Source organism: Hippopotamus amphibius, chromosome 7, assembly GCF_030028045.1.
Source record: "Hippopotamus amphibius kiboko isolate mHipAmp2 chromosome 7, mHipAmp2.hap2, whole genome shotgun sequence".
Lineage (NCBI taxonomy): Eukaryota > Metazoa > Chordata > Mammalia > Artiodactyla > Hippopotamidae > Hippopotamus > Hippopotamus amphibius.
Genome location: NC_080192.1, coordinates 72,387,294 through 72,531,472, shown reverse-complemented (window position 1 = coordinate 72,531,472; position 144,179 = coordinate 72,387,294). Strand labels below are relative to the sequence as shown.

At 43.3% G+C, this 144,179-nt stretch overlaps 3 protein-coding genes and 1 pseudogene across 6 annotated transcripts; 3 read left to right on the top strand and 1 right to left on the bottom strand.

Annotated features, from left to right (window-relative positions):
- Nucleotides 1-28,961: 28,961 nt before the first annotated feature.
- TTL (tubulin tyrosine ligase) lies at nucleotides 28,962-66,467 on the top strand. Of its 2 annotated transcripts, none has more exons than XM_057742261.1 (7): nucleotides 28,962-29,296; nucleotides 32,818-32,896; nucleotides 39,177-39,409; nucleotides 47,544-47,679; nucleotides 48,930-49,199; nucleotides 56,991-57,134; nucleotides 63,071-66,467. In XM_057742261.1, exons 1-7 carry the CDS (start codon nucleotides 29,140-29,142, stop codon nucleotides 63,183-63,185), a joined length of 1,134 nt encoding a protein of 377 aa, XP_057598244.1. In that variant the 5' UTR covers nucleotides 28,962-29,139; the 3' UTR covers nucleotides 63,186-66,467. The 2 variants fall into 2 exon arrangements, 1 of the variants encoding a protein (XP_057598244.1); XR_009054748.1 differs by lacking the exon at nucleotides 63,071-66,467 and adding an exon at nucleotides 54,647-54,845 and having other exon boundaries at nucleotides 29,010-29,296; nucleotides 56,991-57,128.
- Nucleotides 66,468-73,763: 7,296 nt separating this feature from the next.
- On the top strand, nucleotides 73,764-103,943 carry POLR1B (RNA polymerase I subunit B). Its single transcript, XM_057741367.1, has 15 exons — nucleotides 73,764-74,010; nucleotides 78,226-78,393; nucleotides 78,648-78,794; nucleotides 79,976-80,108; nucleotides 80,612-80,748; nucleotides 81,516-81,739; nucleotides 82,520-82,691; nucleotides 85,954-86,125; nucleotides 89,425-89,706; nucleotides 90,817-90,950; nucleotides 96,024-96,194; nucleotides 96,512-96,668; nucleotides 99,694-99,890; nucleotides 101,651-101,904; nucleotides 102,524-103,943. The coding sequence occupies exons 1-15, from the start codon at nucleotides 73,834-73,836 to the stop codon at nucleotides 103,404-103,406; spliced, it is 3,408 nt and encodes a 1,135-aa protein (XP_057597350.1). The 5' UTR covers nucleotides 73,764-73,833; the 3' UTR covers nucleotides 103,407-103,943.
- On the bottom strand, nucleotides 88,077-89,164 carry LOC130856749 (HIG1 domain family member 1A, mitochondrial-like; annotated as a pseudogene).
- Nucleotides 103,944-118,189: 14,246 nt separating the features above from the next.
- Nucleotides 118,190-122,375, top strand: CHCHD5 (coiled-coil-helix-coiled-coil-helix domain containing 5). 3 transcript variants are annotated; one of them, XM_057743032.1, is made up of 4 exons: nucleotides 118,190-118,385; nucleotides 119,478-119,618; nucleotides 119,704-119,869; nucleotides 122,203-122,375. In XM_057743032.1, coding segments are annotated over exons 1-4 (333 nt in total). In that variant the 5' UTR covers nucleotides 118,190-118,383; the 3' UTR covers nucleotides 122,227-122,375. The 3 variants fall into 3 exon arrangements, with proteins under 3 accessions (XP_057599015.1, XP_057599016.1, XP_057599017.1); XM_057743033.1 differs by lacking the exon at nucleotides 118,190-118,385 and adding an exon at nucleotides 118,578-118,596; XM_057743034.1 differs by lacking the exon at nucleotides 118,190-118,385 and adding an exon at nucleotides 118,683-118,701.
- The last annotated feature ends 21,804 nt before the right edge of the window (nucleotides 122,376-144,179 follow it).

The window sequence follows — 144,179 nt, the reverse complement described above, 5'->3', positions numbered from 1 at the left end:
GCAACATATCTTGTATCTCTGTATTAAATATACATAACATAAAACTTACCATGTTACCCATTTTTTTAATAGAAGGAGCTTTTATTTATTTTTTAAAAATTAATTAGTTAATTTTATCAGCTGTGTTGTCTTCATTGCTGCACGTGGGCTTTCTCTAGTTACAGCAAGCGGGGGCTATTCTTTGTGGTGCACGGGCTCCTCATTGCTGTGGCTTCCCTTGTTGTGGAGCATGGGCTCTAGGCACGTGGGCTTCAGTAGTTGTGGCACGTGGGCTCAATAGTCATGACTCACAGGCTGTAAAGCTCAGGCTCAATAGTTGTGGCGCATGGGCTTCATTGCTCCGCGGCATGTGGGATCTTCCTGGAGCAGGGCTCGAACCCATGTTCCCTGCATTGGCAGGCAGATTCTTAACCACTGCGCCACCTAGGAAGCCCCCATCTTACCCATTTTTAAGTGCACAGTTATAGTGGCATTAAGTACGTTCACATTGTTGTGCATCTATCACCACCATCCATCTCCAGAACTTTTTTCAACACCTCGAATTGAAATTCTGTACCCACTAACCAATAACTTCCTATCTCCCCCCATCCTGAGCGTGCCCCTCACCACCCCGGCAACCACCATTCTACTGTCTGTCTCTATGAATTTGACTTCTATAGGAACTTCCTATAAGTGGAATCACACAGTATTTGTCTTTCAGTGTCTGGCTTATTTCACTTAACACTCAGTCCTCAAGTTTCACCCATGTTGTAGCGTGTATCAGAATTTCCTTTCTTCTTAAGGCTCATATTCCACTGTATGTGTACACCACACTTTGTTTATGTGTTCATCTGTCAGTGGACACTTGGGTTGTGGACACCTTTTGTCTGTTGAAAATAATACTGCCGTGAACAGGGGTATACAAACATCTGTTTGAGTTCCTGCTTTCAGTTCTTTTTAATATGGAATCAGGAGTATGAGGACTCATATACAGCTTTGAATCCTCTTTGCTTCTAATTCATTTAACTTTTGAGCATGAGTATTTTTTTCAACAACGTTTTTGTGACAATAATTTCAAAATTTTTTGGAAAAATAATACAACATACTCCAATATCCTTCAATGAGATTCACCAACTGTTCTCATTTTGCCATGTTTGCTCTATCATTCTTTCTCTTTATGTGTATGTGTGTGGGTATATATAGAAAGTCCCAGACGTGATGCTTCCTTACCCTAAAATGATTCAATGTGGATTCCCTAAGAACAAGATCATTCACTTTCATAACCACAAAACAATGATCAGCAATTAATCAGAAAATTAAACATTGATACAATGCCATTATCTAATCCAAAATCGATATTCTAATTTTGCTAATTGTCCCCAATCTGAAGACATGTATGAAATTTAATTGCCAAGACCTGTGGTGGGCAGTTCTAAAGATGCCCCCACCCCAAAATTCCCATCCCCTGGTAAGTCAATCAAATGTTAATCTGGTACTGCTGGGAAGGGACTTTGCAGATGCAATTAAAATGACCTTAAAATAGGGAGATTATCTTGGATTATCCAGGTGGGTCAGTGTAATTGCATGAGCCCTTAAAAGCAGAAGAGGAAGGCAAAAGGGAAAGTCAGAGAGGTGTGAGTGTGGGAAAACTTGACCTGCCATCACTGGAGGGGTCACAGGAATGCAGGCAGCCTTGAAGAGCAAAGAGGAGCCTCTGGCTGAAAGCCAGCAAGGAACCGGGTTCCTCAGTCCTATGACCACAAGGAACAGCCCAAATGAGCCTGGAAACAAATTCTTCCCAGAGCCACTACAGAAGAGCCTGGCCCACGGACACTCTGATTTAGGCCTCTGAGACCCAAAACGAAGGAACCAGCCAAGCCCACCAACTTCTAACGTTCAAAACTGTGAGGTACCAAACTTGTGTTGTTTTTTGCTCCCATGCAGCTTGCAGGATCTTAGTTCCCCAGAGATTGAACCCGGGCCACAGCAGTGAACGCGCTGAATCCTAACCACTACACCACCAGGGAACTCCCTGATATTTTATTGATAGATTCAGGTTCTACGTCTTGGAAAATGATTCCATAGAAGTGGTGCTGTGTCCTTCTCAGTAGACCACGTCCGCAGGCACTGTTTTTGTCCCAATAACAGTGATGTTAACTTTGATCACTTGGGTAGAGTGATATCTGCCAGGCTTCTCCTCTGTAAAACTACCATTTCCCCTTTGTGAATAATAAATACTCTGAAGGACTTCCCTGGCGGTCCAGTGGTTAAGACTTCACCACCCAATGCAGAGGGTGCGGGTTGGATCCCTGGTCAGGGAACTAAGACCCCACATGCCTCAGGGCCAAAAAACCAAAACATAAAACAGAAGCAACATTGTAACAAATTCAATACAGATTTAAAAAATGGTCCACATCAAAAAAAAAAATCTTAAAAAGAAAAGAATAAATACTCTGCAGGAAGATACCTAGAGACAATGTAAATATCCGGCTCCTTCTTAAACTTTTGCCCACTACTTTTAGCGTCCACTGATGACCCTTGCCTGGAACAGTTGTCATTATCATAGGAGCACTCTCTGCCCATGTTAATTCTAGCTCTATATTAGCTTAAAATTTTTGTTTGATAGCCCACTTCCCCATGTAAAGCAATACTATACATAGTTCCCCTAATTAATAAATGTTAATTGACATTCTAAGCATCTATTTTGTATTTAATGTTTCACCATAAGGTTATATCATGGTTTACTAAACTAGGTCATTTAGCTTGTTTCTACTTTTTCACAATTTTAAGTAATGACAGAACAAATATCCTTGTAAATGCATCTTAGCTCAAATTTGTATCTCCTTAGGATAAATTAGTAAGATTGGAATTAATGAGTCAACAGGTACATATTTCTAAAGTCTTGGATCTATTTTATCAAATTACCCTCTAAAACACCAATTTCCATTTCTATCCTAAGTATATAAGATGATCCATTTCTGCCAATGCTGAGTATTATCATTATTCTTTAATTTTTGCCGATATTTTGGGCCAGAAAATAGTATCTTAGCATTTTAATGTACATTTCTTTGCTAAATGTTTGGTAAAAGAACTATTGAGGATTAGTAAGATTGAATATATGTTTCAGATTTTTAAATTCATTTGTATTTCTTCTTCACTGAACTAGCTGTACTTTCCTCACTGTTCTACTTAGATATTTGGCTTTTCCTGGTTGATACAGCTATACGTTTTCTTTTCTGTTTGCTCCACTGCTCCTGAGAGCAAGGACTGAACGTCTTCTTCATGCTATATTTCAGCACTTAGAATAGTGCCTGACACTTCAGTAGGTAGTCAATAAATACATGTTGAAAGAAAGAGGGGAATATTTATGAGACGTCTTTTTTATTTTAAAGATATATATGAAGCAGTCATGCATCAGTTACCGTGTGCCAGGCACTGTGCTCAGTGACTTGTGTATACTATTTCTCATACCCTGATGACAATCCTATGAGATTTGGTTATTATCTCTACTTTCATAGAGGAGGCCTGGAGAAGTTTCAAGAACTTAGCCATAGCCAAACAATGAGTAAGTGGTGGGGATGGGATTCAAACACAGGAAATCTAGTTCTAGCATCTACATTAAGTTTTGGGCTGTAAAGATGTAAAACTTTTGTTGTATTCAATTTTCATTTATAGAGTTTGGTTCTGTTGTTATGACTAGGCCCTGTCATATTAACCTTGGAACTGGAATTTAATATGGAAATAATTTCCATGCCGATTTAGTAGTAAAAAATCAGGCCTAATGCACTGAGTGACAGGCATGAACATTATGTTTAGACAACTCTGAAGATTCTTGTCTCTATAATAAAAAATAATCTGTGAAATAAACATGAATCTAGAAATCTTTTGATGAGACATACAACTGCTTCTTAGTGGAAAACTCAAGTTGGCTAATTCTGAAATGTTTGCATCTTGATATTACACCCCAACTAATAAATAAGAACATATTAAGTAGGTTTGCTTTAGGTTTTATCAATTTATGTGTCACACCTGACTTCTTTCCAAAAGTATCTGAGGAGACTATAATAAGGCTCTATTTATACTCTTTTTCTTCTGCAAATGTGTCAAAGTAAAGGGCTTGAGTTCTTTAAAATTATTACCTTTGGGCAATTTGCACAAACTCTTCGCTAGCTTGAGCCAGTTCCTCTGCCATCTTCTCCAAAGAGGCAAATACTTCATTCTCCATGTCTTTCCTCTCCACTGAGATGATCAGATGGCAAAGCTGAAGAGTCATTGGGGAGATGATTCTCTCAATGGCCTTGTTCTGTATCATGGAGCCAATGTCATCCGAGAAGAAAGACTCCATCTGTGGACGCAAGTATGACATGGCTGAGATGAGAAGAGGAAGGCTCAGACTTGCCCTTCTAGTTAGAATATAATAGATTACAACAGGTCAAAGTCCCTGCTATAACATTAAGTCAGATAAATTATAAAAATTATATTCCAAACACATCAGAGAGCTGTGGCAGTAAGGATTATGAGACAGATTGAAATTCCAGGGATGGGAGACTCTTTCAGAGATGAGTTAGTACAGATGACTATTTTCTCAGGGGAATTTGTTAATTCTGGGCACAGGCTGAGGAACAGGGCCTGAACCATTCAGAAGTCCAGTGCTGGGGGAAACAAAGAAAAAGAAAACTTTAGTAATTAAATAAACCTCACACTTAGGCTTCCCTGGTGGCGCAGTGGTTAAGAATCCGCCTGCCAATGCAGGGGACACGGGTTCGATCCCCAGTCTGGGAAGATCCCACATGCCGCAGAGCAACTAAGCCCGTGTGCCACCACTACTGAGCATGCGATCTAGAGCCCAAGAGCCACAACTATTGAGCCACAACTATTGAGCACACAACTACTGAAGCCCACACGCCTAGAGCCCATGCTTTGCAGCAAGAGAAGCCACTGCAATAAGCCCTTGCACTGCAGCGAAGAGTAGCCCCTGCTCTCCACACCCAGAGAAAGCCCTCGCACAGCAATGAAGACCCAACGCAACCAATAAATAAATAAATAAATAAATAAATTTATTTTTAAAAAAACCTCACACTTAGAAACATTACATAGTCCAACTGCTGAAAATTAAACACAAAGAGAAAAAAAATTATGAGCATCCAGAGAAAAAGGCATGCTATCTCTAAAAGAACAATATTAAATTTGATGGGCAACTTCTCTACAGAAAAAAGGAATCCAGAAGATAATGAAATGGCACCTCTAAAGTGATAAAAGAAAATCATTGCTAACCTAGAATTGTATACCCATTGAAAATATACTTTAAAAAAAAAAAGAATGTGCTGGGGTGATAGAACAGTCCTAAATCTTGATTGTTGTAATTATGTAAACGTGTACATTTGTCAAAACTTGCAGAACTGTACAGTAAAAGAGGGTAAATTTTACTATATATAAATTGGTTTTTGTATGAAAAAAATAAGGAAATAAAGGCATCTTCAGACAAACAAGAACCAAGGGGATTTGTTGCCAGAAGGAACTACACTGAAGGAAAAAAAAGGAGTTTATCAGGCAGGAGGAAGATGATCCAAGGAGGGAAACAAATGAAGAAAAAGAACACTAGAAGAGGACTTCCTAGGTGGTGCAGTGGTTAAGAATCTGCTTGCCAATGCAGGGGACACGGGTTTGAGCCCTGGGCCGGGAAGATTCCACATGCCGAGGAGCAACTAAGCCTGTGCGCTACAACTATTGAGACTGTGAGCCACAACTATTGAGCCTGTGTGCTGCAACTACTGCAGCCTGCACACCTAGAGCCCGTGTTCCGCAACAAGAGAAACCACTGCGATGAGAAGCCGGCGCACCACAATGAAGAGTAGCCCCCACTCGCCACAACTACAGAAAGCCTGTGTGCAGCAATGAAGACCTAAAGCAGCCAATAAATAAATAAAAATAAACAAATTTATTTTTAAAAAAACGCCAGAAGGGTAACATATGATATTGCTTATACAAAACAATAATAGTATGTAATAGTATATTTTGTAGAGTTTAAAATATGCTAATATAATCTTTTAATATTTTAAAACATCTAAAATGCATGACAGGGAATTCCCTGACGGTCCAGTAGTTAGGAGTCAGTGCTTTCACTGCCAAGGGCCCGGGTTCGATCCCTGGTCGGGAAAATCAGATCCCGCAAGCTGCACGGCACAGTCAAAAAAAAAAAGAGAGAGAGAGAGAGAGAGATAAAATGCGTGACAATCATAGCACAGAGAACAGGACAGGGTAAATGTTGTAAAGTGTTCTAGGGTTACAGCAGCATCAAGAAATTAGTAAAAATAATCATCTATGTTAAACTATAATAAGGTAAGTACACATATTGCTTGTATAATCTCTAGGTTAACCACTAAAAAAGTGAAGGAATGTGTAATTAAAAAGTTATTACATGGAAATAATAGAAAATTACAATTTTGATCGATTTTTAAAGTCACGAAAAGGAGAAAAATGGGCATAAAACAGATGCCAAATAGAAAAAAAACCTCAGTAAGATAGTACACACACACACACACACACACACACAAGGGTGAGTCAAAAATTATCCGTACTCTGGTTATATTAAAACTTCTGTTGGCCATACTGTCTTATTAGTGCTTTCTGTTCAAGGCTACTGTCTCCCCAGTCATTGCTGTGCAGGTGTGAACGTGTTACATCCGTTCATTTGTAACTTCGGTGCGAGCAAAAATGGATGCCCCACTTGTGAGTTGCACTAAAGAAGAGTGGCATGCAGTGATTCGTTTTTTGTGGCCTGAGGGTGTACCTGGTGCCGTTATTTACTGAAGATTTTGTGCACAGTATGGAGAAAGTGTTCTGTCGTGAAGAAGTGTGTATGAATGGATAGAGAATTTCAAGGAAGGTTGCACAAGTGTTAGCTGTCAAGGAGATGGATTCACTTCTGATGAAGTGAAGACAGCGGTGCATTCGTGGCTCGCAGCTCAGCCTAAAACACTATTTAATGAGGGAATACGAAAGCTTGTTGACAGATAGACAAAGTATTTTGAAAAGCAAGGAGTTTATGTCAAAAAAATGTATTTGTCTTTTCTAAAAGTTAATTAAAATAAATTCGACAGCCAGAGTGCTGCTAATTTTTGACTCACTCTCGTGTGTGTGTGTGTGTGTGTGTGTGTGTGTACACACACAAATACATCTAATTATATTAAATGTAAACTTAGGACTGAATTCATCAAGTAAAAGACTAAAATTGTCGGTCCAGATAATACAAATACATTCTAATTCTATATCCTGCTTACAAGAGATATAATTAAGGTCACAGAGAGAGATTGAAAGTAAAATAAAGAAGCATACCATGGAAATGTTAACTAAAAGAAAGCTGTTTTTGCTATAATTAATGTCACACAGAGTAGACTGAAGGCAAGAAATATTACTAGAGATGAAGAGGTTGCTTCATAGACATGGCAAATCTCCCAAGCAGTAGAATTCCAAGTAATTTCTATAGCAACTCCACTCCCCAGTCCTTAAGTGTGGGCTGTGCCTAACAGCTTCCTTCCAAAGAGGACCGTAAGGAAGGGGGGTAGGGGAGAGTAACTTTAGAGCAGAGAAACCTGACAACACTATCTCAGCCAGGTGATCAAGGTCAACATCAACAGTGGGGAATCTAAATAGTACTCCTCAAAACTGTCAGGGTCATCAAAAACAGGAAAAGCTTTTGTAACCGTCATGGCCAGGAGGAATCTAAGGACACGTGACAACTAAATTTAATGTGGCCTCCTGAATGGAATCCTGCAGCAGAAAAAGGATGTCAGGTAAAAACCCAGGAAATGTGGATATAGAATTGACTTTATATAATAGGGGCGGGATAGCGGGGGTGGGAAGGAGTCGCGGGAGGGAGGGCATATGGGGATGTATGTATAAATACAGCTGATTCACTTTGTTGTACAGCAGAAACTGGCACAACAGTGTAAAGCTGATATACTCCAATAAAGAGCTTAGAAAAAAAGAATTGACTTCTGTAATAATTGTGTATCAATATTCGTTCATTGACTATAACAAATATACCGTACTAATATAAGATGTGATAATAGGGGAAATTGGGTTCAGGAGGCTCATACCACTTTCCCAATTTTTCTGTAAATCCAAAACTGTTTAAAATAATTGCCTAGTTTTTTAAAAAATTAAAAATAAATTAAATAAATTATCACAATATATTTAATCAATAAATTAAATGATAATATTAAATCAATAAATAGTAAAAAGGCTATGCCTAATCTTTAAAATGCAGAGCCAATTTCATCAAAATCAGTTTCAAACTACTTATGCCATCTATCACTATTATTCAACATTTCCCAAAGTTCTATTTAATGCAATTAAACAAACAAATAATCAATTTAAACACTGAAAAATAGGCAAAATCATCCATGACATTTTAGAAAAAAATCTTTAATAAGAAAATTTGGTTACATGGTTGCATATATTTTCTGTATCAACAAAAATTGGAAATGGAAGGACATATTATATTAACAATATCCAACATGAAGTAAATTTAACATGAAAGGCATGGTTTAACTTTTATAAAATCTTCCAGAGGACATAAAAACTGAATAAATTGAGACGTTTAACATGTCTGGATAGGAAGACTTAGTATCACAGAAATAAGAATCCCCCCAACAATTAATAGGTATGGACAGTACTGCCATTCTATCACAATGAGTTTAGAGCTAGCTGAAAATAACCATATGAAATAACAATCATGACAGAAAAGTTCATAGGGAAAAATAAATGCTTGAGAATAACCAAGAAGCTAAGGCAAAGATTAAGAGGGAATTGCCTTTAAAACCTTTGTGTGCTGGAGACAGCTCCTTAGCCCCTGTACTGGTTATGTACATCTGTATAAGCACAGCCTTCTGGTAATACCTCAAGAAAATCAAAGGATCTGAATTTCATTTGGTCATACAAAGGTCCTTTTAAAAAGGGTACTTACAGTAGTGCTTATAGAGATGGAGGGAGGAGCTATAGAATCCTGGCCCACTGTCTCGAGTATCAAAAAATTAAAAAATTAAAAAAGGTTGTTTTTATTTAGTATTTTTTTATTTTAGTGGATCTTGTATTCTCATTTTTAAATGGATACCCACACAATATTTTTAGTATGAACTCTGTTCATGGAACATTCTAACACAACAAAATGTATTATAAAATAAATTGTTCTAGATAAGAAAGAGTTTAACACATAAGAAAAAGGAAAATGTGATTATGCCTGCTTCTGAGCATGCCTAGAGATCAGCCAACACCATCTTATGCCAAGAGCACGAGTTGTAAAAACCCTCTGATCATCTTTGATTGACAATCATGAGAGTGTAGCCACCCATAGAGGACCAACAAGGGGGAAGACATGAACATTTTTGCTTACCTTGGTGTGAAGATGCTTTCCACTCTCTAAGCCAAAGAGCAGAAGATTGGATGCACTCTAAATATGAGAGACCCAGTTGTTGTTTTTTTAAACCAGCAACAGGAATCTATTTACATCCACACTACAGTTCAAGACTGTGGCACCTCCCACCAACTGTTAGCTGACTCTGCTCCTGATGTCACAGACAGTATTGCCAACAAGCAAACATCATAACTTATGCATGGAGCTATTGAAGGTCTGCTGCTTCAGCCGTATTGAAGATCCTGCTTATTCACAGGAACAGAAACCAGGTTATAGTCTGAGAAAGAATCGAAGTGTCTTAATCCATACAGTCATAAAAACAAGACTCAACTATGGCTCTTCAAAAAGTTTTGCTGTGGGCACCTGAAAAGAAATTAGGCATCTGAAAGCCAGATGATGAATCACTAAGCAGCTTAATTAAATTGGCCTCTTCCTAGTTCCCTCATGTGTAGATTTTCACAAGAATCTGGTTTGTGAGTGAATATTGAGGCTGCTGTTTCCTGCAAACAATAAAAGAAATGGGGTCTTAAACTGGAGTGAAAATAGAATTAAATACGTATTTAAGGTGTATACTGTGTCCCAGGTGTTTTCTGTACATCATCTCACCTATTTCGTAGAAAAATTTAACTAGGTAGGTATTACAAATTTCACTTTACAAGCAAGGAAACCAAAGATTGGGATATGTGAATGGTGCCAAACCTTGAGAATTATTTCCTATTCAAATTATCACTCGTTCCTTGGTTTTCAATAAGTTCCTAAAGACTATATGGTGTTTGAGTTGTGTCTGATCACGAAAACAGAAACCACTTTAGGTCCTTAAAACAGACGGAATTTGGGGCTTCCTAGGTGGCTCAGTGGTTAAGAATCCGCCTGCTAATGCAGGGGAAATGGGTTCGAGCCCTGCTCCAGGAAGATCTCACATGCTGTGGAGCAACTAAGCCTGTGCTCCACAACTATTGAGCCTGCGCTTTAGAGCCCGTGAGCCACAACTACTGAGCCCCATGTGTTGCAACTACTGAAGCCCACGCACCTAGAGCCCATGTTCCACACCAAGAGAAGCCACGGCAATGAGGAGCCCACACACCACAACGAAGAGTAGCCCCCATTCACCGGAACTAAAGAAAGCCCGCGCACAGCAAAAAAGACCCAAAACAACCAATAAAATAAATAAATAAATTTAAAAAAAAACAGAGGGAATTTGATTTGAAAAAATTAAATACAAAAGTGTTGGGAAGGATAGTGACTTCAGGCAGGATTTCTGGATATGGTTGACTGTCAAATGCCCTTCCCTAAAAGCAACTATAAAGCAACTATAAAGACGGACAAAATTGCCCCCAAACAATCACTTCAGCACTCTGGAAACAGACCAAAGGCATTCAACAATCTGAGACATTCATGCTTGAGCAAATGCTGGACTTGGTGGAAATCTATGGCGTCCTAGTCTGTGGCTGGTGCTGTCTGTCCCCTCAACGCGGAGTTCTGCCAGGGAGGGAAGACCATGCAGACCAGCAACTTTTCTTTTGCCATTAAAGGGGGCTCACTCAATTCGGAGCAGCGGAGGATGCCCACACTCAGGACCCCTGTCTGTGAAAGTGGTTTCCCAGAGGCAGGAGAGCAGAAGGGCCAAGTGTTCATTTCTACTGGCCAGAGGTTGAGGTTGTAACTGCGGTAAGCACATTCCTGGCTAATGCTTTGCACAAATGTAGCAGAGATCAAGAGTCCTCAAGCTACTTACAAACTCCTGGCTGGTGCTAAGGTCTTGTGCATAAGCACAAGACTCAAAAGGGTGCATCAGAAAGCAAACCCCTGGCAAACCTGAGAACAGGCTAAACCATGAATGTGCTCCCCTGTCTACATCAAATACATTAGCAGAGGATGAAACCTAACTGGTTTGAGGTGTTTGAGCACAATCTCTGTCCAATTATTGGATCACCACTGAGCTACGCAGACACAAGGAAACCACAAGAAACAAGGCTAAAAAATAAAAACAAAAATGTATTCTTGAGTAAAGCCATCTATGAAGATGTGGTCATCGACCACAAAGGATACAGACAGGGCTACCTAGGTGGCGCAATGGTTACGAATCTGCCTGCCAATGCAGAGGTCACGGGTTCGATCCCAGCTCCAGGAAGATCCCACATGCCACGGAGCAACTAAGCCCGTGTGCCAAAAAAAAAAAAAAAAAAAAAAAAAAAGGATACAGACAGATTTCAAAGGTATAGTCCAGGCAAGCTACTAAACATATAAACAGTTGCAAAAACAACTTTAGGAGGAGAAAAAAAAACATGAATCCAGACTCGCTAAAATGACAAATTTTTAACAAAAATTTTGAGACATGCAAGAAAAAGGAAAGTGGTACCCATGCTTAAGAAAAAAAGCAGTCACTAGAAACTGTCTTTAAGTGACTAAAAATGTTAGATTTATCAATGTTTTCAAAGCAGATATAGTATGTTCAAAAAAGAAAACTAGGTGCAAATATTTGAAGGAAATTAAGGCAACAATGAATCAACAAACAGTGATTCTCAATAAGGATATAGAAATTATTAAAAATAGAAATTTTGGTGTTAGGGAGTATAATAACTGAAATGAAGAATTCACTGGAGGGGCTCAACAGAGATTCAAGGTGGCAGAAGAAAGAATCAGGAAACTTGAAGATAGATCAAAAGAGATTATCCAGTTTAAACAACAGAAAGAATAAAGAGTGCAGGAAAATGAACAAAGCCTCAAACACCTGCTGTACATCATGTCCTGATATATACTTAATGGGCATCCCAGAAGGAGAGGAGAGAGAAAAAGGAGCAGAAAAATATTTGAAGAAAAAATGGCCGAAAACTTCCCAAATTAGAAAAATATTTATCTAGCGATCCAAGAAACTCAACAAATTCCAGGAAGCCTATTCATACCTAGACACACAATCGTCAAACTGTTGAAAGCCAAAGACCCTTTCATCATTGAAAGCAGAATATACAAGTTAGCATCAATACAATTAACAGCTAACTTCATATCAGAAAACAGTGAGAGCCAGGAAGTAGCTGTATTATATATTCAAAGTGCCGGGGTGGGGGGGTGGGGGGGGGCTGTCAATCAACCAATGAGTCTATATCCAGAAAGAATACCCTTCGAAAAGGAAGGCGACGGGGAGGGTGGGGGGGACTCAAGGGAGGGTGGGGGGGAGTCGAGGGAGGGAGGGAATACGGGGATATGTGTATAAAAACAGATGAGTGAACTTGGTGTACCCCCCCAAAAATAATAAATAAATAAATTAAATTAAATTAAAAAAAAAAAGGAGGTGAAATAAAGACATTTCCAGATAAACAAATACTGAGAGGATTCACTGTTAACAGATTTGCCTTATTTAAAGAAAGTCCTTGAGCCTGAAGGGGGAATGATACCACAGTGTAACTCAAATCAACAGAAAAAAAATGAAGAATTTCTATAAAGGTCCTTAATAAGTAATTATCAGAAACAATACACAGTTTTCCTCTTAACTGATTTAAAAGATATAAGAGTATATAAAGGAATATTTAGAAGACCATATTGTTGGATTTATAACAATAAAAGCATAAGGGAGAAAAGACAGAATGAAACTACGGGAAGGAAACTTTATTTTACCAGAATTGTTAGTATTAAACTGAAGTAGATCTTTTTAAGTTAAGATATACATTATAATTCCAAAGCAACCACTAAGAAAATAACTTTAAAAATACTGAAAGTAATGAACAATGAATTAAAATTGCATACTAAAAATATTTAACACAAAAAACAGTCAAGAAGGAGAAAATAAAAAACAAATAGCAAAATGACAAATGTATAACAGACAGTAGCAATAATTATATTAAATCTGAATTATCTAAACACCCTAATCAAAAGGCAGAAATTGAAACAGTGCATAAAAAAGCAAAGTCTAATCCAGTCTACAAGTGACAGGATTCAAAAACACAAATAGATGGAAAGCAAAATGTTGGGAAAAGATGCTCTTCGATAATAGTAACCAAAAGAGAGCTAGAGTGCTGTATGGGGTTGAATAACATCTCCCCCCTCCTCTAAATTTCATGTCTACTCAGAACCTGTGAATGTGACCTTATTTGGAAATAGAGTCTTTGAAGATGTAATCAAGATAAGACAAGGTCCTACTGGATTAGGGTGAACTCTAGGGTGACTGATGTACCGGTAAGAAAATAGAAATTTAGACACAGACACACAGAGAGAACACCATGTGATGATGGAGACAGAAGTCAGAGTGATGCATCTACAAGCCAAGGAACATCAAAGATTACTGACAACTACCAGATACCAGTAATAGGCAGGGAAAGATTCTTCCTCTGAGAATCCTAGAGCCTTGAAAGAAAGCATGACCCTGACAACATCTTGATTTCAGTGTTCTGGTCTCCAGAGCTGTGACAGAATCGATTTCTGTTGTTTTAAGCTACCCAATTTAAGTATCATTAGAGACAAAATGGGACATTTCATAATGATAAAAAGTAAATACAGCTGATTCACTTTGGTGTACCTCAAAAACTGGCACAACAGTGTAAAGCAATTATATTCCAATAAAGAGCTTTAAAAAAGGGTGGAGGGGCAATCTGTCAGAAAGAAGTAACAATTAAAATGTAAATGCACTTTCAATAGAACTCCAAAATACATGAAGCTAGAGAATTCCCTGGCAGTCCAACAGTTAGGACTGGGCACTTCTGCTGCCAGGGCCCAGGTTCAATCCCTGGTCAGTGAAAAAATACATGAAGCTAAAATTGACAGATTTAAAAGGAGAAATATACAGCTCAACATATGTAGTTGTAGATTTCAAGACCCCATTTAAAATATTTGCTAGAACAACTAGTCAGAAAATGGGCAAAACTTGAACAGTACTATCAGCCATTGCACCCTAACTAGTGTAAATAGAATACACTACCCAATGACTGGAAAATACATATTCTTCAAGCACACATGGAACATTTCCAGGAAAAACCACGTGGTATGCCATAAATATATAAAAGTCTCAATAAATAAAAAGGATTGAAATCATGCAAAGTATGTTCTCTGACCACAGTAGACTTAAATCAATGTCAGAAAGAAATTTGGGAAATTCTTGAATATATGAAAATTAAAACACATTAATAAACAGTCAATAGGTCAAAGAAGAAATCACAAAAGAACTTAGAAAAAATTTTTAGTTAAATGAACCTGAAAGCACAACAGATCAAAATGTATGGGATGCAGATAAAGCAGTACTTACTGGGAAATTTATTGCCTAAAATAGAAAAAGGGAAAAAAATCTCAAATCAATAATCTAAGCTTCCAGGGGCTTCCCTGGTGGCGCAGAGGTCAGGAATCCACCTGTCAGTGCAGGGGACACTGGTTTGAGCCCTGGTCTGGGAAGATCCCACATGCCATGGAGCAACTAAGCTGGTGCGCCACAACTACTGAGCCCACACACCACAACTACTGAAGCCTGTGTACCTAGAGCCCATGCTCCGCAACAACAGAAGCCACCGCAATGAAAAGCCCATGCATTGCAACAAAGAGTAGCCCCCACTTGCCACAACTAGAGAAAGCCTGTGCACAGCAACAAAGACCCAATGCAGCCAATAAATGAAGATAAATAAATAATTTTTTAAAAAAATCTAAGCATCCACATTTAAAAAGTTAAAAAAGAAGAGAAAACAATGCAAAGTAAGGAGAAAAAATAAAAAAGATTAGAGCAAAAATCAGTGCAATAGAAAGCAGAAAAATAATAGAGAAAAGTTAATAAAATTAAAAATTAGTTCTTTGCAAAGATCAACAAAATTAGCAAACCTTTACCTAGACTGCCCAAGAAAAAAAGAGAGAAGTCAAATTGGCACAAAATAGGATGCATCACTATTGACCCTATAGAAATTAAAAGGAATGTAAGGGAGTACTACAAACACATTTATGCCAACAAATTGCACATCTTTCTTTTTTTTAAATTAATTTTTATTGGAGTATAGTTGCTTTACAATGTCATGTTAGTTTCTGCTGTATAGCAAAGTGAATCGGCCATACGTATACATATATCCCCTTTTTTGGATTTCCTTCCCATTTAGGTCACCACAGAGCACTGAGTAGAGTTCCCTGTGCTATACAGTAGGTTCTCATTAGTTACCTATTTTATACATAGTAGTGTATATATGTGAATCCCAATCTCCCAATTCATCATACCTACCCTTTCCCCTCTTGGTGGCCATACATCTGTTCTCTACATCTCTGGACACCTTTCATAGTGGGAAAATTCCTAAAAAGACAGAAATTGCCAAACTGACTCCTCAGAGATGCCCAAAGTCAGGTGAGCTTTAGGGATAAACTGGGTAGTTGAAGTGTAGCCTTGGCCTGTCCTTTGGTCAATACCGATGGGGCTGTTTCCTTCCATACTAGATCTGTTTCAAAACTGATTTAGTCTAAGTTTTCCCTGATTATTTCCCCTTCTCTCAACTGCCTTTTATATTCCTTTCTCCTTAACACCTCTAGTTATTATAGCTTTATGAGAGGGGCAAATCTTGAATTTATTATGATTTTCATTTGTGATTTTTCTATAATGGTTCCCTTTGTGCATGATTAACTCACCAACTAAATTGTAAGTTGCTTGGGTTCTGAGATTGTGTTCTTTTTTGCTACTGTTGCCCTAACACAGGTTAAAAGTGGGAGTAGTTAAGAGCATGCACAGACTTTAGAGTCAGGAGACATGGGATCAATGCCCGAGCAAGTTACCTAATCTCTTGGGGCCTCATTTTTTCCTTTGTAACATGGGTAGGACACTCATAAACCTACCTCACAGGACTATAGTAAGGATTAATTGAAAAAATATTTATAAAATGCCTAGCAAGTACCTACCACATATTATCTACTGAATAATAACAATAATAGTGTAATTGCTAGTAGGAGTATTAAACAAAAGTGGAAAAATTTAAGACTCCACTTATTCACCACGTCCTCTTAAGATCTGGCACAGCAAGGGACTTCCCTGGTGACACAGTGGTTAGGAATCCGCCTGCCAATGCAGGGGACACAGGTTCGATCCCTAGTCTGGGAAGATCCCACATGCCACAGAGCAACTAAGCCTGTGCACCACAACTGCTGAGCTGGTGCTCTAGAGCCTGTGAGCCACAACTACTGAGCCCATGTGCCACAACTATTGAAGCCTGTGCACCTAGAACCTGTGCTCCGCAACAAGAGAAGCCACCGCACTGGGAAGCCCGCACACTGCAACGAAGAGTTAGCCCCTGGTCGCCACAACTAGAGAAAGCCTGTGCGCAACAACAAAGACCCAACGCAGCCAAAAATAAATAAATAAAATAATAAATAAATCTTAAAAAAAAAAAGCTTTGGCATAGCACAAAGTATATGAGATTTGGCATCTAAGGGCCTTGATTAAATTTCTAGATTTGTCAAGACCTAAGAAAACTCACTTTACCTTTTTGACCTTCAGTTTCTACATCTGTAAAATGGAAATGCTATCTGCTCTAGGATCTTTTTAGAGGCAATGTGAAGATCTAATGAAAAAATGTGAATTAACTATATGTATATCAGGCACACTTACTGAGGGCTCTCGCCTGGGAGGACTGGACCAGATTCGGTCAACAGAACTTTTATGAACAGTTAACTAATGCCAACTGTGACGCAGACATGAAATCAACCACTGATTCAAGGAAAAGGTAGGGGATCTACATTGTTACATGAGGGCACTGAAATAAATTGTAAAAATAGGGCATTCTCCTCTATAATTCATTAAGCAAATGAGTCAGGAAATGGAAAGATCAACACATCTACTAATTATGCAGAACAGAAGAGAGAAATGCAGCCTTATATTGGAATCCATTCTCATGGACCATCTACTGGTCGTGATCCAATGGGATCCCCAGTCGCCAAAGCTGTGATGCCAAAGACCTAGACATAGTTCTGGCTTCACTGAGATGGACAAGCCAAACAGTCTCATGTAACAGGTTCAAACGCTACAGTCTGGAAAGGTGAAATAAAACTGCTTGCTCAGAGTCACAGAGACAGTCAGGAGAGGGGCAAGATGTGCAAAGAGTCCAGGCCTCTGGCTCTAAACCATGCAGAAAGCTGGAAACAGAATTCCAGAGAGATGAATCTCCACTGGGAGCAACGGTGCACAATCCGTGCTGGGCTCCAGTGGGAAGTTTAATTCCAGAGTCGTCTGTGTTGACGCTGGGCATTGAGGTGCAATGGATCTACGCATGCCCTGGCCAACTAAGATGATGGGACAGAAGACCTTTCTAGGCAGTTATCCAAGCCCCATCCTCAATCACTATAGACCCTACTGGGCTTACTCTTGTCTTCCTGGTCAAATACTCCCAGCTTTGGCCCCAGCTTTGACTCTCTTTCCCCCTTTGGTCTGGCCCTCTTGTACATCCTCTCTGGTCATTTGTGTATTACTCTAAGGGATGGAGTGTCAAGGACCAAGGAAGCTAACCAGAAGAGTTGTCCCTTCTCTGTTGTGTCTCATGGGTGGCTGATAAATTTGAGTGTGGATACTGAAAAGTCTCCCATCTTTTCAGCTCCATCAGTCCTACCAATTAGAAGCCAGCTTTATAAGGCGTCATTTGGGAAGCTCTGTTGCTATTCGCTCTTCTTCATCCTATTATCTGAGCTAGAGTAACAGGAACTATCCTTAGCAAAAGCACAGGTAGCCTGGGGCTCTCTTATTTATTTATTTATTGGCTGAGTTGGGTCTTCGTTGCTGTGCACGGGCTTTCTCTTGTTGCGGCACGTGGGCTCAATAGTTGTGGCTCATGGGCTCTAGAGCACAAGCTCAGTAGTTGTGGGGCACGGGCTTAGTTGCTCCGCGGCATGTGGGATCTTCCCAGACCATGGATCGAACCCGTGTCCCCTGCATTGGCAGGCGGATTCTTAACCATGGGGCACCACCATGGAAGTCCCAGCCTGGGGCTCTCCTGGCACTAATCTCTGACTCAACTATCATTTTCAGTTGCATCTGTTAATTTCCCACACTTTGTGGAAAATGTCTCTGTTCTAGTTATCTAGTATTACATAATGAATTGCCCCCAAACTTAGCAGCTTAAAACAATGAATATGTGTTATATCCTGCAGTCTCTGAGAGTCAGGAATCTAGGAGCACCTTAGCTGTGTGGTCCTTGGTTCTCTAAGGTTGCAGTCAAGCCATCAGCTGGGGCTACAGTTATCTGAAGACCTGACTGGGGTTGCAGGGCCTGCTGTCGAGTTCACTCCTGTGGTTGTTGGTCAGAGGCCTCAGTTCCTTGCCATATGGACCATTCCATAGAGATGCTCAAACATTCAGCTAGCTTCCCCAGAGAGAATGATCTGAGGGAGAGAGATCAAGACAGAAGCCACAATGTCTTTTCAAACCTAATCTTGGAAGTGACCTATTATGATATCTGCCATATTCTAGCAGCCGCACAGACCAGCCCAGGTGTAATGTGGTAGGGGACTACACAAAGAACACAAAGAGTTGGGAGATTTCTGGCTCCAATTTAGAGTCTGGCTACCACAACCCCCATGAAACTGGACAGCTCTTGACTGGTGATGTGTGTGCAGTGCAAGATTGGCTTTCTCTTCTCCTGCCCTCTTACTCTGTCACCATGCCTTGTTCTGGGAGATAAATAACACTGGAAACTGACATATACATTACTTTCTCTCTTTACTGAGATGCCCTTAGTTTCTCCACAGTTTAAGGACAGTCTGACATATCCTTTCCTAAAACTCTGCCCTCTTACAGTTTAAGCCTTTCCCACTTGGAACCTGGAAAACTAATTCTTTGCTGGTGTCCTGAGTGGCTACTTCCTGGATGTTTTTGAAAAGATGCTGCCAACATCTAGTTAAGCTGGTTATTCACAGGCCTCTAACCCTGTGTGAAAACTTGGAACAGGCATCACATTGCAGCAACATGACCCAGGTAGAAGGAGAGTATGGGCTCCATCGGAGGCCCCTGGACAGGAGGCATGGGTGTCACCTCAGTCATTCGTTCCCTGTAACTCTAGGAGATTTCACAACGTCCTTTGAACGCAACTCACTGAGTTATTTTTCTAGTTTCCTGTATCTCTGCATGGGAGCCATGGCATTCATCTCAGAAAGAACAGGAAATAAGAGGAGAAATGACTCAGGTGCCACATGGACATAAGTGACGTCCTCCTACATGGTGAGATGTGAGGTTTCCAGGAGGTATTCTTGTCTCTTACAACTGTCACCCCAACCCAGAACTGCAGCTGCTGAGACTGTGGGAATATGTGCTCCTCCGTTAAAATTCCTCTCACTGTGTCCAGTAAAATTCAAGCTTCCCCAGGAACAGAAGGTCTGCGAGGGCAGCGACTTCGTCTTGTGTCCTCCGTGCCTCGAGTGATGTCCGGAACAAGGATTTGTTAAATATTGAATGAGTAGTTCATGCCTTGAGAATAAGGCCTTTCCTGGGTTCCAGAGTCTGTTTCAACCACCAGTGCTATTAGAAATACCAACACATCAGTCATAGTAATCTTAGCATTAACAAATTCATTCAAGTGGAACATACTTTTGGCCTAGTTTTGAGAAATACTTGGATGGACGTAAAGATGAGAAAGTCAAGGTGCCTTCCTCCAAGGACTCCACAACCTAGTGTATCAATTTGCTGTCCATTGGCTGCATGAATGAGCTGGGTGAGAACAGTGGAGTGCGACACTGTCCGAGCAGACTAGTTCAGTCAATGTTGAATGTATTAATCAGTAGACACCTCTTGACATAAAATGCAACGCAGAAAACCCAGTCCCCGTATTACCAACCACTGACACCTCCAATCCTTCTGTCCCATAGTCATGATTGTGGGTACATCCTGGCCTCTACTGGTCCAATTTTCACGGCTCTTTTTGATCTTCTCCATAGTTGGATGTAGGTCTTCTCTTTGTCTGTGTCCAGGGGCTGCACACCCCACTCATTCTCAGAGTCCAGCAGCACCTGATGGGGAGGGAGCTGTCCTGTCCAGAGCTCACCTCGCTGCCTTATTAAAAGGGCAGCACCAGTTCGTGCAGTGGGGCCCTGGCTGGTGTGGGATGCAGGCTGAGCACCTCACCTAGGGCAGGAAAGAGTGTTGAAAGGTGTGTGAAGTTGAATATCACCACCTTAACTCTGTGTCTGGAGACTGCTAATCTTGAAGAATTAGAAACGGAGGTTCCATGCTCACCAGCAAGGATACCCTTGCCTTACAGACTCTGTTTTCCTTCTAACGGAAATGTTATTTTTAGGCTATCACGTACATGCAGCATCCAAACTTGGTAACTTCCCATTTATGAAGAGTTGATTATATGCCAGGCAAGCCTTAGGCATTTTACATGTCACTTAATCCTTACCAATGTCACATTATTATTCCGTTTTTCAAAGATACAATTTGAGGCTCAGAGAGGTTGAGCAACTTGTCTCAAGTCACACAGAGAGTCAGTGGCCGAGCTGGGATGTTAGTCCAGGCCTGGTGGCCCCAGAGCCCGAGTTGTCATTTCTCTGTCCCACAGCCTGGGCAAAGTCACAAGCCCAGACACAGTCACCTTCTGAAGAAAGTGACTCCAAGCTCTGTCATCCTCATAAAAACCTCAGGCCTCATGATTTCTTTTTCTTTATTTTTTTTTTTTTGCATAGTTTTTTTTAATTTTATTGAGATACAATTGACATACAATAAACTACATATATTTAAAGTGTACAATTTGATATTTTTTTCTTGTTAGTAATGTATATATGGCAATCCCAATCTCCCAATTCATCCCACCCCAACACCCCAGCCCCCCACCCACCACCCCCACTTTCCCCACTTGGTGTCCATACATTTGTTCTCTACGTCTGTGTCTCTATTTCTGGCAGTCCTCATGATTTCTAAATGACACCCAGCCTAAAACCCAGGACCTGGTTTTGGAGCTCCAAGCCTCTCTCTAGAGCTGGAGCTCTAGGTGGCCTGGAACATTCTCTAAAGGAATTCCAGCCCCTCTTAGGGAATTTTAAATGGTAGAAGAATAAAGGAAGGGGCAGGCCGTGTGAGCTGAGGATACTGTCTCCAGACGGACTGAGCCCCTTCTTGGCTCATGTGAGACCTTTGGGAGAGTGGGATGTGGGGTGTTTATGGAGGGGCGAGGAACTCCCCCCTTCTTCTTGCTGGTGCCACATTCGTGTGTACCCACGTTCCACACACTGCAGATGACCTGGGCATGTCCCTGAAACTCTAAGGAAATTGACTGGATGAGAAATATTCCAGGAACTGCACATAGAACCACATTTCAAGGGCCTTTCTCTGCTGGAAGGTTCAAGCTGTTGTTACGAAGGGCCCTGAGAGATAATAGAAAATACATACAGTCGACCCTTGAACAAAGTGGGGGTTAAGGGCACTGGCCTCTGCACCCTTAAAAATCCGAGCATAACTTTACAGTCAGTCCTCCCTATTCATGGTTCCACATCCAGGGAATGGTAGAGTGCTGTATTCATTGAAGAAAATCCAGGTATAAGTGGACCTTGAAGAAAATCCAGGTATAAGTGGTCCTGGGCAGGTAAAACCCATGTTGTTCAAGGGTCAAGTATATATATTGGTCTCTGCTCCTGGTTCCTGGCACAGAGTTCCCAAAACCCTTGTAATTTCCTAAGTGATAAGAGTACCAGGAGCACCTTCTGTTCTAATGTGGTGACTCTGGGGGTCCTTGATGACTCCTGGATGGGGGCTGGTCACCAGGAGGACCAAGCCATGATTAGAAGCTTGGAAGTTTCAACGCCACCCTCCATTGTCCAGAGAGGAGAGAGGGGCTGGAAATGGAGTTAATAATTGATCATGCCCACATGAGGCAGCCTCCGTAAAATCCCAATAATACGGGGCTCAGAGGGCTTCCAGGTGGGTGAACATGTCCACATACCAGGAGGTGAAACATACCAGGAGGTGATGCATCCCAACACGACGAGGACAGAAGCTCTTGTGCTTAGGACCCTCCCAGACATCATCCTGTGTATCTCTTCATCCGGCTGCTCATCTCCATCCTTTATTATATCCTTTATTTTTTTTTTTTTGGCTGTGTTGGGTCTTTGTTGCTGCATGTGGACTTTCTCTAGTTGTGGCGAGTGGGGGCTACTCTTCATTGCAGTGCGCAGGCTTCTCAGTGCAGTGGCTTCTCTTGTTTCGGAGCATAGGCTCTAGGCTCTGGGCTTCAGTAGTTGCAGCACACAGACTCAGTAGTTGTGGCACCTGGGCTTAGTTGCTCTGTGACATGTGGGATCTTCCCAGACCAGGGGTCGAACCTGTGTCCCCTGCATTGGTAGATGGATTCTTAACCACTGCACCACCAGGGAAGTCCCTCCATCCTTTATCATAACCTTTAATAAACTGATAACCCAGAGAAACCCATAATTCAAAAAGACATATGTGGGCTTCCTAGGTGGTGCAATGGTTAAGAATCCTCCTGCCAATGCAGGGGACACGGGTTCGAGCCCTGCTCCAGGAAGATTCCACATGCCACAGAGCAACAAAGCCCGTGTGCCACAACTATTAAGCCTGTGCTCTAGAGCCTGTAAGCCACAACTATTGAGTCCGTGTGCCACAACTACTGAAGCCCACGCACCTACAGCCCCTGCTCTACAACAAGAGAAGCCATCACACTGAGAAGCCTGTGCATCGCAACGAGAAACAGCCCCCAGCTAGCCACAACTAGAGAAAGCCTACAAGCGGCAATGAAGATCCAACACAGCTAAAATAAAATTAAAAAAAAAAAAAAGACCTGTGTGATCCATGAACTTTCGTACAACACACTGTGCAGGAAGTTTGTACAGCACACTGTGCAGGAAGTTTGCTTTAATCTGTCAAAGAAAGGCAGAAGGAGCGTTTGCAATTAAGCTCTTCCTGAACACGAAAGCTTTTCATTTTCATCTTGTTTAACATCCTGATTGGAAAAGAAAAAAACATCTCCCATCAACTGTTCACAATTAGAACTTTTCTTTCTTTCTTCAAAAAGTATTAAGGGGAGTTCCGTGGCAGTCCAGTGGTTAGGACTCGGCACTTTCACTGCTGTGGCCGGTGTTCCATCCCTGGTTGGGGAACTAAGATCCTGCAAGTCATGTGGCACAGTCCAAAAAAAAAAAAAAAGGAAAAAAAAAAATGGTGTTAAGTACCTACCATGAGACCAGCCTGATGAGAGATGCTGAAATGTAGAGCTGAAGCAGCACGTTCCTTGAGTTTACAATCTTACGATTCAGTGAGTGTAACATCACATGAGTAACCTCATGAGAACAGTGACGCTGGTTCTCTGGGGGCAGAAGAGTGTGGTGAGCATTCTTTCTCAGGGAGGGGGTCACGGGCTCCGTTGAAGGGTACAGCAGTTCTACCTCCAGAGTGCTTAAGAGCAACCAAGACCTCAGGCTAAAGACATAGTAAGTCTTATTTTACTCAGCACTATTGTGAGATATAAAATGCCAGCTCATTAAAGGTTTTGATTAGTAAGGACTTTGTGATCCGTGTGGTATACGGGTCCTCCATTTGGGGAGGGTTAATATTAATACCCACTCAACATTAAAACAGACTTTCATTTGAACTTGATGATGATCAGGGCACTTCAAAGCCTCTGAAGAAGTGTGGGAGACACAGCAGGGAAGATTCAATGGGAAGATTAATGAAAGGCTATGAATTTGAAACTGAGGATACTGGCTTCAGTGACCCACTGCAGCTTTTATGGGTGGGTGGACGTATGAATGCTATGGTTTAGAAAGATTAACCTAGTGGTGATGTTCAGGGAAGAGGGGCTAAAGCTAGAAGAGCAGCCAGAACAGGTGCAGTAACTGAAGCATGGAATGACTGTGGCGATGTCAGAGACAATTTTGAGTTGTTTGGTATCCAAGTAGGAGGCGCAGAGAACAGAGAGCGGGGGAAGGGTGGTTGAGGATTTTGCAGCGCGCATCTTAGGAGCATCAACCTTAGGCCCACGTAAGAAAGGTGCTTCTTTAAAGGCTCCCAGCCTGGCCCTGTTCTAGCCATGTGTCTCCCTATGGGTGAGACATTTGTGAGGTCAAGGGGATATGGCCACCCCAAGACAATAACCTTCCCCCTCTCTGGACTATTCTGGGTACCTGAGAACCTCAGTTCTCTCTCCAAATAGCCCAGCTCATGGCCTGGTCCTACACAGGCTTCTTCTTCCCTGGGTCCATTCTCTGAAGGCTCAGTGACGTGGCTGGTGTGTGCACCTTTAGGCCTGAGTGGTGGCCAAAGGGCAGCTGTTTGTAGGAGGTGTTGGGTGAGTGGATGAAGCTTGAATTTCCTGGATACAGTGTCCCCGTGCCTGATGCATGACCCCTCACAGTGTAGGATGGAGTCAAGGGGGTGTGTCACGGGCAGGGGCTAGGGTCATCCCTTCCAGTACCACCAAGGTCTGGCATGGAACTCCTATGAGTCTGAGAATTCTAAAAACCCTGACCTTCCAGGTCATTCTCATAAATGTATATTTGTAAGGTATGAAGATAGACATATGGTTTAACAGCTTATTGGCTTAGTTTATAACTTTAAAACATTTAGCTATATGACTCCCCTTTGTACCATTGCCCTACAACTATTAGATGTGGGCCTGATTTTTAGCCAAACCTATTCCTTATTTAGTTTCTCAGTGTGACTCTTCCAAGTTTTCTCTTTGCTGAGGGCTTACCTCTTGGATTGTCTCTTAGGATATCCAGAACAATTCTTTTTTCTTTTTTTAATTTTTATTGGAGTAGAGTTGCAGAACAATTCTTTTGTTAATTGGCTAACCAGCTTTTTTGTTATTATTCATTTGTAATTCCTTGTACATCTCAGTTATGAGTCCTTTGTCAGATATATACATGTGTATCTACACACACACCAAACATATTCTACTCTGTGGCTTTCCTTTTTATTTTCTTTTTTACATTAATTAATTAATTAATTAATTTTTATTGGCTGCATTGGGTCTTTGTTGCTGCGTGAGGAGTTTCTCTAGTTGCGGAGAGTGGGGTGATACTCTTCATTGCGGTGGCTTTTCTCATTGCTGTGGCTTCTCTTGTTGCAGAGCACAAGCTCTAGGTGTGCGGGCTTCAGTAGCTGCAGCACACGGGCTTAGTTACTATGCCACATATGGGATCTTCCCGGACCAGGGATCGAACCTGTGTCTCCTGAATTGGCAGGCAGATTCTTCACCACTGTGCCACCAGGGAGGTTCCTTTTTATTCTCTTGATGGTGTCTTCTTTTTTAATTAATACATTTATTTTTTGCTGTATTGGGTCTTCGTCGCTGCACATGAGCTTTCGCTAGTTGCAGCGAGTGGTGGCTACTGCTTGTTGCAATGCATGGGCTTCTCATTGTGGTGGCTTCTCTTGCAGAGTACGGGCTGTACGTGCGGGCCTCAATAGTTGTGGCACATGGGCTCAGCAGTTGTGGCTCACGGGCTCTAGAGTAAAGGCTTAGTTGCTCCACAGCATGTGGGATCTTTGAGGCCCAGGGATTGAACCTATGTCCCCTGCATTGGCAGGCAGATTCTTAACCACTGAGCCACCAGAGAAGTGCCTTGATGGTGTCTTTTAATGAATAAAAGTTCTTAATTTTAAGGTTGCCAGTTTATCAGTTTCTTCCTTTATTCATAGTGATTTTTGTGTCCACTTTGAGAAATCTTTACCTAGTGGAAGATCATAAAGATTTTTCATCTTTCTGCTTTCCTCCAACAGCTTTATTGCTTCACCTTTCACATTTAGATGCATTATATCACAGTGAATCTGTAACTAATTTTTGTGTGTGGTAGAGGTCAAGATGAATTTTGCTTATCAAGTGTGTATCTATTGACCCAGCTGCATTTATTGAAAAGTCCACCCTTTCTCCTCTTGATGTGCAATGTTGCCTTTGTTATGAACAAAGTGACTATATATGCATGGGCTCTTTCCATTGGTCTATTTGTTTCTCCTTGTACCAAAATCATACTTTCTTAATTACTATAGCTTTGTACTTAAATATTATGATTTTATAGTTCTTGATATCTGGTGGCGTTAATTCCTGCAGCTTTCTTGGTCAAGATTCTCTTTGCTATTCTTGGTCCTTTGCATTACTGTGTAAATTTTACAATTGCCTTGTCAGTTCTCAAAAATAGTTCTATTTTCTATCTCCTTGGCTTCTTCCCTTATTCTTTCTTTCCTTCCACTTATTTTAGGTTTGATTTGATATTCTTTTCTAGTTTCAGAGATGAAAGAGATGATAATAGAGATGAAAGCTTAGATAATTGATTTTTAGTCTTTCTTCTTTCTCTAACATGGGTACTATAGATTGTAAATTTCCATTTAAACGCAGCTTTAGCTGTGTTCTACCAGTTTTGATACACTGTATCTTTATTACCATTCCGTAAAAAAAAATTTTTTTCATACTGTAGCGATTTCTTCATTGACTCTCATGGACTATTTAGAAGGGTTTCACTTGATTTCCAAGCAGTTTGATTCTACTGCAGTCAGAGAAACTACTCAGAATTATTTCAGTCTTTTGAAATTTGTTGAGGCTTATCTTATGATCCAGCATATAATGAGTTTCTGTAAATTTCTTACAACATTTTGTTCCACTATTATTATTGACTGTGTATCCTGCCTCTAGGAGAAGGTAACTGCAAATTCTAAGGTCCAGACTACCAAGAAATGCACAGTACTTCATTTACATATGGTAAATGAAGATATTCATATATCCACATGGCCGGGCCTAATGCAAAGCAGGATGGAAACTGAATTTTCAGACATGGTGTTCCCTCTGTAAGACTGCAAGCTGTTGCATGCAATCTTCCAGCTAAGCAACTCCAGTTGAGGAAAAAGAGAGAAAGTCTTTCTCCATAGCTCAGCTAGAAAAATGCCAGAGAGAATCAGATTCATCACATTTGGATCTCTCTCCTATGTTTTACCAATCACAATGGCAAAAGGGATGGAGTAGTCCTGTTGGGCCAAGCCTAGGTATTCAATTTCCTGTGCCCAGAATGGACAGTGTCAATCCCACCAAAATCACATAAAATGGGTTCCAAGGGGAAATATGGGTTGGTTCTATTATTAAGAAAAGGGGTGCTGTACAAAAACTAAAACAAAAATGATGTTCACTACAAAAAGGCAGGTGAGAAAAAGGAGACAAGTACTGCTGGATTTGGGAATTCAGAGGTCACTGATGTTCCTAAGGAAATCCAAGTGGCAGAGAGAGAGGCCAACTTGCAGGGGTGAGTGGGTTGTGCAGGAGGAATGAGTGGGTAAAGCAGAAGGGGCCACGATGAATGTGGGTGTCACTTTCAAGATGTCTGGCTGTGAAGAGATGCAGCTCCAATGTCTGGGCCTGAGTCCTCCAAAAAGGTGGCCCTGGTACAGGGATTTAAGAGCAAGCAGTTTATTTGGGAAGTGATCCCAAGAGAGGTGGCATAGTAAATCAGGAAAACGAAGAAATCCAACAAGAGAAGGTGTATAAATAAGCAGGTTACAGCTGTGGACAACTGGAACGCCTCTGCAGACGACCTTGAAACAGATCCCAGCACTCCCGGGCCTGCCGCATTTCTCCTGTGAGCGAGCTTCCCACAGCCAGTGAATGCCTCCAGGTGGTGGCCAGGCTTGTGCGCAAAATAGGCAAGTACTCGCCCCTGGGAATTTGGGCAAAATGGGAGAGAGAAGAGCGCTTTTACAATATGCTAAGTATCAACAGATACCTTGAGCACAGGGAGAGCAGTACGGGGTGAGGTCCCAGGATATTCTTTCTCTAAAGAAGAGTAAGAGATGTGAGGCGCATGGCTGATGTGGGTAATTTATGGGGAAGCGTAGGAAGTTTGCGGGAAATCTGACAGAGTCCTCTAGCTGTCCTTCAAATGCACCAAAAATTGTTTCCTAAAAGGAAGGTAGAGTGAGATCAGGTTCGAAGAGACTTAAAGAACCACCCTCCCCCCACTCAGAAGAGGAAATCCGTCCGGAGAAGAGAAAGCGACTGACTCAACGCCGATAATCGGCAGGGCTGAGCGCAGGGCTCCCCAGGGCCTGTGTGCGAGTGGCTGGCGGAATCTAAAGTCACCCCCTGGCTGTGAGCCACCCAGGAGGTCTCAGCAGGTGAAAGGAGCATTAGACTCAAAGGAAACCAACAGCCACCGGAACGCTTCTGCTTCTCTGCGGTCCTTAAGCAGGAAAGTAAAAGAAGTGCATCTTGGACACAGGATGGGGTCTTAAACCTTTTTGTTTTTATCCATAAAACGTCCCTTTGGAATAGGTGGAAAGCTGCAGGAGCAAGCCCCCTAAAAAGGGATCTGCCGCTGGCACCGCCTCCCCACACCCGGCAGTGACCCAGGGCTCAGGGGGACCGCCCCAGTTTCCGGTCCCTCTGCAGGACCGGCGCCCGTGCTGCGCTCACGCCGCACCCCCGCTCGGGCAGCCCCCGCACCCTCCGCCGCCGGCAGCCGGCTCAGGGAAGGTGCCGGGCGCGCCCCCGGCGCACAGGCCCCCTCCCGCCCGCCGCGGGGCTGGCCGCGCGGAATCACGGGGCGGAGGCGGGGCTGCGCCGGCGGTGGGCGCGGCGTCCGGGCTGCGCTCGCTGCTCAGGCCGACTCGCCGGCGCCCGGCCGCGGGCCGCGGGCCGCGGGGGGAAGCCCAGAGGCGCGGGGGGCGGGCGCGGGGGCGCGGCCGGAGCGTGCGGGGCGGGGCCCGCGGGGCCGGGGGGGCCCGAGCGCGCCTGGCGCCCGGGCGGCTCCCACGCTGAGCCGCCGCCTGGCCGGCTGGTGCCTGCGGCGGCTGCCGGGGCGGCCCGGGCGCGCGGCGCTTCGCCATGTACACCTTCGTGGTGCGCGATGAGAACAGTAGCGTCTACGCCGAGGTCTCCCGGCTGCTGCTCGCCACCGGCCACTGGAAGAGGCTGCGGCGGGACAACCCCAGGTTCAACCTGATGCTGGGAGAAAGGAACCGGCTGCCCTTCGGGAGACTGGGTGAGCTCCCCGGTTTCGCGCCCTCCCGCTCCTCCCGGTAGAACGGGCGCTTTTGTCTTAAGGTCAGAAACCTTCCCCTCCGTCGTTCCTCGGGCGGATAAAAAACATGCATCCCTAAAGGGCCAAGCCGGTCGTCTTTCATGCGTTCTCGTGTCCTAAATCGAATTCAGGGCGGGAGTGGCGGTGCGGGCCCCTGGGACGGCGGCTGCCTTCTGACAATGACCCGGCCCTGCAGCCCTGGGGGCGTCGGTCTCGGGGGCGGGGAGCCGAGGCCGCGCCTTCTCCAGATTCCCGGGGCCCGACGCCCCCAAATCGGGCAGGTCAGCTGGGCCGATCGCCAGGAGGGGCGAGGCTCCGCGGAGCCGGCGGCTGACATCAGGCTGGAGTCATCTTGCAAATTTTCTCCACCGGGGATTCCGCCCTGCCTGTGTTGGCGCGGGAGAGGTGCCTGTGTGTGTTGAAAACCCTGAGGATTCAGCTTCCCGAAGGCTCAGATAAACCGTCAGGGGATTTGGATAAGACCTCTGGATTCTGAAAGCAGGGGCTTCAGCCGTGAGCCAGGCCCGGGGAACGGCGGAAGGGTGTCTGATTTTAGACCTTCCCTTAGTTTCACCAAAGAACACGTTTTCACAATTGCGCATTGAATGCAGATTTTACGTGACCCTAGATCCTCTACCCTACTCTCTCCGAGGGAGTTCCCTTCATTCGCACGGTTGAAGCTGGCATCACCACATCTACATCTTCGCCTGTAGGAAGGGGCTGGGGAAGGACAGGACCAGCGGCTCCTTTTTAGATGACGTAATCCAGAAGTTGTGCAGATCACTTCCATTTACATCCCATTGACCTGAACATAGTCTCATGGCCTCTCCTCACTGCACAGTCATCCGGGAATAGCAGCCTCGCGCGGGGTCGCCGTGTGCCCTGCCAAAATTCCCCCAGGGTGCGGACCCCATCCTATTGCCAAAGATAGAAGTGGAGAATCGATAATTAGAGAAGTCATCTCTGCCTTGGAGAGCATCCCAGAGAGAGCAGTGTTCTATGTCCAGGAGAGGAGACAGTTTTTAGAAATAGGTGTGGTCAGAGGGTTGGAGAGGTTGAATAAGCAAAGACTGAAAATAGCCATTTGGAACTGACTAGCCCTTGGTGAGCTTATAGAGAGACCACAGTCGGGTGCGTGCCTGTAGAATTGTAATGATTTGAGGAATGAAGGGGGTTTCAGCAGCCCTCAGCAAGAAGGATGCCTTCATTGGAAGAAAAAAACCTGCTTATAGTTGAGAATATTTACTTCCTCCTTGCTCCATCTGCTTCCTTGCCTGACATACTTTCCTCTTTGAACTGGGCAGTGCCTGGCTGAAAGAGCTTAGGTGGAATCCTAAAATTAAAAACTGACAAAAATGGCTCTGTGAGGGTGGAAGCAGGGGTGGTCCATACTGCTGTGGGACTCAGGCTAGGGTGTAGGAGCAGAATCCTAGAAGGTCCAAATCCAAAACAGGTACCATGAAGTCAGCAGATGCTCAGTAAACATTTGGTTTTTATGGGAAAGAAAACAGCATCCCGATTGGAGTTTGGGATTAGCAGATGGAAACCACATATACATATGTATATAACTGGATCACTTTGCTGTACACCAGAAACTAACACAACATCGTAACTCAACTATAGTCCAATATAAAATTTTAAAAAAGAGAAATTCTAAAAAGAATATCAGCCCAAACAAAAGAAAACAAAACCCTATACTTCAATAAAACAAAGTTTTTAAAAGGTTAGCATCTTAAAAAAAAAAAAAAAGAAAGAAAAAGAAAAACAAAACAGAAGAAAAAACCCAGCATCCCAATAGCATCCCACAACCAGATGGTTATATGCCTTCACTGTTAAGGATATTTACCTTTTGCACAATTCAAAACCCAAGGAGATGACCCAGCCAGATAAAGGCCAAGGAATGCCGGTGCCATGAGGATGTGAAGGTGGGCATTTCAGGTGTGAACCAGTCCATCTGTCCCAGGGAGATGGTGAGAGGTAGTTAGTGCCTGAAACCTTTATTTGATTGTATGCTGTTCTCAGATTTATTATTTTTACCTCTGGCATCTTCAATTCAGACTCCCATCATTTGGTTCTACTTTTGTATTGCTGAAAACTCAGTGCATTTTGTTAAGATGTTAAACATAAATCGAGGCTTTTGTAGAGATTATCATACTCAGTGAAGTCAGTCAGATAGAGCAAGACAACTATTATATATCACTTATATGTGGAATCTAAAAAATAGTACAAATTAATTTATTTACAAAACAGAAACAGACTCACACATAGAAAACAAACTTATGGTTACCAAAGGGGAAGGAGGGAGGGATAAATTAGGAATATGAGACTAACAGATGCACACTACCATATATAAAATAGATAAAAAGGATTTACTGTGTAGCACAGGGAACTATATTCAATATCTTATAATAACCTATGATGGAAAAGAATCTGAAATATATATATGTATAAATGAATCACTTTGCTTACATCTAAAACAAACACAATATTATAAATCAACTATATTATAATAAAGTTTTAAATTGAGGCTTTTGTTTTTACTTGTATCCTTTTTGCCCTTATTTATTTATTTATTTATTGGCTGCACTGGCTTTTTGTTGCTGTATGGGGCTTTCTCTAGTTGCGGTGAACAGGGGCTTCTCTTCATTGTGGTGCATGGGCTCCTCATTGGGGTGGCTTCTCTTGTTGCAGAGCACAGGCTCTAGGTGCGCGGGCTTCAGTAGTTGTGGCGCATGGGCTTAGTTGCTCCGTGGCTTGTGGGATCTTCCCGGAGCAGGGATCAAACCTGTGTCCCCTGCATTGGCAGGTGGATTCTTAACCACTGCACCATCTAGGAAGTCCCCTTTTTGCCCTAATTTTATAGAGGAGGGGGCATGCAGTACAATATTTCGGAAATGAGTTTCCCTGTGAAGATGCACAGAACATCCTCAGGGCTTCTGAATTTACAGACACAGCCTCTTCACTACCTCCCTTCAGCTTCTAGTAGCTCTCCTGAAAGAAGCTTGCAGAGGGAGACATGCTTGAGAGCAGCAGGATCGTAGTTCTACTGCCTTCCTTGTTGGCTATAGAAAGCGAGGGTAGTAACATCAAAAGCCTGACTGTTTAAGTCCTCACTGTACAGAGATGGCTAAATCCACAGGTGTTAAGTCAAGAGCGGGGTGTGGTGGGGATCTGGGAGAGATGAAAAAGAAAATACTCTTCCACCCTAAGAAGAAGGAACAGTGGCAGCAGTGGTCTTTGGCAGACCTACGATGTTGGTATCATAATGTCCACTCTGGGGAGGGAGAGAATTGCCAGTGAGGTGCTGAGCAAAGGGGCGTAGAAGGCCAGGGCCACAGAACCCCTCCCTTTCCAACCCCCAGTCCTGAGGTGGGAGCTGAGCGTGCGTGACACGCTGCCCTCTTGCCTGCGTGCCAGCGCTGACACTGTTGTTTCCCACCTGAGAAATTGTTACCCTTCTGAGCCTCCTCTTTCCTTCACAGGTCATGAGCCTGGGCTGATGCAGTTGGTGAATTACTACAGGGGGGCTGACAAACTGTGTCGCAAAGCTTCTTTAGTGAAGTAAGTGTTCTTTAAGACCCGTGTTTTCCATTTTGGAGCTTTCATTCTGAAGCACTTAAGCAAAAATGTGGGGTTGTCTTTAAAGGTCTGAAATACTTTTCTTTAAAAAGCTAGCAAGTATCTGTTCTTTGATTGCAATCCAGACGTTGCTGTACGTGCCTGGTAAAGCCTGTCTGTATCTTAGGCGAGGCTCCCTAGAAGCAGAGCCTGAGACAGGGCTTCTCGTGTAAGTGATTTATAAGGGGAGGGTTTGCAGGAGAAACTTGTTTAGAAGCAAGGGCAGGGCAGCTGGGGAAGAAGCCAAGCAAAGAGTTGGTTTCAACTGAAGTCTCTCCTCAGCCTGACTCCATGGAGCTTGGGAGCGAACGGCCCCTTAATATTCTCTACCCTGACATCACTTAGCCCCACTGGCTGAGGGGCGGCATTTCTAGGCAGGGGCTCGTCTCTGGAGGAGGGAGGTGCATAAGCCCTTGGCAGCCAATGCACAGGAGCCAGGGGTCCCTCAGAAGGGACATCTGGGCAGAATATACCAGTATCTACTGCATCGCCCATCTCTGAGCAGTGGGCTTGCGGCAAGGTGCCAAGAGAATAGTATCATAAGGTGGAAGGAAGCAGCCTTATACAGTGATTAAGATCTAGGATCAGAAGCTTGGGTTTTGATTTCAGCTTTTCTTATCAGCTTGGACAAATTTTCTGACCCCTCTAAGCCTCGGTGCATCCGTCATAAAGAGGTCGTGATGCATGTAAGGCGTGTCACACAGTGGCACAGAGTGAGCCTTGATGCCATGCCTTAGTTTCCTTTTCTGTAACATAAGGATAATAATAGCAAGTACTTCAGGATTGTGAGGATTAATTGAGTTAATTTACGTAAAGGCTCGGAATAATGCACGTGTCAAGAGTTCACTCTGTATAAATGGAAGGTGGGCGTGGCCCCTAAGATCAGGTCTCCAGCATTCCCTCCATGATGACTAGTGAACGTGTGTGTTGCCAAACGAATCACTTCAGTAAGAAGACACTAGAAGGCTCGACTCAAAGCAAATGCTCTTTTCCCCAATCACACTGCTTCCCAGGCTCTAGATAGTTACTAAGTTGAGTGTTGATAGGAATATTTCCACCGTTTTGTTCAGACTCACTGCCCCCAGGAACTTATGTATCCGCTTCTCTCTGTGATGAGTTTTCCCGATTCACCAGCTACTCCTAACGTAGAATGAAGCCTTCTAACGTCTTCTTCTTACCTATTCAGAATTCGGAGGATTGTTTCACCAGAACTAGGGGTAGAAGTGGGATTGTTTATCCAGATTATCCATTTAGATTTTTTTTTTTTTTTTTTGGCGGCGTGACCTGTGGGATCTTAATTCCTCAACCAGGGATCGAACCCATGCCCGCTGCAGTGGAAGCATGGAGTTTTAACCACTGGACCACCAGGGAAATCCCTCCATTTAGAAATTTTGGTAAAATGCTTATTCATTCTTTATTATAGGATGGGTTTTTTTTCCTAAAGATAAAGGTAGAGTTTTGTTTTTTAAGTAAAAGCAGAAGATGCTATGAAAAGTAATGTTCTCTATACTTGCATACTTGGCAGCTATAATAAGGTGGAGAGACCACAGAGCTGGAGTCATGAGCAGGTCTGAGTAGGTGTCTGGACCTTTGTGAGACCTTGGACAGCACCACTCAGAACCCCAGTGTCCCATCAGTGGGGATGGAGGTGATCATACCCGCTCTTTGCCGCTCCGAGGCGCGTGCTGTGGTCTGTCGTGGCACCTTGTAAGTGGCGACAGGACTTCTGCAGGCTGGGGATTGTCATCATTCTCTAAGCATCCTTCATCCTCTCAGGTGTCCTGCAAGGGACTGTAGTAACTCCTGGAGGGGACAATCCCCTTTGTCGTTTTGTCCCTCCCATAGCTTGTGTGTCACAGAAGAGCTCCAGAAAGCTAAAAATGTCATCTCAAGTGGCAGCTCAGAGAAGACAGCTGGGTTGCCCATGGCCATAGCGGTTAGTGTTGAGCCAGGACGGGTCTCAGCTGTACAAATGGGCCCCGTGGACAGTGTGCCAGGGCGTCCCAGGGCCTCGATGGAATTCCACGCCGGACCCTGTACAGTAAGCACCTGTCACTTCAGGGAGCTTTGCAAATTTATCAGGACCCCATGGCCGTAGGCTCAGAGTGTTCAGAGGCTGTCCTCCTGGCCCTGATTGGAGCTTTCTTTTCCCCTTCTGATCGTTTCTCGCATCTCTTGTGAGATGTGACGAAACCTCCCTTTGCAGCTGCTTCCCAAATGGGCCTTTTTTGGAAATGGAGAAAATGCTAGGGACTTGCTGTAGAAACTGGACTGAGTTCTGTACAGGAAATGAGGGCTGCAAATGAAGGGCATCCTGCAGACCAGCGCTGGCCAACAGAAATAGAATGCTGGCCACACATGTCATTTTAAATTGCCTAGCGGCCCCATTAAAATGAGTTCAAAGAAACTGGTGCAGTTTATTTTAATAATATATTTTATTTAACCAAATAATTACCAAATGTCATTTTGACATGTAATTAACATAAAAAACAACTAATGAGATATGCTCTTTTTTTTTTCATTCTAAGTCTTCAAAATCTGGTGTGTATTTTATATTTTAGCACATCTAAACTCAGACATTAAATTTTCATTAGGAGACTTCCCTGGTGGTCTGGTGGTTAAGACTCCATGCTTCCAATGAAGGGAACATGGGTTCAGTCCCTGGTCGGGGAACCAAGATCCCACATGCCTAGTGTCCACCCCACCAAAAAAAAATTTTTTTTTCATTGGAAGTCCTGTATTTAGATTTCATAAAAATGTATGGTTGAAACAAATAGATGTACATACCCAAGTATTCTGACATATGTAAAAGTTTTTCAGTAACTGTATTAAATACCAAAAATCTAATTTTCCTTTAATATTCACATGCACATTGATAAAGCAAGTTCACATCATTAGAAGAACAGATTCGACTTTGAATCAAAAGCACATCATTTTTAAAACTATGTCCAAGTTAAGTAAATTCAACAATTCATGTGTCACCTCGGTATTATTAGTACTGACTTCAGAGGCGATATTGAATTCAGAGATGGTGTTGAATAAATTGAAAAGAAACTCTAAATTTATCATTATGAACAAAGTGTTCTTTAAATGTCTCTTTAGTTTTTGCAGCCAATTGGAGTAATGCTGTCTATTACAAGGAAAATCTTCTGCATATTGTCATGTTATAAAAATATGTGAAATCATTACTGTCGTATTATGAAGTTGGAATATAAATTCTTACACCTGTCCGGCTCTGTCGTAAATAAGATCTTTTCCAACTTCCTTGGAGCTTTAAATTCAGATTCTTCATAGGCAGCGTGGTTACAGGTGAAAAAATGTAAATCACACTGCCATTTTTTATCTTTGATTGTCGAATGAAATAATAATTGAATGAAAAGAATGATTTGACAGGCATTCCTCTTATTTCAAAAAAAAATGCGAAGTAGAGTTAACAGTACAGGAAACCTTGTAAAACTCTTCCGTCTCTCAGTCAGTGAGCACTGGCAAAGAACACAAGATCATGAAATTCATCCTCCTGTGTTTCTTTCATCAGTTCTATAGGGAGGAATCATTATAGCATTTGCAAATACGTACTGAACACTTTAACAACTGTATCCATACTGAATTCAAGTGTTTTCAATATGTATCAGTGCAAAGCAGCAAATGTTTCCGATAGTATCAAACAATAGAATAAAGCAATAAAGCAAATATCATTCTGTTAAAATCCCAGGAAACCTAGACTTTAACCCAACCTAGCTGAAGTAATGTCTGTCATGATAGAAACTGATTTTCCACATGTAGGTGAAATTGTTCTTTGACAAATGTAAAAGATTAGAAAACATCTTCACAAGTTTGTATTTTAGGCGGCAATTTGACAATATTTTTTCATATGTTTGGAAATATTTTGAGGCAAAATATACAAAGTATTAATTGAGCAGCGTCTCTTATGTCACCAACTCATCTAAAGCTAAGGAAAAATACTTCAAATTTTTCAAATTTTGAATCAATTTTTAATATTGTTAGAAATGCTTTGTACTCTATAGGCAATTATTGATGACTTTAAAGCTTGTTCACTTTTTATAAAATATCTGTTCAGTCTTTTCCTCAAAATAATTTCTATTACCACATTTCCATCTAAAATGATGTTCTTTGTGTGTGTGTGTAAGAATCCAACCCAGTTTATAGCTGATCAAAGTTACAAGCTCATATCCTATTAAAAATGTGTTTAAAGTTTTCTGGTTGAGTTTTTAATTTTGATTTCAGCCACTAATTTCATTGCTTCTCTTTTGATTATTGAGAGGAAGACACTTATCAAATTCATTATGTATCTGCTGCAAATGTCTCCTTTATACAGCAAACTTCATTTTTCCTGCCACAGCAAATTGTAATTGCTGTTCATTGTGAAATCTGTGACACATCTTCCTCTAGTGCTTAATTTTTCTTTTTTTTTTTTTCCGGTCATAGTTGTAGCTTTTGCATCCCCACTCAATTCCATATCAGTAGTATGCCTTTGTTTTATCAGTAAATTAAAAAATGTGTCCATAGTTACTTTTTTAACTAGAAAAAAATACTTTATTTACCAATTATGGTTTACCTCGTTATCACCGTAACTTGGCTGTCTGCATAATAAACACGTTATAATGTTTCATCAGTGCCTGGAAAAAAATTCACATGAACTGAATCCATCTATTGTCCCCAAGTAGAACAGTGATGCATTTATGTTTAATACTAGAAGCAGCACATGTGCCAGACAGGCACACCACCCTCCAACAGCAGTATCTTAGGTCATGCGGTGGTTAAAGTGAAACGTCATCCTACTGAAACAGTAATATTGTGCTTAGTGGAAACATTTTACAATGCTTCAGCTTTTAAATTGAAACTTAAACGAAATTGAAAATTCAGTTCCTGAGTCACATTGGCCACTTTTCAAGCGCCCGGAAAATCCATGTGGCTAGTGGCCACCATACTGGACAGTGCAGATAGAGCTGAATGGTCAGTGAGTTAGAAATGTATTGATTTTTTTCTTCCTTTTGAGTTCTTTAAGTTAAATTCCATTGCCTCTAACTTAAAAATAGCTTTATTTATAAGTGTCTTTTCATTATTTGTGCCATTGGCTCATAGGCTGGGCTTTGCTGGTGAGTCATAACCCAGGCTTTAACAGTTCTGTTCTAGACAGAAGAGGGAGCACAGCTCAGGGGAGGCATGTGAGTGACTTTGGGCAGGTTTCCCCCCTCCTCTGGTTCCTGGGAAGCAAGGGTAGGTGTTTTTTCCTTTTTTTTTTCCTTTATTTTAGCTGTGCCTTGTGGCTTGCAGGATCTTAGTTCCCCAACCAGGGATTGAACCCGGGCCTTCAGCAGTGAGTGCATGGAGTCCTAACCACTGGATCACCAGGGAATTCCCAAAGATAGGTTTAGCGTTAGGACTTGGGAGTGATTCAGGGCTTGCATCCCACCTGTTTCTTACCACCTTTGTGATATTGGGAAATTCGCTTCTCTGTGACTCAGTGCCTTATCTGTGAAATGTGATGTTAGCACCTCCCCCCAGGGGGCTGACTGGAGAGGAGATGCTGTGGGAAGCCCTTGTGTTTATTAAGTGCCTGCCCAGGGCCTTTCTTTATATTCCATTATATTATGGCTTTTTTTAAGTGGGGGTGGGCAGGAGGTATGTTTAGTTATGACCACTGGAGTCCCATGTTCCATTAGAAAGATTCTTCTTTTATTCTGTCACTGAAGCCAGGCCGAGCTAAAAGCAAGAAACAAAGAACTAAAATGTATTTAGATAATTCAGATTCCTAAGTATTAGCCTTTTCTCTCCAGAGTTGGGCCAAGGTAGTATTTTTGCCAGTAATCCAAATCGTTTCCTCAGTTGTCCACTTTGTTTTTTTAGGGTGGGTCTAGCTCAGCTACAGCATGTTTGGTGAAAAGATGTTGATTCAGGTTACTTCAAGTTAAGTTTCCTTTAGGGATGCATTTTAAAAGGAGCTAAAGTTCTGGACATTAAGCCCCTTTTGAATTCACTGGAGCGTGCTTGTAAGGTCGCATGTAATAGCTGTGTGCTGCCCTATGGTGCACTGGAGGTCTGCCCAGCAAGGCTAAGAGGGAGGAGTGGGATAAGGAGGAGACCAGCTCCAGGCCCTGGTCATGCCCTGCCTCCTTCAAGAGCTCTGGGGCAAAGCACTGGCTTTTCTGAATAGAGGGACAGAGTGTACTAGAAGAGAGGCTGACCCTCTGTCATCTGCCAGGCTCATCAAGACCAGCCCAGAACTGGCTGAGTCCTGCACATGGTTCCCTGAGTCCTATGTGATTTATCCAACGAACCTCAAGACCCCAGTTGCTCCAGCTCAGAATGGAATCCACCCGCCGATGCATAGCTCAAGGACAGATGAGAGAGAATTTTTCCTGGCTTCTTATAACAGCAAGAAAGAAGATGGAGAGGGCAACGTTTGGATTGCAAAGTCATCAGCCGGAGCCAAAGGTGAGTCGGCATTGCTGCCCCTTCTCCCTTCCCTGTAGGTTCCTGTTGTGTTTTGTTAGATTTGAGTGATGTCTTTAGATGAGTGACTATTCTAATCTGAATCCTCAAGGGTAGAGACCTCGTCTAGTTACATAGTTTAAAATATCTATGTGCTGGTAACTTAAAAATGTATATCTCCAAATCAACTGTAATAAAATAAAATAGAATAAAATAGTAAAATAAAGGTAAATAAAAGTAAAATTAAAAAAAAAAAAGTATCTCCAGCTGAGGTCTTTCCCTTTAAGCTTCAGATCCAACAGCAGGCATTTTCAACCTAACGTGCCTGATATAGAACTCTTCATTTACTTCCCAACTTTACCCACCCTAGCCTGCCTCTTTCCATCTTTCCATGGAGTATATGATCCCACTCTTCACCCAGCTTCTGAAGCCCCAAACCTAGCAGTCCTCCTTGGCTGCTCTTTGCTTTACCGTCTACATCTAGTACTTCAGTAGGTCTTGTTAACTGTACCGCCCAAATATAGTCTGTGATAGACTCTTTCTTGCCATTTCCACTGCTCTCACTTGAAATCAAAGCTCCTGTTCTCTCTAATCTGTGTAATTGCAGCACCTGCTCACAGCAGCCCTCTTGCGCTTGGGCAGAGTGATGTTTTAAAAACAGAATCGTGATCGTGTTACGCCCGGCTCAAGACTCACCAGCTGGCTTCCCAAGGCAACTAGAATAAACTCAAGTCCCAGTGGAAGTCTCCATCACTTGATGTTTTCCCGTATCTCGGATCTCATCTCTTGTTTTTGGCCTTGCTCCCTGTACTGTAGCCATAATGCCTGCCTAGCATCCTTCAAGTACTCTAAATTCATCTGTGTACCTGGATGCACTTACATGGACTGTTTTCTGTTTCTCAGCTCAGATGTTGCCTTGTCAGAGAGGCTTTTCTATTTTTATCTAAAATAACCTCTGTGCCCCTTGCTTTGTATCCTTTCCCCTACTTTATTTTCCCTCCTCGCACTAACCTCTTCCCAGCACTCTATTACATATTAGTTTATCTCTTCATCTCCCACAAAGTCTGCAAGCTCCATATAAACACAGACTTTCTGTCTTGTTCATCTCTGTACCCTCCCCATAGGCACTAAATAAATGTGTGTTGAATGAATGCAGGGAAGGCATAAGGTATGCCATATTAACTCAGGCTTAAAATATAGGCAGTTCCCAATATAATGAATACATAGGCATGGTCCCTCTCTAAAACTGCTATCATATGCTCTCTTAAAAACCATTCCATCTTTGAACTTACTTCTTTTATTGTCTTGGAAGACCATCTGGCCATTGGTACTCATTTCTGTCGCCGGTCCAGTGGACCTCACCTTCTTTTCCACCAACCATGAGTCAGAAGGGTATCACCTGGAATCTCCAGGTACCTCACCTACTTCTCCCCCCCCTCCTGGGACCTATTCTCCAGGACTGTCCCCTAGCTTTGTTCTGCTAGTAAGTGGGGGAATTGGAAAAGGTAATAGTCATCCACAGTATTCCCGATTCCTCCTGTGAATCAGGCTGGAGTCAGGATGGCCATTGTGAGGACCTCATGTGTCCTTGTGTCATGGACTTGACTGGCATGAGAACCAGGAGTGAGGCAGGGCCCTGGGCAGAGCAACCTGTCAAGTCATGGCACTGATCACACCTGGGTGGTCCCTGGACCCTCACCAACGCAATAGTGATGCTTAGCAGCAGAGGGAGGTAAAGGGAATAAAATGCCGAACGAAGAAGACATTTTGCTTTAGGAGTTGAGGGGATAAGGGCTGTGAATTTGTTTTGTGTTGGAATTACAAAATGAAACCAATAGGCTGAATGAATGACTTTTATTCTTGTTAAACAAATATTTAGTACCTACTGTGTGCTGGGTATAGTTGGCTTAACATCACACTATACCCAGATCAAGCAACTGTTCATCCCCTCTGCCCATCTTGGATCCAAGTCACCTTCACCTGTCACCTGGAGCATTGCTCCCTGTCCTCCTGTTCTTGGCCATTCTCCAGAGTCTACACACAATATGGCAGCAGAGATCCTGTTAGGGCACAGTCAGACCATGTCACATTTGTACTCAGCACTGTCTCTGGGGCTAGAACAGCACCTGGCATGCAGTAAAGGTTCAATATATGTATTGAGTGAATGAATGAATGGACGGATGGATGGATGAATGAGAGAAGTAGTGAACGTTTGGAGATGCAGAGATAACTGTGACAGATGTGGTTCTCTTGCCCTCACAGACCTACAGTCTAGTTAGAAAGAAGGCTAACGATGCATTTCCAGATTAACTGAAAGTTGAGATGGGAACCAAGAACCAAAAAAACCACTGCAGCTGTGACCTGGAAGCTCCTTGAAGAACCCCAGCTCCTTCATAATTTAGTGAGAAAGTAAACAAATATCCTCCAGGCTTAGTTAGTGAGGATAAAAACAAATGATATAAGAAACAGTTAACAAACAGGTGGAAACCTGCTACATTAGTATCCAAAACCTACAGAATAACTGGGGATTTTTTATGTATCATTTTACATCTACAAAGTAAGAAAACAAAACCCTTCCCTGGTTGTGTTGCTGAGTTTGTTGGGAACTGCTCCCTTCTAGGGTGATACACAGGCCCTTGAAGAAGCCATAGGATCACACAGAGCAAGAGTCAGAAAGTTCATATGCTTTCGGCTCACTCTTCTCATTCCTGAAAACTCACTCCAGGGAGATAGTTAAAAAAAAACACAGGTGATCTACAGGAGAGACATTTACCACTATGTTACCTGTTATAGCGAAATTGTATTTAGGAACAACCCCATGGTCCAGCAATCAGTAGACACATGTCATTTTTTACATCCACTCAATGGGATGTTTCTTCGGCCACTAACATCATTGCGAAGTTAATGTGGATACAGTGAATATATTGATCATATGACGTAAAAAAAGAATATGAGGTGAGTTCGCCATGATTGAACCTCTTTGCCATATTACATAAAGGAAGGTAATATGAAAAAAAAAAAGAAAATAATTCTGTTAGGAAATAAAACGATGGGTAGTTTCAGGGCATTAGTAGGAAAATAGTGTTTTAGGATGATTATTCTAAGAAGAGTAGGCAAGGTGCTGTGGAGGAGGAAGTGAGACTAGAGAGGAACCAGGGAATCTGAGTGTGGTTCCTGAGGGAAATGAAACCGAATGAGTAGTGTTCATCCAAAAAGAGAGGAAGAGAAGTTTTCCAAGTTGATTTGCTGTTTCTTGTTTAAGAGGCTAACCAGATGGTGGAAGGAGTGACAGAAATGGGGTAGTTGAAAAAGGGGTTGGCTTTTAGGAAAGATGAATCATTAAATTAATCTGTACTGAAAGCATGAGACCCAAGTTGAGATGTGCTGTAAATCTAAAGTGTAGGTGGGAGGTCCTAGAACTGAAAAGTGAGAGTCCAGCAAGGTTGCAGGATATGAGATTGACACACAAAAATCAATTGCATCTCTACCTCTGTCACCTATTGATGCCTTGCTCTCCACAGTCTGGCCACATCCCCTCCTGTATGCTCCAACCTTATTTTCTTTATGCACTTTCCTTATGGAAACTATTTCTTACTGAAAATTAATACCTCGAATGCTAGTAGATGGGGAAATAATGGGAAGAAGGTAAGGAGACAGATATATTCTTATAACTTTAAAAAAGTGTTATCATAGGGACTTCCCTGGTGGTGCCGTGGTTAAGAATCCACCTGCCAATACAGGGGACACAGGTTCGATCCCTGGTCCAGGAAGATCCCACATGCTGCAGAGCAGCTAAACCCTTACGCCACAGCTACTGAGCCTGTGCTCTAGAGCCCTCGAGCCACAACTACTGAGCCCAAGCACCACAACTAGTGAAGCCTGCGTGCCTAGATCCCAGGCTCCGTAACAAGAGAAGCCACCATAATGAGAAGCCCTCGCACCACAACAAAGAGTAGCCCCCACTTTGTTGCAGTGTGCAAATGCTGGGAAGGGTTAGGAGAAACTAGATCACCCTTCCAGTGCTGGTGGGAATTTAAATTGGTACAACCACTCTGAAAAACAGTTTGGCAAGTTCTTATAAAACTAAATCTGAAAGTACACACTCGTGGGCATTTGTCCCAGAGAAACGAAAACTTATGTTCACACAAAAACTTGTACATGATTGTTCATAACAGCTTTATTTGTAATAGCCCCAACTGGGAACAACTCAACTGTCCTTCAACAGGTGAATGATTAAACAAACTGGGATGAATTGACCCCATAGAATACTACCCAGCAATAAAAAGAGAGTGAACCATTAATAAATGCAGCAACTTAGTTGAGTTTCCAGGGAATTATCAGTGAAGAAAGCAACTTCCAAGGATCACATACTGTATAATCCTGTTTATATAACATTTTTGAAACGACAAAATTATAGAAATGGAAAACGGAGTAGCAGCCACCAGGGGCTGGGGAATGGTGGGGGAAGGGAGGTACTTATGGCTTTGAAAGGGCAACGTGAGGGTTACGTGCAAAAATGGAACTGTTCAGAATTGGAGAAGGTATTTGCAAATCATATGTCGATAAGGTATCTGTATCCAAAATGTATAAAGATCTCTTGTAACTCAATCATAAAGACAACCCGTGTAGAAATGAGCAAAGAATCTAAACAGACATTTCTCAAAACAAACAAATAACGAAAACAACCAATAAGCACATGAAAACATGCTCAACATTACTAGTCATTAGAGAAATAGAAAATCAAAATCAAAACCCTGATAATATACCTCCTCACAACCACTAGGTTGGCTGTAGTCAAGAAGACAGAGTATAACGTGTTGGCAAGGATTGAAGACATTGGACCTCCTGCACATTGCTTATGGGAATGTAAAACGTTGCAGCCTTTTGGAAAACAGTTTGGTAGTTCCTTAAAAAGTTAAATAGTTACCATATGACCCAATGATTCTACTAGGTATATTTCCAAAAGGGTTAAAAACAGGAAAACTACAATGCAAATCTTCATAACAGCATTATTCATAAGGGCCAAACAAAGATATATGTATATGTATAGCTGAATCACTTTGCTGTACACCTGAAGCCAACACAACATTGTAAATCAACTCTAATATAAAATTAAAAAAAAAAAAAAGAGCCAAACAACACTGGCGACAACCCAAATGTCTATCAATTGACTGATTGAACAAAATGTGGTATGTCCACACAATGGAATATTATTTAGTCATAGAAAGGTGGAATGGTGTATTGACACATGCTAAAACATGGATGAAGTTTAAAAACACTATGTTAATGAAAGAAGCCAGACAAAAAAAGACCCCATACTGTGTATTTCCATTAATAAGAAGCATCTAGAATAGGCAAGCCCATAGATACAGAAAGTAGGTTAGTGGTTGTCAGGGGCTCAGGTGAGGAAGGAATGGGGAGTAACTGCTTAGTGGGTATGGGGTTTGGAGGGAGGTGATGAAAATATTCAAAAATTAGATTGTGATGATGGTTGCAGACCTCTTGAATATACGAAAACCATTGAATTTTACACTTTAAAAGGGTGAATTTTATAGGATGTAAAATATATCTCAAAGCTGTTGAAAAAGATATTGCATCATTTATCTAATGTTGATGGACACTTTTTTTAAGTAATTTATTTATTTGGCTGTGTTGGGTCTTAGTTGCAGCATGTGGGCTCTTCATTGTGGCACGCAGGCTTCTCTCCAAATGTGGCATGTGGGCTCTAGTGCGCACAGGCTTAGTTGCCCCGAGGCATGTGAGATCTTAGTTCCCCGGCCAGGGATCGAACCCACATCTCCTGCATTAGAAGGCAGATTCTTAACTATTGGACCACCAGGGAAGTCCCGATGGACATTTTTTTTTTAATTGGAGTATAGTTGATTTACAATGTTGTGTTAGTTTCTGCTGTACAGCAGAGTGAATCAGTTATACATATACATATGTCCACTCTTTTTTAGATTCTTTTCCCATATAGATCATTACAGAGTATTGAGTAGGGTTCCCTGTGCTATACAGGAGGTCCTTATTACTTATCTACGAGGATGAGTCAAAAATAATCTACACTCTGGAAGTGAGTCAGAAAGAGAAAAACAAATATCGTATATTAACACATATATGCAGAATATAGAAAAATGGTACAAATCAACCAGTTTGCAAGGCAGAAGTAGAGACACAGATGTAGAGAACAAACATATGGACACCAAGTGGGGAAAGCAGAGGGGGTTGGGGGAAATGAATTGGGAGATTGGGATTGCCATGTATACATTACTAATAAGAAAAAAATTGTCAAATTATACACTTTAAATATATGCAGTTTATTGTATGTCAGTTGTATCTCAATAAAAGTTCTTAAAAAATTATCTACACTCTGGCTGTAGGATTTATTTTAATTAACTTTTAGAAAAGATAAATACATCATTTTCCAACATAATCTCCTTGCTTTTTAACACACTTTGTCCACCTGTCAACAAGCTTTCATATTCCCTCATTTAAAAATGTTTTAGGCTGAGCTGCAAGCCACGAATGCACTGCTGTCTTCGCTTCTTCATCAGAAGTGAATCTTTGTCCTTGTAGGGCTGCTTTCGGGGGACCAAACGGGTGAAAGTCCGACGGAGCAAGATCAGGTCTATAGGGAGGATGTTCTAACACCTCAGAACGAAGTTTTTGCAGAGTGTCGACGGTGTGGGCAGAAGTGTGCAGACGTACATTGTCATGCTAGATCACAACGCCCTTGGATAGCAGTCCTCTGCATTTAGTCCAAAGTTTAGGCTTCAGCTCTTCAATAAGCATCTTACTGTAATGAGCACTGTTGATTGGGCCAATACTGGCCCATGAGAATCCCAGAAAACTGTAAGCATCAATTTTCCAGCTGAGGGTTGACTTCTGAACTTCTTCTTGGTCTGCGATTGAGGATGTTTCCATTCCATACTCTGCCGTTTACTCTCAGACTCATAGTGATGAATCCATGTCTCGCCACCAGTAATGATTCTCTTTAAGAAACTTTCACCTTCTTTAGAGTATTGGTCCAAATTTTGTTTGCAGATATCCAAACACTTCTGTTTATGCTCTTCCGTGAGTTGTTTTGGTACTCATCTCGCACAAACTTTTTGAAACCTAAGTCTGTCGTGGATTACTTTGTTTTGAGGTGTTAAAGCATCCTCCCTATAGTCCTGATCTTGCTCCATCAGACTTTCATTTGTTTGGTCCCCTGAAAGCAGCCCTACAAGGACAAAGATTCACTTCTGATGAAGTGAAGACAGCAGTGCATTCCTAGCTCGCAACTCAGCCTAAAACATTTTTTAATAAGGGAATATGAAAGCTTGTTGACAGATGGACAAAGTGTGTTGAAAAGCAAGGAAATTATGTTGAAAAATGATGTATTTGTCTTTTCTGAAAGTTAATTAAATTCTACAGCCAGAGTGCAGATAATTTTTGACTCACCCTCATACTTCATATTTAGTAGTGTGTATCTGTCAATCCCAATCTCCCAGTTTATCTCTCCCCCACGCTTTCCCTCTTGGTAAGTATAAGATTGTTTTCTACATGTGTGATTCTATTTCTGTTTTGTAAATAAGTTCATTCATATGATTTTTTAGATTCCACATATAAGCGATATCATATGATATTTGTCTTTGACTTACTTCACTCAGTACGACAGTATCTAGGTTGAGGGACACTTTGAATGTATTCAGTTTTTTCTATTACAGTGCTGCAGAAATTTTCTTGTACATTTGCCTTTATGCCCTAGCCTTCCTGATGTTTTGATACGACACAGTGTTTCCAGCAGGTTTATTGCTCATAAGCAGCATACAGCCTTTACTGTGGTAGCCAGTGACCAATAGTAGAGCAGCCTTTATTTGGAGTTCTCAGTCACTTTGAATATCCGTAAAATGAGATTTCATGGGTGGAGCCTGCCTTGATAGTTTACAGTCCTACATGGAGAGAGGGTTGGATAACCCTGGGGCTCTTGTTGGGAGAGGGGAGAGTGTAAGAGATGGGAGAAGGGAAGGGATGGAGAAAGCAAGTCGAGTAGACTGCTAACAGCCTCCTTGTCAAATTTTCCTTTCTGGCTTTGCAGAGAGCTTTTCCTGTTGCGATGAACTGGACTGATTCTGGTTTGCTTTTGCCCTGTTAGGTGAAGGCATCCTCATCTCCTCGGACGCTGCGGAGCTGCTGGATTTCATAGACAACCAGGGCCAGGTGCACGTGATCCAGAAATACCTTGAGCGCCCGCTGCTTCTGGAGCCAGGTCATCGCAAGTTTGACATCCGGTAACGCATCCGAGTCTGGAGCTTTTGTTTTACGAATCTGGGAAAATTGCAGTGGTGTGTGATGAGGAGGGTGATGTGGACCGTGAGGAAGTACTGGACCGCGTTTAATGTCACCCGAGTTGAGTGTGGTTGAATAGGACTGTGCTTCTGTACCTCATTTTCTTTTTCTCTTGTCTTTCTAGAAAATGTTACTAAGATGATGAATTTTCGTGTTTTTTTTTAATATTCTCCCTAATGAAGATGACTTGTGAATCAAAAGAGAAGGGTATCAGTGTGGGGGGCTTGCTTTATGAAGAAAGCAATGAGATGTACATAGGATGCACAATCCAGACACAGCAGATCATGTGATCCCGCCAAAGAACGTGTCCTCCCTTTATTATCAGTCGCACTTTTTAAGGGTTTCAGGAACACACCTCAGGACTTTACCTTTCTGAGCAAAGGACCTGGCAAGGAGAAGGGGGCTGTGTGGTGCTTTCAGAAGCTGAACAGCCCCGGCCCCCGCTCACCCTGAGCCTTGCTGTCATCTCCCCATCCTGGACTCTCGGTCACTTTGGTGCCTTCCCATTGACTTGCTGCTTCTCGAACACCAGTCCTGTTAGATCAGCTTCAGCAGAAACAGTCTTCTTTGTTGTTGTTTTTTTTTTCCTTGGGGGGCTGCGCTGGGTCTTCACTGTGACACGCAGGCTTCTCTAGTTGTGGCATGCAGGCTTCTCAGCACATGGGCTCCGTAGCTGTGACTTGAGGGCTTAGTTGCCCCGAGGCATGTGGGATCTTAGTTCCTTGACCAGGGATCAAACCTGCATCTCCTGCATTGGAAGGTGAAGTCTTAACCACTGGACCACCAGGGAAGTCCCAGAAACAGTCTTCTTAAGGTTACTAAAAGAGCAAGCATGGCAACTGGGGGTTTCATAGGTTAACCGTAAAAACCAGCCCACTCAGACTTCTTCAAAATGCTGTATCTTTTGAATAGATCAAAGTTTCCTCGTCAGTCATGGTGAAATGTTTTCTTTCCCTCATTACAGTGAGAATCCGCTATCTCGGCTAATTGTCATGGCTTGCTTCACATATTTTTTTAATTAAATTTTTTTGGAGTATTGTTGCTTTGCAATGTTGTCGTGGCTTGCCTTGTATAATTTTAGAACATACCTCCTTCCTCTGTTTTCTCCTAGAAAAATCAAGGTGTGGGGATGGTGTACATATGTAGAAACTTGGGATAACTTGAATAAAATAGTGTTTTTCTTGACTTGCAGAAGCTGGGTCTTGGTGGATCATCAGTATAATATCTACCTCTATAGAGAGGGTGTGCTTCGGACTGCTTCGGAACCGTATCATGTTGATAATTTCCAAGATAAAACCTGCCATTTGACCAATCACTGCATTCAAAAGGAGTACTCAAAGAACTACGGGAAGTATGAAGAAGGAAACGAAATGTTCTTTGAGGAGTTCAATCGGTACCTAACAAGTGCTTTGAACATCACCCTGGAAAGTAGTATCTTACTACAAATCAAACATATCATAAGGTAACTTAATCATATCTCTTTTGGTTAAATGTGTCTTGAAGGAGCTGTGGGAGTTCATGCCTTTCAAGGGATTGTTCCATTTAAGTTGTGTAATTTAAGAAATTATTTGTTATATCCCTTTATTATCCTTTTAATACCTGTAGAATCTGTAATGGGGTCACTTTTTAAAATCCTTATGTTGGTAATCCTTCAATTACCTTGTGTTGGTAGTTTATAACTGCTCTCTTTCACTTGGACAGATTGGTTAGAGGTTTATCAATTTTGTGAATCTTTTGTAAAAGGCAGCTTTTGGCTTTATAGATTTTCCCTGTTTTGTTTTCATTTCTTTGATTTATGTTCTTTATTATTTTCATCCTTCTGCTTTTGGGCGGCGGGGGGGGGGGGGGTTGATTTGCTTTTCTTTTTCTAGTATCCTTAAAGTGCAAAATTAGATCATTGATTTGCGAGATTTCATTTTTAAAAAAATATAAGCATTTAATGCCATCATTTTCCCATAGCATCCCACAGATGTTGCTATGTCATGTTTTTGTTTTCATTTTATTAAAATATTTTCTAGTTTCCCTTGTGACTTCATCTTTGACTCGTGTTATTTAGAAATTTTTGCTTACTCTCCAAATATTTGGGGATTTTCCAGGAATTTTAATTTCATGATGGGCAGAGAAACTACTTTGTATGGTTTTATGTCTTTAAAGTTTGTTAAAATTTGTTTCATGGCCCCGAATATGGTCCATCTTAATGAGTGTTCCACGTGCACTAAAAATAATGTTTATTCTGCTGTGGTCGGGCAGAGTGTCCTATAAATGCGCATTAGGCGGGGGTGGCTGGTGGTATCGTTCAAGTCTTTTATATCCTTGCTAATTTTCTGTTCTACTTGTTCTGTCCATGACTGAAAGGTAAGATATTGAAGTCACCAAGTGTAATTATGGATTTATCTATGTCTCCTTTTAGTTTTATTAGTTTTTTGCTTTGTATATTTTGAAGATCTGTTGTCAGGTGCATATACATTTGGAATTATCTCTTCGAGAGGAATTGACCTTTATCATTATGTAGTTCCTGTCTTTATCTCTGATAATAATTCTTATTTTGAAGTCTATTTTGCCTGATGTTAATATGGCCACTCCAGCTTTCTTTTGATTAATGGTGTGTCTCTTTCCATCCCTTTACCCTTCTCTATTCTATTCTGTGATTAAAGTGGGCTCCTGGTAGACAGCATATCGTTGAATTTTGTTTTGCTTTGCTTTGGATCCAATATATCATCTCTGTTTTTTCATTGTTGTGTTTATACCATTTAAATTTAAAGTCATTACTAACTTGATGGGATTTCCATCTACCATTTTGTTTTTCGTTGTCCATTTGTCCCCTCTTTTTTATTTCTTTTTTTTTTTTTCATTTCCCTGTTTCCTTCCTTCTTTTGAATTGTTTGAACTTTTTTTAGAGTTCCATTTTAATTTTTCCATTGAGTATTTGGCTATATCTCTTTGTATTTTTGTTTGTTTTAGCGGTTATTCCAGGGTTTATGATATACATACCTAATATATGTTAGATTGTTAGGTTGGATTTAAAAGAAAAAAGACCAAACTGTATGCTCTCTACAAGAAACCCATTCTAACTATAAAGGGAGAAAAATATCCTTTTACATTTACCCAGATATTTGCTGTTTCCTTTGCTCTTCCTTCAGTCCTAAAGTTCCAAATTTCTTTTCCCTTTAGACTTGAGCATTTCTTCTAGAGAAGTTCTACTGGTGATAAATCCTCTTAATTTTCCATCATCTGAGAATGTCTTTATTTCACCTTATTCCTGAAGGATTTTTTTTCAATGGAGTTACACAAAGATGATGTCAAGGAAAAAATTACAAATTGATCCCGTTCATACACATTGAAAAGCAAGCAAAACTAAGTGATACATTATTTGGTAGAATGTACATATGTGGTTAAAAATCTAGAGAGAATAGAGAGAAACAAAGTAATGATAAACACGAAATTCAAATGAGTGGTTAACTCTGGAGGGGAAGCAGGAGGGACCCAAGGAGGGGCTTTAAAGGTATTGAATTGTAAGTGTATGGGGAGTCATTAGTGCTACATAGATTTTTAAATCACAAGACATTATTGTTATTATTATGTTTAGTTACTCTCCCATTAGATTTCCCCACACACTTCAACCCTTCATGTTGCTTCTCCTCTTTTCCTGCATTTGCTCACTTTTGTCTAGAATCATTTTCTTTATTCTTACAAAGCTAATTTTTAGTGCTTTTAAAGTAAGGTCTGCTGGTGATGAATTATGCCACTTTTCTTTTAATCTGATGATATATTTATTTCGTCTTCTTTTTTTTTTTAATATATTTATTTATTTAATTTATTTATTGGCTGTGTTGGGTCTTCATTGCTGCACACAGGCTTTCTCTAGTTGCTAAGTGCGGAGGCTACTCTTCATTGTGGTGCGCAGGCTCCTCATTGTAGTGGCCTCTCTTGTGGAGCACGGGCCCCAGGCACGTGGGCTTCAATAGTTGCAGCACATGGGTTCAGTAGTTGTGGCTCACGGGCTCTAGAGCACAGGCTCAATAGCTGTGGCACATGGGCTTAGTTGCTTCACGGCATGTGGAATCTTTCCAGGGCAGGGCTCGAACCCGTGTCCCCTGCATTGACAGGCGGATTCTTTACCACTGCGCCACCTAGGAAGTCCTCGTCTTCATTTTTTAAGGACATATGCTCTGACAACAAAAATCAGCAATTAAATTATTTAGCACTTTGAAGGTGGCATACCGTTATCTCGTGGCTTCCATCTTTCCTGTTAGGGCAGCCGAAATCTTAGTATTGCTCTTCATGTATCTTTTCTTTGTTTTTAAGACTCTTTTTTGTTGATTTTATATATTTTACTATAAGATGGGTATAGTTTTTTGGTACTTATTCCTGCATAGTTTTCATAGTGCTTCTTGAATGTGTGGCTTGATATCTTTGATCAGTTTGGGAATATTCCTGCCATTATCTTTTCAATTTTGGCTTTTGTTTGGTTCTTCTTTTCTTATGAGTCTCTCATTACATGGATGTTAATCCTTTTCTCTGTCTCACATTTCTCCTATGGATTTTGTGTGCCATTTTTATCTCTTTCTTCAGCTACTGAACCGCCAGGGAAGCCCCTCCCACTTATGCTTTATATTTTCTTGAACATATTAATGGCAATTCTTTAATGTCCTTGTCTGATAACTCCAAATCCTGGATTACCTATAGCAGAGGTCAGCAAACAATGCCCTTTGGGCCAAATCTGGCCCACAGCCTGTTTTTATTTAGCTCGTGAACTAAAAATGGTTTTTACATTTTTTAACAGTTGTGAAAAAAATAGAGGAATTTGCAACAGAGACTGTATATAGCCTGCAAAACCTAAAATAATTCTATCTGACTTAGAAAAATTTTGCCAACCCCTGGCTTATAAGTCTGTTTCTATTGTCTGTTTTTCCCTCTTGGTCCTGTTTCTTAATATGCCTAGAAATAATTTTGTAATGTTATTATTCATTTATTACAGCTTATTAAATCTAGTAAATATCTTTAAATTAAATTTTATTTCATTTTTTTAAGTAAATATAATTGATTTACAATGTCGTGTTAGTTTCAGGTATACGGCAATAGTAAAGATTTTTTTTTATTGAGATATCACATGCAAGTAGTAAAGTCACAAATCTTAAGTGCATAGCATGGTGAATTTCTAACTATGCGTGCATTCACCTAATCATAACGCGAATCAGGATATAAAACATTCACAGCACCCCAAAAGACGCCCTTGAACTCCCTCAAAATATACACTCCCTAACAAAGAGAGCCACTCTTCTGACTTTTAATGCCACAGATTCCTTTTGCTTCTTTTTAAATGTCATGTAAATGGAATTATACTATATTTCTTGTTTTGTGTTCAGCTTTTTTCAATATTGCTTGTGTGTCGTATACATTGTGTGAATGTTCCACGGTTTATCCCTTCCGGAGTTGATGGACCTCTGGGTTTTCTCTCATATTTTAGACCTGTAATCCATTTAAATTGTTATATGTCAAGTGTCATGTTTTTCCACAAGTATATCCTCTTGACCCAATGTCACTCGTACATATGACTGTCCTTTCCCCACTGCGTTTTGGTGTGTCTTTGTTATAACTCAGCTGGCTGTTTATGTGAGAGTCTGTTCCTGGGATCTCTGTTCTGTTCGGTGGTCTGTTTATCTGCCCTGTCGTTATCACCCTGTCATGATGACTGAGCCTTTTTCCTTAATGTATTCTTCCATAGAGTCTAGCAGAACAATTACAGGGCTCAGAGTTCCATTTCTTCAGGAGTTATATGTGGCTAGAATTCTGACACCAGAGAAGTCAAGTATGCTAAAGAAAGAATTCCTATTTTAGGCAAAATATTTATTTAATATTTGCTACACCCCCCCCCATTGTTCTGTGCAGTTCAGAGTGTTGCTACTTTGGCACTGTAAATGCTCCCCATGGCTCTCATGTTTTTTTTCCCCAGCCAGCTTCCCCCAAACTTCCCACTCCAGCTAAAAAAAAAAAAAAAAGATGGACTGTGTAAACACTCTGATGATGAAAAAATTCTTTAAATTGAATTATTAACTTGAGATCCCAGCAGATAAAAAATATTTCATTTTGATTTGGTTCTGGCTTTCAGTTTTTCCCGTAGGTGTTGGAGTGTAATGTTTCTTACACTTTTTAATCCTTCAGTATTGTTGGTTTTTTTTTTCTTTTTTTATCATGAACGCCTATAAAGTTTTTAAATTTTTCTTAATTATAGTATTTTTTAAAACTTTTAAAAATATTTATTTATCTTTATTTATTGGCTGTGTTGGGTCTTTGTTGCTGCGCACAGGCTTTCTCTAGTTGCGGAGAGCGGGGGCTACTCTTCGTTGTAGCTCGAAGGCTTCTTTTTTTTTTTTTTTTTTAATTTTTTTGGGGGTACACCAGGTTCAATCATCTGTTTTTATACACATATCCCCGTATTCCCTCCCTTCCTTGACTCCCCCCCCTCGAGTCCCCCCCACCCTCCCTGCCCCAGTCCTCTAAGGCATCTTCCATCCTGGAGTTGGACTCCCTTTGTTATACAACAACTTCCCACTGACTATTTTACAGTTGGTAGTATATATATGTCTGTGCTACTCTCTCGCTTTGTCTCAGTTTCCCCTTCACCCCCCGCCCCCTCCCATACCTCAAGTTCTCCAGTCCATTCTCTGTATCTGCATCCTTGTTCTTGTCACTGAGTTCATCAGTACCATGTTTAGATTCCGTATATGTGAGTTAGCATACAATATTTGTCCTTCTCTTTCTGACTTACTTCACTCTGTATGACAGATTGTAGTTCTATCCACCTCATTACATATAGCTCCATCTCATCCCTTTTTATAGCTGAGTAATATTCCATTGTATATATATGCCACATCTTCTTTATCCATTCATTTGTTGATGGGCATTTAGGTTGCTTCCATGTTACAGATGGCCAACAAACACATGAAAAGATGCTCAACATCACTAATCATCAGAGAAATGCAAGTCAAAGCCACAATGGGGTATCACCTCACACCAATCAGAATGGCCATCATCACAAAGCCTGGAAACCACAAATGTTGGAGAGGGTGTGGAGAAAAGGGAACTCTCCTGCACTGTTGGTGGGACTGTAAGTTGGTACAGCCACTATGGAAAACAATTTGGAGGTTCCTTAAAAAACTACAAATAGAACTACCATATGATCCAGTAATCCCACTCCTGGGCATATACCCAAAGAAAACCATAATCCCAAAAGAAACTTGTACCATAATGTTTATTGCAGCACTATTTACAATAGCCAGGACATCGAAGGCTTCTTATTGCAGTGGCTTCTCTTGTTGTGGAGCACAGGCTCTAGGCGCATGGGCTTCAGTAGTTGTGGCTTAAGGGCTCTAGAGCACAGGCTCAGTAGTTGTGGCACACGGGCTTAGTTGCTCCAAGGCATGTGGGATCTTCCTGGACCAGGGCTCGGATCCGTGTGCCCTGCATTGGCAGGCAGATTCTTAACCGCTGCACCACCAGGGAAGCCCTTAATTATAATATTTTAAAGGGCATTTTAATTAAAGCAAAAGTTAAGGGTATTCTCTCATAGAGATGAAATATTTAAAAAACGTGATATGTGGCTTGCAGGTTAGAATGAATGGGAGAAGAAACTTTTATACCAATTGGTTCTTAAATGGCTAACTGTCCAAAATTATTTTTAAAGGTTTAAACACATCTACAAATTTTCTCTTCTAGAAAAAAAGAAGGAAACTGATGCTTGGAGTGGGGGACTGGTGAGGGAGGTTGGGGGAGCAACACCCTGGCTCCAAGTTCACAGAAGCCCCAGTTCTTCTTTTAAAGTCATAAGCCAAAACCTGCTTATAAGACATCTTTTTGCTTCTAAATATACAGCTGTGTAGAAGGACATCTATCTCCAGTAATCTCAGGGTCATCATAACATACTGCGTTTACTAAGATAAATATTTTGCCCCAACATCCAATTGAAGGAAAAAATCAGGGAAGAGCTTCATAAAACAGAAATGGCATAGGTTTTTTCTGGCATGGTGGTACTAGATAACAGTTCTTTATGATTCATAAATAATAGGTTTATGGTTATCATTATTAAGGATAAATTCATAAAATATGCTTGTTCATAATAGTAACATTTATTAGATGCTTCCTAGCTTCCAGGAGTTATGCCAAGTTCCTTATGTAATTATGTCATTGAACCATCTCAGCACTGGGAGTAATTATTATTTTTACCCCGACTTTACAGACAATGAAATCAATATTTGGCTTAAAGAGATTAAAAATTTTGTCTAGGAGATTCTGGCTTTGGCAGCCTTACCTCAGGCATCATGTACTTTTTCATTATGCCTCTGAGATTCACTTTCAACTTTTCTGTGTCACTAAAATCCTCCAATTTTTGCAAACAGTAGTTGATCCTAATTATAATCCTATTCTATATTTCAGTATCTTGTTTCGATATATAAAGCTATTAATTAAAAGCAATGATTTGGCACTTGAGCTGGAGCTAGTGAAAGAAGTGAGTGAGGTCAGCATTCGTCTTGCAAATTCTGCTTGTCACTAAAGCGTGGTCCATTTTTTTTAATACGGCAAAAATACATAGAAATGTTTTGTTTATTGTAAACAAATGTGATAGCAACCCACCTGTTGGAGGAATCCACATTTATAGGGACCACAATGACTCAGCACTTGCTGGGAAAGTAGCCACTACTTTCCACCTTGTAAGAACAAGGGTGATGGCAGAGTTTTCTAACAAATGAGTCACATTGTCTTGAATAATCTATTGATAAGATTGATTTATTTATCTTTTAATTTTTTTTTTGGGCTGCATTGGGTCTTTGTTGCTGCGCACAGGCTTTCTCTAGTTGTGGCAAGCAGGGGCTACTCTTCATTGTGGTGCACGGGCTTCTTGTTGCAGTGGCTTCTCTTGTTGCAGTGACTTCTCTTGTTGCAGAGCACGGGCTCTAGGCACACGGGCTTCAGTAGTTGCAGCATGCGGGCTCAATAGTTGTAGCGCACAGGCTTAGTTGCTCTGTGGCATGTGGGATCTTCCCAGCCTGAGGATCCAACCCATGTCCCCTGCATTGGCAGGCGGATTCTTAACCACTGCACCACCAGGGAAGTCCTGGTAATACCTTTAAAAGAGAGAATTAAGCCAAAGCCAATTTTTATTGGCACATTTGATGTGAAATCATCCAGGTGCCTCTCCCGTGGTCCTTCTGCCTGGACCACCCCATCCTCAGCGAGCTCCCCCTCTGCCCTGCAGGAGCTGCCTCATGAGCGTGGAGCCCGCCATCAGCACCAGGCACCTCCCTTACCAGAGCTTCCAGCTCTTTGGCTTCGACTTCATGGTGGACGAGGAGCTGAAGGTCTGGCTCATCGAAGTCAACGGCGCCCCTGCCTGTGCTCAGTAAGCCTGAACACCACTGGGTTTTAACGAGCGGGAAGTTGGTTCTGCAGGTGGAGTAGTCTGTCTTGGCAAGATGGGGAGCTCCCATTACTGGGTATCCAAGTGTAGACCCTTTGAGTGCTGTCAAGTAGGATGTACCAGCGATGGGAGGGCTTTGGGAGGACCCTGGCCAGCAGGGGGCTTTGCTGAGTCATTTCTTATCCCTTTTCTTCCCTATATGTGCTGAGCACTTAGCACCTGTGCTCAGGTGGGTGGTGGATGCCATGAGAGTTCTAAACAAAGCTGGTAAAACCAGGGACACCCTCTGATGAGTCAGCAGGGGCCTGTGAGTAGGGGAGACAGTGATGACTGAGCAGCTGAGGGGCTCCCTGGGCAGGAGGTGGTCTGAGAAGGTGCCATGGACATGGTGGAGCTGAAGCTGGGGTGTCAGAGGAGAGTGTCATGTGTGCCAGGGTTGGGGGGACCCAGCATCCAGCAGGACCTTGCTCTGGGCCAGGCTGTAGGGAAGATGCACAGACGAGCAGAATCTACCTTTGGGGAGCTTCTGTTCCTCCTGGGAGCAGCCCGGCTGCAGCGTGGCGCGAGTGTCGGGGGGGTCAGGAGCGGTGAGGGTGAGAAGGTCAGTTGGGGCCCCACTGTGGGAGGCCTTACGTGTAAGGGAGTCATTTGAACTTCCTCCTCAGAGGCTGTTGGTCCTTCTGAAGATCCACGTTCATCAGTGTCAAGACCCTTTCACGGTTCCCCAGGTCCACGTCTTGGAGAAACTGAGGCAGTTTCCCGACAGTATAAGAGAAAGGCCTGCACCTCCAAGGGGCAGTGTTAACACGCTAGCACTTGTCACTGGGAGCCAGGCCTTTGCCGCCTGCTTTGTGGCTGTGGCCCGGCAGCTGAGATTCTGTCTCATTCATCTGTGCCTGCAGCTAACGTGTACTTGTTAGGTACCTGTAACCCGCCAGGCCCCGGGCTACCTTACTAGAGGTAGACTGGGTGAGACAAAGGACAAGACAAATATAGATTGCAAATCGGGACACGCGCTTTCATAGAGTAAAAGATGTTAGAAGGCAATATAATTGAGCAAAAAGTCCCCTTGGGAGGTGGTGTTTGGAACCAAGATCTGAAGGGGAAAGGAAAGTTGAGGAGACCAGGGGTGGAAGAGCACGGAATGTTTCACATCCTCCCTTCACCAAACCCACAGGGTACGCATCTTCTTCTGTCCTTCCTGTCAAAGGTTCGTCCGCTCCTGTGCTCTGGACCTGATCCCCTCCCTCGAGGCAAGAGGACAGGATGCGGATGCCTTTCTCATCTGCTTTCTCCCTCTTGGCTGCGTAGCTGCCAGCAGCACGTGGTACCCAGTAGACTTCCCCAGCGATTAAGAAAAGCCCTTCTCTGATGCCCCATCCTGCTCCCGTGAGCACCCCCTCCCTGCTCCCCTCACAGCCACATCTCTGGAGAAGCCACATGTGCACGTGCTGTCTCCTCGTCTTCAGTCTCCATCCACGCTCCGGTCCATACCGGGCTGGCTTCCCTCCCAGCCACCCCACCAGAACTGTTCTTTCCAGGTTTCCCAGCCAAGTCCCTGTTGTACTCCAGGATTTTAAAACCAGCAAGTGATGTTGCAGCTCAGAGTTCCAGGCCAGTATCTGCACCTGTCTTCCCAGCGTCCTACAAGGGTGTGTGTGGATGCCCGATAGGCACCCCACCCACAGAGTTGCCCATCTCGCTGAATGTCTAGTCCCCCCTTTGCCAGGTCCTGAGCCCAAAACCCTGCGGAGATCCTGCCCTCTCTTTCCATTATGCTTAGGTTCTGTCCATCAGGCCTGGTCGGTTCTGCCTTCAGCCTTGCCAGCCCTCTGCTCCCCTTCCCACTGCCCTCACTCTCCCAGCGTCATCCTTCACCTGTGTTTGCAAAGAGCCTCCTAACTGGGATCTCCACTCCTGCCCTTGCCCCAGTGGAGCCCATTCTCCCCAGAGCAGCCAGAGTGATCGACGGGAGCCAGGCCCTGCTGTGCCCTGGTCTTCCCACTGCACCTGGGACAGAAGCCAGACTCCCCTCCACCTGCATGGCTGCTGCCTCGCCTCCCTCTCCAGCCTCATCCAGGCACCATTCCCCTGATGGCTCTTACCTGCTGTGGGGCCTCTGTGCTCGCTCGTCCCCTCCCCCACAGCCCAGTCTTATCAAGGCTGCGCCTCCTCTGTGAAAATGGCATCTCCAGGAAGCCTTCCCTGAACATGTCCATCTTTTTTTTAAATTTATTTAAATTTATTTATTTTAAATTTATTTTATTTTTATTTATAGTTGATTTACAATGTTGTGTTAATTTCTACTGTACAGCAAAGTGACTCAGTTATATATATATATATATATATATATATATATATATATGTTCTTTTTCATATTCTTTTCCGTTATGGCTTATCACAGAATATTGATTTTAGTTCCCTGTGCAGTAGGGACAGTAGGACCTTGTTGTTTATCCATTCTATATGTAGTAGTCTGCATCTGCTAAATAACCCCAGCCTTCCAGTCCATCCCACCCACCCCCTACCCTCTTGGGAACCACAAGTCTTGAACAATCCCATCTTTGATTTTCTCCAGCCAGAGCGTTGGTAGTTTACTTCATTACATTTAATTGCCATCAAATCAACCGTTTTTGTTTTCTTTCCAGAATTTGTGGACCGTGAGGGTAGTAGCCTTGTTTTTCTTGTCCTCCTTGGAATCCCAGCGCCTAGTACCATGCCTGGCACATCCTACTCTACTCTGTAAATATTAGTTGGATGGACAAAGTGTGTGTCCCTGGTTAACACTTTTACGCACCTGGCTCAGTAATTGCTTGAGTTTTATTTAAGTAGAGACATCTTTCTGTCTTCCTAATACTCCTTGATGACATGGGTGCTTCAGTGCATAGGATTTATTTATCATTAGGCCCAAACTTACAGATCAGCCAGGATGGGGGTTTCAGGGAGCAGGGAGGTTCTGTCTGCTTACTGTGAAGAGCTTTGAGAATGTTTAAAATGGCAGCTTCAAGCATTTAAAGACAGGGATGCCATCACATCTCAATGGTGGATGAAGGACCAGAATCTAAAATGCAGTCAGGCATTCAAGCATACAATGTAAGAAAGGAATAAAATAATCCCACTGTCTTGTGGGGAGAAAGTGATTCTTTTCAGTTTATTCCTGAAGCTTATAAGATGTTCACTAAGCATTTTTTCTCCAGGGTAGCTCTTTGATTCCAGGCATAAATTATCCTAGGTCAAGATACAGATAATCTGGTGCAGTTCCTCATAACTGAACACTTTCCATAGAGGTTGGACCCTTTATTTACCATTGGTCTTGAGAGCTTTGGCTCAAGGGTGGACCTCCAGTCTCTGGATTGGAAAAGGTGAATCTGCCTCTTTTATTTGTGTAAGGATTGAAGGCCAGGGAAGGCAGAGAAACAGCAACTTAGTTCATTTGGAGTATTGAGTAATGGTTTTGACCTCTTTCCCCATGAGTAGCCCACACACACCTGGCAGAAACTCACCTGCTCACTGAGGAGCTTTGTGGGATCAGGTGATGCTGGAGCCTGACGGAGGCCTCTAGTGATAACCCCCTGGGCATGGCATCCGTGTTCATCACCTTCTCTGGGCTCCATCTCGCCAGCTCTCACACAGCCACTCACCATCTGTTGGATTCCCTTTTCTCAGAGTCCTGATGGGAGCAGTGGGGTTTTCAGAAACATGTAAAAATGAGTGTCCTCGAGGCATCCACTGGAGGAGGGAGACAGACACTGCCCAGTTAACTATTGTATGAATCATATTGGGTTACAGTTGCTGTAATAGAAAAGAAACAAATTCTTTTTTTTTTTTTTTTGGGCCGTGCTGTATGGCTTGCGAGATCTTAGTTCCCCAACCAGGGATTGAACTGAGGCCCAACCACTGGACCACTGGGGAGTCCCTCAGATTCTATCTTTTAGGCGCATGCTTTTGTGGGGAGGCTCTTGGGATGGGGGGCTTACAGTGAGGTGGCTTGGAAAGCCCTGGGGACCTAGGCCAACACCAAGAGGCAGAGGGGCCCTGTTCGTATGCTGAAGGCAGTAAACTTTCAAATGCCTGTAACTTTGCTTCCTAAAGGAGGACTGGGGAAGAGGGTTGATGGAGATGGTGATATGATGGCATAGTCAAAGGAAAGTCTTTATTCAGGAGTCACAGTTTCCTTTGTTGTGCACATGTTAAAATAGGACTTACTCATCTTGCTGTACGAAAGTGAGGAGGATGTTCAAAGGCCCACTTTTGCCTGTATGTCGGGTACCTCCTACACCAGAAATACAGAAGATATGACTTGACGAGGTTGAAGCTGCATTCTCCCCTCCCCCCAGCATCCCTTTTGGAAAATGCCTTCCGAGATGGCTCATGACAGGCATTGTGAAACACCAAACACCGTGTATTTCAATGTGACTTACTGAGTCCCAAGTTTAGCAGCCACCATCACTCCCTTGCAGGCCTCCTGGTCACCGTCCCTTCATGAATGGGAGGTTGAGTGGTGTGGCCACACCAGACAATTGAAAATGGGACTTGATCCATGTAGACAGAAGGGGCAGAGGCTGGGGGACTGGGGAGAGGGGAGAGGGAAGAGAGGAGAGTGTAGGCGTCTAGCAGGGGAGATAAAGGTCAGCTGGCAGTTAGGACATCGCAAGACAGACAGAAGCCTGGCTTTGCATGAGCTTTCTTCCCAAAGGGCCTTACAAGAGGTTAGGACGTAAAAGCTCCCGCCTCAAAGGCAGTAGAAGGGGACGGGGGTGGTGGTGGGAGAAAGTTTCTGTGATGGGGAGGGTGAGAGCAGAGATTTGCCATTGCATCAGGAGGGATGGGAATTCAGTAGTGAAATTCAGTTTCCTACCTGGTGGAGATGGGGACATAGCATCTTCTGGAAATGAAGGCAGTAAAGACCTTTGTTCCTCTAGGTTGGACTGCCTGGGCTCCTACCCTTGGCTCCAGCTACCTGGATTCCAAATGTGACTTAAGTGAGTCTGGCAGGCATATCTGGCCCAGAGCATCATCTCAGATGCGGGTTTTCTCTTTGGATCATATGTCTCTGGTTTTTTCCCTGTGTTAGAGCCAGTCCAGAGAGAGCTGGCTCTGGGGCCTCACGTGCCACCGTGTGAAATGGGCAAAAATCCTATAGGGAATAAGCAGGAGGGGAGATAGAGGGCATCTTTGTTACGCTGAAGAGACTGGATGGGAGGTTTCCCTCAGCTTTTGTGCTTTGGTGGTTCCACTGCCTCTGGCTGAAGTCCAGGCCCCTGCACGTGGCATCAGGGCCTGGCCCCTGCCTTGTCTCCAGCCTCACACTCCGATGGTCCGGTTCCCCAGATGCTCTGAGTTCTCCCTCCTTGGTGGGTACCACTCCTTTCATTTGCGGTGCCCCTCCTCTCTCTTGCCCAAGTCTCTCTTTCTCCCTCCCCTCCTTTCTCTCCCTCATTCTTTGTGTCTGACTTCCCCTCCTTCATCCTGTTTTCTATCCTGTCATCCATTCTCTGCCCGACATCATTCCTTCTCCAGGTCTCAGCTGAGCTGTCACTCTGGGGAATCTTTCTTAAAGGCCCCTCAACCACACAGTGTGGGCGTGTTCCCTGGGGAGAGCCTGCTCTTCCATATGTAGCCCCCACAGACAGGCAAGACGGCCCCTGTTCTCTACTGCAGTTGCCTGTGGTCCCTGTAGTTCAAGTCAGAGCGGGAGTTGTCCTGAATGTTCACCTGCAAGACCTTCCAGAAATATCTGTTGAGTGGGATGCTTTATCTTCATGCAGCGCCACCTGCAGTATGTGTACGGACAGTGGACACTAGCCTTATAAACGTGAGGTGGAATTTCTAGGGCAGATCCTGGTGGAAAAAAGCTTTGATGTTTCGCTTGCACGTCGATGAGCATCCTCAGTAATAGACCTCTGAACCCGTTTCAGGAAGCTGTATGCAGAGCTGTGCCAGGGCATCGTGGACGTAGCCATCGCCAGTGTCTTCCCGCCCCCCGGCTCAGAGCAGCAGCCGCCCCTGCCGGCCGCCTTCATCAAGCTGTGACCAGGCGAGGTGCTCAGAACTGCCTTGGAAGGAGCATGAGGGGGCCCTGGCCCAGGGGAAGGGGAAGTGTCCGAATTGCTTGTCATCAAGCCAGACAGGAGGGGGAGAGGCAACTTGAAGAGACTTGATGGGAGAAGAAAAGGCAGTTTCCCCAAGGAGTGGTTGGTTGCCCAGGGGTTTCCAGGTGGCGCTCTCGGCACTGCTACTGAGATTCGAAAACTGCAGCAGATTCCTCCGACGGGAGAGCAAAATATTCTTCTAAGGGGCAAAAACAGGGATGTGCTTATTTTATGTTCTCATCCTTTGAAAAACCTGATTTCTATCCCAAGGCAGCGCTGTGAGCAGTGCCTCTCCCGCCGGGGGTGGTAGCCATCAGATCTGGTTGGTGTCTGTCCACCTGCTGCATTAGTGCCTTAGCTCTGTGCCCAGCTGCAGCCTCCTGTCCAGGGCGGGGACGGGATGTGAGAGCACGTGGGAGGTTGCGGATGTGTCCCCCAGTCATCCCTGTCCACGGCCCTCCGCCCCACAGGCGTCTGGACAAGTGCACCCCGACTGTCCCCGGTGCCCAGCTGTGGGGGTGCCGCCTTGCCGCCAGGGGGCTCCATCACCCAGTCCTGATGGCATCTGGTCGGTCACTGGCCAGGGTCGGCGTGCGCTGGGCACCAAACAGCAAACGCCGCTCTCAGTCTGCTCTCTGCATGTTTTAGAAACCAAGCAGCAAGTTTGCCACAAATCCGTAAGCATCCAATAAGCATGAGAGAGGAAAAAACACGATGTCTTGCTTTACCTAATAGATGGGTGTGGGGGGGTCTTTGAAATATGACTCTCAGTTCTCTTTGTCTTAACCAGAATTCTACATGCCCTTTGACCAAGTTCCCTTTTGTTCAGTTTTTTGGGGGATTTAACTTTTGTAAAAACCCCTCTGGGGGTCAGGAGAGGGTAGAATTCCACTCCCCTCCACCCCAGGGGCCTCCTCCCCATTTGGTTTTTCTTGCTCTATCAAGCACGTTCCGTGGGAGCTGGACGGGCAGGTTTTGTTCCAGGGAAGATTCTCGGTCTGCTTGTGCCTCTCAGTGTCAGGGAGAGGCTCTGAGTCAGTGTGTGTCTCGCCAGAATGGGAAAGATGTGGTTTCAGAGCCACACGTGGCACCTCCTAAGTCAGCAGATGTTAACGGTATCCTGTTAGATACAGTTTCTTCTCACAGGATCAACGAATATTCTGCAGACTTTCCAGGAGGCCATGTCACTGGTGAGAGGAAGTCCCATATGGCACCTGTGTCCAGGGTGAGCTGAGGGAACCGTGCACTGGGGATCACAGCAGACCCACTGAACAGGCACCCTCCTCCCCAGGATGTGGCGGGGTCTTCCCTCTGGCATGCGTGTGCTCTGTTATTCATCTCTACTTGGCACAAGAACAGTTCTGCAGCCAGGGGAGACTTCTGCACAAAGAGGAGGAAAAGGAACACCTCAAACATGATGAGATGTGGGAGCTTACAGTGAAAAAAGGCATCACGGTGAAATGATGTAACGGATGCCCCAGTGGGTATGGGATGTGAAAGTGTGGTGTTGTGGTGAAATGGAGGAAGGCCCAACTGGCTCGGCTCACCCTGGCATTTGGAATTACAGAATAAACATGTGGGTGGTTACCCAGAAGATATAGATAATGAAGTTCGCAGCCAGAGCAAAATAAAAGTCAGTGTTACAGGAACCCTGGAGGCCCGGCAGAGCTGACGGATTTGAGTTTGGGGGGCTTCTGAGCAGATCACGGTGAGGTGCGCACCCTGTATAAAGTGTAGGGTCCTGGGGCCAGTGATGGGGAAAGCATGGAGGTTTTTGTAGTGCTATCACACGCGAACGCAGATTTGTAATGATCTTTTGCACCTAAGTTACAGGGACATTTGAGAGTTTTCTAGCTCTTACAGTGACAGAGCTAAGAATCCAGGTGTTAGGAAGTCTGTGGCTCTTGATGGATTTTCTAAGAAACCTGAATCAATAGCAATATATGTGAGGGAAGGAAGGCTTTAAAGAGAAAATTGTGCTTCATTCCTTGCATGGTTTCAAATAAGTATCTATTTTATGCATTTATTTCTGATTAGGTGGGACGGTTGGCTCAGAACTGTTCTGTACCCTTCCATGATATCCTGACCTAGGTGGTCATGCCTGGCCCCCAGTTGATCTTCATTCATGTCTCCAGTTGCTGGGGGGTGGGGGAGGTGTGTTGTTTTTTTGGAGATGTTGATTCCGATCTTGACTTTGGCTGCACAGCATCAGAGGAGCCCGTGAACCTCTCTGTGCCTTAGTTTCTTATCTCATGGAGGAGCTTGTTGCCTGACCCAGAGACTACCTCAAGGGCATTTAATGAGGACACAAGAGATTAGGAAGGCTGGAGAACCTCTAGTATCCAGGTTCTCAATGCTGACTATTTGCTGGAATCACTCGGGAAGCTTTTAAAGAATGTTGGTGTCCACACCTTCCCCCTCCCCCACACCTGACCCATTAGGTCAGAACCTCAGGCATCAGCATGCTTTGAGATGCCTTGAACCACTGCTTGAGAAGGAAGGACAAACACATCATTACCTTGGATGAATCGGATAAGGTTTAGGGCTTTTAAAAAAATTCCTTTTGGAAGGCCAGGCATTTCTTTATGAATGACCAGATGCCGACGTGATACAGTGAGTGCCGTCCAAGCAGGTTTTATTTTTGCTCCCCGTCACAGCCTTTGGAAACTCAGCTGTGCTTTCATCTACTTAAACAGTTTGTGAAGCTTTGTCAGCAAATGTAAACAGACATGAATTTCTAAATCTGCTAAATATGTGTTAAGGTTATAAATGAATTATTGAGAGAAAAACCCCTTCCCTCCCTCTGGACTCCCGTGGTAACTATAAACTCTGCTTCCCCAGAACGTGGAAGTGCCTCAGTGTCTGTCCGATGTAGTGGAGCAGGTGCTGGTGGACTTACCAGCTGAGCCTCGGGGTGATCACCCCAGACTTGGAAACGGACGGGATCCGTAGAACCCACAAGCAGCAGTGATGCTACAAAGGGTGTTTCCATTAAGAGTTGAGGTTGTGTCAAGCAGGCGTGCATCCAGCCCTGCTGTGGGTGGTGGGGACTCTGCTAGAGAAGACTAGGCACCCGAGGGGTCCCCGCAGCACATGGATGCTGCAGAGAAAACGGTCTCTGATCCTGGACACAGAATCTATACCTAAGAGGAAATGACTTCTGAAACAAGGCGATTTTGTGAATGTTTTAAATGCCTGGAGCATTAAAGGAATCATATTTCAACTGTTTCTGTGCCTTTTGTTTCTTTCATCTTATTATGGGTGTTGACCATTCTAGGATATCACTGAGTATTTGAATCCATGATTCTGTTACCTGGAGGTAGACAGACTCTCTATAAAGGGCCAGGTAGTAAATATTCTATGCTTTGCAAGCCAAGCTGGTTCCCCTTTGCATATTCTTCTCTTTTTCCCCCAACTCTTAAAAAATATTAAAACAAAAACAAAAAAACTTAGCTCACAGGCCATATAAAAACAAGCACATATATGGCCGTTGTTTGCTGACCCCTGAATGCTACTCAGTACGTAAACCAACAGATTGTCCTTTGAAACTGTGGTGCACTGTTCCAGGGTGAAGCATTGAAACATCGGCTGCCAAAATCCAGTCCATCATGTCTCACATGTCATGGGTATTGTCTGAATCATGCTGCAAGTGATGAGGTGAGATCCCTGGTTGTGAAGGAGTTATGTGTGCTTTAAACATGGAATGGAGGTAGAAGGGCTTCTGAAGTTAGGTTCCTTCCCAAATTAGCCAGAAGTTCAAGAAGTCCTTACTAAGACTTCACTAAGGACCTCCATGTAAGTCCCCATCTTAGGATTTATTTTATTTGACCTGTCTCAGAGTGTGCCCAGTGTGAGCAGCCTTTTCCCTAGGGGCATTCGTTAAAAATAATCAGCAGCAGGGCGTCTCTGGTGGTGCAGTGGTTAAGAATCCGCCTGCCAATGCAGGGGACATAGGTTCAAGCCCTGGTCCAGGAAAAGCCTATATGCCACGGGGCAACTAAGCCCGTGTACCACAACTACTGAGCCTGCGCTCTAGACCCCGCAAGCCACAACTACTGACCCCACATGCCACAACTACGGAAGCCCATGCCTAGAGTCCATGCTCTGCAACAAGAGAAGCCACTGCAATGAGAAGCTGGTGCACCACAATGAAGGGTAGCCCCCACACTCCGCAACTACAGAAAGCCTGCGCACAGCAATGAAGACCCAATGCAGCCAATAAATAAAAATAGATTTAAAAAAAAAAAAAAATAATCAGCAGCAATTGTTTAACATCTCAACTTACTGAAATGGCTTTAGTAGCTAGAACAAAGAAGCTGACCAAAAAGCTTAGAAAGGAGAGATGGGGAATGAGTTGTCCATAAAAAGTTTTGAAAAGCTTCAACATATTCCTAAAAATATAGAAGGCCACACACAGGTGTAGGGCTGTATACATGCCCAGGAGAGACCTGAATTCCCTCAGCTTTCACCTCTGACTAGGAGGATCTGCACAAGCAAGAAGTGAAGACTAAGGCCGAGCTGTAAACTGGCTGCCTGAGCATGAAGGTATGCCCCACCCCCCCGCCACAGTATCCTGTGACAAAGACTGAGAGACATACTGGTTCCAAGCATTTAAGGAAATCTCTGTTCAATCAATAATTGACCACTGAGTTAACTGAGCAGAGACTTCAGTGACCACACATTAAAGAATATAAGCTTTATAGAATTAGTTCATGAAAGTCACTAAATAAAGAACAACAACAATAAGCCATGGAGAGGGAAGAGGGTCTGGTTTCCAAAGTTGCCCCATTGTGTTATTAAAAATTTCCAATTTTCAACACAAATTATGGGACATGCAAAGAAAAAAGAAGCATGGCTCATAGAAGGAACAGTCAATAGGAACCATCCTTGAAGAAGCCCAGGCATAATGACTTTAATTCAGCTCTTTAAAATATGTTTAAAGAACTAAAAGAGACAGTGAGAATGATGTGTCACCAGAGAGACAATATCATTAAAGAGAGAAATTGTTTTTTAAATAGAACAAAGAAATTTGGGGCATTGAGAAGTATGATAATACAAATGAAAAATTCAGTAGAGGTGTTCAAAAGCAGGTTTGAGCTGGCAAAAGAAGGAATCAGTGAATCTGAATTCAACTGAGATCATCCAGTCTGAGGAACAGAAAGAAAAAAGAATGAAGGAAAAATAGACACAGCTCCAGAAACATGTATGTACACCAACATGTACGTAATAGGAATCCTAAAAGAAAGGAGGGGCAGCAAACAAACTGGAAGAAGTAGTGGGCAAAAACTTTCCCACTTTGATAAAAACCATTAAAATGCATCCAAGAGATTCAATAAACTCTAAGTAAGATACATTCAAAGATATCCACACCAAGACACATTAACCACTAAGAAAATAACTTTAAATGTGTATTAAAAAAAGACAAGGAAACCAAAATGTTACACTAGAAAATATATATGTAACAAAAGAAAAGGCAGTAAGGAAGGGATGGCGTAATAAGGCATTTAGAAAGCAAATAGGAAAATGCAGACATAAATCCTACCTTATCAGTGATTTCATTAAATGTAAATGGATTAAACACTCTAATCAAGGCAGAGACTGGCAAAATGGATAAAAAAGCAAAACAACCATGACTGAACTCTATGCTGTCTACAAGAGACCCATTTTTTGTTTTGGCTGTGTCACACAGCTTGTAGGGTCTTAGTTCCCCAACCAGGGATTGAACATGGGTGCATGGCAGTGAAAGCACCAAGTCCTAACCGCTGGACTGCCAGGGAATTCCCCAAAAGAGACCCACTTTATATTCAAAGACACTAAGAGGTGAAAGTAAAAGGATGGGAAAAAAAATATACCATGCAAACAGTATCTCAAAGAGACCGTAAGTGGCCATAATATTAGACAAAATAGGCTTTAAGAAAAAAAAATTGTTACTACAGGCAAAGAAGGACATTTTATAATGATAAAAACATCAATCCACCAGGAGATATAACAATTATTGTATATAACAATATAACAGTGTAAACAAATGCACCTGGCAACAGAGTCCCAAGATACATGAAGCAGAAACTGGCAGAACTGAAGAGAGAAATAGACAATTCAACAATAATAGTTGGAGCTTTCAATTTCCCATTTTCAATAATGGATAGATGCTCAACAAGAACATAGAAAACAATGTAAACTAACTAGAGCTAACAAATATCTATAGCACAATCCACCCAACAATAGCAAAATATACATTTTTCTCAAGTGCACATGGAACTTTCTCAGGAATAAACCATATGCTACACAATAAAGCCTCAGTGAATTAAAAATGGTTGGAATCAAACTACATATGTTCTCTGACCACAATGAAATAAAACTAGAAATCATTAACAAATCTGAGAAAATCACAAATACGTGGAAATTAAAAATGCAATCACAAGGAAATTAGAAAGTCCTTTGAGATAAATGAAAATGAAAACACAACATACCAAAACTTTTGCAATGCAGTTAAAGCCATACCTAAAGGAAAATTTATGTCTTTAAATGACGATATTGTAAAAAGATCTCAAATCAATAGCCTAACCTTCGACCTTAAGAAACTAGAAAAAGAACAAGCTAAATCCAAAGTAAGTAGAAAGAAATAATAAAGATTAGAGTGGAACTACATGAAATAGAGAATACAAAAACGATAGGACTTCCTAGGTGGCGCAGTGGTAAAGAATCCGACTGCCAATGCAGGGAACATGGGTTCGAGCCCTGCCCTGGGAAGATTCTACATGCCACAGAGCAACTAAGCCCGTGTGCCACAACTACTGAGCCTGTGCTCTAGAGCCCATGAGCCACAACTACTGAGCCCATGTGCCACAACTACTGAAGCCCACGTGCCTAGGGCCCATGCTCCACAACAAGAGAAGCCGCTACAATGAGAAGCCCATGCACCACAATGAAGAGTAGCCCCCGCTCTCAGCAACTAGAGAAAGCCTGTGTGCAGCAATGAAGACCCAATGCAGCCAATAAATAAATAAATAAATAAAATAAATTTATTTTAAAAAAAATAAAAAATAAAAAAAAAAAGAAAAACAGTAGATAAAATCGAGACCAAAAGTTGGCGCTTTGAAAAGATCAACAAAATCCACAAACCTTTAGCGAGTCTGACCAAGAAAAAAATAAGGAATGAAAGAGGGACATTACTAGAGCACAAATAAAAATAATTATAGGGGAATTCTATGCCAACAAATTAGATAACTTATATGAAATGGGCACATTCCTAGAAAGGCACAAAATGTTGAAACTGACTCAAGAAGATAAATTCTGAATAGACCTAACGAGATTGAATTAATAGTAAAAAATATTCCCACAGGGAAAAGCCCAGGACTAAATAGCTTCACTGGTAAATTCTACCAAATGTTTAAAGAGGAATTAACACTAACTGTTCACAAACTCTTCCAAAAAATAGAAGAGGAGGGGACACTTTCCAACTCATCCTATGAGGTCACTATTAATACTCCAATACCAAAACCAGACAAAGACATCACAAGAAAAGCAAACAAGGGACCAATACCTCCAAGGAATATAAATGAAAAAAATCTTCAACAAAATACTAACAAACTAAATCCAGCAATGTATAAGAAGGATTATACATCTTCTTGATTTATCATGGGGTTATGTCCCAGTAAGCCCACTGTATCTTGAAAATACCTTGTCAAAAATGCATTTAATACACCTTACCTACCAAACATCATCGCTTAGCCTAGTCTACCTTAAATGTGCTCAAAACACTTACAGTAGCCTACAGTTGGGCAAAATCATCTAACACAAAGCCTATTTTATAATAAGTGTTGACTATCTCATGTAATTTATTCAATACTGTAGTGAGAGCGAAAAACAGAATGGTTGTCTGGGTATAGAATCGTTATAAGAGTATTGGGTATTTACCCTTGTGATTGGTTGGCTGACTGAGAGCTTCAGCTCACTGCTGCTCCCTGGTATCATGAGAGAGGATCATACTTCATATCCCTATCTTGAGAAAAGATCAAAATTCAAAATTAGAAGTAAGATTTCTAATGAATGTATATCACTTTTGCACCACTGTAAAGTTGAAAAATCATAAGTCGAACCATTAAAGTTGGGGACTGTCTGTATACACTATTGTATGCACCATGATCAAGTAGGAGCTATGCTAAAAAGGACTAAGTTTGGGACTTCCCTGGTGGTGCAGTGGTTAAGAATCAACCTGCCAACGCAGGGGACACAGGTTCGATCCCTGGGCTGGGAAGATCCCACATGCCTTGGAGCAACTAAGCCTGTGCGCCACAACTACTGAACCCACTTGCTGCAACTATTGAAGCCCATGTGCCTAGAGCCTGTGCTCCATAACAAGAGAAGCCACTGCACTGAGAAGCCTGCACACAGCAACGAAGAGTAGCCCCTACTCACCACAACTAGAGAAAGCCCACGTGCAGCAACAAAGACCCAAACAGACAAAAAAAATAAAAAATAATATTTTTTTAAAATAATAAAAAAAAAAGTAAAACTTTTGTGTTTCAAAGGACACAACCAGGGAAGTTAAAGACAGGCCACAAAATGGAAAAAAAAATTTGCAAATCATATATCTGATTAGTATAGAAATAATATAAAGAATTATGATGATTCAACAATAAAAAACACAACCCATTAAAATGGACCAAGTATCTAAACAGAACTTTCTTCAGTGAAATTATACAAATGGTCAAAAAACACATGAAAATATGCTCAATATTACTAGTCATTAAAGAAATACAGAAATCACAATTAGATACTACTTCACATCCATTAGGGTGGATATAATTTTTAAAAAACAGAGAACATGAGAACATGGAGAAACTGGAATCCTCACACATCGCTAGCGGGGAATGTAAACTTGTACAGCTGCTTTTGGAAAAACTTGGCAATATCTCAAAAAGTTAAACGTGGAGTTACCATATGTCCCAGAAATTCCACTCCTAGCTATAATACCTAAGAGAATCGAAAACATATGTCTACACAAAAACTTGTGCATGGATATTTCTAGCAGCATTACTCATAATAGGTAGAAATAACCCAAATGTCCATGAACCGGTGAATAGATAAACAAAATGTGTACCCATACAGTGGATTCTTATTCCACCGAGAAAGGAATGAAGTACCAATACATGCTGAAACATGGACGAAACTTAAAGGCAGTGGAGAGACAGTAAGGTGTTCTGAAGGGGAGCATTTGGGTGGTAGCTGAAGAGGGACAAGAGATCAGTGAGTTGTTTTTTTGTTTTAACAGCTTTTCCAGCAAGTTTGTATGCTGATAGTAATGATTGCTCCTGCCATAATCCCCGCATTCTCCTGCCTTCCAGGAGACCCTGACCAAGGGAGAGGGAATAAAGAAAGAGTTTTCCTTAAAAGAAGCAGACGTTGTAAAGGGAGAGCAGGAAGAATTTAGGTCACAGCTGCACATGTGTTGGGATATTTGATGATGTCAACATAAGACAGAAACAGAAGATAACTTTTTTAAAGTGGTATGAGAGGAATTCCCTGGCGATCCAGTGGTTAGGACTTAGGGCTTTCACTGCTGGGGCCGGTTCAATTCCTGGTCCAGGAACTAAGATCCCGCAAGCCCCAGGGCATGGACTAAAAATAAAAACAAAAATAAAAAGGTATAAGAATGAAAATTAACAGCTGACCTAGGTAAAGGTGACATTAGGGAAGAAGGACACTTTTGGGAGTGGTGAATTAATTCATTACTTGTGATGATGGCTTCATGGGTGTATATATAGGTCAAAACTTATCAGCGTGTACACTTTACATGTGTGTAGTTCATTGCCTGTCAATTACACCGCAGTACAAAATAGAGCTGTTAAATCCACACATACACGCAAAAGGTGAACCTGAAAGACAGCTGCAGGCAGTCCCTGACAAAATCCGTATTCTGGGGAGATAAGTGCTTCACGAGACTCACAGATCCTCAAAGGATCTTAAGGCTGGAAGATCCCTGGGACACCCACCTTTCCACTGTCAGGCCCGCCCCGCTACAGACTGGGGTCCAGACGACGCAGGGAGGGGGTGGTGAGGGCGGACCACCGCTTGACCGTCCCAGAGATGAGCCTTCAGCTTAAGAGCTGGGTAGGCAGCTGCCAGTGTGGTGCCCAACTGCTTTTTCTTTGAAGCCAGGACTCCGGCTGGGTGTCACCCCAAGGATCTGCATCAGCACTGGATCTCAAAGCGGTCAAGGGAAGAGAGGAAAATCTTTGAACACCGCTCTCGGCCGGTCCTGATAGCATGTATGAGAGCCAGAGGACACACGCGGAACTGGCGGCGGAGCGGATCCCGCCATCCCAGTCTCACGGAATGGGGCTCTGCTGACCACGCGCGGCGGAGGAGGACACCCAGCGAGTCCGCCACGCTCCGCCTCTGCACGGTTTTAAACCGGCCCATTCGCTCCACGGTGTTGGTTTGAAGTCGACCCTGTAAAACCGGAGGACCCAGGGCCGGAGGAACAAGGGGAACTACATTTCCCAGCAGGCCGTGGGCGCCTGGCGCCGGCCATTCTTTCCGGCGCGCGTGGAGCCGTCGCTGGCGTCCGGTGTGCTGGCGGACTCATGGATCCCGGCGGCCGGTGGCGGAACCTGCCCAGCGGGCCCAGCCTGAAGCACTTGACCGACCCCTCTTACGGGATCCCGCGGGAGCAGCAAAAGCCAGCGTTGCAGGAGCTGACGCGGGCGCATGTCGAGTCCTTCAACTACGCTGTGCGCGAGGGGCTCAGCCACGCGGTGCAGGTGAGCGCGGCGTCCTCAGGCGAACCCAGGCTCCCCTCAGCCCTGGATTCTCCTGCGCCCCTAGCTCCTGCTCCAGGCGGGGCGGAGGAGAGGGGCCCGGCGAGGGTAGGGGTTGGGGGGCGTGTGGGGCGCTGGAGGAGGAGGGGGCAGAGGTGAGTGAGGCTCGGGGCCTGGGAGGGGGAGATCCAGGAGGCGGGGGGAGTGGGGCACAGGCCGCTGGCAGGGTCCCAGGGAGGTGGCCGGGAGCTCGCAGTATAATCTCAAATAGTGCTGCTCTTTGAGCATGCTGGCTCAGCGCGGGGCTGTGTTGAGGAAGAGATCAGTGAGGCATAAAAACGAGGTTCGATAGGAAACATTTGGTCCACAGTAAGTGATTGGTACCATCATTAGATAATATTTGCTCCATATTAAAGGTCTAGAGGATGAAGGTAGCAGAGTTAAAGTGAAGATTGGCGGGGGGTGGGGGGGGTGGGGTCTCGTTTCGTAAGCATCCCTGTGTCTCCAGGCCCTGGGCTCTAAGGGTGAGAGGCCTGTAAGAGACAGTTCTTGCTTGGGATTATGTTTTGGGTGGAGGAGGTGGAGCTGTGAAGGCAGTCAGTGCCAGCACTGTTTTGAGCACTGCTCTGCCAAGGGGCTGCCGTGCTCCCGGAGCACAGAGGAGGTGCAGCTAGTCCAGGTGTGTGAGAAAGGGCAGAATTACATTAAGAGGAGAGTGCTTTCCCTCCAGGGGAAGTGAAGGAACAGAGCTTAGGAGACTCTACCCTGTGCTTTTGCTGGGTAGGGCTTGTGTTGTGGGAGGGGTGAGGATAATGTGGAGAGCTGTGCCAGTCTCTGATGCTTGAACTCTATTCCACAAGTAATATGGGAGTCATTGAGGCTTCTTTGAAGATTAATGTTCCTTCACCTGTTTGCAAAAGACAAGATATTGTTGTCTGATGGGAAATAATTTCTATCATGCCTGGACTCATTGTATCATGTCTATGAGAAAAATTGTACATCTACTTAAAAGTTAATTGGCCCTGGGGTTTATTAAAACAATGAAAAAGAGCCCAGCATTGAGATGATCAAGGAAGGTTTGCTCTAAAATAACGGAGCACAGGTACGTAAGTAAAAGGTTTTATGGATAATATGTAAACCATCAGTTCTCAAACTTTTTGGTCTCAGGCCCCGTTTCCACTCTTAAAATTCTTGAGTGATTCCCAAAGAGCTTGTGTTTACTCTACTAGAAACTGAAATTGAAGAATTTAAAAAAATACTAGTTCGGTGAAAAAAAAACCCCAATTTTATTTATTTATTTATAGGCTGCTTTGGATCTTTGTTGCTGTGTGCGATCTTTCTCTAGTTGCATTGAGTGGGGGCTACTGTTGGTTGCAGTGCACGGGCTTCTCATTGAGGTGGCTTCTCTTGTTGCAGAGCATGGGCTCTAAGCGCGAGGGCTTCAGTAGTTGTGGCACTCACGGTCACTAGTTGTGGCGTACGGCCTCAGTTGCTCCACAGCATGTGGGATCTTACTGGCCCAGGGATCGAACCCATGTACCCTGCATTGGCAGGCGGATGCTTAACCTCTGCGCCACCAGGGAAGTTCCCCCAAATAGACCAATTTTATAATAACTTTTTTTATAAAAAATATTTTCTAAAGCAAAAATGAAATTAGTAGATGAATGATATTTTTGTATATCTTTGTAATGTTTGGCTTAGAAGACAGCTGGATTCTCGTATCTGCTTATATATTCAGTCTCTTATGATATGTTGTTTTGGTTGAAGTACATGAAGAAAATCTGACCCAGATATGACTCTGCAGTTTAGCTGGTACCGTAAAACTTTTTGAAAATGTTCCATAAAGCACACAGTAATGACTAACGTTTACAAAACAAAGGGGAAAATAGCCTTCATCAGATTTTGTTTTGCCCAGTTTCTTTGGAGTATATTCCTCCATCTGTGAGTCCAAGTTGATGTGTCTGTCACAGTCATCTTTTCAAAATACAGTTGATTCTCATCATTTGGGAATTCCATATTTGTGAATTGCCTACTTGCTAAAGTTTGTTTGTGACCCCCAAATCAGTACTCACCAACATATACAGGGACAAAAAATTTGAGTGGCCTGTTGTACAACCGTCCCAACTTAGGTCCAATAAGGCAACACTCTTGCTTCCTTGTTTCAAGTTCTTATACTGTAAATAATGGGATAGTAACAGAGATAAGCTCTTTTTTTTTAAGGCAAATTCAAAGTGCCCTTTTCGAAGTTTATTCACTTTTTCACATTCTTATGCTTTTTTTGTTGGCGATTTTGCTGTTTAAAACAGCCATCATGCATCGTGCTGAAGTGCTGTGTAATGTTCCTAAGTGTGGGAAGGCTGTGATGTGCCTTGCAGAGAAAACGTGTATTAGATAACCTTTGTTCAGTCATGAGTTAGTGCTGTTGGCTTAGAGTTCAGTGTCAGTGAACCACGGGATGTGTTAAATAAGATGTTGTTAAATAGAAACACACATAAAGGGACTTCCCTGGTGGTCTAGTGGGTAAGACTGTGCTCCCAATGCAGGGGGCCCGAGTTCGATCCCTGGTCGGGAAGCTAGATCCCATATGCATGCCACAACTAAAGATCCTGCATGCTGCAACTAAGACCCGGCACAGCCGAAATAAATATTTTAAAAAGAAAAAAAGAAACCCACATAAAGCAAGGTTATGTATTGATCAGTTGAAGAAATGCTGTGGCCAGAGACTGGCGGGAACCTAACTTTGTATTTTCCCTGAGAACAGAGGTTCAGAATTCACTGATTCAGTGCTTGTGGTGACGTTATGGACCGTTACTATCTTGAATAACAAGAATTGGCTGTGTTGAGATATAGATACTGCAGCTGTCACTGGAGAAAGTGAATCCTCTAATCTTTTTTTAAATTAATGCTCTATCCTGAAATACAAAATATGTTAAAAATTTTTGTTTTAGAATAAAATATTAAATTCTAAAATACCAGCTTTAGATACAGTTTTAAAGTTTAGAAAAGGTCAGTTGAACTCACGTGAGATGGAAGAACCTCCCTCGTATTCTTAGCTCCATTTTTGGCATTCTTGCTATTTTAGCACCAAGGTCAAGAGGTTGTTCAGACTTAATACATAGGAGAGCTGAGTGATGCCCCTTCCTTAGTTCAGTAATGCTCCCTGCAGCGAGTAGTGCAGAGAAGCAATTGCTGTGGAAGAAAAAGAACCACATGGCCACCACCTTCCCCGTTGCATGGCTCTGGCTTCAGTATGAGGCCACTGTTGAATGAAGTATACAAAGATCAGCCTAAGGAATGGCATTATTAGGGCTTCCCTGGTGGCACAGTGGTTAAGAATCCTCCTGCCAATGCAGGGGACATTGGTTCAATCCCTGGTCTGGGAAGATCCCACATATTGCAAAGCAACTAAGCCTGTGCGCCACAACTACTGAGTCTGTGCTCTAGAGCCCTCGAGCCACAACTATTGACGCTATGTGCCACAACTACTGGAGCCTGTGCTCCACAACAAGAGAAGCCACTGCAATGAGAAGCCCACACACCACAACGAAGAGTAGCCCCCACTCGACGCAACTAGAGAAAGTCCGTGTGCAGCAACGAAGACCCAACACAGCCAATAAATAAATAATTTAGAAAAAAAAGAAAAAAGAATGGCATTATTAGAGTGTCTGGTCCTGAATCAGGAGGATGTGTCCCTATCCTTCCTCTGTTAGCAGGAGTCTCATTTACCTTGCTGTGCATATCGACAGTATAAGGTAAGAATGGGGGGGCTATAAATTAGGAGTTTGAGATTAACATATACACACTACTATAAATAAAGCAGGTAAATAACAAGGACCTACTGTATAGCACAGGGAACTAACTACTCAATATCTTATAATAACCTATAATGGAAAGGAATCTGAAAAAGAATAGGGGTGTGTGTGTATTATATATAAGAATAGAGAAGTCAGGCACTTGCTTCAGAAAACAGCTTTGTCCTGTACACAGCTATATCCCTAGAACCTACTATAGAATCAGACATGTAGTAGACACTCAGAAAAATCTTGTTAATGCATTACAGTTTTAGGTACTTAGTGAGGATATGAGTAGACCAGATATAGTGTTAGCTGTTTTTTTCAGATGTGTCTCAGTGCTTGTGGAACACATGGGATTCGAAAGAGTCTTAGAGAAAAAGTACCTTGGAAACACAAGTGGTTAACCGTGTGAATTGCGTTTCAGGCGATCCCTCCCTTTGAATTTGCTTTCAAAGATGAACGGATCTCTCTTACTATTGTGGATGCTGTCATCAGTCCACCCACAGTTCCAAAAGGCAGCATCTGCAAAGAGCTCAACATTTATCCAGCAGAGTGCCGGGGCCGGAGGAGCACCTACCGGGGAAAGCTGACAGTAAGTACAAGTGACAACGTGTGACTTGCACACTGTACATTTTTGAGAATAAGCCTGGTGCCTAATACAGTTTATCCCAGTACTCTGCTTCCTTAGTGCTGTCGTCCAAGAGATCCCATCTTTTAAATCCAAAGCATAAAATCATTTAGTTTATGGTCTTCTGCCTTAATCTTTTCAAATACTCATTTATTCTTGTAGATCTAGATATTTCCTTTTTTACTAAGTTTTTTTTTTTTCCTTTTATTTCCATTTAGGCCGATATCAGCTGGGCAGTGAATGGAATCTCAAAAGGAATCATTAAACAGTTTCTTGGCTATGTTCCCATCATGGTGAAATCCAAGCTTTGCAACTTATACAGCCTTCCTCCAAAAGCCCTCATCGAGCATCACGAGGAAGCAGAGGTACCTGCACGGGTCCCATGCACTGCAAGGCCAGCGGACGATAGAAAGCGCCTGAACCAGGCGGGGGGGGTGGGGGGTGTCCGGATTTCTTTCTCTCCTTGAGTCTCTGGATGCATAACATGGGGCATTGATGTTTTGTCTGCACACTGCATAGACCTTCTAATGAGTCTCAAATGAGATAATATATGAAAAAAACCACTCCAGTTAGAGAATATTATTATTATGGGGGAAGAAAAAGAAAGGTTTTCTTTTTCTGCTAATTGATGCATATTTAGAGATGTGTTTGGTTTTTTAAAAGCTATCTTAACTGACAAAACTTGTCCAAATTGTCTGCTTTACCCACAGTCAGATTCTTTGGATGTATTAAATGGTTCCTGTACCTTCCTTTCAGTCTTGTTAGGGGCTTTACAGGATTGAGCTGAAGTAGTCAAGACAGGCAGACTCTGCCTACAGCAGGGAGGCTGTGTTATGTGGTGGAAGGAGGGTTTTGGTGGCAGATCTGGGTTTGACACCCAGCTGTTCTGCTTACCAGTTGCACACCTTTGGGGAGTTTAACCTCCCTGAGCCTCAGTTTTCTCTTCTGAAAATGGACACATAGCTCTCCCACTCATTATTATGGGATTAAGTGTTATGCTGACACAGAGCACCCAGCGTGATATGCCTGTTTCATAGTATCTCCTTATTCATTACAGAAATGTGATATTAACTAGGACTTAATAAAAACATTTTCCTATTTAGCTAATCCGAATTTCTGGTTTCCAGAGCTTTCATTACAGACAAAAGTTTTTTAACTTATTTGAGAAACCGTACTTGTCTGGAAGCAAAATGGTTACTGTTTTCATCTTTAGACTTCGCTTTGGTGTAAGTTGTTTTTTAACGTCTTTGGAAGACTGCAGTCATTTTAGGGACAGAAAGGCAGGTTAGGTCCAGCCTGTGTGGTAGAGGAAAGTACCATGGTTTTCTTTCATACTTTTCTCTCAAGCCTCTACAGCCTTTTTAACGGGCTTGAGAAGACTTAGTTAAGTCTGCAGTTTCCAAGGGGTCCGCAGTTCCTCTTGCCTGAGTACACCTCTTCTGCACGTCTGTTCAGGAATGAGGGTGATGTTTGCAGTTGGTCAGTTTCATGTTTACAGGTAGTTATATATCTTTGTTTAACAAATTTTAATTCATCTCTTTGGCAGGAAATGGGAGGCTATTTTATAATCAATGGCATTGAAAAAGTTATCCGAATGTTGATTATGCCTCGCAGAAATTTCCCAATTGCAATGGTAAGACCAAAATGGAAAAGCAGAGGGCCTGGCTATACTCAGTATGGTAAGTGGTAGTGATTTTTGGAATGTTCTTTTAGAAAAATTAAGCTGCTTTATTAAAAAGTAGATGCATACAGAGTCTGATATTTTTCTCCCATATATATAATTTTTGTTTTTCTGTTAAGCATTTCTGTGCTGTGATAGTGGGAAACCTTTCTACTATATTCATTTTTTTTTTCAAACTGAATGGATACATGTGTTTATGTTGTTTCTTATGATGCTGAAGGCTGGCTGACTTGGCCAGAGGTGGGTATGGGCCTCGGAATTCTTCCGGTTCAGGGTACATGGCACTTCCCTCCGTCCCTGGCTGACAGCGACCTGGCCTCTGTTTGATCACGCTCCGTGACAGGGCCTGGCTTCACAAAGTAGCATTTTGCATTCATGAGCCCTGTAGTTAAATAATTTATTCTAATAATTGAGCTAAAAATCAGTCTCTGGTTATAGCCATACACACTATACTTAATGGTAGTGTTGCTGAGTTTTTGACTCTTTGCTCTGTTTCAATAGGAGTTTCAATGCACTGTGTGAGGGAAGAACATTCTGCCGTCAATATGAACCTTCACTACTTGGAAAATGGCACGGTTATGTTGAACTTTATTTACCGGAAAGAACTGTTTTTTCTTCCTTTGGGATTTGCACTTAAGGTGTGACTTACTGAACATACTTCTTTTGTTAGGAAGCGAGTCGTTGGAAGTGGTGTCCTGTGCGGTGTGGACAGGTCGTTCTCATCAGAGTTCATGCTGTGCTAGGATCTTCTGCTCCATAGCAAGTTACCCCAAAGTGCAGTGGCAGACACATTGCCAAACATTTCTCTCTCTCAGTTTCTGGGGTCAGGAATTTGGAAGTGGCTCTGGACTTGGGCAGTTCTAGCCCGGGTCTCAGGAGGTTGCCATGAGAAGTCACTGGGGGGCGGCGGGGCGGGGTGGGGGGGACCCGGGGCTGCTGTTGTTTAGAAGACTTGCTTGGGGCTGGAGGATCCCCTTCCCCTTCTGAGGCAGTTCACTCATGGCTGGCAAGTCAGTGCAGGCTGTTGGCAGGAGGTCTCAGTTCCTCTCCACGTGGACCTCTCCACGGACTGCTCGAGAGAGTTAGCCAAGAGCAGAGAATGAGGCGGGAGCTGCAGTGCCCTTTGCAACCCAGTCTTGAGAGTCATGCATGCACTTTTCCAGCATATTCCCGTGATCGCACAGGCCAGCCCTGTTTCAAGGTAGAGGAGACCAGGGTTGTGGATACCAAGAGGCAGGGATCATTGGGACCATCTTTGTGTCTATCATATAAGCATTGCCCTGATTTTGAAGAGCACTTAGATTCAGCAATATTGGAGTGCTAATTTTTCTTGAGTATTAAAAACAAAATAGAGAATGATTAATATGGCTTCGTTATTAACAAGAACCTTTCTTTTCTTTTCTAGGCACTTGTCAGCTTTTCCGATTATCAGATTTTTCAGGAGCTCATCAAAGGAAAGGAGGATGACTCTTTCTTTAGAAACTCTGTTTCTCAGATGTTAAGGATTGTAATGGAAGAGGGATGTTCCACACAAAAACAGGTCCTCAACTATCTGGGTGAACGCTTCAGAGTAAAACTCAGTCTTCCCGACTGGTACCCTAATGAACAGGCTGCAGAGTTTCTGTTCAAGTATGTGTGCTTTTACTTAACTGTTTCTTGGGGGTGGGGGGTGTCCATGGTTCCTTGTATTGCTGTAGTTGAGACTGGCGAGTCATCTGGAAATCAAAATGGCCCTGGGCATAGGATTCTGGTTTAGCAAAGTAGGGGCTAGCTTTGTTTCTGCAGCCATACTCTCACCTGTCTTTTTCTGGTAGCTTCATACTTTTTATTGTACTTTAAAACTTTTGAAATAACTTCAAACTTCCAGAATTGCTGCAAAAATAGTACATTGGACAATCTCGTTCACAAGTTAATATTTTTACTACTTTGCTTTATTACTTTCTCTGCATACATCAATGTTTTTCTTTCTGCATCATCTGAAAGTTGCAGGCATCTTGTCCCTTTACTTCCCCAAGGCTAGGACTTAGTCTCCTGTAACTGCTGTGTAATTATTAAAGGAGCCCTGCTGTAGACCAGCGCTGTCCTGTCCGATCTGTACCCACAAGCCACATGCTGAGCGCTTGAATGGCCAGTGCAACTGAAAAACTGAATTCTTAATTTTATTTAATTTTAATAAATTTATTTTGAATAGCCACATGTGGCTTGTCCCTACCATGTTGGCCACCACAGCTATAGATTTTGTGACTATTCTGTTCTTTTGCTCATGTTGCCAGTGAAGGTGAAAAGCACCTTTTTTTTGAAAATGAGTGAAGACTTCACATAAACGTGAATTAGGGAACCTTGATTAGTAGGACATTGAGTAGTATCAGCAGCTGAATCGTTTTAAGCTTTTTCTTTCTCTTTTGGCAGCCAGTGCATCTGTATCCACTTGAAATCCAACACTGAGAAGTTTTATGTGCTTTGTCTCATGACGCGGAAGCTCTTTGCTTTAGCCAAAGGAGAGTGCATGGAGGAGAATCCTGATAGTTTAGTGAATCAAGAGGTCCTGACCCCCGGGCAGCTCTTCCTCATGTTTCTGAAGGTAAATGCAGGCCGCTTCACCCCAGAGCAGTCGTACCTCTTGTGGGATGGCATGGCCATATCCAGCAGTATTGTTTCCTGTGTGTTTAAAATTTCTAGTTTGGTCATTTAATGTACTCTCTTTTTTTTCCTCTATTTTTTGTTCATTTGATTGTTTAGCAGTAAGGGACTTATAGATCTTAGCTTGTACCAGGTTCAGAAATTTCTTTAATGTTTTTATAGAAGCTAAATAAAGACTATTAAACCTTGGTCATAACATTAATAGTAAAGTGTAAATGGCCTATACACACACATACAGTCAGTTCCCATTATTCACAGATTCTGTACTTGTGAATTCACCTACTCGCTAAAATTTATTTGTAACCCCAACAGTATCAGCGCTCCCGTGGTCATTTGCAGGCATGCACAGGGTGCTAAAGAATTTGGAGTCTCCTGACGCGCATGGTCCCAGCTGAGGTCTAATGAGCTGTAAACAAGGATCTCCTTACTGCTGTGTTTTTCACAGTTGTGTGCTTTCTGTTGGTGATTTTGCTGTTTAAAATGGTCCCCAGGCTCAGTGCTGAAGTACCCTCTAGTATTCCTGAGCGCAAGAAGGCTGTGATGTGCCTTAGGAAGAAAACACTTGTATTAGACAGGCTTATTTAGTTCAGGCATGAGTTATGGTGCTGTTTGCTCTGAGCTCAGTGGTAACGAATCAGCAGTATAAACTAAGGTGTTTATAGACATATAAAACTCAAGGTCATGTATTGATCAGTTGATGAAAATGTTGTCAGTGATCAGAGACTCCCTAAAATCTAACCCTGTGTTTCCCCTAGGAGCAGTGGTTCAGTGTTCACAGAGACAGTATAGGACATGATTACTGTATAGGACATGTATAGGACGTGAGAACTCTGTGTGTCTAGGGAGAGAGTGTTGGCATGACACAAAAATAGTTTTATGAGAAAGCTGATTTGGTGGCATTTTATAGTTTGAATATTATCCCTAAAAAAGATTTAATCTAAGAGATAATGTAATGGCAGGGAAGATGGAGAGGACTGAAGTAAAAATCTCAAGATTCCTTATCTAGTCAATAGTTAAATCCTTACTTGAAGGTAATAACTTTTGTATCTGTCTGCTCTGTCTATAAAATTAGATTGAAAAATTTTGGCAGCCTAGAATTTCCCTGATAAAAATTCAAATCAGGCAGACGTTTCAGTCACCTTTCAAGTGAAGCCTAATTTACGTTTCCCTCCTCCTAAAACTAAAGCATGGTGGCTTCGTTGGAAGTATCTTCATTTACACAACATTACCAAGCAACAGAGGAAACAAATGTTGGGACTTTTTCAAACAATTCATTGGTTAAAAGTGTCTGATTTCCTTACCTTTGCCTCCATTATACTTAAACGTTTATTTTAACGTTTTGGTTTTTATTTATTTATTTGTAAATATTTATTTGGCTGTGCTGGGTCTTAGTTGTGGCATATGGGATCTTTAGTTTTGGCATGTGGATTCTAATTCTTTGATCAGGGATTGAACCTGGGCCCCCTGCGCTGGGAGCATAGAGTCTCAGCCGCTGGACCACTGTACTTAAGTTTTTAAACCTCAGAATTCAGGACACGAAAGCAGTCTTCAGAAGGTACACAACAGTGACCCAATATGAATTACAGGCCTGTATAACCATCTCACTGAGAGTTGCCGCAGAGACTGAGGTGTCCTGGGTGGTCCCTCACTGGTTGGCTCCAAGGCTGCTTAACGGGTGGAGAGTGAGGGATGCTGAAGCGCTGCCCCCTCTGAATTGTGAGAGCAGATGAGAAGATGCTGTTCTTTGTTATCAGCGCTGTTCCCCCCCACCCCCGCCCCCTTTCATAGGCATCGTCTGCCCATCTTTTCAGATTAGGCCTTTTACCAGAAAGGGTGGTGAGCCTTGTAGGAAGGCTTCCCAGAGGGCTCTCGCTTTACTGACCGTGCAGGTCGCCCAGACAGGTCTGCAGTCGCTCACCTGCAGTTCCAGATCCAGAAAGTATGAGAACCAGTCTTCAGTCATGGGTGTGAGGTAATAAAAGGTCTCTGTGCCTGTTACCTTTCTGAAGCCTAAAAAATTCTTAATACTGAAATGCCTTCGGCGCACGGGTTTTCAGAGGTCCTGTACTGCACTGCTTCCTGAGGAAAAGTTTGTTGTGAGGCTTAGGTAAACATGCAGAGTGCCAGCTGGTTGTATGTGCCCAGTAAATGCTGGTTAACCTCGAAGAGAGGCGGGCAGGCCTCTGACACGGGAGGAAAGTTTAGCTCCTCCTTTCTGCCTCCCCATCTCCAGTTCCAGAGCTTTTCACCCACATCTCCGTTCCTTATCTCTGACTTCTTCCCTCTTTTCTCTTTTGCTTTCTCTTCCTTTTCTATTATGTTTCAACTTTTATATGAGGAGAAAGCATTGGTCTTTCCTACTGGCTTGCCATCTGTCTTGTGTGTTGGATGTCATTTGGGGACTTTGAGCTCTTCTTGGTTGTTTGGTTCTTGGGACAACGGGCTGCTGCTTTGTCTCAAGTCTGTTGCCTGTTTCTGGGGTTGAAGCTCTTTTGATTGTGATTCAAATACAAATGATATCAGCATTTGAATTGAAAACTTTTCTAAGACCCAAGCAAACCATTTTGGTTCTTTCCATTAGTGTCAGTAATCTCGACTGGGAGCGATTTTGCTCCACCCCAAGGGACCTTTGGCAATGTCTGGAGACTTTTTAAAAATTAATTAATTTACTTATTATTTTTGACTGCGTCAGGTCTTAGTTGTGGCGCATGGGCTTCTTTCTAGTTGTGGTGCGTGGGCTCCAGAGCGCAGTGGGCTCAGTAGTTGCAGCATGTGGGATTTTAGTTCCCTAACCAGAGATTGAACCCATGTCCCCTGCATTGGAAGGCGGACTCTTAACCACTAGACCACATTTTTGGTTGTCACAACTTGGGGGATGCTACTGGCATCCGGTGGGTAAGGGCAAGGGATGCTGCTAAACATCCCACAGCGCACAGAACAGCCCCTCATCACAAGGAACTATCCAGCCGGGTGTCCATAGTGCCGAGGTGAAACTCAGCACTGCAGACGTTTGTATCTTCTGTCTAAGAAATGCTTGACCTGTAATAGTACATTGAAAAGCTGTTTTTCAGGTTTATAGTTTAGAGATTTTCTGTGTCAAATGTATGAAGTAGTGGGCTTTTGTTACAGATGTGCAGATTATATGAGTAAATATAAAACTTGTAATTAAAACACCTAAAAATTAAATTTTTTTCTTATTTCAGGAAAAAATGGAAGCTTGGTTAGCATCTATTAAAATAGCTATAGACAAGAAGGCTCAGAAGACCAATGTGTCCTTAAACACTGAAAATTTGATGAAGATTTTTAATCTGGGAACAGACCTTACAAAACCGTTTGAATATCTTCTTGCTACTGGGAATCTACGTTCTAAAACAGGTGAAATTAAATAGAGGCTTTATTTAGTTATGATTTTCAAATTATTTGCTTAATGTAGATTTATATATTGCTGAGAGAGGTTCTTTTTAAAAGTGAACTTCTCACTTTCATTAAAGACAGATTTCAGGTTGTAAATTTTGACAGGTGTATATTGGGCTGAAGGGCTTTAAACAGATTGTCTGTATAGCTTAAATCTAATTTTAATGATCAAATGCATTTCCTGTGCTTCCTTCTAGAAAACTAAAGACAGCTTAGATCTCTCAGGAAAGGTTACCTAGATGGATGGTCTGGGAGCCGTTGTTAGACATGCCCAGCCCTGAATCAGTTGTATTAGAATGACTGGAAAATTTTATGATTTTTTTTTTAAATTAATTTATTTTGTGTGTGTGTGTTCACTTACTTTAATAACACTGCATTTACTATGTTATCACCATGGAATGTAAGTTCAGGTTAGACAAGAGAATTTCACAAGTACAACAAAGCATTCTGTAGTATATCAAAGTTTATATAATGTCTGACCAAACCAGCTTGCTCATAAATCACTTCCATTATAGGCAGTTTATTTAGTTTAACATTTATGATTCTTATAGAGAAAATAAACATACTGCACACATTTAAAAAGTGTTCTTCATTTACATTTGCATTAGCACTTAAATATAAATTTCTATTTCAAAATGACATTTAAAAATTATTCTGATATAACAGCAGCAAAATATAATCCTGCAGTTACAAAAGAGCTACACAGAGATCTACAATTAAGTTATTCTGGTGTTTACAACTATGATTCTGAAATAAATACTACTTCAGAGCAACTCTGTTACCAGCTTTTTAGGTTTGTTTTAAAAACACACACAATTCAAAATAAGTTGTGAGAGGAAAAACATGAGATTTCAGATAATTAATGAGTTAGCAATTCTCATTTTTGGGCCAGCCTTAGAATCACTGAGAACATCAATCCCCATGATATGCATGAATTCCGTCTCAGACTTCCTTGACAAATGAGTCACTAGATCTCTGTTTAAACACTGCTTGAAAGGTTATTGAGTCAAATATTACTTTTCTTGGATTGGACTTGACACAAAGTCAACCTCAAAGATGAAAAAATTCTAAAGGAAATCTATCTGATAAAATTATTTCTGCTTGTGCTACAAATAATGTAACCATGGTCAACAAAACAATCATTCAATCTAAGAAAGAGATGGAAAATTTTATTCAATCCAAATTTGAGGATCATAACATGGGAAGAGCATCCAGAAAGCTCTGAGAACTGTTGCCCCAGTTAGAAGTCAAGGCACAGTTACGTAAGTTTTTTGAGACAGAAGGCTCTACATTAAATGATGTAATATTGACAGTTTCCACAATCCAGATCTAAGCATCCCCTTACAAGATCGAGAAGGAATGGGTTTTTTTGGTTTTTTTTTAATCATTTAATCTCTGTTTAATGTCTCATAAAGCATTTTTTGACATATAATAAACTGCATATATTTAAAGTGTAAAAAAAACAAAACAAAACAAAAAAAAACCACACACACATATTGCTGGGAGGTTTATGTTGCTGTATATTGCATGCACTGTTCTGAAAGGGTTCCTTGAGAGTCAGCCAGCCCTTAAAACAGTACTCAGTCCATAAGTCAGAAAGAGTTAAATTAACTGGATTAAATAGAATTCCTACACTACATAAAAAGCATATGATATTCTGCAGCAACTGGGAGCATTTTCAGGATTGGTCTGTTGTCCTATTTAGAACTCATTTTGGAAGAAGGTGGACACTGTACCACTATCAAGTGCATTTAAAAGTGACATGTTTCGGGGCTTCCTTGGTGGCGCAGTGGTTAAGAATCTGCCTGCCAGTGCAGAGGACACGGGTTCGATCCCTGCTCCAGGAAGATCCCACATGCTGCGGAGCAACTAAGCTCGTGCGCCTCCCCTCCCCAAAAAAAAAAAAAAAAAAAAAAGTGGCATGTTTCTTTTGCACTAATCCAACTCCCCTGAATGACCTAGGTAGTGAACTTAGTCACCAGTAACTTGATCACCAGGCAAATCAAGCCTTCAAGAAAGGAAGCTTTCTTGTAATATTCAAATTACTATGTAATTGTCTGACCCAAACAATTTATTTTCAACATAAACATATAATCTCAATATGAGACGTCTAACTAAAGCAAGCACCACCACTAAGACCAAGACAGCATCTCCTCTTCTAAGGTTTAGGTTTTGCCCAGAATTCTCGATACATGGAATAGCCCATACCAAGAGTCATTGCTCCCACAACAAAGCCTTGGATTGCTGCGCGCATGTGGATCAGGTGAACAGACATTTTAGTATTGCCCCTGCTCTTTAATTTATATAATCCATATTCAACGATTGCTGCAAAACCTGCCATTCCAATGGGAACAAATGGTGCCTCTCTAGCATTTCGGATAAGTTTAGATCCCTAATCTTCATCATATGAAGAAAGACAAACATCTGTGTCGCTTGGTATAGTGATTGAAGAATCTTCACATAACCACTAGACGTCTCAAGGCTGCAACTGGCTTCTCTGGGAAACTTTAAAAAGTGATTATTGAGGGCCCAGAAATCTTTTTTTTTTTTTAATTTATTTTTGGCTGCGTTGGGTCTTTGTTGCTATGCTCGGGCTTCCTCTAGATGCCACCAGCAGGGGCTATTCTTCATTGTGGTGCTTGGACTTCTCATTGAGGCGGCCTCTCCTGGTGTGTAGCACAGGCTCTAGGCGCATGGGCTTCAGTAGTTGCAGCATGTGGGCTCAGTAGTTGTGGCTCGTGGGCTCTAGAGTGCAGGCTCAGTAGTTGTGGCACACAGGCTTGGTTGCGCCATGACGTGGGATCTTCCCAGCCCGGGAATCAAACCCGTGTTCCCTGCATTGGCAAGTGTATTCTTAACCACTGCGCCACCAGGGAAGTTCTTTTTTTTTTTTTTAACAGATGATACTAATGCAGATTCCTTAAGTGCTAACAGATGCTTGTGTGTTATCCAGCCCTATTGGATGAATCCCATTTAATTACTTGTTATTTTATTACTCATTTAATGTTTTCCGACAAAGGAGACAGTGTAGAGGAGATGGGGGAAAGGTTGAGTCTAATACAGGTTGTGAAATCTGGGGAATTTTACTATTTTTTGTACACTCTTCCCCTCACCAGAGCTGAGTAAACTTTGTGATAACCCACTTTGTGATCTCTCGTATGCTCTGAGGTTTTATATCTTATCAGAGCCTCCAGTAAAAAAAAAAATAGGCTTTTTTTCCTTAAATTTACCTCATTTCCAATGATGTTTGTTTTATTAAGGTCTTGGCTTCCTGCAAGATTCCGGACTTTGTGTTGTGGCTGACAAGCTGAACTTCATACGCTATCTCTCCCATTTCCGCTGCGTGCACAGAGGGGCTGATTTTGCCAAGATGCGGACCACCACCGTCCGCAGGCTGCTGCCGGAGTCCTGGGGTTTCCTTTGCCCTGTGCACACCCCTGACGGGGAGCCCTGTGGTCTGATGAACCACTTAACCGCCATATGTGAGGTGGTCACACAGTTTGTGTACACAGCATCTATTCCGGCTTTGCTCTGCAACTTGGGTAGGTGGTGTACAGCAGTCAGTGGTCTTGTTTGCTTGTGTGAGTTTTAACAGGGGCAAAGCTTTTAGGTTGTGCTTCTTTGGGGGTTGAACAGAGAATTCTTACAAGGGTGAAACACTGGATAACCTGTGACATTTTGCAAATCACGTGCTGTCTTCAGAAGGTATTGATGGCTCAGGGAAGAGTGTTCGTTATTTACTTAGAGTCAATTCTTGGTATTTGCAGCACTTCTGTAAAGTCACCACTGGCACTGAATTAGCAGATACTGAGCCATTACTCCTGGGGAAACAAAGGTTAGGTTCCTGCAAGCCTCTCACAACATTTTCATTAACTGATTGGTACATAGCCTTGCTGTATGTGTGTTTCTGTTCAGAGACGCCTAATTTAATGTATACTGTTGATTCAATAATATTGAGCTCTCAGCCAATAGCACATAACTGTAAGCTTATCTGACATATAGTTTTCCATAAGGCTTGGTCCAGTCTAGTGCTGAGGAACCAGCACTTTCTCGCTGTGCTTGACGGCCATCATAAACAGCAGACTAACCAACAGAAGCACAAAGATGCAGAAAATAAGGCACTGAACAGAGTGAGGAAAGGATACTTATTTACAGTATGAATAGCTGGAACAGACAGCATGTCACCTTGTTTGACCTCAGCCGGGAGCATGTGTATCTGGTGACTCAAAATTTTCACTGAATGTCCTCAAATGATTGAAAAAGCACCACTAGTATTGATAGTGGAGTTGCACATAAATTTTAGCAAGTAGGAAAATTTGTATTATGTGAATAACGAGGATCAAATGTAATTAGATTTTTGGAAAAAAGTTAATATGTTTTACATGGCTCAGAAGTCAAAATATGTACAGGGAAGAGCCTCCCTTCTACCCCTGTCCCCCTGCTACTCTCCCACAGGCAATTAGAGACACTAGATTTGGGGGGGTCCTTGCTGAAATGATTTAGATATGTACTCAAGCAATACAAAAACATTCTGGTTTAGAGACAAGATGACTAGATATCTAAAATGATGAAGCAGTTGTTAAATCTGGAGGGAAATTTAAATGTTGGGAAACACATCCTAATGTGATCATTCCATTCGTTCACTTCACCAGGCGTCGCTCCAGTTGATGGAGCTCCGTATCGGCCGTACAGCGAGTGCTACCCTGTCCTGCTGGATGGTGTCATGCTTGGCTGGGTGGATAAGGAGCTGGCTCCTGGCATCGCCGATTCTCTACGACATTTTAAGGTGATCTTGAGTCTCTGTGAATTGTTCTGTCCCTCCATCTTAGGTTTTCGGTCCTTTTCTAGTTGTTGCGGTAGCCTCAGGGCGTTCTTGAGTGTCGCAGGGTCTGGAGATCAGAAGCTAATTCCGAAAGTGCCCATACATTCCCTCTGGTGGCAGTGTCTGCCCTTGTACTGACCTCATCAGTTAGGGTCAGTGACAGATATTTGACCTGTATGGTTTGGGGTTTTTGTTTTGTTTTGTGGTGGTTTCGTTGAGGCCCTAGTCTACTAATGTAACACATTTTTAACTTTTTTTTTTTTTCATTGTAAATAGTAGTGGCATATAGGGGACCTTGAAATATGGACTTTATGTTTCAAGTAATATTGAAGCTATACAAGATATGTCATAACTTGTTGCCTTGTGGGTCTTGAAATACATTTTTTTTAATAGGCCGCTCCATGCAGCATGCGGGATCTTAGTTCCCCAACCAGGGATTGAACCCATGCCCCCTGCATTGAGAGCTCGGAGTCTTAACCACTGGACCACCAGGGAAGTCCCTTGAAATACATTTTGTAAAAGTCAAGTAGACTTTGACTACTTAAAACATTCTTTGAATAAACTAATCTTTAGAATTTCCTCCTAATAAGAGTCTTTGTTGCTTAGATAATGGCCATTAGTTTGGCAGTAGGATGAATCTGTAGTCTATGCTCTGTCCTGTTTAGTTGGTTTTTTGTTTATGTTTCTTGGTTGTTTTGCCTTGGTATAATTTTACGTGTAAGGGATGTTTGAGCAATGTAGAGAGTCCCCATTACCCAGAGCCCTCAGTTGTGTTTTAGCCCCATGTGCTTTATCATTTGTATGCTCTTTATAAATAGTGTGTACATTTTACTTCTGAACCGTTTGAGAGCAGTATACAGACATGTCCCCTTTTCCATGCAGATTTCTGTGTATATCTTCTAAGAAGAAGGATTTTCTCTTCATTAACCGCAGTGCACTTACCAAAATCAGGGAAGGTCAGGTTGGTGGAATCCACAGCTGTATTCAGAGTATACCATTATGTCTTGAGTAATGTCCTTTATAGCTTTTTTTTCCTTCCTTGTCTGGGACCCAGTCCAGGATCATGTGTTACATGTAGCTGGTGTGTGTCTTCAGTCTCCTTTAATCTGGAACAGTTCCTCAGCCTTTAATGTCTTGCCTTTTTTTTAAAAAGAGTACAGGCCAGTGGTGTAGACACTCTTGATTTATGTAGCTTTCTTATGGTGAGGTTCAGGATAGCAGTTCAGGAGGCACTTGATGTTGGCTGGTCTTCTGGCTGGTAACTTTTAACTTTGACCACTTTAAGATTCTATTCTTTAGATTAAGTCTGCTGTACTATTACTGATTTTCTCTGTAATAAGTAATTTGTGGAGAGAGATTTGGAATCTCTTTGAAAGCCCTTTTTCTCATCAAATTTTCACCTACTAGTTGATGAATTCTTTGCAGATTTATTGCAACCATTCCATTGATGATTCTTTGCTGAGTTAATTATTACTGTAATGGTTGCCAAATGGTTGTTTTGTAATGCCATCATTTATTCTATTTATTGGTTGCTATTGTGTAAGGTAGAGTTTTCCTTTCTCCATTTAATGTGTTTATTTGTTTGTATCAGCATGGATTTATAGACGCTTATTTTATTTCATGAGTATCCTCTTACTGTCATTTATTTTGATGCTCAAATTGTATCAGATTTGGCCAGTGGGAACTACCCTGGACTGGTCCCTGGGTTGTTTTGTAAATATACCGAACAAAATATGTCTTTTTTTTTTTTTTAAGACACATTTACTCAGCATCATGATCAGACTATTACATTGAGCAATCAACAGCATGGGTGCAAAAAAAAAAAATCTACATTAAAACCCTTTGTTGGAATGCTTTACATTTTCCACAGGACAGAAACTAAAATAACCTGTTATACAGTTAGTCACAAATACAGTCCTGGAGTTTTTTTGCCCATACACATGAGTATTGTCTAAAACATGTCTTCTTTGTAGCAGCTAGGCCCTGCCACCACTGTGCTTGGCTGAGTTCACAAATCTGTTGTAACCTGTAGCTTCCCTGTCACTTCTCTGGCTCGCCTCTCCTGCTAAGCTTTGTTTCCTGGCAGTAATCACAACCTTCTGCCACTGCCGTAGCTGCTGCTGCTGCTGGAACTGCCATAGCCACCTTGGTTTTGTGGTTTGGCAAAGTATTGTCCTCCACCGCCATAGGGGCCAGAACTTCAGCCTCCAAAGTTTCCTCCTTTCATGGGTCCAAAATTTGAAGATTGATTGTTGTAATTGCCAAAATCATTGTAGCTTCCACCACCTCCATAATTGCTTCCACTACCACCGCCAAAGCCGCCTCTGCCTCCTCCGTAGTTATAGCTGTCATAGCTGCCACTCCTGCCATAGCCACTGCCCTGGTTTCCATAACCCTGTTCTCCACTTCCATAGCCTCTGCTTCCTCCAGAGTAACCAGGGCCGCCTCCATAACCACCATCATTACCAAGTCCATTATAGCCATCCCCACTGCCACCATATCCACCACCGCCACAGCTGTCACCAAAGCCACCTCGACCACTGAAGTTTCTCCATGACCAAAGTTGGCATTTCCACCAAAACCACCTCCACAACCACCACCAAAATTTCCAGAACCACTTCGGCCTCTTTGACTCGATGAAGCACTAGCCAGCTCTTGCTTAGATAGGGCTTTCCTACTTCACAGTTGTGGCCATTCACAGTGGTATTTCTGAATGACAGTCTTGTCTACGGAGTCATGACCATCAAAGGTTACAAAAGCAAAGCCTTTCTTTTTGCCACTGCCTCGGTCAGTCATGACTTCAATCACTTCAGTTTTCCCATACTGTTCAAAATAGCCTCCTAGGTGATGTTCCTCAGTGTCTTCTTTAATGCCACCAACAAATGTCTTTTTCACAGGTAAGTGGGCACCAGGTCTTTGAGAATCTTCTCTTGAGATGGCCCTCTTTGGCTCCACAACTCTTCCTTCCCCCTTGTGTGGCCTTGCACTCATGGCCGCATCCGCCTCCTCCGCAGTGGCACGTGTGACACACGCGAAGCCTCTGGAGCACGTGGTGTGTGGATCCCTCATTACCACACAGTCTGTGAGTGTTCCCCATTGCTCGAATGGCTCCTCAGACTCTCATCGGTTGTTTCAAAGCTCAAACCTCTGACGAAGAGCTTCCGCAGCTGTTCAGGCTCTTTGGGAGACTCTGACTTAGACATGATGGCAGTGGAGGGGGGAGACGTCAACGATGCATACTCGGCGGCGTCCATGGGCAGAAAGAAAAGCCAAAATGTATCATTATAACAGTTTTCAAGTGTGCAGTTCAGTGACATTAGGTACATTTGTCTTGCTGTGCAACCATCACCAGCATCCATCTTCTAAGCTTTTTCATCATCCTGAGCTGAACCTCTGTACCCGTGCAACAGTAACGCCCCATCCCCTCTTTTCCCCACTTTCTGCTAACCACTATTCTACTTTCTTCATGAATTTGACTTTGCTAGGCACCTCATATAAGTGGTACATAATAAATCATACAATATTTATCCTTCTGCATTTGGTTTATTTCACTTAGCATAATGTTTTCAGAGTTCATCTGTTTTGAAACATGTATTGGAATTTCATTCCTTTTTATGGCTGAATAATATTCCTGTGTGTGTGTACACACACAGTTCTTTTGGGTGTATACTTAAAAGTGGGATTGCTGAATCATATGGTAATTCTATGTTTAAGTTTTTGGTATCCATGGAGGAAAAATTGTGAGATTTTCCTCTGAGACACATTAAGTGATTATATTAATTCATTCCCTAACAGTGATCATTCTCTAATAATAGTGATGAATAATGAGTCTTAAATTCCTGAAACGAATCCTACTTGGTCATTATTTTAATACTTAGTAAATACTAATACTTTCTTAAAGACTAATATTTTATTTGATTTTTTAAAATCAACATTCACAAATTTCTGCTTTGTGAAAAGAATCAGAAAGTCTTCCTTGGTTTTCATTGTTCCGGAACAGTTTGTGCAGCATTGGGTCATCTGGCCTTAGGTCTCCTAGAATTCACCCGTGAAACCGTCGGGCTCATGCTTTCTTTCAGGATGGCTCCTTAATACCTTTATTTCTAATACAGAAGTTGGTCTTTAAGCTTTTTACCTCTACTGAGGTCTCTTCCGATAACCTGAATTTTATTCGTTTCATTTTGGTTTCAGAGAGATATGCAAAGCAGACCCATGGTTTTAAAATTTTGTTTCAGTGGGTATTTTCCCCTTTTGCCATTTTTACTCAGTATATTCATAGCCCGGCCTGCCGCCCTTGATTAGGTTAAGTAGTGAATACTGTTAATTTTTTAAGAACTGAGAATTTTTTGATGTGTTAATTTGAACTTTTGTCTGTACTCATTAATTTCAGGTTTTACCTTTAGTTTGATTTCTTTACTTGTACTTTGTTTTGTTCTGTTGTTTTAGCTTTTGAGCTAAAAATTCATTTATATTTATTCTTTCATTTTTATTGATAATGTATTTAACTGTGAACTGCCGTAAGTTCTGCTATACAGGTTTCATTATTTTTTCATATTTCTGTAATTTTAGTTTGTATTTCTCTTTTCACCCAGGAGTTCGTAGAAGGTTTCTTTGCTTGTTTTTTGTGTTTTTAATTCCCAGGTGGAAGGGCCTTTTCATTGAATACATTTTAAAATAACACCAGTAATCTATATTGTAGATACCAGAGGATAGAATTTCATTTTGTGTGTCTACACACACATTCTTGGTTTACCTTTTCCCCAGTCCCAGTTGTACCCAGTTTGCCTGATAGTGGGACTGAGCCCCAAGAAAGTAGGGCTTTTGCCAGCTCTGGATATGAGGTGAATGGCCGTCTGTGTGGGGTTGAGACTGGCAGGGCACTAGGTTTGTTACCTGCACAACTGACTTCATCCTTAAGATGTTGCTTTCCCTGTTTGATCCCCTTCTCCACTGTACCCACCTCCTGGGTGGCAGCGGGGATAGATGTAAAGCACGTCACTTATTCTTAATTGAACTCTTTTCGTTTTTTGAAAACAGGTGTTGAGAGAAAAAAGAATTCCTCCCTGGATGGAGGTGGTCCTGATCCCCATGACAGGAAAACCAAGCCTGTACCCAGGATTGTATCTTTTTACCACTCCCTGTAGACTGGTGCGACCTGTGCAGAACTTGGAATTAGGCAAAGAAGAACTAATTGGAACCATGGAACAGGTACATAGACTATGTGATTGTATAGTATGCAACTTTCAGAGACTTAGTATCTGTTTCTTCTTTAAACTGTTACTGTTATAATTATAGTTGGGCATTTGAAAAGACAGTCAAAGCTTATTTTCTGCCTGCTCTGTGACTGGCAGTTTTCATGCTCATCAAACCTCTAACTGTGGATCCCTTCAGTGTTCATGATACCAGGTGGGAAGGTTTTCTTTCAAGTCTGTGAGAACTAAACTCTGAGAGATAGTAAGAGCTAATACGTGTTAGCAGTCGCAGTTACTTTGTGCCTTGAACTTCCTCGTCCTTCCTCTTTCCAGATCTTCATGAATGTTGCTATCTTTGAGGATGAGGTTTTGGCTGGAGTTACCACCCACCAGGAGCTCTTCGCTCACAGCCTGCTGAGTGTGATCGCCAGCTTCATCCCTTTCTCTGACCACAACCAGAGTCCGAGAAACATGTATCAGTGCCAGATGGGTAAGATGGAGGGGAGGGTGGTGGTCGTCCCACAAGAAGAGGGCTTGTAACTTTTAACTTTTCGAAATAACTTCAAACTCAGAGAAAAGCTAAAAGTTACAAGAATAGTACAGAACTCCCATAAACACTTTACCTAGATTTTGCCTCATTTGCACTGTTTTCCATTTGAAAGTGAGCTGCAGACACAATTGCTCCTTTACCCTCTCAATATCTCGATGTGTATTTCCTAGCAACAGGGAGGGTCCAGTTACATAACCAAGGACAGTTATTAAAATTCTTTTATAGCCCTCGTTCAAATTTTGGCCAATTGTCCCAAAAATGGTTTATGGAAATTTTTTCCTATCTAGCACCTAGTCGAGGATCACACATTGTATTTTGCTGTGTTGTCTCTAGTTTTTTAAGTTAGAACAGATCTTTTAGCCTTTGTCTTACTTGGCATTTTTAAGAAAAAGATAATTTATTTTGTAGAATGTCCATCAGTTTGGGTTTGCCTGAAATCTTGTGATTAGGTTTTTGAAGGGTTACAAGCCTGTGTAGTCACCCATCACTTCTAGTGCTCTTCCTTCGTGCCTGGTAATTCAGGTTTCCATGGAGTGTAATTTCAGCCTGAAAAACTTCTTTTAACCTTTTTTGTGGTTGCAGGTTTCTGGCTACAAATTCTCTTAGTTTTCGTTTCTCTGAAAATATTTTTATTTCATCTTCAGTTGAAGAAACTGGATATATAATTCTGAATGGACAGGGTTTGGGGTTTCTTCCTCCCTTCTCTCCCCCTCACCCACAGCACTTAAAATATGTTACACTCTCTCCTCTTGGTCTTTGTCATTTCTAATTAGAAGTCAGTGGTTATGTGTATTATTGTTTGCCTGTATATAACGTGTTATTTTTCTTCTGTCCTTAAGATTTTGTCTTTATTTTTGGTGTGTAGCAGATTGACCATGATATGCCTAAATATGTTGTTCTTTGTATTTGTCTTGCTTGGGGTTTGCTGGTCTTAAATCTATTTTTAAAAAAATTAAATCTGTAAGGTTTTCTGCCATTATTTCTAAAAATATTGCTTCTGCTTCATTCTCTTGTCTCTTGAGACTTCAGTTATGCATCATGTATGTTATGCCTTTAATAGTGTCCCATAAGCCATTGGATTTCTGTTCTCTTTGTTCCATCTTTTTTTCTTCTTGAGATTGGATCATTTTTCTTGATCTATCATATTCACTGACTTTTCATTCTGAATTTTCATTCTAAAAATCCTAGTGAATTTTTATTTCAGGTACTTAACTTTTTAAGTACCTGAAATAAAAGCTTAGAGCCTCCATTTGTTTCTTTTTTGTAGTTTCTGTTTTATCTGAGAGTCTTATCTTCATTCATTGTGAACATAGTTTCCATTATGTTTTTGAGCATAGTTATGACAGGTATTTTTAAATCATTGTCTGCCAGTTCCAACATTTGGGTCATCTCAGGATCAGTCTCCATTGATTGCTTTTTTCTTGAGTCTTGGGTGTGTTTTCCTGTTTCTTTGTATATCTAGTAATATTGGATTATACTGTGGATAGAACCTATGTTGTAAAGGCTAGATTCTATTCTGTTCCTCTGAAGAGGGCTGGTTTTTAGATTACTGGAAGCTAGCTGAACAGCAGTTGAAGTGCAGTCCAGCTTAGGTGGCTGCTCGTGTCTGTCCCACCATGCATAGTTCTGGAGTCCATCAAAGATTTGGGCTCAGTTTATATGCAAAATATAGGGCTCTCCCTTTATGGTTCTCTCCTTTCTGAAATTTCTTCCCTACATTTCCAGTTGCTGCTGTGCTCTGAACTCTGTTCCTTGGTTCTTAAAGCCAATAAGACTGTGGGCCATCTACATTGACTGGGCCATCAGGCAAAAAATAAAAAACAAAAACAAAACATTAAAAACTGAAAAAACTGGAAATTCACGCTGAAATTCCTTTCATCCAAGTGTTAATCCCCCTCCAGTTTCTGGCTGTTTTTGGTTACGTCTTAGTGCTTTCAGGTAGTGTGTGTATGTATGTAGTTGGTTTTTCTTTTGTTTTTCTGGATCTTATACTTACATGTTGAGGGTGATATTGTAGGAGTAGCTCTTATAGTGGAAGCTGGGAGTCTCTTTCTTTTTTAAAAAATTCCCCTATGTAGGATATGTGTATAAAAACATGATTGAACTTGGTGTACCCCCAAAAAAATAATTTAAAAAAAAATAATTTAAAAAAAAAAGAAAGAATCCTGGTGTCCTCACCCTCAGGTGCGACAGCCATGAGGCTGTTCTACACAGTGGCCAGAAGGTCCCCCATGGGATGGAGACCCACTTCTCCACAGTGGCAGCTGCTTGTTAACATACCCAATGGTGGCTCCCTTCCCCTCCCCACCTCACTTCCCTACACCCTTGCTGGCGTTTCCAGGGATCACATTCCAAATAAAGTATGTGCATACAAAAAAAAAAAAAAATTCCCCTATGTATATATTTATCTATTTTAGTTTTTAAAATCATTTTGTTTTGAATTCTCTATACTGTAAGGTAGTACAAAGAAGAGTCTTGCCTACCCCCTGTACCTACCTCACTATGCATAATTAACAAATACAACATTTTGCTCTGTGTGTGTGTGTCTCTGTGTAAGAAAGTAATCTAATTAGGTAATAGTTACTGTCATTCCTTCTCTCCCCCAGTAGTGATACCCTGTAGTTTGTATATATCTTTACATTCCCTTTTTAATGCTTTTCTTACATGTGTGTGTCCATGAACTAGGTCTAGAATTGTTTGGGATGTGTGGCAAATGTATCTGAATGTATCATATTAAATGTCATTCTATACTTTTTCTCAGTCAGCATTGTTTTCATGGTCGGGTCATGTTGATACACATTGGTCTGCTTCATTTTCACACCAGGTATTAGTCTGTAGTAAACATAACCAGCATGATTAATTTATGTATTCATTCCCCTGTGATGAATATTTAGTTTCCAATTTTATATGTCACCTTTATAATCAAAGGGGAAAAACCAAAATGCTAATTTTTTTCCCTTTGTAGGTAAGCAGACTATGGGCTTTCCGCTCCTCACTTTTCAAGACCGATCAGATAATAAACTGTATCGTCTTCAGACTCCACAGAGCCCTTTAGTGAGACCATACATGTATGACTATTATGACATGGACAACTATCCAATTGGGACAAATGCCATCGTTGCTGTTATTTCTTACACTGGCTATGATATGGAAGATGCCATGGTAAGTTTTACCAAGGGATGTCGTTCCATCCTTTTTCATTTTTAAGTTTTTTGTTTACCACCAGATCACTGAAGGAGTGTTTCTTGTGTTGCCCGAGTGCCTGGTATTTGATGCTTGACTATTCTGTTAAATAGTTAATTCCTGGTCTAAGTTAAAAGTGACAAGCCTTTCAAAGCCACAATGAGGGATCACCTCACACTGGTCAGAATGGCCATCATCAAAAAATCTAGAAACAATAAATGTTGGAGAGGGTGTGGAGAAAAGGGAACTCTCCTGCACTGTTGGTGGGAATGTAACTTGGTACAGCCACTATGGCTGTACTATGGAGGTTCCTTAAAAAACTAAAAATAGAACTACCACATGATCCAGTAATCCCACTACTGGGCATATACCCAGAGAAAACCATAATCCAAAAAGAAACATGTACCCTAATGTTCATTGCAGCACTATTTACAATAACCAAGACGTGGAAGCAACCTAAATGCCCATCAACAGATGAATGGAGAAAAAAGATGTGGCACATATATACAATGGAATATTGCTCAGCCATAAAAAGGAATGAAATGGAGCTATATGTAATGAGATGGATAGACCTAGAGACTGTCATACAGAGTGAAGTAAGCCAGAAAGAGAAAAACAAATACTGTATGCTAACTCATATCTACGGAATCCAAAAAAAAAAAAATGGTACCGATGAACCCAATGACAGGGCAAGAATAAGGATGCAGATGCAGAGAATGGACTGGAGGACATGGGGTTGGGGGGGCGGGGGGTGGAGGGGAAGCTGGAATGAAGTGAGAGAGTAGCATAGGCATATATACACTACCAACTGTAAAATAGATAGCTAGTGGGGGTTTCCTAAGTGGCGCAGTGGTTGAGAATCCGCCTGCCAATGCGGGGGACACGGGTTCAAGCCCTGCTCCAGGAAGATCCCACATGCCGTGGAGCAACTAAGCCCATGCGCCACAACTACTGAGCTTGCCCTCTAGAGCCCACGAGCCAGAACTGCTGAGCCCACATGATGCAAGTACTGAAGCCCATGCACCTAGAGCCCGTGCTCTGCAATGAGAGACCACGGCAATGAGGAGCCTGCGCACCGCAACGAAGAGTAGCCCCCGCTCACTGCAACTGAAAGGAAAGCCCATGCACAGCAAAAAAAAAAGACCCAACATAGCCAATTAAATTAATTAATTTTTTAAAAATGTATATTCTTTTTAAAAAAAAAATAGTGGAGAAGTTGCTGTATAACAAAGGGAGATCGACTTGGTGATGGGTGATGCCGTAGAGGGCCAGGACAGGGAGAGTGGGAGGGAGGGGATATGGGGATATATGTATAAATACAGCTGATTCACTTTGGTGTACCTCAAAAGCTGATACAAGAATGTAAAGCAATTATATTCCAATAAAGAGCTTAAAAAGAAAAAGAAAAAATGAAGTGTCACTAGGTATACGATATAAACATAGATGTCATTAAAGAAAAAAAGTGACAAGCCTTGAGGGATATCACTACATACTCATGCATATAGCCTGCATAGTTGAATGCATAGCGTGAGTAGATGTCGAGTGAATGTAAAGTAGTCTTGGAAGTATCCACCTTTATATGTGTCTGGATTTTAATAGTTAGCATAGGTGATTTGGGAAATGTGGATAGAGTTTTAAAATTGAATGCCAGTTGTCCTAAACCAGTTGTAATTCTAACCGGCTTTATTTTGAAAACTTTTATTTGGCCTCAGTCTCTTAATGATTCTTTGACTTTGCAGATTGTGAATAAGGCCTCTTGGGAACGAGGCTTTGCCCATGGAAGTGTCTACAAGTCTGAGTTTGTAGATCTGTCTGAAAAAATTAAACAAGGAGATGATAGTCTGGTGTTTGGAGTCAAACCTGGCGACCCACGGGTTCTGCAGAAGTTGGATGACGATGGGTTGCCGTTTATTGGAGCACAGTTGCAGTATGGAGATCCGTATTACAGCTACCTCAACCTCAACACCGGGGAAAGCTTCGTGATGTACTATAAGTAAGTCTTCATACCCAGGGCTGCTTTTAAAAGACTGCTTCTCAGTGAAATTGCTGGAGGTCAATGACAGTTATTTTTCAACAGGAGAGTTTTTGGAGAAAATCGAAGTGGTAGCTCAGTTATTAACTGAATGGACATTTCTTAAATGAGACAAAGGTCTGTGGTCTGTTATACTACCTTTGTTTTTCTACTTTTCTTGTCAGTCTACTACAGCTGATGAGGTATCTGTGATTTATTTTAAACTATATTATTCAGACTGGAGCATCTCTCTCAGACATGTTATCAGTAATGTTTCCTAGCTAAAATGTTGAGTTCATTACACCTCTTATTAAAAATAAAACTTTTAAGCTTATTTTACAGCTATAAAATTGGTTTCAGTGGTAGGTCATCAGCTGCCTTTCCTGTTAGTATTCTTTCAGACGAACACAGTTCTGTAGCGAACGTAATCAGTAGCCCTGTTCATGAGCACTTTTAGGGATATCAGCTCTATTTGTATTGGAGAAGTAAGAATAAGTTTTGCAGATATCCTTGATGAAGCATTAAATATGTCAATAAAACTTAGTATCTCTGTAGATTTAAACAAATATTTTGCCACTTTGTCTGGTTTATTTTTTCCTAGGAGTAAAGAAAATTGTATTGTGGATAACATCAAAGTGTGCAGTAATGACAGTGGAAGTGGCAAGTTCAAGTGTGTTTGCATCACGATGAGAGTCCCTCGGAATCCAACTATCGGGGATAAATTTGCCAGTCGTCATGGACAGAAGGGCATCTTGAGCAGACTGTGGCCAGCTGAGGACATGCCATTCACTGAGAGCGGGATGGTGCCGGACATTCTGTTCAACCCTCACGGTTTCCCATCCCGTATGACCATCGGTATGTTGATTGAGAGTATGGCGGGGAAGTCTGCTGCTCTGCACGGTCTCTGCCACGACGCCACACCCTTCATCTTCTCTGAGGAGAACTCGGCGCTGGAATACTTTGGTGAGATGTTGAAGGCTGCTGGCTACAACTTCTATGGTACTGAGCGGTTGTATAGCGGCATCAGTGGGCTGGAGCTGGAAGCAGACATCTTCATAGGCGTGGTTTACTACCAGCGCTTACGCCACATGGTCTCAGACAAATTCCAAGTGAGGACAACAGGAGCCAGAGACAAAGTCACTAACCAGCCCATCGGGGGAAGAAATGTCCAGGGTGGAATCCGTTTTGGGGAGATGGAGCGGGATGCTCTTTTAGCTCATGGTACATCTTTTCTCCTTCACGACCGCCTCTTCAACTGCTCGGATCGGTCCATAGCCCACGTGTGTGTGAAGTGTGGTAGTTTGCTCTCCCCGCTGTTGGAGAAGCCGCCCCCGTCGTGGTCTGCCATGCGCAACAGGAAGTACAACTGTACGCTGTGTAATCGCAGTGACACCATCGACACTGTTTCCGTGCCTTACGTCTTTCGGTATTTTGTAGCTGAACTGGCAGCTATGAACATTAAAGTGAAACTGGATGTCATTTAACTTGACGTTGGCCTTTTGGGTCAAGATTGCTATCAGATTAAAACAAAATGTCACTTTAGTTCAGTGAGGCTGCTTATAGTTACTCTAGAGGTTTTCAAGGTTGTTAGGGTTCTCAACCAAGACCTGGCAGCTAAGAATGCAGGGTTTCTGAGTTGCTCCAGAATAGTAACTACTGAAGATGATCTTCGTATATTTGTTCTTTAAAAATGATACATTGATAAATAGAAGGCCATTCAGGGAAAAGTCTTTCCAACCCCACGTTCTTTGTATCCTGCTTTCATTCAGCAGGTAGTGACTGTCCAACATTTATTTGTCCACGTAGAGCAGAGGAGTCCAATATAAATACAGTGTAGGCCATACACGTTTTGCATGTTCTTACTTTAAAAACAAAGGTACACATTTTTTTAACAAAGCTTTATTGACGTGTAATGGTTATACCAAAAAAGTGCACATGTTTAATGTATATGATTTGGTGGTTTGAACATACTGCAGACAGCTGAGAAAGAGCACAGCCATGGTAGTGAACGTCACAGCCAAAAGTTGCCTTGTGCCCCTTTGTTTTTGTTTTTTGGTGTTTTTATGGTGAGAACACTGAACTTGACGTATACCCTGTGGACTATGGGTAGAACACAAATGAATGTATCGCCCCATAAAAACAGTTGTTCAAAAGATTGATATGTGTCTCTAGAAATTGGTTCTTGGTATAACAAAAAATAATTATTTATTGAAGGAAAGTGATAAAATTGAATGGTATATGTAACATGTCTATGAGTGAAGGGTTGCTAAAACACAAAGACACAACTCAGAATTTGAATTCTATATTATTTATGTGACTAGAACAAAAATATATCTAAAAAGAGCTATACTCAACATGGATTGATATGAAAGGCATCTACGAATGGATAGTTTGTATATATACTCAAAGGAAATATCTGAACACAGGAATGATTGGTATCTTTTAAAATAAACTATTGTAGAATGGGAAAAACTAGACATACACAATTCAGTTATATGCTGTGTATCTATGAGTATGATAGAAAAGTAGAATATAGGAAAATAATATACCAACATAAGAGAAATTTCTATACACGTAATTGAATTATATCTTTTATATCTCCAGGAATGAAGAGTTTGTGAATCTATCTAGAGTTTGTGAATGTAACTTCTAAAAAGAAAGATTTACACACAAAAGTGAATGATACAAAATATATCCATAAATGGAATGTTGGTAGAAAACAAAAAAGGTATCTACTGAAAGAAGATGCCTCTACATAAGGCATTGCATATTATGAATTGCATATTATGAATCTCTGGAATAAAATGTGGCTAGAATGGAAACTAATCTATCTACTCAAAGAAAAGCAGTACACACAACATTGAGTTACCTATCTCTGAATTGAATGTTGAATGTTGGTATGTAACGAGTGTATCTAATGAGAATGGGTGATGTATTTTTACCTCTGTGAAGTGTTTGTGAACACAAATGATGTATCTGGAGTATTCGAATAAAAGCAGTTGTACCTATTAAAAGGAAGGGTTTATTAAAAAAAAAAAAAAAAGAAGGGTTTAGAAACGAGACTGAAAGGTTTCTTCCCTACGAATGGGTTGCTGGCAGAACAAATTTGGGTGTCTGCTGAAACAGATTGCCATACACAGCACTGAATGATGTTTTGTATCTATGAATGGCGTGTTGGTGAAGCCAAATGAATATTTACTCAAATAAGAACGGTATACACAGGATCCTTGTGTATGTGTGAAACTCTTAGGTGTAAATATATATAGGTATATAATCTCAATAAATGAAGAGTAGGAGAACAAGCAAACAGTCTACTTGAAGGAAAAATATATTCAAAAGATTGAATTATATATGTTATGCAACTCTATGAAAACTAGAAAAAGATCTTCAGTGAGAGGATAGGGGTAAACATAAAACTGAATACGTTACTTATAACCATGAACGGACTGTGGCATGATGAAAGAATTTATGAGTATCTTAAATGAAAGAAGTAACTACCCAACTGAATGACGGATTTCGGTTCCTGGCAGTACCCATCCGTGGGTCCTGCTAGAAGCCAGACCTCCAGGCCCAGCCCACTTGGAGACAAAGACAAATCTGTGGGGTAGATTCACAGCACTCAATCCCTCTGGCAGTCAAAATACGTGCTTTCTCTACGTTGCTAATGAGAAACCATTTGTGACTTTCCCATTTGTCTTGTGGTAAAAGAGGCCACATCATAGGGCAAAACCTTGGCCCCACCTCTTCCTGGCAGGTGGAGGACATCTGGCCTTACACCTCTCCTCAGCCAGGGTTGTGAGAGGTCCCTCACCACTCTTGACACATCTTCAGGTTATAGTGCTGCTGTAACAATCCTGCCAACTCTGCCCACCTGACTGTGACCTTGGAACTGAACCATTTTATTTAATGGACATTACACAGCCAGTGGTTGTAACTGGTATGTAAGATGTATTATAAAAATAGATGTTCTGGGACTTCCCTAGTGGTCCAGTGGTTGAGTCTGCTTTCCAATGCGGGGGATTCGGGTTCCATCCCTGGTTGGGAAACTAAGATCCCACATGCCACAGGGCAACTAAGCCCATGCGCCACAACTAGAGAGAAGCCAGCTCGCCGCAGCGTAAGATCCCACACGCTGCAACAAAGATCCTGCATGGTGCAACTAAGACCCAGTGCAGCCAAATACATAATTTTAAAAATGAAAAGTAGTAAAAAAAAAAATAAAAATAGATGTTTCAAATAACTGAAGTGTTTCTCTTGATGGTAAGGGATGTTCCCACTGGGACCTGGCACCGCCAGGCCAGCCATGTGGTGTGGGTGACGTAGTACAGGATGCGTGGGGGGAGGTACCACTGCACTAACAAATTAGGTGGTGGAGGCAGGTGTTCCTAAGAACACCAGCTAACAGGCTCTGCAGGCTGCCCCTCCACTCACACCAGTTAGTCCTGGAGAGCCTGTTGCATTTCAAGTGTTAATTACTGAGAATTGTACAGAGTGCAGCCTGTGGCAAAAGGATGTGGGCAAGGATGCCCCCTTAGGCTTGGGACTTGGTATCCTTATAAGAAGAGGAGAGGACATGGACACACAGGAGGTGATATGAGTGGAAGCTGAGACTGATGTGTCTACTAGCTGAGGAAGGCCAAGGACTGCCAGCAACCACCATAAGCTGGAAACAGGTCTGGAACAGATTCTCTCAGTCTCCTGAAGGAATCAACCTGCCAGCACCTTGATTGTGAACTTCTGGCCTCCTGAACTAGGATAGAATACATTTCTGTCTACCCTGTTTGTGGTAGACTATTCAACAACCTCGGGAAACTACTGCAGCCGAAGCTCAGTGCCAGGGGAGCACGCTGTTGAATAGTTTGGGCTCTACATGTGAAATTTAGATACCTCCATTGGGATCAGTGTGGGGGAGGTGAAGGGGCCCAGACTGGCTGTAGGAGAACCAAGCCACCTAATTAACCCTTCCCATGCTTCCTTTTTCCTTCCCAAGAGGTGCCACGTTCTGTTTGAAACATCAAATGCAGTTTAAGACAAAGCAGATGGAATTTCCTGGCAGTTCAGAGGTTAGGACTCCGTGCTTTCACTGCCGAGGGCCCGGGTTCAATCGCTGGTCAGGGAACTAAGATCCTGCAAGCCTTGAAGCACATCCACACACAAAAAAGGGCAAAGCCGAGAAGCGAGGGCAGTGCCCTGCATCTGTGGCCCACGGCTCCGGAGGACCCGGAGGAAGGGGACGGGCACGGAGACCCATTCACCTGCGGCAGCTTGTGAAACTGCGTCTCTTCCTAAGCCTCGTACCCCATGGACCTGCAGCGGGTAAGGAAGGCACAGGCAGTGCTGAGGAGGAGGCCAGGCCCACGGGAACCCCAGCAGCTCCCAGCCCGATGCACGAGGAAACATGTTGCCCTGGGTGGGCAGCCAAGGTCTTGTCTAAGACCGGTAACCAGGAGGAACCTGCTCTCCCTGCTTCCAGGAGCAGAAGAGTGAGTCCACCCTCACGCAGGTGCCACGTCCTCCTTTCAGCTGCAGCACGCCCACCATCACTCAGGAAGGCTGTTTCTGTAGCTTCTCTAGGACAGTCACAGCGTCCACCTCTTCCCCAAACCCTCCCCTGCCCAGCACCTTAATACAGGCCTATGGGAGAGCACGGCAGACACCTATAGATGCCCCTCTTCCAGGCCTCCCAGCCCTGTCTAGACCGGCAAATGGCTGGACTCCAGAAGCCAGAGCCAAGGATGGAACTTAGCGCAGTTTCCAGGAACCCTCAGCTCCGGAAGGGTAGCTGTGGGTGGCACGGGATGCGGAGGTACTAGTTAGAGAAGGAAGCGAAGCGTCAAGGAAAGGGTTCATTTTACTCTTTTTTTTTTCTTTCCCCAACTAAAGGGGATGATATGGAGAAAGGGGGACAAGAGACCCCCTGAGTATGTGGTTTCCTCTAACAGTTTTCTGTGCAATTACTTCCAGGGGAGGGGAGGCCCTGAAGCTCTACGTCACTGAGAAAAGGTGGAAGGTGGCCGGCAGAGCGCATTGGCTCACTGCTGTCCTCACGCTGGGAGCTTTACATGTGCTGGGCTCCTCAGGATGTGCCTCCCCTCCAACATGACCCACAACCTAAGATCTGGAGCAGGGAACTTCCAAAAAGGCAGAGGAAGCCCAAGAGTTGAGGGTGGCAGGTGAAGCCACCCGAGAAGAGAGGAGGAGCCCGTGGGACCAGGAGACCCTCTCCTGCTCTACAGCGCCTTCTCGTAGCACCTATACACCCAGGCACCATCACGTGCGGCCCCTAGCTCTTCAAGGGATCGAAGGTCAGGACTCACTTTGCTGCCAGGTCAGACATCATCTGGTCAAAGTCCTCTCCGTGCTGCCATCCGTGGTGGCCCTCAGTCTGCCCGGGGATCAAAGCACTGAACTAAAACACCCTCTGGGTCAGTCAACTTTCTACACGTGCATCCTTCCATCCACCAACCTGTACCCACCCCATCCACCCCCCTGCCCCGCATCAACATGACGTGCCCTACCTGGAGGACTCTATGCTCAGTGAAATAAGCTAGACACCGAAAGACAAACACTGCATGATCTCCATATGATATGTGGAATCTAAAAAAGTCAAACTCACAGGAGCAGAGTAGAGTGGTGGTTGCCAGGCCCAGGGAGTAGGGGAAATGGGGAGATGTTGATCAAAGGGCACACACTCAGTTACAGGATGAATACGTTCTAGAGACTAATGTACAGCGTGGTGACCACAGTTAGCAACAATGTAAGATGTACTCGAAATGTGCTGAGAGTGGATCTCAAATGCTCTCATCACACACACAATGGTAACTATGTGAGATTGACAGGGATAGAGTAGGATAATTAAATAGTTTAGAAATCCCACTAGGAGAGTAAAGATAAAAAGGGAATTTTAGGAGAGTTTGGGGGACTGTTGTAAGCTAATGACCACTCAAGAAAAGAAAGCAGTAATCTAGCAACAATCTACTCTACCTTGAAGGAAGACCAGGTGCATTCAAGTGTCAGGCAGGCTCATACTTTAGTATATATCACCACCTTTTACTAATACACGATTTAAATAGCACCATGACAGTCCTGGTTAGACCATATAGGGTTAAAGGAGGAAACTCATGATGTAAGCCCTGGCAACTACCCAAGAATGAGGAAGAAGGTGGTCTTTTCCCCTCCCCACTTTGCCTTTGATGATGAAAACAACCCTCTTTGTTCTCAGGGCTGCGCTCCCTTGCCGGCCCACTATTATCTGTCGACTGTCCTATGCTAATAAACTCACTCTCTGCCTGCCACTTTGCCCAACTCGCTGAATTCTTTCTGCATCGAAACAAAAGAACCTGAGCGTCAGTAAGTCCTAACGTGGTTTCAGTGAAGATACAGTGGGTTCAGGTCCCCTCCTAAGACCCTGGGCTAAAGTCTCCATCTGAGGTGCGGCTCCGTTCAAGTTCCATCCCAGAAGGAGTGCGGGTTCAAGGTGATGGATGGACATGTTGATCAGCTGTGGTAATCATTTCACAGTATTTAGCAGTATCAATGCATCGTGTCATACACCTAAAATATAATTTTCATCTGTCATACCTACCTCAATAAAGCTGGGGAGGCGGGGGACAAAAAAACAAAATCCTGATGTGCCCTGACCCCTCCCCTCTTTCCCTGGCCAGTCCCCTTCCAGACAACCTGCTCCCCTATGCTGTTCCTTTCACCATAGCCTCCTCCCTTCGGGCTGAAACGTGCAAATCTCACCTAAAATCAAACAGCTGGTTCTCTCTTCCCCCTCCACCTCCCCCAATTCTCAGTGTTGTTCTCAGCTAACTAGGCAGCAGGAAGAAAGCAATCATTAACCCTGCCCAGAGGGGCTCGCATTTTTAAATAGGTACTTTTTAACCTAAATGAATCTTTAATTCAAGGGGGAGTTGTGTTTTTGTATATGTTTGTTTTTGAGTGTTTCTGCTTCTGGGACACTCCTCACAGAGGGCAGTATTACTAGGATGAACTGGCCTGAAGCCGCGGCTTCTTTTCTGCCTCTCTGGCGTCTCATTAAATCCTAAAACACTTAACATGGGTAGATTTACCTCGGGAAGCTCACTAAAAACACAGAATCTAGCACCCCACTCACCATCTTGTAACAGGGAAGAGCTAAATCAGACCCCATGTTGGATCTGTTTCTTTTCGCTGCTTTTGTTACTATAATCATACATGATGGCCTGCCTCAGGGAACACTGCCCCTCTGCCTGAATGTTAAAGTGCCTCTGTTCAGCTCCACAGGCAGACAATCTGCCCTGCCCACCTCTGTGAATGGTGGCAGAAAAGAAGAAATTAACATCTCCCCTCACCGAGGCTGGTCATTCCCAGAGATGTTTTGCAAGACTGATGGCCCTTTCACTTTACTTCCTCACAGCCTCTCCCTCTCTGATTCTGTAAAACAAATTGGCATACAGACCCTGATAAGATGGTTTTTTGGAGACACTAGTCTGCCATCGTCTCAGTCTGCCGGCTTCCCGAATAAAGTTACATTCCTTGCCTCAACACCTCGTCTCCGATTCATTGGCCTGTCGTGCGGCGAGCAGAGTGGGTTTGGACTCAGTAAACAATCTCATGCAGTGTAAAAGCCAGAGTCCTTATAACTGCATCCAGCCTCCTGGCACTGCCCTCCCTCCCTCATCACTCGCCACGCGGCTCCCCCTATGCCAGCTAAGTGACCTGTCCTCATATTCCTCAAATGATCCTGCATGCTCCTGCCTCAGGTAAGGGCCTTTGCATTTCCTATTCTCTCTGCCTGGGACACTTGTCCCCGCAGCTCCCTCCCTCACCCTCTTAGGTCTTTGTTCAATGGTGCCCTCTCAGGGAGGTCTTCTAAAGTTCTTTCTGCATCCAATTCCAATGGGTGGAGTCCCCCACCGCCAAGACATTCTCCAGATACCAGCTGGGTGTCCTACAATTTGACTGAATTCTGACCCTATTGTTACCGAGCAGGGTTCTTTTCCCAACACACAGCAAGCCAAGCAAGGAGAGGGCAGAACAAGTCTCAGATCTGCCTCCCCAAAGGCAAGGGGCTTGGGATGTTTCTGGGATAAAGAGGCAGGGTGGCCTTAGGCACAGGGAAGGGGGGCTGGAGCTGGGGAAAGGTGAGCTGTTCTGCATAGGCGTATTTGACTTACATGCGTCTTCATGAGATGCACATTCCCAAGTCAGTTCAGGTCATCAGCATGATCTGAGGGTGGTGTTTCCAGCCCTCTGACATCAGAAAGTCATCCACCTGATACTTGTGCAGGCCCAGTTTTAGGGGCAGTGGTCTCAACCAGTCTTAATGAAACTGCTCAGAGCCCTGCAGGGCTGTCCCAAGTGCAGGCTCCTCCATGTTTTCCTACCTCCCGCCTCGGATTCTCTGGCTTCTCAAGTTTCAGAAAAGAGACTCAAGCAATTAATCACTTAAGAAGGGGCAAAAGCAGGGGAATTCCCCAGTGGTCCAGTGGTTAGGAGTTGGCGCTTTCACTGCCATGGGCCTGGTTTGATCCCTGGTCAGGGAACTAAGATCCCACAAGCTGCACAGTGCAGCAAACAAACAAAAAAGAAGGGGCAAAAGCAGGAACTAAGAAAAGTTCAATTAGAAGAAAGTCACACACCCTGCAGCCCTCATCCCAAATTCTGAATATAAAAACTTTTCCCCAAAAACCATTGGGGAGTTAGGGGTTTTTGAGCACAAGCCTCCGTTCTCCCTGCCATAAACCTTTCTTCCCTCCAAAGTTCGATGTTTCTGAAACCGTGCACCTCAGATTGGGACTTGAACCCATGTGCTGGGACTTGAACCCAGCCTAAACCCAGACTGGGACTTGAACCCACGTGGCCAGGACTCAAACCCGAACCTGGCCAAAACCCAAGATCTCCCAACTGAGATCACACACTTGGTTTCAGGACTTGATGAAGCTCAGGTTCTTCATGTCTCATCACAGAAAGAATTCAGTGAGAGACAAAGTGATAGGTAAGAAGTTTATTTAGAGATTTATTTAGAGAGAAACACACTCCACAGACAGAGCGTGAGCTACCTCAGAAGGTGAGAAAGGCACCAGGGTACAGGGGTTGTCAGTTTTTGTAAGGGTGGGTAATTTCACAGGCTAATGAGAGGGTGGAGTATTCCAGAATTGGGCCATCGCCCACTTTTTGATCCATAGGGTCGTCCTTGGAACTGTCACGGTCCTGTGGGTGTGTCATTTAGCTTGCTGATGTGTTACGGTGAGGCTTAAGGTCTAGTGGAAGTTGACTTCTCCTCCATCTTGGAGCCATTTGGGTCTAATCAGTTTATGTTATGTCCTCGGGCTATGTCATTCTTTCAAAGGTTGTGCTCTGCTCCCTTCCCTCCTGTTTCATTTCGGTTTATTTGGCCTCACTGTGCGTTGGGCACACAAACTTTTTTTTAACAAGCTGTTCCCTTACCTGCTGTTCTGTAAGACAAGCTCAAGAACTTCTATTAGTCATCAGTTTCTGTTAACCCAGTGGGCCAGGGTTTCCCCATCTACTGAGAGAGAGCATCAGATTGCCCAGATTAAGGGCTCAGTCCTACAAGACTGCCTTTCCTACCCCCATATGCACATACACTTCCGAGGGCAATCCTGAGTCCAGGTTGTCACCTGTGCTTCTGACCAACTGGCTATAGACTGGAGGTTTCAACAGCCCCCTCCTTGTGATCAACTAATTGCTAGAGTGAGTGGCTCACAGAAGTCAGAAAAACATTTTACTTGCTACACGACCAAGGACGTACCTGAGGATATAACCTGAAACAGCCAGATGGACGAGGTGCATAGGGCAAGGTATGGGGAAGGGCTTAGAGCCTCCAAGCTCTCCAACAGGCCACCCTCTCGAATCTGCACATGTTCACCAAACCTTTCTTTTGCGTTTTTATGGAGGCTTCGGTACACAGGCATGAGTAATTAAATCACTGGCCATATGTAATTGTTTAAACCTCTGGCCCCTTCCCTCTCCCCAGAAGTCAGGAGGGTGAGACTGAAAGCTCCAACCATCGAATCACAGGGCTGTTTTTCCTAGCAACCAGCCCCCATCCTTAGGTGTGGTCCCAAAGTCACCTCATTAACATAACAAAAGACACCCTTGTTGCTCTCATCACTGAGGAAATTTCAAGGATTTCAGGAGCTTTACACTGAACAGCGGATGAAGACCAAATATGTTTATTATAATCATAGCATCACACCTTCTCTGAACATTGTCACTCTCTCAACACCTCCCACCCCCTTCCCAGTTTGAGCATCCTCTTTAGCATTCATCACTCAGTATATGTTGTTCTTATTTACTTTGATGACTGTCTGTTTCTCCCACTAGAGTGTTAAGCTCCACTCTGGTACTGTTGAAATAAAACTTGATAGGCTCAAGATAGAGCCAATCCAGCCGTGGACGCCATGTCCACAAACCAAAACTTAGATAATTTTCATATCCCTGTAATGCTCCACTTGACCCAGAGGCACAGTATGTCCAGTTAGCCAATCCCCAAATGCCAAGCCAGCTGTGAGCTTATTTCCTCCTTCCTTCTCACCTCAAACAAGGTTGAATGTGTGGCTTGGGCCTATCGGATGTCTTCTGTGTCTCCTCCTTGTCCTCTGCTCTTCATGCTGTAAAAGCTCCCTGCCTTCTGCCCCATTTTGTGGTTCTGTGAATGGAGACCGTCTGCTTCGCCAAGTGTTTAAGTTTGTGTCACTTGAATTGTCTTCTGTAACCTTTTTTTTTTTTTTTTTTAAATTTTATTGGCTGTGTTGGGTCTTTGTTGCTGTGCGCGGGCTTTCTTTATTTGTGGTGAGCGGGAGCTACTCTTTGTTGTGGTGTGCAGGCTCCTCATTGCTGTGGCTTCTCTTGTTGTGGAGCACAGGCTCTAGGTGCGTGGGCTTCAGTAGTTGCAGCACATGGGCTCAATAGTTGTGGCTCACAGGCTCAATAGTTGTGGCTCACGGGCTTAGTTGCTCCGTGGCACGTGGGATCTTCCTGGAGCAGGGCTCGAACTCATGTCTCCTGCATTGGCCGGTGGATTCTTAACCACTGTGCCACCTAGGAACCCTAACCATTTTTTAACAGTATAAGTTTTTGTCTGTTTTTTCACTGCTGTCTCCCCAGCAGGTAGAACAGTTCTTGGCACATATATATGGCACTAAGTAAGTACCGTATTAGTGTGTGAAATAAAATTCATATTTATGGCAAGACATGTAAAACTGAAACATAAAAGTTCTTCTCTGCCCTTTGGCCTCCCCTCTCCCCACCACTGTGCACTGTGTATCTGCATTATGCATTGACCAAACCACCCCCATCAGCAGGAATACCTGCTCAGCCATAAACAGCAACATTCTCCTAGAATCAACAACACAACTCCTTAAAAAATCACATTCCTTCTTGAGCTAGTAAAGGGTCACATGACCCACCACAATGGTGTTCAACTCTGGATTATGTAAACTGTCAATAATACGTCATTTAATGTACAGCCCTGTCTCAAAAAACTTATATAAACTATGTCTTCACTTTTAACAGGTGGAACAGTTCTCTGAGATGCTTCTTCCCAGGTTATAATCCTCAAATTTGGCTCAAATAAAATTTTCCAACTCTTCCTCAGATCGACAGATTAGTTTTTCGTCGACACAATAGCTCGATCTCATCTTATTGCCAACAAAAAATTAATCAATATGGAAAATTTTACTTGCGCCAACCTGAGGGTTATAACACAGGAGACAGTCTTTCAGAAAGTTTTGAGGGCTGGTCTGCTTGTCAGACGTCAAGGCACAGTTATATAAATTTTTGAGACAAAGGCTTATACACCAAAGTAACATACTGACAGTTTACACAGTCCAACAAAGAGAGTAGTGGGTTGTTGTGATCCCTGACAGGATTGAGAAGAGAACGTTATCTCCTAGGAGCTACTTTGCTGACACCAGGAGAAAACTGCCTTTTTTTTTTTTGTCAAGTAGGCATTTCTGCATCTTCTTAGGGGATCTAGTTGATGTATAATGCAGATGCTCAATGCACAATAAAGGGGAAGGGGCAGTGGCTCAAACGGTCAGGGATAAAATTTAATGTTTTCCTCTTTTTTTTTTGAGAATTTTATGTTTAAATATTTTCTTGTCCTGCCTTAAAACTAATTCTATTTCATCATTAACCTCATGCAGTCCTATGAGCCCACTGTTTCATTCATCCCACTACTACTGTGCCAGGCCCCGGGCTGTGTGTGGCTTACCCAGCAGTGACCATGATGTAGATACAAGGCCCCTTCCCTCATGGGGTTCACAGGGCTATGAAGTAGGCAGAAAATAAGCCAGTAGATATATACAGTAATAACTGTAAAAATTAATAAACAGAAACCAAAATTAAGAGTCAGGAGATCAGAAGGGGGAGCACTCACCCCACCACACAGCTGAACCCCACAGGAAGAGACTCCTCCTCTGCGCTAGCAAGAGCTCAGCCGACTAGACTGTCAGGACTTAGCCAACAAAACGCCACTGTACTTCAAACTCCCAATCCCTCCAATGGACTCTTTTTTTATTACAGTCCTCCCAGTCTCCTCTTCCCCCCTTTCAAAGAGCTCTCCTCTCCCTGCGATGCTGGGACTTGCACCCGGCTTGCTAGGATTGCAGACCTGTTCATTGTATTTCTTTATTGATCCCGAATAAACCCACTGTTGCTGGAGAAACAACTGACAGCCTATTTGTTTTAGATCAGCATAAACTCTGATAAGGCTAGAAAGAGAATACGAAGTGCTCCACACCAGGTGCTTCGCCTATGTTATCTCAGTTTCTTCTCACAAGGACCTTCTGAAACATCTGTTAGGAGGAAACTGAAACCCAGAGAGAAGCACTCTGTCCCAGATCTCAGGTTCAAAACCAGATCTGTTTCACTTCAAACCCTAGGGTCACCTGGGTCTCTCTTACATTTGATCCCTAGAGAGGAAGTGAGTGACACTCTTGAGCCACAGGCCAAAAGGCAACTAGAAGTTTGTAGGCATGAGTGTCACACTCCAAGGTGGGGTGTCTCCTGCTGGGGTCTTCATTGTACCTGCTTACAAGCCCAGACGTTTGAGCCCTTCCCTGCAGGATGCATACTACCGGGACTTTGGGATAAGACTCAGGGGGAGGGCATGGGACAGGTTAAGACTGCACTCTCCCGGGAGGGGAAGACTGAGAATTTAGTCTACATTTGAAGCCAAAGATAAGAGATGCTGATGCTGTTCCCCTCCTCTCTTCCAGGCTCCATGTTAAACTGCTCACAGGAACTATGTCTTCTGTGAAGAATGTCACTGTTATCGTCCCCATTTTACAGACGAGCATACTTGCAACCAAGCAGGACCCTTGCGGGCCTTCTCAGAACAGATCATCCCCTTTCATGTCCTCTGCCTGCCTCCTGTCTGTAGAAAAACTTTAGCCTCCTAGAGCTTCCCCAAGTGCCAAAGAGTAAATTTAACCTGAGAAATGAGAAAATGCAGATAGGAAAACAGTTAAACAAGACAATATAATAATAGTTTAGCCATCAAACAAAGTCAAGGACCTTTAGTTCCTCAAGAGCTATAGATAATATGCTGAGCCACGTCCTCTGAGCTGTTTTGCAGATACTGAAACCCCCACTAGGTGGAGGCACACAGGCCCCAGACTGGTTGGAACCAGAAGGTTGAGGATGCTGACATCAGTTACCTCACTGCCAACCAATTAGAAGAATGTCAGCAGCCGATCACACATGCCACAACCCCTTCCCTCACCCTGTCTTTAAAAACTTTCTCCTGGGAAGTCCCTGGCAGTTCAGTGGTTAGGACTTGGTGCTTTCACTGCTGTGGGATGGGGTTCGATCCCTGGTCAAGGAAGTTCCCACAAGCTGTGCAATGTGGCCAAAAAAAAAATTAAATAAAGGATGACACAGCCATTGTGGGTATGACAAAAACTGGTTAGAACCAATTAGGCCCAAGATAGAGGGAGATTCAACTACCAGTAGTCCTTGGGCCCTATTATATGCTCACTATATTAGCATATGCTAAATGTCACACACACCCTACAGGCGCCATGACAGTTCTGAGGCTGACCACAGAAGGCCAAAAAGTGGGCGGTGGCCCAATGCCTGGAAATCCCCACCTCTTCCCCAAAATGGTTGGAATAACCCTCCCACTCATTAGCCTAAGAAATTACCCAGCCCACAACAACCAACCATCCCATATTTTGGGGGGCTCTCCCTTTTGAGCCGGATTGCATCCTGCTCATGGAGTGTGTATCTCTCTAAATAAATCCACTTCTTACATACCACTTTGTCTCTCACTGAATTCTTTCTGCAATGAGACACAAAGAACCTGAGCTTCATTAAGTTCTGAGACCAGGCGTCCAACCTCAAGTAAAAGACAGTGGGTTCCAGTCCCAGCCCATGGGTTCAAGACCCAATCTGGGTTTTGGCTAGGTTCTAATCCCATCTGAACTGTGCTTTTCAGTTGCGTAACATACTCAGACTCCAAGCAATTGTCACTTGCTCACAAACGGCTCTTGTTCCTCTAAGACTCTACGACTGACTACATTTTATGTTCATCTTGGCTGGAATCTGGGAACACCTCTGCACAGAGAAAGAAGGACTGGTGCTCAGTTCTCTGACCAAGGGATTACTCACAAGCAGCCTCACACCTGAAGACAGACGAGGAGGCTGGAACGTTGTCACACCACGAAGAATTACAGAGAAGTAACTTCCCCCTGGCGGCACGGAGCCAAGGTTAAAGCTCACGTCCGTCCTGGCTTCAGAGTTTATGCCCAGGGGTAGGGGAAACGGTCTGGGTACCCCATGCTGAGTAGACTAGACGCCCAGGCCTCCTGGTCCGGCCCTTGGGGTGACGCCCCCTTCCCGCCCGCCCCGCCCCGCGAACGACCGGCACCCCCGAGAAGAGTGGGCGCATGCGCAGAGCAGGAGGTGCAGAGCGGCATTAGGGATCAGATTCCGTGTCTGCGCGCCCAGCAGCCGGCAGCCACAGCGCCCAACCAAGCCGCAAACGGCAGCATGTTGAGGGGTCCCAGCAGCGGCAGCCGCTCGCCACCAACTCCAATGGGGCGGATAGGGGCCTCGTGCGGCTGCGGCCAACTCCAGGTACCGCGCAAGTCTGCGTAGCGCTCGCCTTAGGTTCCGCCCTTCTTTCGGGTACCGCGATACTTCCCAGTACTTCCGGCGAATTCCCCACGCCGCCAGGCAAGCCGGAAATAAAAGCTCATAAAGTACCAGAGCCGGCCGGAGCCGGAAGTGGCTACGCAGGGCGCCGCCATTACAGGTCGGGGCCAGAAGGAGAGGCTGGGCGCCGCCATGACGGGTTGGGCCTAAAGGGAACGGGGCTGCCTGTCTGCTCTGCGAGCGAAAAGTACGAGGCAAGGAGGGCTGGGCTGGGCGCCGCCATGACAACCTGATACCGGAAAAGGCGGGGCTATCCTGCCTCATTGATCCTCCTCCGGCGTCGGCCACGGGATGTGAGTAGCAGGAGCGCCTACCTCTTACCTGCCCCCGTACTCCTTCTCTTCCCCAGTGATCTGGACTTAGGCCAGGACTGCGGGAAGAAGGATTGGCCTCTCTGTTCTCTGGAGATTCGAGCCTTAGGATTCAGCGCTGTCCTTCACTAGCCCCAGTTCTCCGCGTGTTCAGGCTCCGCCCCTCTTTCGGAAGATAACTAAGGACTTTCAGGTCCAGTCTGTCAGCACCAATCGTGGCCCCCAAAACCCCGAGTCTGGTCCCTCACCCTGCAACCTTACGAATCCAGACTTGTTTCAAGACCTCTAGGACTCCTAGGTCCGTCCTTAGAGCTCCAGGTTCCTCCCCCTGGATCATCTGACTTTACCTTTTGAACCTTCCCGATCTGTCCGGTACCTCAGACCTCACCTATAGGGCCCACAGACTTGTTTTTAGGCACTTCTGATCTCACTCTGGGGTTCCAGACCTTGTTCCCAAGAACTTGAAGAGCTTATTTGTAGGACCCTCCAGATTTACGCCAGAGCCCCAACCTCACCCGGGGCTTCCAGATCATGGCCCTGAGACTCTAAGACCCACCCCAGGACCCCCAAACCTGCCCCAGGGCCTCAAGTCTCACTTTCAGTACCCCTGTCTTCAGGCCTCATCTCTAAGACCCTCTGGTTAAGAGACCTGTCCCCAGGACCTAAGACCTCAACCCTTGGACCTCTAAACCTCACTTTTAGGGCCTTCAAACTCATTTAGGGCTCCCAGTTTCTCTCAGAAAACTCTAGGTGTTACTTCTAAGGCCCGAAGCCTTCTCTGCATGATTTCCAAGCCTAAACTAGGAGATGCCCGGACTCCAAGACCCTTCTTCCAGAACCCCCAAAGCCTGCCTTAGAATAATCAGACCTTTTTTTCAGGACCTCCGCTATCTCCTGAGAAGCTTCCAGCCTGCTCCACAACCCTCAAGGCTCATGTCTTATCTCTCTAACTCCCTTGCCCTATCCTTCAGACTCTCAGATTTGCCCAAGACCCCAGTCCCACCCCAGACTCAGATCAGAGCTCCCTTTCTTGCCTACTGCCTGGAATTATTCTCAGCCTATCATGTCCCACAGGCAGGCGGCTCTGGAGATCACTGCTCGCTACTGTGGCCAGGAGCTGGAGCAGTATGGCCAGTGTGTGGCAGCCAAGCCTGAGTCATGGCAACGAGACTGTCACCACCTCAAGATGAGCATTGCTCAGTGCACATCTGCCCAGTGAGTGTGGGCGAGTACGGGACAGTGTAGGGGGTGGGCAGTGGAGTGGAAGTCTCCCCGGGCCTGAAATGCCCTACCCCCACAGCCCAATCATCCGTCGGATCCGCCAGGCCTGTGCGGAGCCTTTTGAGGCTTTTGAGGAATGTCTTCGACAGAACGAGGCAGCCGTGAGCAACTGTGCAGAACATGTGCGCCGCTTCCTGCAGTGCGCTGAGCAGGTGCAGCCGACACACACACCATCGACTGTGGAGGTAAGACAGGACTCAGCCCTTCATCCTTCTAGTTGCTCAGAGTAAAGACCTTGGAGTCATCCTCAGCCCCACACAGACCTTCACCATGCATCCTGATTCCAGAACATCAGAACATCATCCCCTTTTACCCGTTCCATAGTCCCTGCTTTAGTTCAGCCATCTCCCCACCCCTTCACAGCCAAGATACCTGCCCCAGCCTTCTCCCTGAATCCCCTCCTCTTACCTTGCCTCCATGCAATGGCCAGAGAGAACATTTAGGAACTGAAAACTAGTCACACTACACCTTTGCTTAAAGCTCTTCAGTGGCTTCTCATTCGCATTGAAAACAAAATCCCAGGTTCCTGCTGGTTCTCTGTGTTCTTTCCCAGGCTGAACTGATCCACCTCCTCCCTTACCCACTCTTCTCTCTTCCTCACTGCCCCTCAGCTATACAGGCAGCAGGGGTAAGGATGGGACAAAAAAGTCTTAACTGTTTTTAATGTATGCAGTACCTAAACAGATATACAGTATTTCTGTGGTATTAAAATGTCATGGATGGGTGCAATTAAAAAAAAAAAGTCTAAAAAGACTCCTTGGGGGACAGTAATTTAAAAAAAAAAAAAGGTTGAGAAACGCTGGTTTAGATGTTTACTGTCTCCCCCACTGGCCTGCAAGCTCTAAGTCAAAAGTCACATCTTTCACCAGCTCCCTCTCAACCCCCTCTCATTTGCCCTCCTCTCATTTCCTGAGGCCTCATCTTCTCTTCTTGCACCCAGAAGAGAAGCCTTCTCTTGGGCCTCCATACTCTCTGTCTTACCTTTTTCAGTTCATTCTCTGTGAAGGTCCCAGAGTGATCCCAGAGGAAATCCGACCGTGTACTGCTTTACTTAGAAACCTTTCCACAGTTCTCACATTGACCAGGCCAAGTGTACACTCCGGCACAGCCTCTAGGGCCCTGCAGGATGTGGCCTCTGGCCCTGCCTTTCCCCACATCCACCTCAAGCTCTGTGTTGCTGCCGCAGTGAACATGCTACTCAAATGCCAGTCTCTCCTGCTGCCAGGCTTTTATCTCACTGCTTCCCTCTGCCTGGACTGCCTTTCCTACTCCATCTGGCTAATTCTTCTTCCAGCTTCAATGTCACCTCCCTCAGGAAATTCCCTCATGGCCCATCTCTGTCCTCCCAAGGTCCCTGAGCTCCCTCCACTATGGCTTATATTTTACTGCCTTGTAACTGCTTCCCTCCCATCATCTGTTTCAGAGTTCTTGGCTAAGGACTGGGGAGATGGCCTTCTACCAGGCCCTACAGTCATTGGTTTTTTGGTGGGGTTTTTTTTGTGTGGTTTTTTTTTTTTTTTTTTTTTTTTTTTTTTTGATAAGGCAGAAATAAGTGAGATGTTCAGGTCCCAAGAGCAGACACCAGTGAGATGGACCTTTAATTCTTTCCAGAAAATATTCAGTAATGATTGCATACTGTTCACACTAGTTTATTAATCATATATTGGTGACATTTCTTTCAAGTTTTTTGAGCATCTGAACAAATACCCCACCTTCCTATCTTAGGGCCAGCTGCTCCTTCCTTCCCTGAATGAGCAACCAAGCCTGTCCCTGGTCTTCCTGTGGTCACCCCTGCCCTGCCCCCCCACGTCTATTCTCCCCGGTAGCCAAAGGAGCTTTTAAAAACAGAAATTGGGTCACATCTGTCCCCTTTAAAGCCTTGTAGTTCTCCATTGCACTCAGAGTAATTAACCCCACACCCAGCTCCTCCTCTCTATCCTCTCCTTCCCAGTAATGGCATCCCAGTTGCAGCTTTCCCTCGCTGACTGGGGGCAGTGAGATTCAGGCCTCCTCTATTCTCCAGTCTCCAAAATAGCAAACACACAGGCTCATCTCATGAAACGTGGTATAAAGGCATCTCATGTGAACGCAGCTGACAGCACAAAGTGCTCCTTGGACCTCCCCCTTCACACACCTCCGTTCTTTACCCTGATGTAGTTTTTTTCATAGGATTTATTGGCTGACATGTTTTTGTTCATTTGCTGTCTATCCCTCCCTAGAGTCAGAGATGTGTGCCTGCTGCGTCCACCGCTGGGTCCCTAGTACCTGTCCCAGTGCCAGGTACACAGCAGGTGCTGTAAACCCAGCAGAGTGCTGCCTTCCCTGCTCCCAGTGACAGCTCACTACACCCGAGGGGTTCACATGGCACATGGCCAAGGTCCTCACCTGACACCCTCTCCTTCCAGACTGTAAGCTCTGCAAGGGCAGCCTCTGCTGTGTCTGCATATCTCCCCAGCAGGGGTCCCAGGACCAGGCACACAAGAGGTGCTAGTAGATGTTGGTGTGTTTTTTTACACAGGCACAGCCACTTCCTGCCTCCTGAGGACCCTTTGGACTGTAGGAAGACTGGACATGAGTGACCGGCCACTTGATGACCCCGCCTCTGAAGAATGGCCAGGTGGAGTCCTGAGAGCTGTGGACATGGGCCTGGCTTCCCTGGACATCAAAGCTCACGATAAATAAAGATTGTATGCCAGGCTTTGGTTCCTGCCTTCAGCACCTGTGGAGCCCTGTTCCCCAGCTTCACCTGGAGTGCCAAGGAGGGGACTGGGGCACGGGGCAAGCTCCTCCATCTGTTCACCAGGATTAAGATGACCCTTCTTCCCTTGTCAGCTCTGCCAGCAGTCATTTCCTGTCTCCTGATGCACAGAGCTGGAGAAGGGCCCTTTCTCCCTTTAACTCTAGCATTTACCAAGTCTTCACTGAGTTTCCTTGAGGCTTAGGGGGCAATAAGTAACACACCTTTTTCCATCCAGAGTCCAGAACCAGTTAAGCAAAAGACATGGGGGTGAGGCAGTGCAGGTGAAGATGCTGAGTTTCGTATTGAAAACAGCTGCATTGATGGATGTGGCTTGAGTTTGCTGCACTGGACTTCTCTTCTGTCTTGGTTTGTATCCTTCCAGAGTCCAGCCCGGAGAAGTTGAGTGCAGGTAGTATTTGGGGGCATGATTCCAGAAACACTCATAGCGAAGTGGAGAGATGGGACCAAGAGATGAGAGGTACGTTATCAAGCCACTTACTACTGTGGGCAACTGAGGCTTAGTCCCACCTGGGACTTCTGGGAGATGACATAGAACATACCTCAGTTCCCCCATCCCAGGGTGTTGGGGTGTATGTACACCCCATCTGACAGTGATGGATGTTTTCATGGGCATTGACTGCCCTGTGCGTGTTCAAGTGCCCTCCTGCCATCAGGAGAGAGCCCTGAGCAGAGAGCAGTGGGGAGTCAAGTGAGCAGCCTTCAGCACACAGGACAGAGTGCTGAGTGGATCGAGTAGGTACCAGCAGTGGCTGCTGTAGCTTCTTAATGTTTCTCTTCAGGATTACAGGCTCCGTGGGCACAGCTGGTTAATCTGTCTTCCTGCAGGGGCAAGTCCTAAAGGGCAGAGGGTAGACCAGCAAGTATGCAGAGAGAGCGAGCCCAGAGCCTGCCCTCAGGTTCGCCATTCAGACAGGTAACTACTCTGGAGGGGACTGCACACTTACAGAACCTGGAAGTGACTGGTCAGCGCTAAACAGACTGGCCGTTTGAAACTTAAGGCTTATGCTCTGGCTTGGAAAAATGAGCCAGGAGTCTCTCCTGGGGATTTGATACCTAAAACAGGCCACTGTTGGTTGGGAGTCCTGTGCTCTCAGGGTTGCAGGGGCCCTTGGATGCTACGTGGCCCAAACGAGAAAACCCAGGTTGTGGAGAGGGGATTGTGGTCAGTTCCTGTGGTCCCTGAAAGGGCTGCTTGGGTCCTGGTGGCTTTCTGTTTCCAGCTGCAGTTTCTTTGGGCTGTGGATTGAGTCCTCAGATTTCTGTGTGTGTTTTCAGCCAGCCTCTCCTGCTTGAGTGAGCTGGCGTGGGGTTCTCTCCATGTGACTATAAGAAGTGATGAGAACAGACAAAATGGAGGTGGAGACTATGCTCTAGAATATCTCAAAGGGGCTTCACTTCCACTAGGCTAGACCAGATTCCTTATATGGCCCATCCAAGAGAGCAAAAATGGAAACAAAGTCACCGCCTTTACCACAGATTAAAGGCACCGGGAGACTCTGCCTCTTTAGGGGGTGGGGGGGAGGACGGACACTCCACCTCTTGATGGCATTTGCCGACAGAGAATTTTTGCCCATGTTCACCCATAAAAACTTCATAGTTTCTATTCCTGTGTCTGTTAGGATAAAATGTATTTTTCTAAGAATTTTTCACATGATCTGAATTTTTAAATTGCCATTAATTTGTTCTTAATATCCTCGTATCTTTTTAAGGTCTATCACATCTGTAACAAAGGCTCCTTTTTCATTTCTTTTTTTTTTTGTCTGTGCTGTGTGGCTTGTGGGATCTTAGTTCCCACCTGGGCCCTCAGCAGTGAGGGCGTGGAGTCCTAACCACTGGACCACCAGGAAAGTCCCCCCTTTTTAATTTCTGACATTGGTTACTTGTGCCCGCTTCCTTTTTTTCTTGATCAGTCTTCACAGGAGTTTATCAATATTATTAATCTTTTCACAGAACCTACTTTTGGCTTTGTTGGTGCTATTTTGTATATTTGTTTTTAATTTAAATTTCTTCTTTATTATTACCTTCTTTACTTGGATTTAATTTTCTGTTTTCTCCCTTTTTTGAATGTTTAGCTCACTGACTTTTAGCCTTTTCCCTTTTCTAATATATGCACTTACGTTTTCCCAGAGCATGGCGATTTTGCTTTTTCCATTGATCCCAGATTATTTAGATGTTTAAAATTACATTTTTAAATTTCTAAACATATGGGGATTTTTCTAGTTATCTTGCATAATTGCAGTTGGGTTGGGAACATATTTTATATGATTTCTGGCTTGGCAGATGGTCAGTGTTTGTTAATGTGCGGTTCTGTGCTTGAATCATAATCCTTGGTTCATGATGCATTAGCTTAGCTTGGATTTCCCCAGAAACAGACTTTGAGACAAGGATTTGGGAGATGATCCCAGAAAGCACTGGCAGAATTGTGGGAAGTGAGGCAGGGAAGGGAGAGCAGCACATCAGAGGTGCGTTCTCAAGCAAGGTGTCACTAGGCAACAGCTTCAGTGGGGAACTCTGGGAAGCAGTGGAAGGAGGCTTCCCCTCTAGTGGTGAGAGCATTTATACACTAACCTCCACCATTCATTTGGTTGAGGGCTACTTAAGGGGATGGGTTTTTTTAGGTTTTTTTGTTTGGGGTTTTTTTTTGTTTTTTGTTTTGTTTTAAGTTTGGCCTCTGGGATCTTAGTTCCCCAACCAGGGATCAAACCCATGCCCCCTGCAGTGGAAGTGTTGAGTCTTAACCACTGGACCTCCAGGGCGGTCCCAAGGGGATGGATTTTTAATTCCCTGCCACTTCCCGCTTGCCACACACCCAGGCAGAGTGGGCTCTGGTAGAGAGAAAGCTCTCCAGCAAAGAGTAGCTGCCTTGCCCGCCTCACTCACTGGGTTCGCTTCAGTGGCCGCCACCTGTGGCTGCAGCTGCCATTGCTGCTGTCTGGTGTGGCTGCCTCAGCAGCAGCCCCCATCATCCTGACCGCCTTTGCTGCCTGTCACTACTGACACCATCACCACATCCCACCACTGCCACCGTTGGCGGCGGTATCGAGATAACAAGAATGCCTTCAGAATGCTTGACTCATAAGAATGGCTATGTTCAACCCAGGAGGCCAATGAGAAGTGGTGGGCATGAGGCGGGGGAAGCATCGAGAAGAGCATGGGGAGGGACGGGTGGCGATGTTGGGGGACGTGCGGATGCTGAAGTAGTTGAGTGAGCTGATAATGCTCAGCATTCTGAGGAGGCTGAAGTTCAGTCAAAGGTGTGTGGAGGTGAGGAGGTGGGGTATGTGAACCAGAAAGCAGAGTCTTCGAGGGTCATCATGTTCACCTTTGATGGTTGAGCTGAGGATTTTGTGCCTGTCACTGAACATGCTGACTTTGTTGATAAAGATCATCGCTCTATTAATGGTGATAAATATTTCAGTCCTCACTTACCTTCAAAGGGTAAGCACCTCATTTATACCATCAAAAACGTTCAGGCAGGACTTCCCTGGTAGCGCAGTGGTTAAGAATCCGCCTGCCAACGCAGGAAACACAGGTTCGATCCCTGCTCCAGCAAGATTCCACGTGCCGGGGAGCAACTAAGCCCCTGAGCCCGTGTGCTGCAACTACTGAAGTTCCGCAACAAGGGAAACCACCACAATAGGAAGCCTGCTCACTGCACTGAAGGATGGCCCCCGCTCTTTGCAACTACAGAAAGCCCGCGTGTAGAAACAAAGACCCAGTGCAGCCAAAAATTAAAAAATAAAATAAATATATTTTTTAAAAAACAAACTTTCTGACAGAATGTGTGCAAATAGAAGCCAGATCTCTAAACAAATTAATGATCTTGAAAGGAAATTAGCTTTTATCATAAAGTGTGCTGCTTTTCAAAAGTTCTGCTGCCACACCCTAGACCAATTAAATCAGTCTCCTGGGGTAAGACCCAGACATCGGTATTTTTTTTTAATACCGATTTAAAATTTTATTTCAATATTCAACCAAGAAACACTGCCCTGGTGGAATTCCTCCTTTTTGGTTGAGTGCTTTTTGTAATACTGACTTGCTTGGAAGTAAGGTTCTGAAAGTCGTTGACTCTGTTCTAAAGCCCCTGATGATTTAGAATTTGCAGAGTCTGGGAGCCTATGAGTGTCACAATAGTATTTCTTTTTTTGATTAAAAAAATTTTTTTTAATTAATTCATTTTGGCTGCTGCATGTGGGCTTTCTCTAGTTGTGGCAAGTGGGGGCTACTCTTTGCTGTGGTATGCCAGCTTCTCTTGTTGCGGAGCACGGGCTCTAGCCATGTGGGCTTCAGTAGTTGCAGCACATGGGCTCAGTAGTTGTAGCACGGGGGCTCTAGAGCGCAGGCTCAGTAATTGTGGCGCACGGGCTTAGTTGCTCTGTGGCATGTGGGATCTTCCCAGACCAGGGATCGAACCCATGTCTCCTGCGTTGGCAGGTGGATTCTTAACCACTGTGCCACCAGGGAAATCCCAATAGTATTTCTTTTTAACTCAATGAATATTTACCAGTGACGTGGTGACATACAAAACAAGGTCGGATCCAAATAATATACGTCCTTTCCTCTTTCTCTGATGGGCCAGAGATTATGGGACAAGGTGTGTCAGTTCAACTGTACCGAAGGAAAGGGTGTCGCTCTAAAAAGCATTAAGTGGCAAAAATGTCAAGGACTTGGACAAGTTTGTGCAGTGAGGGGAACTGCCCTCCTGAGTGTTCCAAGAGCAGAGGCCTGGACACTGCTGCTGGGGCTACTTAGTGTGTCCCAAGGCAAATCTCGTACTTCCCAGGAGAAGATATTGAAGATAACACAGTGACCTCGAGGCAGCAGTGTGAGGTGCTGGCGAGAAAAAGAGGGGAAATGCAGATGGAAAAAATGGAGAAAGAGAACGACTGCAAAGAATCTGTACCCAGCAGAGCACAAGCGCCAGGGAACCACGTCCAGGGAACATGTATGTTCTTAAGACACGTAAATATGAGACTTTAAAAAAGAAGACAGCAAATAAAATAGTACTAATTTAAAAGGATATAATGTATACAGAATAAAAATGACAATGACATGTTTCTTCCTGTCTGATGATACAGTAAAATAGTTTTGCTTTTTCTGTTTCCTTTTCTGGTAATAATTCTCTAAACTGCCTGCAGTCTTTAGGAGGTATGTCTTGTTTTCTTTCATTTAGTAGGAAAACAGAATCCTTATGATTCCACGTTCAATGATTCTGTTGAGAGAAGGTTTAGCTTGATGTCATCACGTTGGCCTGACACCAGGAATCGGCGTGATATGGGCCTGCTGAGAGTAGAACTTTGAGACAAAGCGAATTTTATATAATAGAGTAAAAGTGATAAAGTAAAAAAAAAAAACAAAAAACCCCAAAACCAAAACACAAAACTCCAAGAAAACCCCTCATTTAATTCTTCTTTACATTTTGAGAAAAGGAAAAGTGACCAAAATCTACGTTATGAAAGCCTCGCTATCACAGGTAAGTAAATCACATCTCTTTTTAGCCAAATGTGTCCAGGACACTTAACAAGTAAGGTCTTTTTGTTTTCTTTGTTAAGGAGCTTATATACTGAGTGGGATTTGCCAAAATTTACATTTGCACTCTTTGCCAGATAGGCAGGTGAATAAGCAAGGTCTAGTTTGTATAAGAGATCAGCAATCATTTTTTCTTTATAATTTTTTATTATCTATTTTATACATATTAGCATATATATGTCAACCCCAATCTCCCAGTTCATCCCACCACCACCCGCCTGCTTTTCCCCACTTGGTGTCCATATGTTTGTCTCTATATCTGTGTCTCTATTTCTGCCTTGCAGATCGGTTCTTCTGTACCTTTTTTCTAGATTCCACATACATGCGTTAATATATGATATTTGTTTTTCTCTTTCTGACTTACTTCACTCTGTATGACGGTCTCTAGATCCATCCACATAGGGATCAGCAGTCTTTTGTTTTACGTTTTCTGCAATTTCAAGGCAACCTTCATAGAAATTAAGAAGTGACTTGAAACTCCAGTTTTCAAATCAAAGCATCTAAGAGCTGGGAGGGAACATTTGCTGCAGCTGCCATGCCTCAGTTGAGTCACTGTAGAAAGTATGATCATTGGGGAGACCTGATGGAATCAGTTTTGCACTGTGAGGGGCGAACACATCTGTTATGCTGTAGAGTTTCCCCTTTTGTTGGCCCACAAGACATTTTAGTTGCAATATCTGAATGAGGAAATGTAATTCTACTGTTTCATAGAGCAGTCAGGGGAACAATACGCTAATCGGGCTTGTTTGTGTCAGTTCAGTGGCTGCTGTTTTCAGCTGAGCTTTGGTGTCTTCTGGGGAGACAAACACACTGGCCTTTGATAGGTTTAGAAGTACTTCCCTGTCTCATCCTGAACTTGTGAGATTCAATCTCCACATGTGCTTTCATATATTCTTTTCCACCATGTGCAGTCCCCAGTTCTTTTCTGCATAGTGTGTGGCATGATCTATTTTGGTTACTTACTTTCCTAGGCCAGCCATATATGTCCTTCCATTTGTCATTAAAATAACATAAACATTTAGCCTGTGTTTTATCTGGGTCACGCTGGCAGGGGTACTATAATTATTCTCATTTTCGTTAACTGAACTCCTAGAAGACAAAGCCAGGGTAGTTACGATGTTAAAAATTAAACTATCACTGTCCCAGTCCAAAGTACAACAGTTAATCCACAAAGACAGACTGTTAACATACAACCGCAACGTGCTTGTTACACATTTAAGTTGCATCATTCAGAATGATGCAGCCAGGGAGGATTCATGACTCTGAGTCACAAATTACAGACTGAGGGGGAAATAGCAACAGCAACAAAGGTGGAGAATTCCGTGGCGGTCCAGTGGTTAGGACTCTGTACTTCTGCAGGGGCCTGGTCAGGGAACTAAGAATCTGCAACCCTCGCAGAGCAGCCAGGAAGAAAAAAGAAAAAGGCAGGTGGTCAACTTCTGAAATTTAATCTCCATTCAGACTTCTCTCCCAAACTCCAGACTTGCATATCATTTGCCTATGCAACGTGTCTATTTTGATGTCTTGAAACATCTCAATATTACCATGTTCAGAGCTGAGCTTCTGATTCTCCTCCTAAAACTCTTCTACCCCTGCCTCCCCCTAACTCAGGCAGATCCATTCTGCCAGCCGCTTAGGCCAAAGACCTTGGGAGCCTCCTTGACTGAGCTTTACTTTCACACCCAATATCCAGTGCATTTGGAAATTCCGTTGGCTCCTTCTTCAAAATATATCCACAATCACTCTACCTGTCAGCACCTCCTGTTACCAAATCCAGCAGGAGCCGCCATCCCTGCTCTCCCAGTTTCTCCTTCCTCCCACCCTGAGTGTGTTCTCAATACAGTAGCCAGAGGGATCCTCTTAAATATGTAAGTCAGAATATCTGTCACTTCCCCATCTAAAACTGCAAAAGTATATCATCTCAGAGTAGAAGCCAAAGTCCATAGAGTAGCCCTCGAAGCCCTGCTGGGCACCCTTCTCCTCATTCCTTCTGTCCTCCTTTCCTTCCAAGGTCCCAGCCACGTGGTCTCATTCCTGCTCTTGGAACACTCCGGGAGTGGCCCCTGCCTCAGGGCCTTTGCTTAATTCGGCTGGGAACCTTCTTCTCCCAGAGAAATATGACTGTCACCTCTAAGTCTTTTCTCAAATGGCACCTTCTTACCACCTTAGCACAGACACCTATCTCTTGGCCTGCACTTGGGATAACCTGCTCTCTTCCCTTTATCACCTCTTCACCTACATATTTATTAGTGTTATTGTTTATGGTCTATCTCTCCCACTGGAATAGGCAGGAATCTTTGTCTCATCTGTTCACTGGTATATTCAAAGCCTTGAGAATAGTGTCTGGTAGGTGTTCAATAAATATTTTATTTTTTAATTTTATTTCATTTTTGTCTGCGCTGCATGCGGGATCCTAATTGCCCCACCAGAGATCGAACCTGTGGCCCCTGCAGTGAAAACTCAGAGCCCTAACCACTGGACCACCAGGGAACTCAGTATATATTTTAGAATGAATGAAGGAGGTGATCACCATGCTCTCTTCAGGTCACAGCCTGGGAAGTGTGGCAGTAGCAGTTGTGGTGAGGTACAGGGCCCCAGAGTGGTGGTGGAGTGGTGGGCTGAGGTCTCGGGGCCCAGCGGTCGACCGCTGCTTTCCCTCACCTCTGTCCTATGTGGCTCTAGGCGGTTCATCAAGGTTGCATCATGGTCTGGGGAAGAAGGTTCCTTGGAAAGGCAAGTAGCTTACTTTGAATGACAGCCAGGTCCCTCAAAGTTGCTCAGATATGTAGGGCAGGGGGTAGGAGGCTGTGCTAAATCAGGTGGTAGGGAATGCCCTCTGAGAAGGTGACATGTGAGCAAAGACTTGGTACCAGGTCCAGGGCATGGGATCGAATCCCCGTATAGAGAGAGGGGAGGGTGCAGCAGTGAGATACGGCGAAAGTTTGTTTCTCTGCTCAACCCGGTAATGCTCTAGGGCTCAGAGACCTCCAATTGACTTGCTGCACACGCCAAGCAGATTAAAGGAGAGAGAGAGCTTGAGAATCATAGGGAGACTTTTTAGGGGCCAGTTCTCAAAGTGCCAGTGTACATTATTACTGCCACCAACCAGAACTCAGCCCTACCTCACGGCAAGAGATGCTGAGAAATGTAGTCTACTTGTGTGCTCTGGAGGCAAAGCAGGTAAGCACTCAGCATTGTCTCTGCCATGTAGCTACCCTGCACAACTCGGAGACGACACACAGGGCTGTAGAATATGTGGAGTACCAGGCACTCACCGGTGTGAATGGGAGAGGTGTGTGGCCTGGAACAGCCTTTCTGGAAGGCAATGTGGAAGACTCTTGTTCCATTTGTAGGAATTTATACTACAGAATCATGAGGGTACAAATGTGAAGGTACAAAAACACACCCTGCAATGTCATTCACAATAATAAAAATTGCAAACATTGGGCAAAAAATGGGATGCACATAATTTAAAAACAAAGACAGGGACTTCCCCAGCAGTCCAGTGGTTCAGACTCTGCACGTCCACTGCAGGGGGCACGGGTTTGGTCCCTGGTCGGGGAACTCGCATCCCACAGGCTGCGCAGCACGGCCATAAATAAATAAATAAATAAAAGCAAAGATAGGTCTCCTTATATTGTCAGCTGAACAGATGTCCAATAAAATGTAAATTGTACTATAATTATAGTGTGATTTCAGGAAGAATACTTATACGTTAATTTTTAAAATACATAGTACTTGCACATGGTACAAAAATTCAAAATGTAGAAAAGGCTATCCACTGAGAAATCTCCCTGTCACCCCTGCTCCGGATCATCAAGTTCATCTCCTTATCGGCAACCTATGCTACCAGTTTGTTGTATATCTTGATAGAAGCATCTTGTGTACATACCGGCAAAGGCATACGTATGTGGGCACATTCCCACACGTATGTATGTATTTTGATCCTCTTTTTATAACGCAAATGCTAACTTACCATACATATATTTTTTTCAAAACAATGTTTTACTGAAGTATAGTTGATTTACAATGTCGTATTAGTTTCAGGTGTACAGCAAAGTGATTCAGTTATATAAGTGTACTTCAGGTTCTTTTCCATTTCAGGTTATTACCCAATATTGAATATAGTTCCCAGTGCCACACAGTAGGTCCTTATTGTTTATCTATATTATATATAGTAGTGTGTATATGTTAATCCCAGACTCCTAGTGTATCCCTCCTTCCCCCACGTCCCCCTTTGGTAACCATAAATTTGTTTCCTATGTCTGTGAGTCTATTTCTGCTTTGTAAATAAGTTCATTTGTATCACTTTTTTTTAGATTCCACACATAAGTGATATCATGTGATATTTGTTTTCCTCTGTCTGACTTACTTTGCTTAGCATGATCATCTCTAGGTCTTTTTTTCACCTAAAAATTTAACTTGGTGATCATTCCATGATGAGTACCTAAATAATCCTCTCGTTCTTTTTATGGCTACATAATATTTCCTTATATGGATATAAAAATGAGTTATATTTAAAATTAAATATTTTCAGTACATATATACATAGAACTATATGAAAAACATCCTCAAGCTCTTCACAGCTCTTGTTAAGGCCGCAGTGACCCCCACATGCAGTGAACACTTTTTCAGTCCTCATCTTGGCCACTCTTGACAAGTTACCTTCTGACCAAGACTCTCTCCTTTTTTTTTTTTAAATGTATGTATTTATTTATTTAATTGGCTGCGTTGGGTCTTTTTTTTTTTGCTGTGCGCGGGCTTTCTTTCGTTGCCGTGAGTGGGGGCTACTCTTCATTGTGGTGCGCGGGCTCCTCATTGCCGTGGCTTCTCTTGTTGTGGAGCACGGGCACTACACACGTGGGCTTCAGTAGTTGCAGCACATGGGCTCAATAGTTGTGGCTCACGGGCTTAGTTGCTCTGCGGCATGCGGGATCTTCCTGGAGCAGGGATTGAACCCGTGTCCTCTGCATTGGCAGGTGGATTCTTAACCACTGCGCCACCTAGGAAGCCCCAAGACTCTCTCCTTGATCAAACTTGAGTCAGTTTCCCCCCGGGCCCTCTTTCTGATTAGGTCTCAACCTTGGCTGCCATTCGGTGTCTGGCCTGCCCAACCCAGTCTTAACAAAGAATCCTGCTAAGTTGATTTAGGGAGAATGCCCTCATCTTCGACATCTGATCGAGTTCCTCACACCCCACCTTTGATGTGTAAGTCCTTCACCTGCCTTAGCAAGAACTCTGTTAGGTCAGTTTCTCAAGAATTCCTTGAAGTCTCCTCTTAGTCATTTCCCATTCACCGAGCCTTTCGCACTGCCCTTGGCTCTAAACCCCCTTTGTCCTTGTTGTATTCAGACTTGAGTCAGTTATCTCTACCCCATTGCAATACCCTATTGCAACAGGCCTGAAGAAAGTCTTTTTTTACCATTTTCACAAGCATGAGAATTAACCTTTTACCTTACTCCTCATTCCCTGAAACTCATCTTCCCTTGTCTTTCTGTACACACTCTGCAGGCCTCCTCCTGTCTCTCTGGCCATCCCCCCCACCCGCCCCCACCCCTGGCGGTATTCTTCAAGGCTTAAACCAGGCCTCTTCTATTCTCTACTCTCTGCAGTGATGTAATTTGTTATAGAGAGTTTCAAACAATTCATTGGGTCACAGATGGTTTCCTTCAGCCCAGGTCTCTGCCACTGGCTTCCCCTGACTACATGGATTTTTACTCATATTTCCAAAGGGAACACTCGCCATTCTGAACTAAAGGCATCATCTTCTCCAGCTTGTTTGTCGTTTCCTTCAGCCCCCTTGCTCTTTCTTGAGGCTGTATCATTGCACCTGGGCCTGGAGGGCACCTGCTCTCGATGGCCAGTGTGCTTAGTTAGTATAATTCTTTCTCATCATTCAGACCTGAGCTCAGCCCAGAGTCCCTCAGAGAGTCTGCTCTGTCCCTGCCCTCCTCAGAGGCCAGATTCCATGTCTATGTGTTCTCACAGTAGCACCATAAGCGTCTCACTTGTGGCCCCACTTGAAAGAGGGAATCTCAGACTGAACCACATTGAGAGACAGTCTGCAAAATGACTGTCTTGGACTCTTCAAAAACGTCAGTGTTGTGAAAGACAAAAGTCCAGGTACTGGTACTAAAGAGACATTATCTGGACCATCTCTAAGCCATTATTGGGATAATTGGGGATATTTGAATATGAACTGTGCATTAGATAATAAATGTTAAATGCCTTGGGTTTGATAATGATATTGAGTTAATGTATGAGAATTATAGGGAATTCCCTGGTGGTCCAGTTGTTAGGACTCCAAGCTCTCATTGCTGAGGGCTCAGGTTTGATCCCTGGTTGAGAAACTAGGATCCCACAAGCTGTGTGGTGTGGCCAAAAAAAAATGTTGCTTAATATGTGACAATTATATAATATATAAGAATTCTTTAGGAGATACACGTTAAAGGGTCTAGGGGTGAAGTCTCATAATAAATGCAACTTATTCTCAAACAGTTCAGAAAAAAATGTGAGTGTGTATAAGTAAATACCTATATATACATATACCTATAGTATATACATATACATCTATATCTATCATTCACATATGTATATTTATACATATGTACATGTATATATACATACTATATATAAACATATATTTATATATATGTATAAACATATATCTACATCTATATCTACCTCTAGCTATCTAGAAAGAACAAATGTGTCAAAAGTTAGCAATTGATAAATCAAGGTAAAGGGTATATTATATTATTTTTGCAGTATCCTGTAGGTTTGAAGTTTTCCAAAATAAAAAATTGGAGGAAAATGAATGAACATGTAAAGTGTAAAGAGCTTTGGAGAAGAACTAGATAACAGTCATTCAGGCCATGTTGTCATCCTCTTGTTTTCATCTACAGTCCACAAAAATGGACTTAAAAAAAAAAAGATCTGAGATTTAAAGTACAATCCAATTGATAACACCTTACATTGCTCAAGATCACAGAGATATAGTTTATTCTTTCCAGTTCTTAAGTTGGACACAGACTGTGCAAGCTTATTGTATTATACTTTAAAAAACTAAATAAAGCAGGCCATTGAAAGAAGAGTGATGACAGTACTAAGGAAGAAAGATTTTGTTTGGTCCAAGTCTGGGGCCTTGAGGTGCAAAAAGCAAAAAGACAGAATTAAGAAAATTAAAATCTGACGTTAATGAAACAGGAAATAAAAACATAGCAAAGAAAAGGCTTAAAAGGGTTAATCCCAGGAGCTTGACCAAGGAAAAAGAAAGTAAAACATTAAGAAGAGACGTGTGAAAAATTAGAAAGGAAATGTAACCAGAAATTGTCTGGAAACTACTGTGTATCCAGTAGTATTACAAAAATTTCCTGCTGAACATTTAAGGATCAGATCTGACACAAGAAGTAGAAAGCATGCGTATCCCAGTTACCATGGGAAAATTTGAAAGGTGATTAAAGAACAGTACAAAAAACACCTGTGTACCCTTTACTCAGATGGACTTATTGCCAACATTTTGCCGCACTTGCTTTGTTGCTTGTTCTCTCTTTCTGTATGTTCTTTTTTTTCCCCTCTGTTTGTTCTTAACTTTTTTTTTCCTAAACAATTTGAGAATAAGTTGTAAGCATCATGGCCCTTTACTCCTGATGTAATACAAAGAGCACTGATGAGGGAGCATCTGGTAGCAATGAGAAATTCAAAGGTGGGGTCCTCCACAGGCTGGGGTGCTGGTGAGACATGGCACCCTGAACTAGACTCCCTCGCATTACTGGGAATAAGAGGATTCTGAAAGAGCAGAGGCAGCTGGGGGCACTTAACTGTCAGAAGCAAGGTGGACATAATTACTAGAACGGGCAGCAAGCTTGGAGTAGCAACCAGGGGGTCTCGGTACACAGAGATCTGTGGCAGTGGCTCATGACCCGTAGTGTCCTTGGGGAAGAGAGACGATGGCATCTGAATAGAGTACTGTTTGATTGTATAACCAGAAAACACGGAGAGCTGGGGAGCAGAAGCCTGATGTCCTCACTGCAACGGAAAATCACAAGCTCTCACCCAGTTTCTAGATCTGAGTCAGTTCTCAAACTGACAGACGGGCAGTCCAGTTCCCTAAGAGGAGGGACTTGGCAAGACCACTGCAAATATGCGCAGTACTCCTCTAGTTCTTCCTTAAAGGGATCCATGGCCATTTTCTTGAGAAACCGTCCACCATGGAGAAGGGAATACCTAGCTTTCCCGAGGGCTGTGGAATACGTGGTTCTGAGATGACACCGATACCAGGGGATCCAAAATGCCATTGTGGTTCCCCTGGCTGGAATGGGGCTGAGAGATGCAAGGTGATAAATGAAATCCTGACTCACGTTTGTCTCACTGTGGGTCTAGTGGGCTCACAGGTCCATCCTGCAGTTACATCTCCTAATTGTAATGGATTAACTGGCAGCAGAACTCACATACACGTTCCTTCACCAATTATGTTAGGGAAAGCCAAGGGTGTAGTGACAAGACAGTACATAAAGAATAATATCCCATAAGGGGTGGAATTGCAAATTAGCACCTATATCAGACTAAAAGATGCAGGAGTCCCTATCATACCCCTGTTTGGTTCTCATGAATGTAAAAACCAGATAGATTATGGTGGATGGCTGTGGATTTCCAGCAACTTAACCAAGTGATAGTCCCAACTGTAGTTGCTGAGCTGGACCTTTTTTTCTTTTTAATATTTATTTATTTACTTATTTATTTGGCTGCGCTGGGTCTCAGTTGAGGCACACAGGATCTTTTAGTTGCAGCATGCAGGATAGTTAGTTGTGACATGAAGGGTGTTCAGTTGCACATGCAAACTCTTAGTTGTGGCGTGTAAACTCTTAGTTGTGGCATATGGAACCTAGTTCCCTGACCAGGAATCGAACCCAGGCCCCCTGAATTGGGAGCATGGAGTGTTAGCCACTGGACCACCAGGGAAGTCCCGCTGAGCTGGATCTTTACCTAAACAGATCAATACAGATGTTGGCACCTGGTATGCAGCTATTGATCTGGTAAATGCATTCTCTTCAATCTCCATCATTGCAAAAGCTCAAAGTCATTTTGTTTGCATGTGGGAAAGCCATCGGAATACATTGACTGTCTTGCCCCAGTGCTATATTAACTCTCCTGCTTCCTGTTACAACACAATCCACAGGGACCTTGATCATCTTGATATTCTACAGAGCATGATACTAATTAAACTTTGTTGAACAAAATATGGTAAGTAATGTGGATGCCTAGATGCCAGCTAGTGGGAAAAAAAGACTCCCCCCAAATTCAAAGTCTTTGCCATATTGGTGAAATCTTTAGAGGTCCACTGGTTTGGAACAAGATGCTGCACCTTAAGTACCCCCATCACTATGAAAGAGGCAAAAAATGTAAAAAAGAAAAATAGTATTTTTTGGAACTCTTTGGATTTGAGGCCTCATACACCAACCACATTGGCAATGCAGTGCTGATTCATTTATTTCCTAGTTCAAATAATGCCCAGAACAAGAGGAGACGTACAGTAGATCCAGAGCATAGGGCAAAATTGCCTGTTCCTTGGCCACTGCAGCTGAGCCGGACTTGTTGTGCCCAGGTATCCATGATAGGTAAAGATGCCATGTGGAGTCTCAGGAAGGTCCAGTAGGAGATCTGCAGCACAGACCTCTGGGGGTCTGGAACAAGATTCTACCTTCTGTAACAAAGAACTATTTGCCATTCATTTGAGAAGCAGCTCCTGTACCACCCCTGAGCCCTAAAAAAGACTCTGAAATTGATCATGGGGCATCCAATGACTTTGCAACTGGAGCTGCCTTTCAAGTGGCAGCAGCAATTCATCACATGAGGGAAATGTTCATTCAGGAACAGGTCCAGAGAACACAAGGGAGTTAAATGGATAAATGGTCCAGATCCCTGTGTCATCCTCCTCTGTTGCACTGACACCATTCTCTTGGCTCGTACATATAACCTCAGGGGATCTGTAGAATCAATTGATGGAAGAAAACCTTGGGCCTTGTTGGTGTGAGATGAGATGGACTACTACCAAATTACAGCTCTACTCAAGGTGGCCCTAAAAATAGCGATGAGGAGAAATCTTCCCGGCAATCAGAGCTGAGTAGAATATATCGACTGAAAATAACAAAAACAAAATGTACAACATACAGTTATGTTTTATTCTTGGAACGTACGGAGGACTATAGCACAGGAGACAGCCTCTAGATAGCTCTGAGCAACTGTTCCAAAGAGGTAAGGGAGGAGCCAGATTATTTAAGGGTTTTTACTGGAAAAAAAACAGAAAACCAAAACAAAAAACAGGGACTCCCCTGGTGGGGCAGTGGTTAAGAATCCACCTGCCAATGCAGGAGACACCTTTTCCATCCCTGGTTCGGGAAGATCCCACATGCCGAGGAGCAGTTACACCTGAGAGCCACAACTACTGAAACCCGCATGGCTAGAGCCCATGCTCTGCAACAAGAGAAGCCACTGCAATGAGCAGCCCACGCACTGCAGTGAAGAGTAGCCCCCGCTCACTGCAACTAGAGAAAGCGCAGGTGCAGAAACGAAGACCCAACACAGCCAATAAATAAATACATAAATACATAAATAAATACATAAATAAATCTTAAAAACAAAAACAAAAACTAAACCCATGTAGTCAAACATCAAAAAATCACCGCTAATCACAAAAAAACCAAACACCTTAAGTTAAAGAATTTAGTGCTTTTCTGTTTATGGGAAGATGCAAGAGTTTGGGCTCATTGAAATTATTCCTTTGATATGCATCTTAACTATCTAGGGCCAGTATCTATTTTTCTCCAAACTGAAGAATTCCCCTCAGGGAGCACTGTGCAGTGGCTGATGGCTTGGTGGCAGGTAATGTTCGTAGTTTACTGGAATGGCAGGCAACCATTTTTGTCCACATATACTTTGTACTTCGAGAGAAGCAGTCTGAAGTAGGTATGTGTATGGACTCCTGAGCTCTGGTGAGTAGTCTGGCTAGTAGGTCAGGGACCTAGAAGGAGTAAGATAGGAAGATTAGAGACAAAGGGGTGTGAGGAGGACAACTTCGGATGAACCTGTATGCACAAGCACAAGATGTGTGTATCTTTGTGTTTCAAGGGCCCCCCAAAAGTGTCCATGTCAGGAGGTGCACTCAGCAGCCGTGTGGATAGGATGACGTATCTGGTGGTTACCAGCTAGCCTCTGTCTCTTATAACCCCATTGCTTGTGTGATTGACACATGAAGAAACAGCATAGGCTCTCTCTGTCCAAGGCTGATCTAACTTAACATTTACCATGTCACCAACTGTACCACATGGTACCATTCCTTGGAGGAAAGCACCCAGCCTCTTGGTGGTAAATTGATTGCCTCTGATCTCTTCTATTCTGGAGGAGATAGTGATTCATTCTCACTAAAATTTACACCTACTCTACACGTGGCTGTAAATCACTGCCTGCAGTGTCTCTACCAGCAGCACTGTGAAGGCTCACTGAATGCCTGATTTTCCTTGAGTGTGAATCACACATAACAATGGGTACCTAGTAATGGGATCCACTGGTTCTACTGTATACCAGACCACCCTAAAGCAGCCAGCCAGGTAAGTGTTTGGAATGACCCATTAAAACCTCAGCCTTGGGACTTCCCTGGTGGCTCAGTGGTTAAGAATCCAGCTGCCAAGGCAGGGGGCAAGGGTTCGATCCCTGGGCTGGGAAGATCCCACATGCTGCAGAGTACCTAAGCCCGTGTGCCACAACTATTGAGCCTGCGCTCTAGAGCCCATGAGCCACAACTACTGAGCCCACGTGCTGCAACTACTAAAGCCCACATGCCTAGAGCCCGTGCTCCAGAATGAGAAGCCACCACAATGAGAAGCCCACGTACCACAACAAAGAATAGCCCCCGCTAGCCGCAACTAGAGAAAGGCTGAGAGCATCAGCGAAGACGCAACGCAGTCAAAAATTAAAACAAACAAACAAACAACAACAAACCTCAGCCTTGCCACCATCTTGGGAACAACATTCAGAGTTTTCCTCCAGGGATGCAATCTATGCATTGTATCAATAACCAGAATCTACAGGTTTGGAATCAAGGGGTAAAATGAAGAGTGCCTTTTTTCACCTTGACTCACAATGAGCAAGTTGCCAACTTGCAACTTGAGACTTTACTGGATTCAAGGGCCTGATTCACAGAAAATGAATGCTTGTTCTAGGGGATAAAGTAAAGTTTCAGCTTCTTTGGATTTCTTTTCTCCTTTTTGCAACTTCTTAAGTAGGATACTTACAAGAATCTTTAATTTTCAGCCTTTATTTTTCTCTAACATGAGCATTTAAGGCTACAAATATCTAAAGACTGTGATATGGTAGTATATTGTCATTATTTTTCACTTCTGCATGCTAAGCGATTTTCACAATAGTTTCTTTTTTGACACATCAGTTATTTAGAAGTTATTTCATAAATCTCCAAATATAGTATTTTTAAAATTTTCTTTTGGTTAATATTTATTTTTTTGGAAAGAAGTCCACTTTCTTTAATGTTGTACAAAAAAGTATGTGTAGAACCAAAAATAAACATTGTTACATTTGTTTACACCACAAACTAGTTTTTCATATTCATTTTACTATCCAAACAACAGAAAGTAGGTGGTAATTTAGGGATTGGGAAAGAGATAAAACCAAAAAAAAATTTCTAAAGCAGATGACGACCGTCAAAGAACTGGAACCGAAAGCAACTAACTGCACCAGGATATTCGTTTCCCTCGTGCTAGTTGACTTTGCCCTTGACCTTGCTGTGTGTCCACCTGAGACTGTGGCTACTCATCACGTCTTCTCCCCGCAGGTCTTTGTGTAGAACACTTGGACAGAGAAAGTTAATCTAGCCAACAAGGACTCCATCTTGACGACCCAATAGCTCTTGTCATTAAGCATTTTAATCCTTCAATTTAATCATCTCCTGGGTTAAGCTCACCACCAGGTAATTTGAAGTTGTTCTCAGCCACAGCAGTAACACATGGGGTAGCCAGTGCTCATGCACAATCAAAACCCCTTTTACAGTCCTCCTCTTGCTAATTTTATCAAATTCCTCCCTCATGTGCTGAAATCTGGCTGCAGTAGAGCTGTCCTTTTTCCTTTTTTTTCTTTCTTTTTTTTTTTAAATAAATAATATCTGGGGACTTCCCTGGTGGCCCAGTGGTTATGAGTCTGCCTATTAATACAGGGGACATGGGTTCGAGCCCTGGTCTGGGAAGATCTCACATGCCACGGAGCAACGAAGCCCATATACCACAACTACTGATCCTGCGCTCTAGAGCCTGCGAGCCACAACTACTGAGCCCACATGCTGCAACTACTGAAGCCCAAGTGCCTAGAGCCCATGCTCCCCAACAAGAGAAGTCACCGCAATGAGAAGCCCATGCACTGCAACGAAGAATAGCCCCCTCTTGCTGCAACTAGAGAAAGTCCGCGAACAGCCAAAAATAAATAAATTACAAATAAATAAATAATATCTGGCAATTTATTAACCAATGGCGTATATCGCATAACAAACTATCTCACGTCTTTCAGGAAGAAAAACCATTAAATTGATACAACCACTATGGAGAACCGTATGGAGGTTCCTTGCAAAACTGAAAATAGAGTTACCATATGACCCAGCAATCCCACTGCTGGGCATATACCCAGAGAACACCATAATTCAAAAAGACACATGCACTCCAATGTTCACTGCAGCACTCTTTACAATAGCCAGGACATGGAAGCAACCTAAATGTCCATCAACAGATGAATGGATAAAAAAGATGTGGTACATATATACAGTGGAATATTACTCAGCTGTAAAAAGCAATGAAACTGGGACATTTGTAGAGACATGGATGGACCTAGAGACTGTCATACAGAGTGAAGTGAGTCAGAAAGAGAAAAACAAATATTGTATATTAACACATATACGTGGACTATAGAAAAATGGTACAAATCAACCGGTTTGCAAGGCAGAAATAGAGACCCAGATGTAGAGAACAAACATGTGGACACCAAGTGGGGAAAGCGGGGAGTGTTGAGGGGGAATGAACTGGGAGATTGGGATACCAAATTGTACGCTCTAAATATATGCAGTTTATTGTATGTTAACTGTATCTCAATAAAAGTTCTTAAAAACAAACAAAAAAAGAACCACTAAATTTGAAAAATAAAAGACGTCACCCACTGAATTCAGACACAATTGAAATGTGCTTTAAATATGTCTTTGGGGGAGGGGACGCAACATTTCTACTCAATTAAGAGAAACATTTGTAGAGTCCAGGTCTTTCATTTTCTTTACGCCCATCATGCCATGAATTCATAGGGAATGGGCTCCAACCGTTCAGGCTCCTTTCCATGGGTTCTCACGAAGTGTGCATCTCTGGGTGGAGCAGGCTGGTGCTTCAGTTGAACACAAGTACCTGTCTCTTTGGCTTCCGTCTTTTTCTGATCATTTTCCTTCACATGTTTCAGGAAGCAATCTCGGCTCTTGGAGTGCTTAATATGCTTGGTAAGCACGTTGATTCTCTTGGCGAGAATCTTGCCCTTAACTATTTTGTTTGCAACGATGCCAACAGCATGCTGGATAACGTTGTAGACTCTTCCGGTTTTGCCATGGTAACACCTGTGGGGCATTCCTTTTTGAACGGTGCCCCTTCCCCTGATGTCGACATCACCTTTCTTGTAGATTCGCATGTAAGTGGCCAAAGGAACAACTCCATGTTTTCTAAAAGGCCTAGAGAACATGTAGGGGGTGACCCTCCTCTTTCCCTTTGTGTTGGTCATTTTGGGGAATTACTGGGAGATGGTGGTTCCGGCCACAAGGCCAGAGCTGTCCTTCCCATGAAGGAGCTCTTTTGTACCAAAATGTAATTGGTAAGAGGGTACAGGCTGATGGTGCGCTCCAGGGTGAGGGGCTTGGTCTGCTGGATGTACTTGCTGCTGAGCTGGTGGACACCTCCCCAAGGCCAGTGGGTCTGCTAGTGATCGGGCAGCACCACAGACATGCTGGCGAGCTCGGGTACTGGTGGCAAGCGGGAAGGGAGAGGCAGGTGCCTGCGGCATTGGTTATCTGCTTCCTGCTCCGCAGCCGCCGCTTGCCATTATCAGGTGAGCACAAGAGTTTTTGTTTCTGTTTTTAACTTTTTTTTTTAATATTTCTTTTTATATTTTGTAATATTTTTGTATATTTTTTAATTTTTATTTTTGGCTGCATGGGGTCTTTGTTGTTGCGCGCAGGCTTCCTCTAGTTTTGGCTATTGGGGGCTATTCTTTGTGTTGCACAGGCTTCTCATTACGGTGGCTTCTCTTGTTGCGGAGCACAGGCTCTAGGCACGCGGGCTTCAGTAGCTGCAGCACATGGGCTCAGCAGTTGTGGCTCACGGGCTTAGTTGCTCCTCAGCATATGGGATCTTCCCGGACCAGGGATCAAACCTGTGTCCCCTGAATTGGCAGGCGGATTCTTAACCACTGCACAACCAGGGAAGTCTCTGTTTTTGTTCTTTAATTTGGCGGCCTGCGTGGGTATGCCGGATCTTAGTTCCCTGACCAGCCAGGCATGGAACCTGCACCCCCTGCATTGGAAGCATGGCGTCTTAACCACTGGACCACCACGGAAGTCCCAATACTTTCTAATTTAATTGAATCAAAGAGTGAATCACTCTTTTGAGATTTGATGAAAACAACCCTGTGGGATCTTTTTTCATAAGTTCCCTATGAGATTCACTGTTGTTCTATCTGTGCCCCAAAGTTAAGCTTCTTGGCTCCAGAGTTTAGTTAATACAGTAACGTCTTGATCTGAATATTGCAGAAAGTAATGTGTAAAATATCCCATGGAGGGAATTCCCTGGCAGTCCAGTGGTTAGGACTCCGCGCTTTCATTGCCTAGGGTGTGGGTTCAATCCCTGGTCAGGGAACTAAGATCTTGCAAACCACACAGCAGAGCCAATTTAAAAAAAAAAAAAATTTCATGGAGAGTAGCATCGTGAATTTCTCTTTGTAGTTCTGTCCATTTTCATTTATCTACAGTATTTTGAAGCTATTTCATTAGGTTCACACAAGTTCATATTTGTTTTATGTTCCTGGTGTAAATAAACCTTTTATCATAATAGAGTGATCCCCTCTCTCTCTAGTAATGCTTTTTGCCTTATATTTTGTTTTGCTTGATAGTAACGTGGCTACAT

Coding starts and splice junctions, on each gene's coding strand:
- TTL (XM_057742261.1), top strand. CDS start 29,140: ATGTACACCTTCGTGGTGCGCGATGAGAACAGTAGCGTCTACGCCGAG. Junction 39,410..47,543: donor GTCATCAGCCGGAGCCAAAG/GTGAGTCGGCAT, acceptor TTGCCCTGTTAG/GTGAAGGCATCCTCATCTCC. Junction 49,200..56,990: donor CAAATCAAACATATCATAAG/GTAACTTAATCA, acceptor TCTGCCCTGCAG/GAGCTGCCTCATGAGCGTGG.
- POLR1B (XM_057741367.1), top strand. CDS start 73,834: ATGGATCCCGGCGGCCGGTGGCGGAACCTGCCCAGCGGGCCCAGCCTG. Junction 80,749..81,515: donor CTTTGGGATTTGCACTTAAG/GTGTGACTTACT, acceptor TTTCTTTTCTAG/GCACTTGTCAGCTTTTCCGA. Junction 96,669..99,693: donor CATGTATCAGTGCCAGATGG/GTAAGATGGAGG, acceptor TTCCCTTTGTAG/GTAAGCAGACTATGGGCTTT.
- CHCHD5 (XM_057743032.1), top strand. Junction 119,619..119,703: donor GCTCAGTGCACATCTGCCCA/GTGAGTGTGGGC, acceptor CTACCCCCACAG/CCCAATCATCCGTCGGATCC. Junction 119,870..122,202: donor ACACACCATCGACTGTGGAG/GTAAGACAGGAC, acceptor TTTTTTACACAG/GCACAGCCACTTCCTGCCTC.